Source organism: Microcebus murinus, chromosome 23, assembly GCF_040939455.1.
Source record: "Microcebus murinus isolate Inina chromosome 23, M.murinus_Inina_mat1.0, whole genome shotgun sequence".
In the NCBI taxonomy this organism is placed as follows: Eukaryota; Metazoa; Chordata; class Mammalia; order Primates; family Cheirogaleidae; genus Microcebus; species Microcebus murinus.
The window spans coordinates 13,222,969-13,344,864 of record NC_134126.1 but is presented as its reverse complement, the minus strand read 5'-3'; the positions used below and the strand labels follow the sequence as shown (position 1 = coordinate 13,344,864).

Below are 121,896 nucleotides of genomic sequence, written 5' to 3'. Positions count from 1 at the left end.
CCATCATCACCGAGTCTCAGTCTTGCCTCCTGTTACCATCCCAGCACACACCCAATCCTCCCACTTCTGTGCCCCCGAGTTCCCACCACTCCCCACAGGGCCTTCTGCAGTCCTGCTCGCCCAGGGACTGGAAGCCATTCCCACCCGCTGTGCCCAACCCTCCTCTTTCTTCTGAACTCCCATCCATCCTCCAAAACCCAACCCAAATGTCACCTCTCCAGCAAAGCTACCCCAACAGTCCTTGGCAGAGCCAGCTTCTCGGGGGTCCTACAGCGAGAGCCTTTCTGTGTCTCAGCTTCCTGCTTCCGTTGCTCACTGGACTGTGGACCCCACAGCAGCAGGGACATTCCCTGGTCCCCTGAGCATCTCAGTGCCCAGCACAAGGCCTGAAGCAGGGCAGTGCTCACAGCGTGGTGTTGAGATTTGGGGGAAGCTTGATCTAAAATTCTATGGTCACTGAAGCCAACAAGGACTCTCTTTCTGTTGTTGTTGTTGTTTTCCCCAGGAAAAGGCTCTTTGGCCTTGAACAAGTATTTCAGTATCTTTAGGTGAATGGGTAGACTGACTGATAACACAAAATGCAAGACGGATGTCTCCCCCCACACCCTTCTAGGGGCCCCGTCTGTCCTTCTGTACCCGAGAACCCGTCAGTCTGCACAGGAAGGCGGTGACAAGACGGTGTGTGAGCCCCCCCTTGGGGCTCACATAGCAGCGATGGTCACCTCTGGCTGCCAACCTCCCTCCCTGATCCAGAGCAGCCCCGGGAGTCTTGGTGGTGGCCACTGATCAGTGTTTGAGGAACCAACGAACAATCATAACTTTGAGCTAAATTGTTTGTTTTTTTTTAATTTTTCACCAAGAGCTCCAGAAGGCAAGTAGTTTATCACCTCCCTGCCCTGAAAAAGCACAGCAAGGCAGACGATGTAGGGTGCTGGATGTCAGCTCTTTCTTGCTTTCCGGACCCACAGCGAGGCCCATGCCGCGTAACCCGTAGGTGCTCAGGCCCCGCGCAGCAACTCCACCGGCGCTGCTGGAGTTGGGTTATCTGTCCAGAAGATTCCACCCTGGATCCGCAGAGGAATCCGGGTGCAGTTTACTCTCCAGGGGCAGAGAGCAGGCGGCAGGCCAGGGGCAAGTGGCTCTTACCGAAGGCCTCACATGACACTGTGACGACCAAATGTCTTGGCTTAGGGCTGGGAGGGACACGGGACAGACAATGAGGTCCAGGAACCTCTGGACTGCTAAAAAGACGACTTTTAAAAAGAAATACTAGATCTGTAGCTCCCGGTGTTCACAGGAAAGAACATTGCTTGGGATCCCAGACCTGAGCAGCGAGAAACGAAGGCTGGGCTAACAGAGCCAGGACTTTATTCACAGTAGCACAGTCCTAATCTAAAACTCCAGAATTGAAGTCCAATGTCTCTTAAGAATGAGAATTCTTAAACCTGTCAGACCAGCTGACAGGGGAAAGAGGAAAAAAACAAAACAACACAAAATCAACTCAATCTCCCTTCACCTCCCAACACCCCAGCCACCTCCCACCCCATTAAAAAAAATTCATTGAAGTCACGCACACTTGCACACACTCAAATATGCAAACAAAAGACCAAATACCCAGGGAAATCTTAGGAATCACCTAAGGATTTTTCACCAGCTCTCCAGATGCTCCTTCTGTTTTTCTAGAAAAAAAGGAGGCAAGCTCTGACAGTTATGTCTAAGCAGTAAAAATTTGAGTTGGATGAGACCCCTTTTCTTAGTCTCTGGCTGACCAGTCCATATAGAACACCAGCAATGAGTCAGGAAGGCGGGGGCCGGTGTCCGGCTGCCCTAAGCTGGGGACCGGGTCCCGGGAGCACTAAGCTCGCACACGCAGCACCCCTGCCCACAGTCTGCCGCGAAGGGCCCTCCCCATGCGTTGAATGCGAAGCTCCGGTTGTTGGCTGCCACGGTGCCTGGCTATCGAGGAGGACAGGTGCTTGTGCCCGATGCCTGGGAGGGTGTCTCTGGAAGCCACGTTTTACAGCTTGAGGGGCTGAGAACGCAAACCCGAGGCAAACAAACCAGCAGGAGAGATCCCAGGACGCCAGGCTGCAGAGTGGGAAGAGATCATGTGGTCCAAGTCTGCTTTTTACATAAACCCAATCTATGAAGACAGCAGCGAGGCGCCCCAGGGGACATCTCTTGAGGAAGGGCGTCCTCCCCGGAGGCTGACTCTGCGAGCTGCCCAGGTTGATGGCCTAAGTCAGGTGGCGGCCCACGCCTCCGGAACATGTTTCGCACCTTAGTTGGAGAATCGTTTGTTTCCAGATGGTTCGAATCGCCCATCAGCGGGCCTCCCTGCCAGAGCCAGGCTGGGACACTGAAGAGAATCAGACTGTCTACACTGCCTGCTTCCCAGGGCGTGGTGAAAGCTTACAGCTTCCATTTCGTTGCCTTGTCTTACAATGTTTTCCCAACAATTTGTAAAATAAATAATTCAAAACATAATGAAAACCCCCGGCAAAGATAGTTGCTGGCCTGAAATTGTGCCCTGTGTCTCAACAGTGACTCAGCTCCCAAAACTCACACCTGTGGTCGGTTCCCAGGCTAAGGGGTGGAGCAGAGAGGGTGACACGAACCCCGGGGGCAGGGCAGGAGGTGCACACCAGCCCCCACCCTTTATATATTATGTTTATCTTTATAAATAGAGCATCCTCACGCAAGTGGCCACAATAAAGAAGGCCAAGAGTTCTTTTTTCCTCAATTATCTACACAAACCGTCAGAGATCTGCTAAGTCACATCTGCATGGCAAACTGGCAGCTCTTCACGAGAGCTCCGATCGCCACGGCGGTCACGCCTCAGCCAGACACTGCCTGTCCCTGCTGGGTACTGAGGACTGAGACAAAAAAATCTACTTTGCAGTAAGGCTCATGACAGAATTCCTTTAACTAAAAAGCCCAATTAATAGGATTTTTAAATGATTTGAGTCCCCCGAAAACTTGTCCTATACACAAGTTTTCAAGGTCACACAAAATGAAACCAATTAGACCAATAAAGGTTGTCCAGTTGGCTTGAGTTTCCAAGGCCACGCCTGCCACATACAATGAAACCCAACCAGACCCGTCAGCGTGGTCCAGTTGGCTGGGCTGCCGGGACTGGCTAGTCACGGATGTGACAGCTTGGTGGCCGCCTGCTCTCGGGCAAGACTCTGAGCCACGTGTTCAACCTTCACGTGGGAGGCAGTGGACACAGAGCCACGTGGGCCGTGAGCCGGAAAATTGGGTGTCTGGACTGAAGTTTATCCCGACAGTTTCTACAAAGCCTATCTTTTAGCCACTCTAGGAAATTTGGGCTTAAATTCCCTGTATTCCCCTCCACCCTCAAAAATAATGTTAACTTTGGTTTAACGCATCAGACCACTTGGGTCGGATGAAGGTGACCACTTAAATGAAAAGAAAACCCAGAAACGGAGGCAGACAGATGACCAGCCCTGTAGAGAAACCCAAGGGCGATGGACCGAGGCGGGTCGCGCTCCCGGGACCCTTCAGAGCTCGTCCCGCGACCGCGCGGCGTCCACGGAGGTGGGCGGCGGCAGCGCCTCTGTGTTCTTGGCGTTGCTGTGGATGTGGCCTTGCTTGCGGGACTTCCAGGAATGCGTCCTGTCCCAGTCGGTGGCCACTGTCTCGTTGTCCCAGATGGTGGAGGTCTCCGTGTCGCTCAGGTACCCCGGCTGGCCCGTGTAGTGCGTGGGGTAGATGAGCAGGGGTTCGGCAGAAAAGGCTTTCAAGTCCCTGGATGCGTAGTGCTCCTTGTACTCGGCCCTGGAGACAAGGGGAGCGCGGGGCATGAGCGGCCTGGAGGCCTAAGGAACAGGGACAAGGGGGGGAGAGGCCCTGCTTGCTGCTGTCTCTCGGGTGGTCATGGATTCCTTCCATTATTATTTTAAGTTGTGCTCTTTGGGAAAAACTTCAGTCTACAAACACAGTAAAGGTCTCTTGAAAAGCTTTCAGAAGATCTGCTCAAACAAGCAAGCAAAAAGGTCAGGATAGGTCTGGCCTTTCTGCATAGACAAGTTTAAAGGATGAATTCCAGGTGTTACTGTGAAAGTTAAAAATTAAGCTCTGTTGGATCATGTGATAAATAAATGTGATCACTTTACAAAAATGCCCTGTTCCCGGATTAATAATGAGACACCTGGGATCCGGACAGCGGTGGTGGGGTAAGGGACACAGTGGGGCTTGGAGGGGGCCAGCCTGGCTCTGCTCTCTGCCCCCTGTGCACCATTCGAGATCCAGCAAGGGTAAAGGACAGGGATGACGGCCTCCCTCCCAGGGCTCTGGTATAGATTATATGAGGGGACATCTGGACAGCTCCCAGGTCTGTGAGTGCACTGTAGGTATTAATTTCCCTTCCGTTTAGGGGATAATGGTCTGACCTCCAAGTTTCTACCAGAACACAGAAATAAAGTCAGTCTCTAACATGTTGTGCAAAAGAGCGCAAGGAGTCCATTTTTACTGAGGACAGGAGACCGAATGAACAAGTTGCAGCACAGGGCATCTCCACAGCTGAAAGGAAGGCCATCTAGGGAAGAGCTCACCCAGCAACGGAGAGAAGGAGCCGAGGTTAGAACCGGGGCTCCGGCTCCATGGATGAACTTTGGAGTCATTGATTGAACAGCAGCTACTACGTGAGGCATTTGCACGAAGCTCTAAGGACACAGAAGTGTAACACTACTCCTGCCTCAAAGGGCTCCCAGTCTAGCAGGGAGACTGACGGGTAAACCACCAGTGACCACACCTGTTGGTAAGCGCTAGACCAGAGTCTACGATGCCTGGGCTATGAGCACCCTGAGTTCCACACTCCCTTCCTCCACGATGCCTTGCTTGGGTGTCCCGTCCTCACCCCCTGAACCTCTACACGTCTCTGTGATGGCAGATGGCTGGCATCCCCACGCATCAAGACGATTTGCTCATGAGTCTGGGTTTCTGACCAGACTGTGGGCTCTGCAAGGCACCACCGCCCAGCCTTCAGCACACACGGTGGCCTGAGCCAAGGGAACTGGAGATTTTCAGGAGCTCAGGAAGGCGACCTTCACCTTGAGGTGTATGAGGTGACGGAGGTAAGAAGAGCAAAGACAATGAAGGGACCAACCAGATTCTGCTCGGCTCAACTACCAACTAGATATTGTAAAGAACTCCCGGGCAAGACACTCACCCCCTCTGCCTCATCTTCCCTATCAGTACAAGGGAAACTCACTTGAGTCAGCCTTTCTTGCTCATGATTATGGAAAGATCATTGAGGAAACCTTTAGAAAATACCAAGGACTATCGGAAACTGAGTAGCCTGATTCATGAAGAGGCTGGGCCCAGTGACAGGGGGGCGTATGGGGAGACTCACACAGGATGCTTGTTGTACATGATTGGCAGAAACTCATCCACTGGCAGCATCTTCCCAAAAGGGTCGGCTCCCACCAGCTTCTGTGCTCCTTCCAGAGAGATGACGTAGCCCAGGGTCCAGTAGGAATAGTCAGCCTCCACCAGGTTCACCACGTTGGGCACGGCCTTCTCTGGCTCTTTTACTTGCATCCTCTTCCTACCGATATAACTGTAAGGAAAAAGGCAGCGAAAACTCGAATATCAGGCATTGCTAAGGACGGAAGCCAGCTTCGGTTTGCACAGACACCTTTGAATGCTCCGACCAGTTGTATCTCGTATCTCGCGTTAAATGTGTCCCACCACAAAGCGGATCCGGGCACCAGCCATGACGCCATCTCCCGGCAGGGAGGCCACTTCCCTGGCTCCGTTTGTCAACCCCCCAGCTACTCCTGCCCAGCAGACTGCGTGCAAGCCAGAACGAAAGGGAACAGTGAGACTGAAAGACCTTTCAGACTGTTTCCCCAAGATGACGTGGGCCCGCCGGCTGTGTTTACGAAGGTTGGGAAGGCCCGAAAAAGGCCAGATGTGAGAATCCCAAGTCTATCGTCTTCAAGTCCCCAAAGTTTCAGCCTTGGACGCCTTCTGCACAGCACTCACAAATGAGGGTGGTAGCGACCCAGGACTTGTAGAAAAAATCTCTGTTCAGCCTTTGGTTCTTTTGGGGACATCAAATGTCTACCTACCTAGCCACTGTCTTTTCAGACTACAGAGTCTGAATTTCTCTAGTGTATCACAGAGTGGAAAGGAAACTCCTACTGAGCACTTGAAACATGGTCAGAGTGATGGAAGGACTGAGTTAATACTATTATTAATTTTAACTAATTTGAATTTAAAAGTTAAAGCTGTGTAAAATATTGTTTTCCCATGGAACAAGCTTATTGTTTTGGTAGGAATATAGTTTATTTTAACAGCTGAAAACTTAGCTTCTGGATTGAAGTATGTTCTAAGTATAAAATGCACATAGAATTTTGAAAACTTAGTATATAAAAAAAGAACGTAAATGATCTTAATGATTTTTAAATATTAATTTCATACTAAATTAATAATATTTGGATATGGTGTGTTAAATAAAATGTATTATTAGAACTAATTTAAACTCATTTATACCCTTTTAATGTGATTACTAAAAAATTTAAAATGACGTGTGGCTGTGTTGTATTTCTGTTGATCAGCACTCCCTAGATGTTTCCAATGGCTTGTTCTATTCTTCCCATTTACTTCCCTTATTTTCTTTTTCTGGAAAAATTTATCAATCATGGACAGCTTATTAACTTTCATATTTTGAGTTTAACATTTGTTTCTTCTTCATTTTAGGAAGTGAGAGATAAAATTTGAAACTGCTTTTGTTCTTTAAGACTTTATAATAGATTTTAATAGAATATTTTGACTTGATCAACCTGTGAAATTTAGAAAACCTTTTTTTTCCCATGTCCTTATCAGGACAACTGTTCTTCCTTCTTGGATCTGTTGGTACTTTGTCCTTAGAAATGCACCGGCCAAACTACACGTGGACAGGGACGTAGGCCAATTCCAAGCCCTGGGCACCTTGAGTTGTTGTCTCTGATTATGAGGCTTCAGTGAAAGATGCCTTTGCACAAGTCCTGTTGGCATAAAATAGCTTCCAGGCTTCATGTCTGTGAGGCTTTAACCACAGGCTGCAGAGCCACAGGTTCAGAAAGGCAAAGTGCAGAAACTTCTGGAAGATACGGGAAGAAACTGATCTCAAAGGGGCCGCGCAGAATACAAATCTAATCACGTGACTGGTATCTGATGGGGAGCGGGTCTCTTTTTGCTAGACAGGACCGATTTCTGGGTCTATTTCTAATAAGTTAGTTGAGCCATTGCTAGGTTTCTTTTGAACTCGGAGTGGTCCAATTTCTGAAACAACAAGTGTCCCGCCAGGCCGGAGCAAGGCTGCCCCCCGAGGGTGGGAGGAGCAGGGACATTCTCTGCGGCAGCTGCTCCAGAGGAGCAGGCTCCGGCGTGCTGGACTGCCTTGCACACACGGCTGGGCGTGCACACGCTGCCTGGGAACTTTCTGCTTCACTGACGGGAAACAGAAACTGTCATTTTGGTTTAAAAACAAAATTGGGGGAGGGGGAAGAAAAAGGAAGGAAGCAAGGATGGAAGGAAGGGAGAAAGGAAGGAAGGAGGAAGAAAGGAGAGCAAGGAGGGAAGGAAAGAAAAGTAGGAAGCACTCAGTTCCCAGAGGCAGGAGACAAAGGGCATTAACTACGTGTGGGTGGGAGCCAGCACTCCCCTGGGGAGCCTGGTTTTCCTGTGTCAGCCTCAGACCCTTCCCCAGGCCCAGCTGTCAGTGCTCTCCCTGTCGGTGTGACCTCGTTTCCCAACACAGGAGCCCCTGGCTGCCCCTCCAGCTTCCCACCTGCTCTCCTGGGAGCTGCCCCCTGCCCTCGACGGAATGCCCTCCCAGCCCTTCCATGGGCCACCTTGCACTTCCGCTGTGCTTCTGCGCGGGTGCTCAGAGCCACGCTCTGCTCTGTCTGAAGGCCCCGGATCTGCAGGCAGGCTCCAGCCCTCAGACAGAATTCCCCATAGTTTCTCACCCTGAAGAGTAGACGGCTGTAAAAAACCTCTACCCACTTTTGCTTCTGAGAACGTCTATGGAGAGAAAACCAGGCAAGTGGAAGCTGAAGCTGTATCCCCTGCCGGCTGGGAAGGAAGGTGGGGCTCTCTGCCCTCTGGAAAGGACTCAGTGCTCTCTGCTGAGCTCGTCTTGTCACTCACATCAGTTCCCAGTCCAGATGAGCCTGGTCGATGTCATCCATCAGCTTCATCAGCTTCCTCTTAAACTGATGCTCAAAACGCACGTCATCCTCGATCACAAGAGTCTTCTCCAGCTCTCGGTCAATTACCTACAAACGTCATCAGTGGGAAGACACCCTATGAAAAGTTTGATACCCATTTTTATTAGATAAATAAGTTTTGAAAAGTCACGAGTGTAAGTAGCATAACTTGTAATAGCTCAGAACTGGAATCGAAGTGAATGCCCGTCAACAGGAAAATGGATAAAGAAGCTGTGTATTCGCAGCAATGAGAATGTATGGTCTCCAGGGAATGTCACAGGTGAATCTTCTAAATGTAACATTGGGAGGTTACCCTTCGATACGATTCCATCCATATAAAAGAGATCACAAACGCAGGCAAAGCTATTCTGTGCTGTTAGAGGTCAGGGTGGTGACTGCCCTTGGGGACTGGTGACCAGAAGGAAGTACAGAGGGGACACTCCCGGGTTGCTGGTGTCCTGTGTATCAATATGGGTCCTGAATGACATGGGTGTGCTGTTCAGTTTGTGAAATTTCACGGAGCTCTACCTTATGATCTACTTATTTTTATACATACCTAGTACATTTCATTTAAAGTTTAAAGAAAAAAAAAGATAGGCATAGACTGGATCATTGAAAGAGAACAGGCATTCAAGAGACCCTTCTTTGGGGACTTTCTCTTTTCTTGTGGGAACCGACCTCTACTCAGGAGCCCGGCACTCCAACACCCTCTCGCCTCAGTCTGTAAGACGGTTCAAGTTCTGGCTCTGCTGCTTCTTACCTGGACAAGTGGGTAAAAGGGGCCCATCCCTCCCAACCCGCCTCACATGGCTTCTGTGTGACTTCTTGTAGGAAATCACTTACAAACTGACGACATAATAGACACATACAAGGCACTCCTGCTGCTGCTGCTGATGATGAATTAATGATAATGAATTAATAAGCATGGTGGCTAGGAGGAGGGTCTCCTCCCTGTCATCATCCCAAGTGGCACCAAAGGTCCCCTCCTTGTCCCTTTGTTACTGGCCTTGGGTCAGAGGGAGATACAAGGCAGGAGGACTTCTCAAGGAATCTTCTGGAATGTTATGGGTTCACTTTATAATTGGCTCTAACTCACCTGTAATATCTTTCTCCTTTCTCCTCATCATAAAATTGCACATCTAAAATAAATTATGATTTACCTCTTTCCAGACAGAGTAGTGGCTAAGAAAGCAGCCGATTTCACCCCTGGTTAGAGGCCGGGAGGAGTAGGGGTCGCGATAACCAGGCAGCATTTCGATGTTCAGGGCCTTGAGCTGGCTGGTGTTGAGGGCCCTGCATCACAGAGAACACGTCTGAAATTAACAAGTCCAAGCGTCCTCGCCACAAAGGCCAGAGAGAGAGAGAGAGCCCTGCACACAGAGAGGAAGACCTCAGGTTTCCATCAGTCCTCACAAGTTCCTCGGGGTCAATCACGGCAGCATCGTGAGCGTGTGAAGACAAGAGGGTGTCATATTTCATAGTGCCCGACGTAGTTCTAAGCATCATTAGGTTTTTTGACAACTTCAAAAAATACTCTCCTAACGCAGGAGAGGTAGTTCCCAGGAGCAGTAAATGCTGGAAGGGGGGAGCACAGGCAGGGAGGAGGACAGGGACTGTGTGCGTGTGTGTGTGTGTGTGTGTGTGTGTGTGTGTGTGTGTGTCTTTCCTTTGGACCTAAAATAAAAACAAGGTTAAAAATAAAAATGGCAGAGAAACATTTCCAGAATTGTGGAGTGAGTAAGGGCGTTTCAAAATCGACTCCTTTATAAAAGTAATGAGGACACTGGCAAAAACTGTCGAAATCAACTTTCCAGACTCTGGACATTAACGGAAGGTTTGCAATAATCCAAGAAGTGTTTATTCAAGACGAACTGCTGAATCTCTGTTAACACAGTGAGCTTTGTGGGGTTTACACCTTCCCTAATCTCATCCTCCCTTCTCGGCCCTAGAGAAGCCTTGAAAACCAGTAGCCTTACAACTATGGCAGCTGTGAAAACCAGCAGCCTAGCAGCCATTGGAGGGGATGGAATGAATTAGGACTCCCCAAAGACCTACACCCAGAAGGAAATCCCTGTTCACAACCTACCTGGCAGCTCCCTGGAAAGCTGCCCTGACTCCGAGTTCATTCTGGGCAAACTGTCTTATCTGTAGGGCATTGTCAAAAACCATTAGCAGCAACCGTTTAATGTTACTGCTGTCCGAGCAGCATTATCAGCTCAGGCTAACAATAGGCTAACCAAAAAATTTAAAAGTAAAAACTAAGGAATAAAAGATCCATATGGAGTTTGAAACACTCCAGAATATTCCTGAGACTATAGAAGGCATATTCAGGGCTGTGCACACACTCAGGAAAGACCTGAGAAATCCCTCATCTTTCACCTCTGGCTGACCTTGAAGACCTGGGAGAAAAGGCAGTGAAAGCAAGTGGATTAAACACTGCAATCAGTGGAAGAGCTTGGCATAATGAGTTTTAAAAAATATAATAATACAGCTATGTGATATCTACAAGAGACAGACTTCAGACTCAAAGACACAAATGGGTTAAAAGTAAAAGGACAGAAAATGATGTCCCATGTAAACAGCGACCACAAGAGAGCTGGAGGAGCTATACTAATATCAGACAAAATAAACCTCTAGACAAAATTTATACTAGAGGCAAAGAAAAACATTTTTTAACAACAAAAGGGCCAAACCATTAGGAAGAGACAAAGAAAGACATTTTTTAACAACAAAAGGGCTAATTCATTAGGAAGATATAACAATTATTAATATAATTATAAACCTAACAACAGAACCCCCAAAACATGAAGCAAAAACTGGCAGAATTGAATGGAAAAATACATAATTCAACAGTAATAGTAGGAGACTTCAATGTCTCACTTTCAATAATGGATAGAACAACCAGGCAGGAGGACAGCAAAGAAATAGAAGATTTGAATAACACCACCAACTAGCCCTAACAGACATCTATAGGACACTCCACTCAGCAATAGCAAAATCCATACTTGGGCACATGGAATATACCATATGTTAGACCATAAGGACCATACAGACCATAAATTAAACCTCAGTATATTTAAAAGGATACTCCAACCTCAATAGAATAAAGTTAAAAATAAAAAACAAAAGCAGACAGAGAGAAATAAGTAAAATGAAACAAATAGAATGAAATTAAAAATGAAAAATGGGCCGGGCGTGGTGGCTCACGCCTGTAATCCTAGCACTTTGGGAGGCCGAGGCGGGCGGATTGCTCAAGGTCAGGAGTTCGAAACCAGCCTGAGCAAGACCCCGTCTCTACCAAAAATAGAAATAAATTAATTGACCAACTAAAAATATATATACAAAAAATTAGCCGGGCATGGTGGCGCATGCCTGTAGTCCCAGCTACTTGGGAGGCTGAGGCAGTAGGATCGCTGAGCCCCGGAGTTTGAGGTTGCTGTGAGCCAGGCTGACGCCACGGCACTCATTCTAGCCTGGGCAACAAAGTGAGACTCTGTCTCAAAAAAAAAAAAAAAAAAAATGAAAAATGAAAGCAAATTTGAGAAATTCACAAATATGTAAGATTAAATAACACATTTCTAGTAACCAATGGGTCAAAGAAGAAATTACAAGAAAAATTAGAAAATATTTTGAGATGTATGAAAAGATAGCATACCAAAACTTATGAGATACTCCTAATACAATACTTAGAGGTATAGTTACAGCTGTAACTCTATTAAAAAAGAATATATCAAATAAATAATCTCACCATCATAAGAAACTAGAAAAAAAGAAGAGAAAACTAAACCCAAAGCAAGGAGAAGGAAGAAAATAATAAAGACTATTATGGAAATAAATGAACTAGAGAACAGAAAAACAATAGAGGAAATCAACAAAACTAAAAGTCTATTCTCTGAAAACATCAACGAAATTAATAATTCTTTATCTAAACTGATGAATAAAAAAGAGCAGACTCAAATTATTAAAATTCAAGAGGGGTCATCCCTTCCAAACTTATGGAAATAAAAAAGATTATAAGAGAATATTATGGACAATTAATTATATGGCAAGAAATTACAAAACCTAGATGAAATGGACAAATTGATAGAAAGCACAAACTACCAAAACTGACTCAGGATAAAATAGAAATTATGAATATAATAAGTAAACAGGTTGAATTAGTAATCAAAAAGTTTCCCACAAAGAAAAGCCCAAAACCAGATGGCTTCACAGGAGAATTCTGCCAAATGTTTAAAGAATGATTAACATTAATCCTTCACAACTCTTCCAAAAAACAGAAGAGGAGGGAACACATCCAAACTGATTTTATAAAGCCAGTATTATTCCAATACAAAACCAAAGTCATCACAAGAAAATTGTAGATAAATATCCCTTATTAATACAGACACAAAAATATTTTTAAAAAATTACTGGCAAATGGAGTTATACAGCATGACCAAATGGGATTTATCTCAAGATTAAGAGTTTGGTTTAACATGTGAAAATTAATCAAAGCAATGCACAACATTAACAGATGAAAGCCACATGGTAATCTCCATAGACACAGAAAAAGCATTTGACAAAATCCAACACCCTTTTATGATAAAAATAATCAACAAAATAGGAATAAAAGGGAACTTCCTCAAACCAATAAAGGCCATCTGTGAAAAACCCACAGCTAACGTCACTTAATGGGAAAGACTGAATGCTTTCTCCCTAAAATCGGACAATAAAGTCTGCTCTCACCATTTCTACTCAACATTGTATTTGATGATCGAGAAAAGGTATTTAAGCAAGAAAAAAAAAATGGTATCCAGATTTGAAAGGAACAAGTAATACTATCTGTACTTGCAGATTACATGGTTTTGACATAGAAGATCCTAAGGAATACACAAACACAAAGACAAAAAATTTTTTGAACTGATAAAACAGTTCAGCAAGGTTGCAGGATACATGATCAATACACAAAAATAAATGCTGTTTTTATATAGTTAGCAATGAACAATATGAAAATGAAATTAAGTTAACAATTCCATTTATCATGGCATTAAAAGGGTAAAATACCCTTAGAAGGAATAAATTCAACAAAATAAATATAAGACTTGTACAATGAAAATGACAAATTGTCATCCAAAGAGATAAAGAATATCTAAATAAATGGAAAGATATCCTATGATCATGAATCATAAGAGTTCATATTGTTAAGATAGCAATACTCTCCCAATTGATCTACAGATTCAATGCAATTTGAAACCTCAGCTGCTTTTTTCTTTTTTTGTGGAACTTGTTAAGCTAATTCTAAAATTCATATAGAAAAGCAAGGGATGCAGAATACCTAAAACAATCTTGAAAAAGAATAACCAAGTTCAAGGACTCATACTTCCTTACTTACAAAGCTATAGTCATCAAGACAGTAGTAATAGCATAAAGACAGACATACAGATCAATTGAATAATACTGAGAGTTCAGAAATAAACTCTTACATTTACATCAATTGATTTTTGGCAAAAGTGCCAAGATGATTCAGTGGGAAATAAAAAAACAGTCTTTTAAACAAATGGTGCAGGTACAAATGGATAACTATGTGCAAAAAAATGAATTTGGACCCTATCTCATACCATATGTAAAATTTAGCTCAACATGGAACAAAGACCTAAATGTAAAAGATACAACTGTAGAACTCTTAGAAGAAAATACAGGAGTAAGGCTTCATGGCTTTGGATTTGATAATGGATTCTCATATAGGATACCAAAAGCATGAACAACAAGAACAACAAAAAATGCATTGGATTTTATCAAAATGAAAAACCTTTTTGCTTTAATGGGCACCATAATGAAAGTGTGAGAATCTACAAACTGGGAGAAAATATTTTCAAATTATATATCTGATAAAGGACTTGTATCCAGAATATATAAAGAACTCTCACAACTCAATTAGTTTCCCTGGTCCACGTGGCCTATGCATGGGCTTGAGGCTCTTGAGGGTGTTTGAAGCAGTGGTTCCCAAACTCTACTGCGCCCAAGAATAGTGCTGCCAGATTCAGCAAGTTAAAAACACAAGACACCTAGTCAAATTTAAATTTCAGTGAAACAATGAATAATTTTTTAGTATAACTAAGACCCATGTAATGTTGGAACAAATTCATCTGGGGGTCCTGTATTTTATGTGGTAACCCTACCCAAGAACCACCTTGAGGCTTCTTCAGTGCAGATCCTGGGCTCAGCCCCAGAGATTATGATTCAGCAGGTCTGCGATGGGGCTCAGAAAGCTGCCCTCTTAGCTGTCTGCCCTCTTAGCCGTCTCTGGGGTCTCTGATGGGAGTGTTCAGGCTACGCTTTGAGAAACACTAGTTGGATTCTCTATGGGAGTCATAAGAACTTCTTCAACAGCAGTTAGCCATACTTCTTAGTAGGGAGGATGCAAATATAAAATAAAGCCACTTACACATTCCAATCATGGAAAGGAGCATTTTGTAAAAATCTGTGTCTTGAAATAATTTAAGGTGTCAAATAAAAGGGTAAAGCCAAACAAAACAAAAAATAATAACAACAAAAACAAAAGCACTGAAGAAATCTGTCCAATTGGTTTCTCTCTGTGACTTTTCTGCCACATTCCTGGAAAAAGTGGCCACTATGATCAGCCCAGGCAGATTGTGGCAGGCATGTCATGCAACAGGACCTGCAGCCCTTTCTGCATTTTTTTCTATTTATTTTCTTCAGGTTGCTCAAGTTTTAGCACTTTTCTCTAAATCAGGCTCTGGGCACAATGCTGAAAGCATTACTTCTGTTACACCACAGGAATCTGGAAACCTCAACGATTGCAAGAACCCCTGGAAATGGGAGACAGTCAAGTCCAGTGTGAACCTTCAGTGCAATGATGACCAAAGATCACCGGATGGTGAGTGCATTTCAGGCTTGCTCTTCAGGATAAAACCAGCTTAGACGCTATTATAGGTGGCACGCAGTCATTTAAAAAATGTATCTATCCTTTAATGACCAACGCATCTTAGAATCCGCCCAGGAATAACCCTCTGTCGGAGAAGGCACATTCCCAGTCCATCTGGAAGAAGAGAAAGAAACCCAACTCACTTTCCATCTACAGCCTCGACAATCTTGACCTCAATCTCCTGCTCATACAGCGTGCGCAGCATCCGGTCCCGCCTGTCTTTCCTGCGCTTGAGGTTTATCATGAAAATCTAACACAGGAAGAAAACGGGAAAAGAAACACAGATTACTCAGGTCTGATTTTAGGCTGTTTGAAAAAAGTTTAGTAAATGTAAGGACCAAAGTTTTAGGTAGAATAAGGAATGGGAAGGATAGGGAAAACTGTGGTGAAGATTTGTTTATACCGTGTTTCCCCCAAAATAAGACCTACCCATAAAATAAGCCCTAGCAGGATTTCTAAGCATTTGCGCAATAGAAGCCCTACCCTGAAAAGAAGAAAGAAGACCTAGTGATGGGCGTGGCTACTCAGAGAGTCTGCACAACCCATGCATTTCGTTGCAGAGCGGGGAAAGAAGACCAGCAGCCCTTCTCATCTGCCCCATCCTGACAGCTACTATCCCAGAGGTGACCGGAAAGTTGCGGGCAGCCCCACCAACAAGGTTGGCTCCCCCTGTCAGGCCCCGGCCATCCTGTGCATGCCGCAAGCTGAGGCTTTGAGGAGAAAATAACACATTCCCTGAAAATAAGCCCTAGGCTGTCTTCTTGAGAAAAAATAAATAAAAGACCCTGTCTTATTTTCAGGGAAACATGGTATTTCAGATTAAGTTTATGTAGAGTAAATGATATTAATCTGAACTGAATTGCTTTAAAAACTATATTTAGTGAAGTAACTCTCTTCGTTTCTCTGATATTCATTGACAAATGTGTTTTCCTTGCTCTTAGGATAGGAAAGTTCAAAAGGTTAATCTTTAAGAGGCCAAAGGTAGTCCTTATTTGCAGATAACATAATCCTATATTTAGAAAAACCTAAAGACTCCACCAAAAAACTGTTAGAACTGATAAATGTATTTACTAAAGTTTCAGGATACAAAACCAACATCCAAAAAGCAGTAGCATTTCTGTATGTCAATAGTGAACAATCTGAAAAAGAAATCTAGAAAGCAATCTCATTTATAATAGCTATGAAGAAATTAAATACCTGGGAATAAATTTAACCAAAGAAATGAAAGATCTCTATAATTAAAACTATAAAACACTGTTGAAAGAAATTGAAGAGGACATTAAAAAGTAGAAAGATATCCCATGTTCATGAATTTGAAGAATTAACATTGTTAAAATGTCCATACTACACAAAGTGATAAATAGATTCAATGTAATTCTTATCAAAATACCAATGATATTCTTTACACAAATAGAAAAAACAATGCTAACATTTATATGGAACCACAAAGGTCTCAAATAGCCCAAACAATTCTGAGTAAGAGAACAAAGCTAGAGGCATGATACTACCTGACTTCAAAATAATACAAAACTATAGTACCCAAAACATCATGGCATAGGCATAAAAACAGACATGTGGATCAATGGAACAGAATGGAGAGTTCAGAAATAAATACATGCATTCACAGCTAACTCATTTTCAACAAAGGCACCAAGAACATACTTTGGGGAAAGGACACCCTCTTCAATATTGTGCTGGTAAAACTAGATATCCAAATGCAGAAGAATGAAACCAGACTCCTATCTTTCACCATATATAAAAATCAAATCAAAATGAACTGAAGACTTAAATGTAAGACCTAAAACAATAAAACTACTAGAAGAAAACTTTGAGGGAAATGTTTTAGTACACTTGTCTAAACAAAGATTTTTTTGTGTGTAAGACCACAAAAGCACAGGCAACAAAAGCAAAAATAGACAAATGGGATCAAATCAAGCTAAAAAGCTTCTGCACAGCAAAGAAAATAATCCCAAGTGAAGAGACAACCTACAGAATGGGAGTTTTTTTTGCAAGCTATCCATTTGACAAGTAATTAATAGCCAGAATATATAAGGAACTCAATTCAATAGCAAAAAAATAAATAATTCAATTAAAAATGGGCAAAAGATCTAAATAGACATTTCTTTTTTTTTTTTTTTTTTTTTTTTTGAGACAGAGTCTCACTTTGTTGCCCAGGCTAGAGTGAGTGCCGTGGCGTCAACCTAGCTCACAGCAACCTCAAACTCCTGGGCTCGAGTGATCCTTCTGCCTCAGCCTCCCGGGTAGCTGGGACTACAGGCATGCGCCACCATGCCCGGCTAATTTTTTTTTTTATATATATATATCAATTGGCCAATTAATTTCTTTCAATTTATAGTAGAGACGGGGTCTCGCTCTTGCTCAGGCTGGTTTTGAACTCCTGACCTTGAGCAATCCGCCCGCCTCGGCCTCCCAAGAGCTAGGATTACAGGCGTGAGCCACAGCGCCCGGCCCTAAATAGACATTTCTAAAAAGAAGACATACAAATGGTCAACAGATATATGAAAAAATGCTCAAAATCACTAATCATCGGAGAAATGTAAATCAAAACTGCAATGAGGTATCTCACCCCAGTTTAAATGGATATTATCAAAAAGACAAAAATGGGCCTGGGGCAGTGGCTCATGACTGTAATCCTAGCACTCTGGGAGGCTGAGGTGGGCAGATCGTCTGAGCTCAGGAGTTCAAGACCAGCCTGAGGAAGAGCAAGACCTCATCTCTGCTAAAAAAAAAAATAGAAAGAAATTAGCTGGAAAACTAAAAATATATATAGAAAAAATTAGCCAGGCATGGTGGTGCATGCCTGTAGTCCCAGCTACTCGGAAGGCTGAGGCAGGAGGATTGCTTAAGCCCAGGAGTATGAAGTTGCTGTGAGCTAGGCTGATGCCACAGCACTCTAGCCTGGGCAACAGAGTGATTTAAGGCAAAGAAGTTGAAGTACATAATAATTTTATTACCTCCCTTGTTTGCCTAACAGGATAATTATTTTTTAAAAAAACATAATTTACATGGTGACTCTATTTGCCTCATAACTTGGGACTTTATAACTTAATGGGTTGTGTTTTTCTGCATTTCATTTTCTCCCCTGTTTAGAATCCCACTGCCACGGGCCATGCTCCATCCCTCCGTTTTACAGATTTGGGAGGGAAAGGGCTTTTCCTCCTGTGTAAACACGGAGCCACCTGGGGTGACTTCAGGAGAGCAAAAACACATCACAACCCAAAATAGACAGAGATGCACCCCCCTAAGTCCCCTCAGACCAGAGACGTCCAATCCGGGAAGACTTCAGTAAATAACAATCCAGTCCCAGTCCTGGCCAGGATAAGTGCCATGAAACTGTAGCCACGAAGGACAGCAGACGGCTCACTCACGCTGAGTGAACAGCAAACAGAGACAAGAGCCACACGGCCAAATGCAGTCTGGATGCCCCCAGTGAGGTCGCAGAACACTAGGACGATTGAAAAGGCCCCTGAACGTCCCTTTTTCTGCCCTCCCATCTCTGTTCCAGGAGGATCGACAATTTCCCCGGGCTCAGCCTCCGACCTGTGTCACCTTCCATAGGGTTGGCATTTTCCCGAAGGGCTCTGGGAGTGACCCAGCTCCCACACTGTGTCCCACCGAAAGGCCAGAGCTAGATGATCCTGGGTTTTGTCCCATTTTGTTTGCTTTGGTTTGGTCCTCATAGGTGTGTGTTTGTAGGAGGAAAAATGAATGTCCGTGAAGCCACGTGGGTGCTCTCGCCTGTGAATAGCAAGCTGAAAGCTGGTGAGAGCTGCAGAGAAAGAAAACAGCGGGGCCACGTGGAGGCCGCGCCAGTGTGTGGCGTGGGCCAGCCCTGGCTGGTTTTGAAAACTATTTACAATGGAGTCTCACTCCTCTCTACTACATTTAAGCTCAACTCCTCTCATTCTGCGCTCTGTGGAAATAATGTCATAGCTGTTAACTCTTCCCCATTTAATATTCATGCAATACTCTTTCCTATTCCTGAAGTCTAGCTGCAAATCAGTTTTACAGAAGAAGTCCCAATTCCCAGGTCTAGCAGCTCTTTAAGGCAGCTGGACTTGGGGGACAGGGGTGTACATGCCGCAGTGTAACAAACAAGGCATTTCCTTGCCGTGGCAGTGAGTACAAACAGCACAGGGTGTGGCCTCCAGAAGCCACGGGAAAGTTCCCTCTCGGTTTGTGGATTCCTGGGGCACAGTCCTGGCTTCCAGACCACCAGGCTTCTTCTGGATATGGCTGAGCAGCTACACGAGGGACCTATGACGGAGTCAGTGACTTGCTGTCACCACTCTGGCCCTGCCAAGTGTCTGCTGTACATATTACCAAGAGAGGCACCGCTTTATATTTCTGCTCCATTCTTTATACAACTAAAACTTAATAATAAATATGGCCCTTAGAAAGCTGTTAAGAAATTCTTGACTGCTAAAGGGTAGAATTTGAGAACAAGTTTCTTTTTCTTTCTTTCTTTGTCCTCTCAACCCTGTCCTATGATCTTGTCCCATGGAAGAATAGTAGAAAGAAAATAAAGCATTGAGTATTCCAGAATGGTTTCCACGCAGATGTGGCAGAATAAAGTTAAAATCCTCCAATGCCTAACCCTCTTTACCCTACCTGCCTTTAAACCTTGATGAGACGGTTGATATGACAATACCTGCTCCTGGAAAGTATCACATTCACTTTCATTACTAAATGGAAATCTTTCTGACTCAATGATTAACTCCCTTTTAAGTTAAGAAAACTGGGAGGAACAACAGAAACCAAGTAGTTTTCCCAAGATCTCAGAGCCTTTTCAGCAGCCCAGGCAACCTTGCTGGTTCTCGGACATGTGCTCAGGCTCCTGTTCCAGTGTAAACATGTAAGCATGTGGCACACACGCACACACGTGCACGTGCACATGCACGGACACACCTTTCCTACCTCATCAAATCCCATCTTGTCTGGATATTTCGGGACAGTTGAGACATACTGGGAGGGTTCCATTGGAGGATGGTCAACTGGAAGACACAAGAAACAGGCGGAGTGCTTTGTTAGCGACAGGATTGGAAAACAGAATCCCATCTGTACACCTGAGCCCTAGGGCTGCAGCACAGCCTGGACATACAGGGCAGGGGTACCTGCTCACAGTCCCCCAGGACTCAGTGGCCTCACGGGAACCCCGATGGTCAGGGCACTGGTTTCAACAGCACTTGTTCACACGAAGACTGCAGCATTATTCTAAGAGTATTTGGGAGCCATTTAGGGTAATGGTTAAGAGGGAGGGCTCTGGAGACAGAGGATCTGGGCCCAAATCTTGGCCTGTGGAGGCCCAGGAGACTTAGAGGATCTCTCTAAGGCTCTAATTTCTTTGTGTGTAAAACTGGGATAATAAAAGTGTATCTCTTACTGTGTTATCAAATGTAAATGAGACCTGCTTGCAAAGCACTCACCACATTAACATAGTAAATGTTCAATAACTCGGCTATTACTTACCGTGGCCCATGATGAAAGGGCTCAGAATTTTTCTATGCATTTAAAATTGTCAAGGTTTGGAACTATTTGTATCCCATCCAGGCAGGTTCGGCTACAGGTGTGCAAAAGGTCCTTTGTTTTAACACAATCTTACCTCTGAGGGCTGGCCCACATCCCAGAACTTGGTAGAGAGCTAACGGGAGAATTCCAGCTGGAGGGACATTGCATCTTAAGTGATAAAAGTCTCATTTATTTGATACTCTGAAAAAAACTTTCTTTGCTAACTGCATATTTTAAAGATTGGAAGTAATATTGGTTAAAGAACCTGAGACGGCCTTGAAGGATTTTTAGTATTGTACAAATTCGAAGTACTCATTTGATTTTTCCTAAAAGGAATAATACAAAGAAAACTTAAAATGAGAGCTGGTAACTGGGTTGTTCAAAGAATTATCGGTGATGGCCATTACTACTGCCATCAATAATCTATTCTCCTCTATTCCAGGCACATGCCATGAATACATTTTCTTGCCTTTGAAGTTGCTCATGGCCATGTGACTTTCTTGGTGAGGTTTAAATTGTTGCTGCTCAAGGCTCCAAACCCCGCCCAGTCCCACCACAATGATCACGGCAGCACGTGTTGATGTGCAGAAGCCACAGACTTGCAGCAGCCTGCAAGGCTGCACGACACATGGAGAGCAGCTGCCCAGAGATGCACCAGACTGCAGACTCTGAATAGCAAGAGATGAGCCCTTGTCGTTTGAAACCAGTAAGGTTTTGCTATCTCAGCGTGACTTTGCCTGTCCTGACCGAGCTACTGTCTGGTGGGTCTGATCTGTTTAACTTACCCTTCACTGAGATATTAAAGAGAAACCATGACATCCAGTTTCACTTATGATCAAATGATGGGAAATTCTAGAAGGTAGTGAGACAGGTTTCCTAAGTCAGACACAAGAGCCGGTCTCATTACTTCAAACTTGATACTTACAATCACACTTCTGTGAGTACACAGTGCATGAGGGTTTTTTTCCAGTAGTGGTCCAGACTATTTTGGTCCTTTCTGCTTTACTCCACTCCTTACTATTCATAGTTTCTTTTAAAATCAACAGGGAGGGTCCACCATGTACAGGGGTAGGTTTTAAAGAGAAAGGAACTTAATGTACTGATTCACTGTGTTGTTTGAGGAGGTGTCTGGCTCTCCCTGCCCGGGCCTTAGACTTGGGAGGAGGTTATGTTTTGAGTCACCTTTCCCAGGCTGCTGGTCTGGTTTGGCACTCACAAGGCCTGTGTGGCTTTGACATTTCAGCCAAAGAGACTGCTTTTAGCCACTGTGCTTCCAGCCAACATGGACGGACATTATGTTCACAGGACAAGTGTAGCAAGAAAGCCACACACACAAGTGGCTGGCTCCTGAAAGTCACTATTGAGCAAAAATATCAAAGAAGTGTGCCTGGGTTTTGCCACCTAAGGCAGCACTAAGCCACAGAGGAAAACAGAAGTGATACAATCAGTTCGACCTAAGGAACTTACTATGGGGGAGAGGGGTGTGTCTTTGCTGACATCAAACTGGAGGTTTAGGTTTATGCCAGCTTCTGTTTGTGGTCATTTCTGACTCCATCATTCACATATATATATATATATATATTTTTTTTTTTTTTTGAGATGGGATCTCACTATGTTGTCCAGGCTAGTCTTGAACTCTTGCCTCAAGTGATCCTCCCATCTCTGCCTCCCAAGTAGCTGGGATTACAGGTCATCATTCATAATTTATCCAGTCTATCATTGAATCACTTCCTGTAAATGGTCTGCCCCCACCCCCCACCATACCACCACTTGGGACAATGGGCTTCGTTGGTTCTTGGATAGTTTCAAGACCTAGGAATAATAATTATAGCTATTGTTCTAGAGATCTTATTGCTCATGGAACTATAGGCTGCCCACTTGACATATATAATCACATTTATTTAATCTTATCATATAGCATGGGATAGATATGAGTGTTTCTATTTTTACAGACAAAGAAACAAAGATTTAAATAACTTGCCCAAGGTCATAGAGCTGGTAGAGCTGGTGTTTGAACCTAGGTCTGGCTTTTGTACCTGAGCTCTTAAGCCCCACTCCATGCCCCTGCCAGAGCTAGTCCTTGGTGGCCGCTGGTGTTTGGCATCTGGCCAGCTGGGCTGGGTTCACAGGAGCTCGTTTAGCCCAGACATGTCATTTAGCCCAGACAAAAGCACCTGAGATATTGCAGTTGGATCAAATCCTAACACTTCTCTATTCTGTCGCCTGAAATTCCAGTGCTTCAGCCCTCTCCCTGGCCCAGGCCCTCACCCACCGTGCCTGGGCTGTTCTAATATTTTTCAAACACTGGCATGCTCTCAGTCTTTCCTATTTTAACTCATTATGCCCACTGTTGTCAAAATAATCTCCCTCAAGCACATCTCCGTTCTAGACCCTAACAGTCACACTTGGCAGGATACTTAAGTGGCTTATGTTTGCTAAGGCTTTCATAGTCACCACGTAATTTTATCTTCTTTTTGTTGTCATTTGTTCTTACAAATGAAGAATCTGAGACTGATCCAGATGTAGACTCGCCCGAGGGCAAACAGTGAGAGATTAGCCACTTGGAACTCAGTTTTAGACCTTCTGACTTCAAATCCAAAAATCTTAGTAATCTTTACGTGACGTTCTGGTGCCTCAAAATGTGGACACAGGACTGAGAGCAGACACCTGAGACTTCCTGTCGCCTCATGCTGTGATTTGCAAGATGAATCTCTTCCTGTTTCATGACGCATTTATAGCTACCACCTTTACAAGATCTAGCCTGTCATTCTGTCATTCCTCTCCCCAAAGAAGCACAGCCCCTGTTCTCTGCACAGCTCCTAATGCGCTAAATGAGTTAGCAAGTGCAGAGCGATGGGCACGGTGCTTTTAGTGAGTGTTAGCTGTTGTTATAACCCATCTCCCACCTCACTCAGATGCTTGCACTCTGATCTCTACAACTGCACTCTACAACTCATAAACTCCCGGGCCATTCCTGCATAAAGAATCTCCATTCTTCCACTGATCCGCCCTAATCCTGGATAAACCCCATGGCCCGCTTAGTCAGGACCAAGAAGACAACTGCGGGAGAAGTTCACAATTGTGTTGACCGAGTCACTTCCAAGTGACAGCCACACAGGCCAAACTGTCTCTTGACATTGCCGAGTGCTGCAGGTATATTCCATAGTGGCCTTACTGTCCCGCTTTTGAGAGATCTATTGTATGCCTTCGCTCTCCTAAAATCTCCAGATTCTCTGGAGACTGGACTCCGTACTTCATAGAGAAAAGATTCAGAATCAGATGAGATCTACCTTTTCTTTCCACCTCAAGTCCACAGACCCAGCTGCACGTGTGCCTGCACGTCCTGCCATCTGTGGGCCGCAGTGGCTGGGGCGTCCCTGTTTCTATCCAGGACGACCTCGCCAATCCTGTCTTGGGCGACAAGTCCTCTTGTTTTCCCAAGGATTTCGGTCTTGCAATGACCTATTCTTCTACATCATCATCCAGGTCTCCTTCTAGATTGGAACCTTCTCATTAGCACAAAAACATGCTGTCATTTCCTATTTTTTAAAAACTAACACAGACAAACCAAGCCGAACTGGAAAAACTTCCCCCTCGATTTCTCACCTGCTAACAGGCTGCACCCCACTTCTCCGTCCCCATCCCATCAAGGTGTCGCTTTCTCATCTCCCCATTGTCTTCTCCTCGGCCTGACCCCACAGGCCATGTTCTCATCACTGCACTCGAGTGGCCCTTACCCGGGGCTCGCAGACCACTGACCGCCGCCAGTTCTTCATCCTCATTTTACTTGGCTTCTCAGCAGCATCTGGCTCTTTCTCGAAAGACTTCTCAATCTTCCCCCCCTAGCTCTCTGGCTGTTTGTCTTCCCCGGGGATCTGTCCTTTTCTCTGTCTGTGTTCTTTTAGTACATGAGCTCACACTGTTCCGTGGCCGCAAATATCCCCTTTACGCTCACAATTCTCAAATGTCTGTCTCGAGCTGGACTCTCTTTCTTGAACTCCAGACTCGTACATCCAACTATCTCCTCAGCTCTCTATGCAGATGTCCGATAAATATCATAAGCTTACGTAACCAAAGCTCCCCACCCCAAATCTTTTCTAACGAACCCCTTCCCGTCGCAGTAAACGTTAGATCAGGCCCAAATCCTCAAATCATTCTTGATTTCTTCCTTTCCTTCATGGACTGCGTCCACTTCTCTGTAAGCCCTGTTGGCTCCACCACTGACATACGTCCTCGCTCTGTCTCCTCGTCACCTCCCTGCCACTGCTCCCGCCCCAGCCACCATCATCCTTACCCCGAGAGAGGAACTGGACCCCCACACCCTGGTGTCCACTCCACAGCCCGAGGGATCTCTCCAAATACATAAATCACATCGTGCCACCCCTCCGTGGATTCCCATCACTCTCTGAATTAAATCCTTAATTTTATTTGCAGCCACGGAACAGTGTGAGCTCATGTACTGAAAGAACACAGACAGAGAAAAGGACAGATCCCCGGGGAAGACAAACAGCCAGAGAGCTGTATTCCTTACCATGACCAGAATGTTCTGCACAATCTGGACGCTTCTTGCCCCATGATGCCATCTCCTTCTACCCAACTCCTCATTCTCCGCACCCCAAGCACACCGGCCTTTTGTCCCTGGAACAGCCCAGCTTTCTCCTGTCTCACACCCTTTCCCTGGCTGCTCTCTCTGCTTGAAGAGTGTCCTCCCAAATATTCACTGATACATTGTCTCTCTTGCTCTGTTAGAGTATTGGTGGCAGGGCTTGGTGACACGGTGTCTGCTTGTTTTGCCACTGCTGTATGCCCAGCATTTTGAAAAGTCTATGAAATAGAGAATTTGTTGAATAAACACTTATAGCCCGACTCTCTCTTCTAAAACCTTCATTGACGCCTTAGGAGGGGCGTTCTGCTTCCACTGGACACGCGAGGACCACAGCAATGAGGCCACCCCACGCTCTCAAACTTTATTTCCTTCTTCTGTTTTAAGCCAATTGTCTCCCAGGATGAGAACGTCTTGTCTCTGCTCGGTCTGTTTCCTCCGCCCGTGCTGTCCTCACCGTGACCCTCCTCTTGGTTGAACTCCACACTCTGTCCAAGCTCAGCTGAAGAACCATCCAGACTGGAAGCTTCCTGGATCACACAGGCCACGGTGAGCTCTCTCTAGTCCAGAGATTCCTATTGTCTTTATATCTGCTCCTTTCACAAAACACCATACTGCATTGTTGATGCCTTTCTTATGTCTGTCCTAACTAAACCATAAGGACCTGAAAACAGAGAATTGGTTATAAAACGTTTTGAATCCCCAGCATCTCTGTAGAGTGATTTATGCACAGGTAGGCATTCTATGTTTGGTAGTGAATAAAATGCATGTTCTAATGTTTCAATCTAATAGTCTAATGACACCATTAGTAGCCATTTATTTGCTGCTTATTGAGTTCCAGACACTGTGCAAAGCGTTTTTAACATCTAGTTCATCTTTCCCCAGAGGAGGACACCTGACCAACATGATTTTGTCATTAGCAACTTTTTATTAATCTTACATGGACCTCCGGTCCATATTTCTGTGTTATAGCCCCAAAAGTTTTGTTTCCCAATAGTTTCTTATTTCAATTATATTCTATATTTTAAAATTCAGGAAAGGAAGTACAAGAATTGAATAAAATGCCATATATAAAGTGCTTGGTACTAGAGTTAGCATGTGCTGGGAGATCAATAATGAAAGCTATAATGTACAAGTTCTTCTCAAATGTGCACATTTGTCATTTGTAACCTTTATTGACAACGTGTGCATTTCTCTGCACTGAGAACTTTTTATACTGACCGTCCCCTGGGAAAACACAAGGGAACACAAGGTTCTAGCCAGCCTTTTTCTGAGCTGCCGTCTACTTGGGAGTCAGGACTGATAGCCATGGAATAGGGGTGGTAAGGGGTAGAACTTTACCAAGTGCTAACTGGGGTCATAAGAATGGTAACATTTCAGTATTTTATGGAGCTGACATATATTATTTTATTTGCTCCTCTCAACCTTGCAAAGTCAGTGTTATTATCCTCACTCTACAGATGAAGGAACTATTAATAAAGCCCCGAGAAGCTGATTCTCCCTTCCTAAGTGAGACAGCCTAGGTTAAAGTTCATAATTCTTCAGGTTCAGTGCTCTTGGCAGTATAGTTTGCATTCATTTACTCAGTCATTCATTCACTTATCTGGTCATGCATTTAGCAACTATTTGTTTGGTACCAACTTTGTGCCATGCACTGTGCTAGGTGCTCGGGATAGAAGACAACAAGATACCACCATTGTCCTCTGGGCCTAGAACAGAGAGAAAGAGGCAGAAACAGTATGTATTAAAGAAATTCACAAAAGGGATTCCTAAGGGCTGGTTCAAGAAATGCTGTCACAGTGAACCAAAGCCTTGTTCCATCATTCATTTGTTCAACCATTCGACAGATATTTACTAGGTGTCTACTAGGCGCCAGGCAACATGCTAGGTGCCAAGACTAGCACGATGAAAAAGGAATTACAGTGTGAGGGCAGGGGAGCTGGAAACAGGTGCAGGCAGTTCAGTGGGTCTAACATTAAACTCCTGATCTTTCTTTTCAAAACTGTCCTTGATTCTACATACCATTTACAAGTCCTGAAATCATCCCAGACATGAAGGTGGAACTTAGGAGTGTTTCTCTCTGCTTCTCTTTTGCTCATCCACCTGCAGCCGACTCCTGGCTAAGTCCTCTCATGGTCCATGTCCCAAGCTTCTTAATGGAGAGAACTCCATCCCCACTGCCGTGGCCCTGGCCCAGGTCCTCATCACCTTTTGCCTGGTTTGCCATGCAGTGTCCAGAGTGGTCTTTTCGCCTCTGCCCCACTGCCCACCCATGCTCCACGCATCATTCTCTTACCACCCAGTGACCTTTCTAAATCCAAAGTCAACCTGACATTTTGTGCTAAAATACCTTTGAAAGCTCCCCTCCCTTCAGGCAAAGCTCAAACACCTTCTTATACATCAGAGGTCCTCCTGGCTGGGCTCTTGCCCTCTTTTAACCTCACGTCCCTCTGTTCCTTCCAACCACCTCCACTGCCCACATCCACACACCCTGTGCTCTAACGATGAGTCACAGAAGATACTCCCCCTCTGGGAAGCCACTTCCACTGTCTTTCCCTAGGCTGGGTGGGTCAGTTTCTCCTTTCTACTTTCTCCTTTGCCCACCACTGCACATCACACATAATAATAAGTGCAGCTACTGATGACTGAGCACAGCAATTCATACCTCATGCCAGACCCAGAGGCAACAGTGTGTAGTGCTGAAGGACATGAACTTCAGAGACAGCAAGTTGGTTCAAATCCCAATCTGTCCTTTGTTTAGCAGAATGATCTAGGGCAAGTTACTTAAGGTCTCTACATCTCAATTTCTTCATCTTCAGTATGAGAATAATAAGATCCCCTTCATTCAGTTGTTGTGAGGATTAATGGGACCGTGTATGAAAGGTGCTTAGCATGGTATCTGTTAAATCATAAGCTATTATTAAGTTGAAGTCATAATTATTGTTGTTGCATTAGACTTTTTACGTATAACATGATGAATCTCCTCCCCAAATTCTGGAAGTTTTCATTATCTCCATTTCACAGCTAAGGAGGTTATTTGCTCAAAGTCATATAACCAGAAAGCAGCAAAGTTAGGGTTGAAATTCACACCACCAAACACAATTGCAGCACTTATCACAATTGTGCAAAGTATTTACGTGTGGAGAGTATTTACTTGTGTACCCAGCACTTCTCTGGCGTGGGAAGCTCCCTGAGGACAAGAACCTTGTCATATTCATATTTTACCTAGAAAAAGTTTAAGAAAGAATGAACAAATAGATATATATTCAGCCAAGGCAGACTGATATCCGTGAGATGCCAGTCCCGGAAAAGGAGAGAAGTGGCCGGTCTGGTCACTGTGGCAAAGGAACAAGAGCTGTCACCCCGGCTCCTGTCACTCACTCATTGCTTCTATCTGCACGTGGATGAGGTTCTCAACGTCCTCCTGCAGTGTCTGATGCGGCTTCAGGGGGATGGGCAGGTAGCCGTAGTGCTCTCTGTTGCACAGGTGCATCTGGATGCCTGAGGACCCAACAGAGGGACAAAGTCAACCAATCAGAAAGCACGCTGTTTAGTGACAGCTGCGGAATGGGAGACTGGCCTGTGGCTGCTGCTGAGTTTGACCCAAGTTAAACGAGTGGTTGTTTCAGGTATGTCCATAGACCTCAAAAATGTTCCTTTATTAAAAAAGTCAAACACAGCACTGGGGACTAATGAAAACACTGAGCCATTCTTCAGCCCAGAGGAAATTGATTTTTTTCCCTCTGAAGAAAAAGCAAACTCATGGCCTGGAATGAACACCGAAGGCATGAAGGGATCAAAACGGAGGCAAGGAATTCCCATCCCAGAGAGCAGAATGGAACCCTGTAATCCACCTACAGGAAATCACAAAAAAATGAGGAATGAAATCCACATTTGATATGAAAGCAAACAGGAAAATTCTGGAAGGCTGACAGATTATCAAAGCTAAATCTAGGCATACATAGAACAAAAAAAAAAAAAGAAAGAAATAGAAAAAACAAAGGAAATTTAAAATTTTCCATAATTCTCCTTAGTTTTATGTCTTCCTTTAGCAGGCATGGATATGGAGTCGACAAACAGACAAGAAACTTCCAAAATCAGTTCATACAGGGACAGCAGACAATCTGCATTTCCAGGCCTGTGAAGAACCCACAGGGTCACGATAGCAGCGCCCTCTTGTATCAGCACTGGTCCTCACAGCCCCGGCTGGCGAACGCTGAGGGTGATAAGGCATCTGACTTTGACCAGACTGCTAGAATCGCAGGAAGCAAGGTGGTTGCATATAGATTCAGCAACTGACGGTCCTGACTAATGAAAAGATTGCTTAGTTAAAAGGATGAGTCTGCCAAGCACTGGTCCATGTGTCCAAGTCTCAGATTGGTTAATTGCTACAATCACCAGTGTTTTCCTGACAGAGAATTAGCTGCACACTGACTTCTCTATTTTGTGCAGATGAAATTTCCTCCTGTCAGCTGCATCACCTGCCAAGCCAGGTGAAGCTGTCTCATGGTATTAACAGGGAAGAATGGGTAAAGAAAAGAGCCTTCATCCCCCATTTTTACTGAATCTGGCTTGAATCAAGGCTGGTCCACTAAGCACTGGCTCTCATGCCTTCAGCAACTGAGCTCACTAGCTCTGCTGTCTACCCACACGATGCTTCTGGGAAACTTCAAATAAAAATGCACCTTCTTGCAAAGTCATGATGAATTCAAGAAGTGGAAGGAAAAAGATTTAATATTAAGGTGTATCTCTACCTTAATTAGGCAAAAATATTTTACCATTTAACTTTCCAAAGCTTCCATATAAAGGAGGTATGATACCTAGCCAAGCTATCCATCAAGTGTGAAGGTACAAAGAAGGCATTTCAGACATGCAATAAAATATTTAATTCCCATCACACTTTCTCTGAAAGTTACTGGGTGATGTGGAAGAAGGAGGAGGAGAAAAAGGAGGAGGAGGAGGAAAAGGAGAAAATTACAACCAACGAGAAAGACTTGGGACACAAACAGGAGAGTCAACGCATAAGAGAAGTGAGTCCCAGGTTGAGAGCTGCAATATCACTCAGAATAGAGTATGTCAGAAGGCCCCAAGAGGGACATCTTCACAAATATGGAAAAAAGGACAGTTCAATGAACTGAACATCTTGAGAGGAGCTTGCAAAAATTAGTGATTAGTTTTGGATTGTATTAGTAATAAAAAAAAAGAAGCAAAAAAAGGGCAATTATTAAGTTAGACAAAGGAAAACTAGCCATAGTCTGTATTGGCTGAGTTTGGGATTAGGTTCCCCTGGCCCTGGATCTATCTTAAACTACCCTGAGAGGGTGGGGTGATGAGAAGGATGTTATTGCATGCAGCGGCAGAAGGTGGAGAGAGGGCTAACTCCTTGCCTTCTGGATGGCAGTCATAGATAACTCCTAGAAAGAGAGAAGCCAGAGGATCAAGAAGGAAAATACAGCATGTTAGTTAGAAACAAGGATGTAAATATCATCCGTTAGAAACAGGGATGTAAATATCATCATTTAAAAAGTAAAAGTGGTCATCTTCTGGAAGAGAGAAATGATGCAGGGGAGATGTGCAGGGGCTGCTCAATTTTTAACCTTGGGGAACTATCAGAACATTTCAACTATGTGCATGGACGAGTTGATACAAATAAAACAAAATTAAAAAGGAATGTGTTAATAATTAGATAAAATCTAGGAAGGCATCTGGCACTCTCAGGGAAAGCTGCTACTGGAGAAAACAATTTTCTTTTTGAAAAAGAAAGGTGAATTATACTGTCCTTTGAAGGACTTTGTTTGTCTTATAAAGATTTCAAATATTACCTCACATAGTCCCTTAACAATGCAGATGGTATAACTGTCTGTATCCTTGGTGACGAAAAGTCAGACTTAGAGAGGCTGTGACTGACACAGGAAGGGCGATTTTTTTTTTTTTTTTGAAACAGAGTCTCGCTTTGTTGCCCAGGCTAGAGTGAGTGCCATGGCATCAGCCTAGCTCACAGCAACCTCAAACTCCTGGGCTTAAGCAATCCTCCTGCCTCAGCCTCCCAAGTAGCTGGGACTATAGGCAAGTGCCACCATGCCCGGCTAATTTTTTCTATATATATTATTAGTTGGCCAATTAATTTCTTTTTATTTATAGTAGAGACGGGGTCTTGCTCTTGCTCAGGCTGGTTTCGAACTCCTGACCTCGAGCAATCCGCCCTCCTCGGCCTCCTAGAGTGCTAGGATTACAGGAGTGAGCCACCGCGCCCTGCCAGGAAGAGCGATTTTGATCACTACCAGCAACGTCCAGGAGGCAGGTCGCCTGCCTGTCACCCACAGCACTCACCTCTTCTCACCCCCTTGTCTTTTTGACATCTAGAAGATGACTGGCTGGCGCCAGGGACGGTTCCTGTGGCCGTGACACAGGACCCAAGTCCCTGGCCACAGTGGGAGGTGAACCCCCGGCCTGGCCTCATCATAGCCACAGGGACTCGCCTGGGGCCGTGGCTCTCTCCTCGGGCGGGACAGACAGCCGGGCCCAGCTCACCAGCACACTTGGCTCCTCCTCTCACTCCTCGCCCCCGGGGGCCGCGGCGAGAGTCTGGGGTGCAAGATGCAGGACTGCGGGCTGCGGTCAGACGGCCCTGCCTGGGACATGCACACCCTTTATTTCCTTTTGGACTTTTAAAAAATTATGCTCCAACGGATGACACACAGCTACGGAGCTTCAGAGGAGTGAGAAGAAAAGAACACAGGTCGGCCTTCGTCGGGACCCTCCCAGGGAGCGGGGACCTGCCCCGTTTTGGACGGGACAAAGGGAGGGACTCGGGACACACCACGGGCTGCACACGTGACTCCGGGCTCATCCGTGTTTCTCCCCAAAATACTTACAGATAACTAAAATGCTACTTTAGAACTGCCATTGTTGGGAAATATCTTTCATTCCTCCAAAATGACAGTGATCTTTGTTGCCTCGACTCCCAACCCTGTCCACAGTCTGTGCCCCTGATCCGCCCTCAGCTTTCACGACTATTGGTTATGTTTTCACACGCAAAAGCCTTAACTCCCAACTAACGCAGAGTCTAACACGATTCTAGGCACCAAAGTGAAGCCTTGCGGATTGATCCTCTCTCCTCCTTTTTCTACCTCTCCTCTCCCTCCCCGAGCCACCAAACAGCTGTGGGCGTCCGTGCCTGCTCTCAATGCTCCGAAAAGGCCTCCGGGAAGTCGGAGCGATAATGCACAAAGTCCCGGTGAGCAGGCCACGCACAGGGCAGAGCTGACAAATTCCTGCCCCACCTGGGCCACGCTTCCAGCCCAAACATCCAGGTATTATTGGTTTCAAAAATGTATCATAATAATTTAGTGCATGGGGTCACAATAATACCTTGTGCAATGTCTATACAAAAGGACTCTGTCAGGCAGTGACCATTATTGTAATTGTTAACAGCCCGCTTTCTTGGAATATCCTTACTGCAAGCTCCGAAGCAAAGGCACTGGCACAACTTGAAGGAGTGAGAAGGCCCAGACTCTGCCTCCCATCCTGGAGAAGTCAGAGCAAATCACGGACCACGCTGAGAGCAGCAGTTTCCATTAACATTGACACAAGAACCTTCATGAAAACTTTCAATCCACCCGAGGATTGCTTTTGCCTGACACAAGGCCTAAAAGCTGCCCACATTTGGCCAAAGGATCTAAATTGCTCTAGCAGCCAGGGGGGAAAAACCAACCTTATACATTTCTGTCAAATATTCTCATTCCACCAAATCTACACTGAGGAGTGAGACACCCATGGCTTTAAGGACAGTCTGACGTGTGAGTGGAAGTTGAACTTGTGATAACACTCTCACCCGCCAGCACCTCCCTCAGCTGCCCGGGGTCCCTGCATGGTCTGTTACCTGCCCTAAGGCACGTGGGCACAGAGAGCTTATTCACCGTCTTCCCGACTCATGACCTATCGTTGCTGGTGGTTAAGTTGCACGTTTCTGGCACATTGATAACGGGATCTGATTTCCATCTGGAAGGTCTAAATTATCCTAATAAAACTTTGCTTTAGTAATGCCACGTGTCTTCCTGTTACACTGCTTTTGTGAATTCTGTGCCCCCTGGTAGCAGGGGTGGGGTGAAATGAGACAAACAACTTTCCTTCCTATAGAACTGTCTTTTGCAAAAGGCCTACAGGCCCCACTGGAAATGCTTTCCCCATGGTTCAGTCTGGCTTTCCTCTCCTCCCACACGGACTAAGGACTCCCAATGTCTGTTCTTTCCTTCTAGAGTGAGAAAATTGGGGCCGTGCCCACATAAAGACGACACGCCTCACAGCTGGGTCTTGTTCTGTGACTAAGCTCTGGCTGGCGGGACACGTAGGGAAGTGCTGTGTTCGTCTTCTTGATTGTCCCCTGACAGGAACACAGAGTGTCCCTCTCCCCCCACTGTTTCTGTCTTGGTGGCTGGAGTGCATCCATGGCGGTGAGACTTGCTGGATTCTACAATTAGGAGCAACACCTCCAGGAGGGTGGAGCAGAGATATGGAAGGAGCCTGGGACTCTGACAATTCTGTAGAACATGCCACCGTAGCAGCTCAGAATTTTTTGAAAAGAAATAAGCTTTCACTTTCTAAGCCTGGGGTCTTTGCCCATGTTGTTTTGGGCCTCCGTGACCATTTCCTAATTAATAAAGGGACTCCTGTAATCAACGACAGCAATGTAGTAGCAGCACAGAGAACCAGTCAACTTCCCATGACTCCCGACACCACTACCACTGTCCCCCCAAATAAGTCTGCCCCCCAAAAGAGAGTGGGCTCCTGGGCAGGGGCTAGTCCTGGCTTTTGGTCAGGAACAGCAACATAGACGGTGTTAGTATGATTACTGCAGATAATGAACTGCCTTTAACACTACCTGAAAAGGAAGTGTTTTTTACTGAAATGGGAGGGTTTTTTTAAAAATAAGATGCACAAAACAAAGGAACTAGTCATTCGCCTGTTTCCATGGTAGCAATACAACCGACCCCAAATGGTACCTGCTTGCCTGCTGGAGAAGGCAAAGACGATGATGTCATCAAAGGTCCAGGCGTAGTCCTGGTGCGGAGGGTAGAACGTCAGCTTGTCGGAAGCTTCCTTCCTGAGGTCGATTAGGAAGGTGGAGTGGACCATGGGGACGGGGAAGCAGCCCAGCTTCTTCCATTCTCTAATCTGAGGGTAGTCTGGGGTCCGCTTATAGAAGCCCTGGAAAACAGCAAGCAGGTGGGCTGTGTTCTCTGAGCTGAAGCTTCCGCCTTCCCAGTCCTCTGCCAGGTGGATTCCAAGTTTTCACCAGTTAAATGGAAGCCCCTGGCCGGGCGCAGTGGCTCACACCTGTAATCCTAGCACTCGCACTCTGGGAGGCCAAGGTGGGCGGATTGCTCCAGGTCAGGAGTTCGAAACCAGCCTGAGCAAGAGCAAGACCTCGTCTCTACTAAAAATACAAAGAAATTAATTGGGCAACTAATATATATAGAAAAAATTAGCCGGGCATGGTGGCGCATGCCTGTAGTCCCAGCTACTTGGGAGGCTGAGGGAGTAGGTTTGCTTGAGCCCAGGAGATTGAGGTTGCTGTGAGCTAGGCTGATGCCATGGCACTCACTCTAGCCTGGGCAACAAAGCAAAACTCTGTCTATAAATAAATAAATAAAATAAATGGAAGCCCCCAAACAAACTCACCTTCACTCTTCTTATCTGGCTTAAGAATCTCCAAGGAAGCTCAAGAAATGCTATCTACATATAAAACAATGCTAAAACAGTCATGTTATCGGAAATAAAAAATTTTGATTTCAGCATGTCCTTTAATATAACAATTTCATAAAAGTGTATTCTATGTTGACTTATGATTGAATATGAAGTGTAAGTATGCAGAGATGGCAGAGCAGTTAAGAGTGCAGGTTCTGATGTCAGACTCCCTGAGTTCAGATGCCGCCTCAGCCACTTATGTCTGCAGGGTATTGGTCAGGGGACTCAACCTTGCTGTGCCTATTTCCTCATCTCTAAATCAAGGATGATGGCACTACCTAGTCCATGGAGTTGTCTGTAAACATCAAGTAAAGTAAGACCAGAAAAGTGCTTAGGATAGTGTCTGGGACTAAGAGAGCATTAACAATCGTTGGTTAGTATCAAAATGACATTACGCTATAGCTAATATTTTTAATGAAACATGCATTACTTAGACATACAAGTGAGGGTCTTCTTTCAATGCAGTTACTTATTCAATATTCTGGTGGAGTTGCAGCTGCTCCACACTTTTGGGGAATTCACCTTTTGCAATTTCCTTCTGCACAAACACACAGGACAACCCGTTCCCTTACTTTGTGGTTTTAAACAACTTTGTCATCGCCCAGCTTGTTTTCCCTCCACACTCAACTGTTCATTTGACAAGAACCTGCTGAGTCCCTACTATTATTCGGGTGCTTTGTTAAATGCCGGAGACTTATCAGTAAATAAGACAGCCCGAGTCAGAGTCCTCATGGATTGCAGAGCCCAGCAGAGAACCTTACACTCCAGTGGCATCGCTTATAACTTGAGTATGTCTAAAGCTCGAATCCATTCTAGAAAAGGTGAAGATGTATCACAACAAAACATAACTCGTGGAAGCTTTGAAAGGCATTTTGAAAAATGTCCCAGGGGATGGCAGTCTCTCTGGAATGAGTGTAAAGTTTCTTGAGACCAACACTAGAAAGAGCGCAAGTCCACTGCATGCAGAGGTGCTTAGGTGCTTATCAGTCAGTGGCATTAACTTACGGTCACATTTCCTGTTGTGTGACCCAAACATCAGGCACTGCAGCCTCGTCTCCTACTCTGACATTCCCTTCTGGGTCTGGAAGAGTGTTCTAGCTGAGCTAACCCTAACACTGACCACATGATAAGGTAGAAAAATCACAGATTAAGACTGAGAAGATGTGAATCTTAGAGTCACCTTAACCACCTTCCAGCTGTTTGATCTTAGCCCACACTTAACCTCTTGGAGCCTGAGTTTCTTCTCCCAAAAGATGGAATAAGAGCTGCTACGTCTATCTCACGGGACGACAGAACAAATCACAAGTGATAAGGTCAATGAAGATATTTTGGGAACTGTAATTTATTATATGAAATATTATTATTTTTATTAGCCTTTAACTTAAAGATTGTTTAAGATGCTTTATGGGTTCTCCTAACACTTCAGCTTATGAGCAGTCTTCAAGAGATATAGGGATCACTTTCAAAGGGCTGCCTAAGGACTCATGTCAAATAGAAAGTTCTAGACTACTTAGGAGCAATATGCTCAGAATGAGAAGCTTGGAAAATTCATGATGATGATGAATCACTGAATGTCCTGAGGGGGGAGGTGAGAAGGAAGGAAGCAGAGAAAAAAAGAGAGAGAGAAAGAGAATTAACTCGTCTCCCACAGAGAGGCAGAGGCAATGGGTGCCTCTCTTTTTCCACATAACTGAATTTTGTTGGTAATGATTCCTGTTCGTTGGCCAGACAACACCAAGGTCATTTTGTTTGGATGTGTTTAAAGCTTGCCTTGAGCTTATGAAGTCATCGGCCAGTTCTGTTCCACCCTAGTGGAAGCCTAACTGGGATGGTAGAAAGCCAAAAACAGATGGAGGAAAATTAAAATTGCCCAAGTTGCTCAGAATTTAGTTTTACTGTGCAAAATAAGTGAGCAAATTTCTCCTATTTGCCTTTTTTCTCCCTGAGACAGAGTTTTGCTCATCATAGCTCATTGCAACCTCAAACTTCCAGGCTCAAGTAATCCTCCTGCCTCGGCCTCCCAAGTAGCTGGGACTACAGGCGTGCGCCACCATGCCCGGCTAATTTTTCTAGTTTTTGTAGAGACGGGGTCTCCCTTTTGTTCAGGTTGTTCTCAAACTCTTGACCTCAAGTGATTATCCTGCCTTGGCCTGCCAGAGAGCTAGAATTACAGGTGTGAGCCACTGTGCCTGCCCCATTTGCTTTTTAATAACCAAAGCAAATAAGAAGATAATAGAGACTTGGAGGCTGCAGTGACCAGGATAAGCCTATAATCCTAGCACTCTGGGAGGCCGAGGCGGGAGGATCATTCAAGGTCAGGAGTTCGAAACCAGCCTGAGCAAGAGCGAGACCCTGTCTCTACTAAAAATAGAAAGAAATTAATTGGCCAACTAAAAATATATAGAAACAATTAGCTGGGCATGGTGGCGTGCACCTGTAGTCCCAGCTACTGGGGAGGCTGAGGCAGAAGGATCACTTGAGCCTAGGAGTTTGAGGTTGCTGTGAGCTAGACTGACGCCATGGCACTCTAGCTGGGGCAACAGAGTGAGACTCTGTCTCAAAAAAACCCCAAAACATTTATCAGCACACCACTGGCCTCATTCCTTATCCTAAATCAAATCACATATAAAAGAGAGACTCAAACTTTAGCATTTCATCCATAAGGACACATTGAACATACCTTTTTTAGCTTAGCACATCTTTATCCTACATTGATACATATTCATTGATTGGTTTAATTAATCTCTCTAATTCATTAAGTAAAGAATAAAACATATAACCAGCCATAAGTATTCACTGTAACAAACCTCTAGACTTTGAAAATTTTTACTATGGAAAAGAGAAATGATGGAAATTCAAAATCTGTTTTTAATTTGAATTTTGTAAAAACAAGGTACCATGGCAGTTTTAATTATTAGAACTCTTTGGAAATAAATTTGGCAACATATATCAAAGGTCATCAAAATAGTTATACTCTTTTATTCAGTAATTCCACTTAACCTAAGGAAATAATATTAGATGATACAGAAAAATTTACATTAATCATGATGGTAATTATAATAGTTAAATTTGTAAACAACTTAAAAGTTCAAATGAAGGGAAAGGTTAAGCAAATTGCAGTATAGCCACCTAATGACAATGTAGTTATTAAAAATGTGCAAGATTCTGTCTATGCATGGTGTTACAATGGTGGGGATTAACTATTTTTATTTTTTATTTATTTATTTTTTCATTTTTTCCATTTCTAAATTTTTCTATACTGTTCTCATATTAGTTTTATAATTACAGAAAAAATTAATTTTTATTTTAAAAAAATCCCTGAATCAAGCAGGGGGTGGGGTGGGGAATACAAATTCCAGCATGTTTTATTGGTTAATTTGAGGTTTCTAAGGCTAAGCTCTTGAGAATATTTTCTGCATGGTTAATTAATACAGAAGAGCCCGAACGAGCTGTAGCATTGGACCCGGATTTACTGCCGTTCCGGAAAGTGTCTGCTCTAGTGACACAATGACATGCATCGTGCATGTTTCGGGGGGTGGGGATGAGAAAAAGGTAAACGGGGCGACAGCTGACCCAGGGGCTGCCCTGTTAAAACGTACAGCCTTTATCCATTAACCCAATGACTTGCCTGAGGTGTGATTCCGCACCAGAAATTGGAGTACAGGCCCCGAGACTCCAGCATGGGGGCCACGATGGTTTTGTTCTCTGCAATCATTAGACTGAGGGTCTGTGGATTGGTCAGGAAATTGTCGACATCTATGAACTAGGAAAAGAAAAGGATAATGTCAGCTGAAAAGGCATATTTTGGCAATGGGTTCAGTAATAACTCAGTACTTCTGAAGGATCACAGAAACTTGCTCCTGACATACAGAAAATAGTTATCTGTGTCCTCCTTATTGAAAGCGTTGCAGCTGGTTGGCTTGCATTCAGTCAAAAGACATTAGGCCCAACTCTCTGCATAAAGCACCACATGATACATCCGTGTGGCCAAGCTAGGCACAGACTCAACCAGGACTCAACCTGCACCTTGGTTAGTGGATTAAGCACAGATATTAATAGCTCCAAGTCCTTAAAAATTCATTCAAAAACACTTAGTGTCCACTCCAGGTACAGATGGGCAGACCTATTTAGGTTTTCTATATCAATGCCAGAATGGCCCAAAACAGATCCATTGCTATCCTAATGTTATATGTAGAATTTTTGTTTAAAGTACACTGTATCGTCCCATGCTAACCAGCGAAGCTGCTTTCTGTTCTTAGCGAAAATCCATGTTGACATTGATTCATTGACAAAGACAGTGTAACAACAGATGCTAGCATATAAAAGAAATAATCACACTGAACTGTACGCTTAAAAATGGCTAAATTGATAGATGTTATGTTATGTATGTTTTATCACAGTAAAAAAAATCAGAAGTGTTTATTCTTATAATAGTCAATCTGTTCACCAAAAATTTTGTGGTTCAGCATTTGTACAATTTGATGAAATTTAAACAGCTACGCAATGTTAAATATTGTCACAGTACAATTTGAAAATGTCTATGGAATTATTTGTGTTGCAAGTGTGTGTGATAAATTATTGGGCTGATTGTTGTTGTGGTTGAGGGGCTGGGAATGGACATAGGTCAAAAATATTCTCTTCAGCAATCAGAGTCTAGTGGCAGCAGATGCCCATCAATGTAGTGAAATGATATTGGCTTTGCCTCAGATCGGTGTTATTTACCGTGTCATATTGGAAAATGACTGTCAAAAGAATCAAATGGATTTGGGGGACCAGAGGTGAAAAACTTGATTCCCACAAACTTGTGAAGGAAAATCTTCAAAAGAGAAAGGGGGACACAGCTCCTTGCTGAGGAGAAAGCCGTCCTCCTCTCCAGCTGAGAGACGTTATGGAGGACAAGGAGGGAGAATAACACCGATGCCCAATCATCAAGTCCCGCTGTTTTTCTGGATCACAAAGTTCTAAGGAAAGTGATGGAACCTCTTCATGGAGAAAAGTTCTCCATGAAAGCCCCACACAACCGGAAGCAATCAGGAAGCCAAAAAAGAGACTCCATTCCTCAAAACACTCAGGAGCAAAAGGGGACAGGTTCAGAACTGTTCACCTGAATCTTCTTTTTATATAATTATTTTCTTATATCCCCAAAATTTTTCCAAAAAAGTTATTAGGACAATTTATATTCCTTTACCTACAGAATTTCTCATGAGCTAAAAAGATTCAGTTTCTTACACCTGTTATATACCACAGACCGGATAATTCAGGAGCTTTTTGAGTCACTGAAAATGAATGTTGGAAGTGGGTCTGAGATCAAATCCAGGTATCTCAGTATTAAATTATCAAAATTTCCCCTTGAGCCTTTATAAAAAGTAGGAGAGGCAGTACTTAAGCAAGGGGTTGTTTTGATTACTCCTATGGCCCTGGTTTTCAGACAACTGATTTGGGCACATTCTAGATCACAGTTATTAAGACATCAAACATCTGTTTTTACCAGAATGTAGTCCGACCATTTTTCCCTCGCAGTTCGAAGGGCTGCCTGTCGTAGCTTCATCACATGGGCAAACCGGGAGCTCGGCCAGTGCTTTGGTCCAATTTCATCAGGATAAGATCTAAAAGAATAATAATAAAAACTTATAATTATTGGGTGCCTACACATACCAAGATTTGCCCTAAATATTTATATATATTAATTAGTTTAATCCTCCATCAACCCTAGGAAGTAGATGCTATTAATATTGTTAATAGTATGATCATCCCATCATTATATTACAGATAAGGAAACTGAAGCAATGAGAGAGTATGTAACTTGCTGTTTACTGCACACAAGAATCTTTATATTAAATAATTCAGTGGGTTCTAACAAGAGCCCTATGAGGTAATTTCTACTGTTCGTCCCATTTCACAGATGTGGATATTGATGTAGAGCAGTTAAGTCATTTGCTCAATGTTACACAGTTAATGAAAGGGACAATCAAGATTTAAATCCAGGTAGTCTAGCCTGAAAGCTCATGTTTCCAGACACTTTTTTATATGTCCAGACATTATTTTACATGTAAATATTTAATATTTATATTAAATAAATTTGGGAAGGTTGAGGTGTCAAAGTATGAATTTCCTAGGTAAAACGAAGCTTCAATTTACTTAGTGCCATCTCAGGAAACGACTCCATACCGCCTAACACATGGCTCTATCCCAGGTAAAGCAAGGTCATGGAGCAGGCATATAGGATCATGGGAATCTCTAACAACATTCACAGAACAGCCAGGCCAAGACTCTTACATGGCCACGCAGGCATGTGGGCTGGCATGTTCTCTGAAACCATTCTGAAAACTCCCAGCTGGTGTGGACACTGATGATGTCACGGTAGCCCCAAACTGGCGACCACTTCAAGTTCTTGCAGCTGCACTGGCAGCACGTCCACATCCGTGAATGAAAAATCACAAAAACAATGCTGGCCCTAATATTTTCCACACTGGCCTTGGCATATAATATATGTAGTCAAAACGTGGCTATAGAGAACATTACTAGGTTGCAAAGTAGGCTCACAAGAGTTTTTCTGTGCCATTTAAATTAGGCCAAATTCCATTATAAGGCACTCCAAAGGAGTGTTGGAACCTTTTATAGTGTTCAAACTTCATTGCTAAATTTTGCTTGATATATAGACCATATGTTTGGATTTGAGAAATATATAATATACATTAATTATATATTATATTTATATACTCATTTAAAATATAAATATATTATGTATTATATATACACAAATTATTACATAGAGAGGTACTAGAAAAACAGAAATTTGTTCTATAATGGCATTTGCTATTATTATTATAATACAACTTTGGCTTTCAATACATGACTTAACCTGTGCAGAAATTTAGGCAACTCATTCATTCATTACCTACAATTCCTAAAGGTAGAATTGTAATAGCTGTGGGAACATTTACAATAGCAAGTTTTGAATACATTTATTCTTATTTTTACTCATTTATTCATCTAACAAGTATTAATATAGTGTCTGCCAAGAGTGCAGCACTGGGGGGAAATAAAAATATTTGTATACTCTAACCCCTGCCAGAGAACCTACAATGTGTTTAGAAAAAATACATAAATTGCATAGTTAATTAACAACGTTGGTTAAGTGTACCATTGTGCAAAAAGGATGATGTAGAAAATAAGGAATATAATTGTTGAGAGAAAAATAGATCTTTATAACTGGAATGATTAAAAATAGCTTTCTGTAGTAGGTACAATTTAGGATGAAAGTTATTTACAAAGAAGGAAATGATCTTTCAGGACCTGCACGAGCGACAGCTTGGGGTCTGGAAATAAATGCATAAAGCACATTTTCTTTGGGGAAAAAGCAGGAGATATGAATGCTAAGTTTGTGGAATCTTTTAAATATCAGTCTCAAGTATTTGAACTTTGTTCTATAGGTACTGAAGAGCAACTGGAGTCCTTTTAATAAAGAAATGAAACTACCTCATTTGTATTTTAGGTAGACTGACTTGACAGTATGGTGTGTAGGATGAGTTGGAGATAAAAGCAACTAAGAAACTGCTATGGTTAAGATTGGGAGTAACCTAAATGTCCATTACTAGGGGACAGATTAAATAATTATGGTACATCCATACATTGGATACTATGCAGTTAAAAAGAATGAAGCTCCTTAACTATTGCTATGGAATGATTGCCAAGATATAAGTGAAAAAGAAAGGTATATGTATAAAGTGCACAAACTTTTCACTATGCTCCCTCAAGTATAAAATTTTTATACTTAAAATATGAATAAATAAGATCAATATTTAAAAATACATATTATTGTGGAAATTTATTTATGAACTTAAAACCTGAACTCGGCTGGCAGCTGTAGGAGTAAAGAGAAAGAAGGAACTATGAAGATCTGTTAAAGGAAGAAATAGCAGGTGTCTGGAACTCAGGTACAGAGATAAAAGACAATGAAAAGTCACATGTGTCTCCAAGATTAAAAGCCCACATGGCTGGAGAGCTTGTTAAGGAAGAAATAAATAATAATAATAATGAGTAAATAATGGGTTTACAAAATATATTTTTGCTACTCACTCTGGCTTATCCATGGGCCTCCACTCCACATAGTGATAGAGTTTCTGTACATTTTTCAACCACTCCCTGAGTATTTCTGTTGTATTATCCACATTGTGATCGGTGGCTGCCCTGCATGAGAGCAAGAACAATACACTTTAGTTATGTCACATAAACAGAGAGGGAAATCCAAAAGTCCCAGACTAACTTAAAAGAGAATGGCAAGTTCTGGAAAAAAAAATGTATATATGAAAAGAATTCCCTCATGGTCCAAACTAGACAATGAGTTTCTGAAGTAAGAGATACTGCTTAAAATCATCTTTGTGCCATTAGACCCTTACACAGGGCTCAGTAAATTGTAGAGTCCATAAATGCTTGTATTAATAAATAAATACATGAAAACACTAAAACCATATCAGCATAAAATGAATTAACCAAGAGTCAATTAATCAATCTTCTTGGGAATTTTCTATTTGTTTTAATCTTTAGTTATCCAGGATGTAAATTGACCTTGGCATATAATATATTTGGTCAAAACATAGCTATAGAGAACATTACTAGATTGCAAAGTAGCCTCACAAGAGTTTTTCTGTGCCATTTAAATTAGGCCAAATTCCATTATAAGGCACTCCAAAGGAGTGTTGGAACCTTTTATAGTGTTCAAACTTCATTGCTAAATTTTGCTTGATATATAGATATATAGACCATATGCTTGGATTTGAGAAATGTATAATATACATTAATTATATATTTATATACTCATTTAAAATATAAATATATTATATATTATATATGCACAAGTTATTACATACAGAGGAACTAGAAGAATAGAAATTTGTTCTATAATGGCATTTACTACTATTATTATAATACTGTACCTTTTAACTTCACTAACAATTACCCTCAATTTAAGCAATAATTCATTTTCATTTTCATTTCAAATCAATTTTCAGATCACAATAAAATATCTAGTCAGTGCTGTGCTTTAATCATTGTGAAACCACAATAATAATTCCCAATATAAATCTTGAAATCTAAGGTATCTTCACCTATCTATATTGGATTAACTTTACCATCACTTAAACAAAATTAAGAATATTCAAAAGCCTTCAAATAATGTATAAAAAACTTGTTTCTGTTCTACCTTGAAAGTTTAATAAACAGAGCCACCTAATTCAATTATTAAAACAAAATATTTTCAAACTGTGTCAGAAAGCAAACTCTAACTCTATGCTGTATATTAGATACACATGTAAAACAGTGTTATTTGGAACACCCAAAAATGAAGAGGTGTACCAAATTAAAAAGAAAAAAAGGAAAGGAAGTAGGAGTTGTAATCCTGACACCAAACAAAGTAGAATTCAGGCTAAAAATATTAAGCATGACAAAGAATATGACTTTATATTAAATAATACTAAGGATGCAATTCACATCAAAGATATACTAAATGTGAATATCTGTGCACTTTGATATAGTACAAGGGTTGGCAAACTTTTTCTTTAAGGGACAGATAGTAAATATTTTAGGTTTGCAGGCCATATACTCTTTTGCAACTACTTAACTCTGCCATTGTAGTGATAAAGCAGCTATAAACAATATGTAAACAAATTAACATTGCTGTGTCCCAATAAAACTTTATTTATAAAAACAGGCAGCTGGTCTGCAAGCTGTAGTTTGCTGATCCGTAAGATAGTAGAAAGTACAGGAATTGCAAAGAAAACAACAACAAAATAATAAAATATATTAACATATCACTTTCAGTTGAGGACAGCATAAGTGGAGAGGAAAGTAAACATATGGAAGATCTATACAACACAATAATAGAGACTATACATTCTTTTCAAGCATATATGGAACATTTACTAACATTGACTAACAATTACATTACAGAAAAGCTTCAATAATATTGAGATAATATAAACAACATTCTCTGATCACAATGCAATAAAACTAGAAATTAATAATAAAATAAAACCCAAAAAATTCGATTGCAAATTATCTTATAAAGTTGTTTTATTTAAATACAACTATTGAAAGAAAGAAGAAATATAAACCAATTTCAGGACTTCTAAAAATTAATAATGAAAACACGACATGTCATAATTTTGGAATACAAAGCAATGATCAGAGAAAAATTCAGTTTTATATACTTAGATCAATAAAAGTAAATGAGGTAAATTCCTACTCAGAAAGCTAGAAAAAGTGCAACAAAGCAAACAAATATAAAGAAATAAACAAAATAAATATAAAGGTAGAAAGTCATGAGGCATAAAACAGAAAGATAGTAGAACTCTAAACAAACTAAAATGCTGCTTCTTTGAGGAAAAAACTCAACAAAAGACAAGCACTAGTTCACTTACTCAAGATAACTCAAATATAAAAAATAAGAAATGACAAGGGTAGTCAGTAATATGATTGATCTGAAAGAAAACTTTTAAAAACTCATAAGCATCTACTTTGTACAATTCAATGATAAATTTGAAGACTAGATGTAATGAAAGATTTTCTAGAAAAATGTGTGTTAGCAAAATTGACTCTAGTAGAGATATAAAGCTTAAATGAATAATTTCTATGAAAGAAATAAAGAGAAAAAAAGAAAACGCTAGACCCAGATGGTTTCATAGGGAAATTCTACCAAATATTATACTAGGTATTTCCAGAGCTATATAGTTTGTTCTCTAGAATGTAGACAAAAAGAAAATTCCAAGTTCTCCTAATAATGCAAGTATAATATTGATTCTACATCTGATGAAGATATTGGTGCACACACATACACAAAAAACTACAGACCAATATTTTTTAATGAATATGCTGCAAAACTCCTAAATAAGGTATTAACAAACAAAATCTAACATCCTATTAAGAAAATATAGCATGGCCTAAGGTTGTTCAATATAATTCATTAATATCATTTACAATATTAATAGACCTGAGAAAAATCATGTTGATCTCTGTAAACGTATAAAAGGTCTTTAACAAAATTCAACATCTATTCCTGATTTTATAAAACCACATAGAATAAAATTCAAACAGATAGGTCTTTACAGAAGAATGACAACTAATAAATGTATAATGAATGATAGGATTATAAAAATCACTATTTTATAATCACCAATACAATAATTGATTCAGACAAATTTATCAATGGATGTTAAATTATTGAGAAAAAGGTTCTTGGTAAACAGGATATTCATAGTCTTATGGTATCACCTACAGACTACTTATTAATTGCAAATGAATAAGGACAGCTTGGCATTAGAGAAGTCTGATGGATACCACCTTAACTGAGTGATCAAACTTAATATCTCCAGTCATCAGTTATGAGACGAACTGACATCAAGTATTTTCTGATGTGATACACAGAGAAGACACAATATTAACTATGTAATATTCTTGCCAAAAATGTTTAACTTGAATCAGGAGAAAAGAATCAGATAAATCTAAATTATTGGACAAATCATAAAACAAATCATTTTTGACTATTCAAAAATGTCAATAACATGAAAGACAAAAAATATTGAGGGAACCAACCTAGATTAAATAAGATCAGAGTCATGACGACTAAATATGTGTGATCTTCCATGTGATCCTGGATTAAAGGGGATTATTAAAACTACTGGGGAAATGTGAATCTCATCTCTGTGTAAGAAAATATTGTACAAATGTTAAACTTCTTGAAAGTGATGATATTGTGGTTATACAGGAGAATGTCTTGCTCTTAGGAGACATATGTTGAAATATTTAGGGAGGAGTGAAGTGTCATGATGTTTGCAACTTACTTGCACAAGTTTAGCATTAAATGAAAGAAACTGTGGAAGGAAGGAAGGAAGGAAGGAAGGAAGGAAGGAAGGAAGGAAGGAAGGAAGGAAGGAAGGAAGGAAGGAAGGAAGGGAGGGAGGGAGGGAGGGAGGGAGGGAGGGAGGGAGGGAGGGAGGGAGGGAGGGAAGGGAGGAAGGAAGGGAGGGAGGGAGGGAAGGAAGGAAGGAAGGAAGGAAGGAAGGAAGGAAGGAAGGAAGGAAGGAAGGAAGGAAGGAAGGAAGGAAGGAAGGAAGGAAGGAAGGGAGAGTCATGAGAAGACAGGGGAGTCTGGGACCCTTAAAATGGAGTAGAAATGCTTAGATTCTTATTGGCGATTCAGCTATTCTTTTCGGGAGAGAAAGCTACTGTGATTACCAACAGCAGCCAGCCCCCTGGGAGAATGGCCTTGGTAAGAGCAAGTGAAGAGATGTGAAGAGTGGTTACTTCTTCCATAGGTGGCAATGCCAGCAAATAGGGTTTTGTTAAGCCGAATCCATAATGGCTTTTGTTCTTCTTACTTGAGGTTTTGGAGGTCACTGATGCTCCAAAAGTAAAAATTAAAATCTTTAAGAGAGAGAATGCTCAGGAACATTCAGGAGAAAAAAATAAATTAAGCAAACATAGTGGAACTCCATTTAAGATAGGGATAAAAACGCCAAGTAACTCGAAACTGTGTAACTTAAGTCACACGTATAGAAAAATGAGGGATAGAGGTGTGTGACTAACATTTGAAAATCTTATTTTGTAAAACAGATATTTGAATTCAAGCTAGCTTTATTAAAAACATTATTCGAAGACCAGAGGAGACACCAATGGCCAACTTGGTCTGCTTTCAAGTCTCCTTCTTGAAATCAGATAGGAGCCAGCTCCTCCCTGCACAGCAAGGTCTGGGAGGGAGGGAGACCCACAGGCCCACCTGGACATGCCACGACTGGGGAGCGAGAGAGGTGACGTGTGAAGCTGACAGTGTTGAGGGACACCAGGTGAGCACCTTAAGACAAGGATGGTGTCGTAGAAGCCCTGGGCAGCTCGAGGAGGTGGGAGAGTGATCCAGAAAGCAGCGGGGAAGAGGGCCGCAGGCTCCCTCAAGCTGTGGCTGTACTGAGAAGTGTAGCATGTCAGCGAGTCACATCCACTGTGACCCATGGCCACCAGCTACCGACGTCCAGGGTAGCAGGCAGCCACGAGGAGCACCAGGTGAGTCAAAGCACTGGCCTCGTGACATGAAGCCTGGAGAGAGCAATTCCTGCAACTGGGAATTCGTTCTAAGGCACATTATTCTGCACTCAAAATACTGTAGGAGCAAATTAAAGTAAAACAAAAATCTTGACTACGATGTTAGCCAAAAGTTATAAGAAGTCTATTATTATTCCTAAATTATTTATAAATAGTGTAAGAGAATTACTGGGCGCAGCTACATATACCTATAGCCCCAGCTGCTCAGGAGGCTGAGGCAGAGGGATCACTTGACCCCACCTCTAAAAAAGAAGTGTAGGAGAATTTATAGATCATCTACTTCTTCCCTTGGTTGTTGTTTCTCCATTACACAGGACGTGCATTCTCTTTGCCCTCCCTGCACTGATGCACTCCGACAAAGTTGATCTTATCATATGAACTGTATTTTCCTGGTGTGCAGATTAAGCAACTCCAAACCCTGTGCCAGTATCCACTACTGCCAAACATCCTCAGAAATTAGCTGCTTGGAGAATGCAGAGACACGTGTGTCTAATTAAAAATAGAAGCACAGATTTAAAATACTCGCTTTATCGAGTTAAAAAATTGCCTATACAGTTTCTTCCGTGAATTGTTAAGATTCTCTTTGTTCTCACGCTTGGGAGGAAATGAACCAAGCCTCCAGCTGTGGTTGGAAGGGCTGCACCCACGCTGGCCTTGGCTGTGCAGGGCCAAGCTCTCCTCCGCAGGGCCCCGGAACAGGAAGCCCACTGTGGAAGCCTCGCGTCCCCACCTTAGGACTAAGCCACCCCGCTCCTTCCCTCCCCAGTCAAAAGGCAAGAGCAGAAATCCAGGCGGACACTTCTGACCGCTGCCTTTTAATCCTTCAACAACAATGTTTCCGCTTGGACACATAATAATGAAAGCCTCGCAGGCTCTGGGCTGTTGGGACGGCTGGAGAGAGAGGTAGGGAAGGCCCAGACACAAGGTCCCCGGAGGAAACGCAAGGCTGGTGTTAGTGGCGCTATTTTTAGAGCCTTGTAGGTACAAGAGACAACAGTGCAGTGCTTGTCCTGCCGCAAGACTTCGCAAGCAACTGGACACAAAAACCTCTGCAGCTGAGGTGGATTTTTCCATCGAGCCGGGAAGCTGAGAACCCAGCATGTGCGAACCCCCTCGGGAGAAGCTGGGGCCCCGTCGCTGTGTCAGCCCGAAAGCTCCCCCAGCCCCCGTGGGAACCAGTGCTGCCGCGGGTCGGCCAGCCTCCCCCAGCCGCCCCAGGAAAGGCGCCCGGGAAGGGGACAGACATCCCTAACGGATTCCTTGAAGAAAACAAACGACATGAGCAGACAGCTGGACATCTGGAGAGGAGATTTGCAAGTGATTTACAGTCACTAATCAAACTGGAAAAGCACAGTTTGTAAAAACACGACACCTCCACTCGCTCTCTCCTGTCTGGGTCTCTCTGGCTCAGGATAAGTGAGCAAGGAGAGCCCAGCTCTTGAGCTGGGTTTAATATTCTTTGAAGGTCATGTTGGGACAATGGCCTCCCTTTACCTCCAAGGAGCCCTGGTATCCACCAGCCACCAAGGTCTCTCTCTCACACCTTTAGGGGACCTGTGGCCCCATATGGCCTCAGTGCACATGGTCGGCGCCAGTACCCGCAATGGGGCCGTGGTGGAAACGCGTGCAACGTCCACAGGCCTCGGAGGGAGGGAAGGGCCACGTCTCACCATAATGCCACCCATCTGCTTTCTCCCTGCTTCAGCTTCTAGTTCCTGTTTCCTCTTCTCTTGCTGTGCAATTAGCAGAGGCCCCTGAGTCTCAGATTCACAATGAAGCCGGGACAAAGGTAAACACGCGTTGGGAATGGGATCGCAGCGTGTGTAGGGATCTCCTGGGCTGCGGAAGCTCCCAGGCCAACAGCCTTGTGGCCCCTGCAGGGAAGGGGCGCAGGGACCAGGCCCATAAACAAACAGGCCTGCAGGGTAAGGCAGCTTTACTGCTTGGCTGTGGACAAAAATTTGGAGATTTCTCTGGCAATGTCTAAAAACGCTGACATTTCTTCTTGTTCCAAAAGTTTCGTTTTCATTCCTAAGTCTTGCCTCTTAGACTCATAGCCAACAGGAAATAATTAGCACTGATTCATTTATTTTCACCGCAAGTCCTACTGGGCTTGTTAGGCCAAGCTCACCTTGGTAAGCACGGGGCCACCGAAACCGAGTTAAAGACACAGGCAGGATCTCTCTGCAGGTGGAAATCAGATATTGAGGACATAGTTTTCCTGATCACTTCCATCTGCTCTGAGCCTCAGGGAATGTTCTCAGCTTCCCTGCCACACCTGGAGAGTCTAGACCTCTCTCGCTGCGGAACAGGGCTGTGACTGGCGGGACCAGAGGATGGCAGCCCTGGGCGCCAATGGACCTTCGCTGCCTGAGAACTAGCAAAGTGTGTTTCTCGGAGGCTCAAGGATTTGGCGATGGAAGGAACAACAAAGTTAGTCACCACCGCCTGGCCCATCCGCACCATGACTAGTGAGTTGGCAAGAGTGAATTTTCCAACTCAAGACTTCCAAGCCTGAACCACCTTCTCAAATGCCTCTTGTTTTCATCCAGCAAGGAAGACTCATTGGTGTAGACAACAAAGAGCTCCGCCTAAAAATGAAATCCCACTTATGGAAGCATTTAGTGAAATTCATTTTCAAGATAAGTTGTGCCATCAAGTCCCACAGTCGCTGAGTCTGATCTCGGGGAGACCCTGAGTGGCAGCTGATCTGCTGCTGGGACAGAGACGCTCCGCTACTCTGCAAAAATACTCCAGTTTTGTGGCATATGCCAGAGTATTGCTTCCTGGTTACTGGGCAAAGCTCTACCTAAAGATCTAGAACCCTTCTGCTGGGTGGAAACTAGACAGGGATATGGATTGGGGCGCTGGGGACTTCTCCCAACAAAGCCTTCTCCTGGGTCTTACCAAGTGGGTTAATTGCAGTTCTTCCCAATGAAGGCAAGAAATCAGAAAAACTTACTTCTCATGAAACCCTCCTCACCAAAAAAGGTAAATATTTACACTCCCTCCATATCCCTCCTCCATACGCCCTCCCTCATCCCCAAAGCCATCACAGACGCGGTACACCCAGAGCCTGGGTAAGTGTAAAGTGTGATGTCAAAAGAAATATTCGATTCAGGAGATGCAAGCAACCAGCTAACCAGTTTCATTCCTAAAGGGCAGGAATTTTCCCTAATGGTAAAAATTTGCTGATTGTCCAGTTAATAGAAAATTTAAAAGCCCAATACCACCTTAATAATTCAAGATAAGCTTAATTAAATATATCATAATTGAGCCATTTTTGGATACTTTTGATTCTGAGCTATATTTTTCTTCTAAGAGCCTCTCAATCTCTGTGTCACACACGATCCCATCTTGAGCCCCGTGGTTAACCAAGTCAGGCATTATTTTTATTTCCCCTGTTACAGAAAAGAAGGCTGAGGAGGAGAGGTTACGACTTGCTCAAGCCACGCAAACAGTGGGAGCTGGAGCTTGGACGCTGCCTTCAGGCCTTCTGACCCCCTACCTAGGGCCCCCACCACCCTCGTCCAGCAGAAAATGAATTCCCAGGAAACACCTGTCAGATTGGAAGTTCTCTACCTTGTCTAGGACAGTAATCAACATGACCAATATGATCATTGCAGAATGGAAGGATGGAAAAGTCCCAGAAGGAAACAAAATTTTAAAAATGGGGAGATTCATCCATTTCCTATAAGCTTTGCTGAAGGCTCCTTCAGCAAAATTTTCCTTGGAGTCAAAATACTTAGAAGTCTATGACAATATCAGCAGCAGTGTCTGAGACAAGACAAATACGATTCTTATTTATCTAAGTACCTCTTTTTTCTGTTTTCCTTCTCCTTCGTCCCTTGCTTATTCTTCTTCCCAATCTTTTCCACCCACTCCTCATTTCCCCTTTCCTCATACTTACTGGATCTTTTCTTTTCTTTTTTAGTAAGAGACAGATCTGGTCACCCAGGCTGGAGTGTAGTGGTATGATTATAACTCACCGCAGCCCAGAAATCCTGGCCTCAAGCGATCCTCCTGCCTCAGCCTCCTGAGTAGCTGGGACTACAGATGCACGCCACCATGCCCGGCTACTTTTGAAAAATTTTATTTAGAGATGGGGTCTCACTATGTTGCCCAGGCTGTTCCTGAACTACTGGCCTCAAGCAATCCTCCCGCCTCAGCCTCCTTAGTAGCTGGGATTACAGCACTTATTGAGTTTTTCCAATTCTGTTAAATTCTTGATATTGTGGATGTGCTCCAAAGATATGGTGTTACTCATTAAATGTTCTTCTCTGATCAAGAACTGAAGCACCTGTTCTAAAGGGAAGATATGGAAGGACCCAGAAATACTTTCTCCAGGAGTCCTAAACCTCTTCACCCTCCAAACCCCTCAGGCTAGGTTGGACACCCCACGTCTGCAATGCATCAATACCGGCCGTACTTTCAGCTCTGCACTCGCTCGTGTGTTACAATTAACTGGCTCTATTCCCTTCTCCATTACCAGACTCTCTTCCCTGAGGACAGGGACTGTCCCAATACCTAACAGAGTTTACCATGTAAAATAAGCATTTATCATGGGTGTGACGAATGAATGAATGAACAATTTCAGGGGGGCTTTTCCCCATCCAACCCAAATGCCTGCAGAGGCTGAGCACTGATAACACAGGTGTGACATGGGCCATGCTGAGCTAGCAGTGTGGGAGGAAGACTGTTGAGAACAGGCACACGCGGCCCCACCTGATTGCCGCCATGCTGGAATGCGTGCTCAGGAAGTTGTGTCGAGAGAAGCCAGCTATCCAGGTTTCAGAGATAAAAGTTTATAACCTGCAAGAACTTTTAGGCTGAAATGCCATGAAACGATTCCAGCCTGGCAGGGTCTTTCTGGAAACCATGACCCAACACAAAGACCACATTATTTCAGCTCTTAGTAGCGAAGGCCCATCCGTCTACACATGCTTACGGCACATAGTTCAGTAATTAAATATTTCAAATATGCCTGGGAGGACAGCAGTAATATCACTTCGCTGCTTCCACAAACACAGAAAGCATCTTCCATGCAAAAGGAATGACAAAAAAGCACAGATCGAGCAAGGTCTAAGTAATTCTCTCAACCAGTCTAATATCAATAGAATTGGAAAAAAGAAAAAAATGATGCAGGCCCTATGGAGTGAGTATCAGTGCACACTTCCCACAAGCCTTATATGCCTTCTCTCATCTCATAGCAACTAAGACATCATTATTACTGCACAAATTTTTAAAATAATAGCTTTATTTGAGATATAATTCACATACCTAACATTCACCCTTTTAAAATATAAAATTCAGTGGATTTTTAGTATATTCATAGAGTTGTGCAACATTCACCATTATCTAATTCCAGAACATTTTTATAACCTCAAAATTAAATCCCATCCTCATTAGCAGTCACTTCTCAACTCCCCAGCCCCTGGTCACCACTGTTCTATTTTCCATCCCTATTGATTTGCCTGTTTTGGAACTTTCCTACAAATGGAATTGTGGCCTTTCTGTCTGACTTCCTTCACTGTGCATATTGTTTCCAAGGTACCTCCATGCTGTAGCATGCATCAGCACTTCACTACTTTCTATGGCTAAATAATATTCAATCATATGGACATACCACATTCTGTTTATCTATTCATCAGTTAATAGACATTTGGGTGTTTTCACTTTTTAGTTATTATGAACAGTGCTGCTGTGAACACTCATGTACAAGTTTTGCATGGATGTGTATTTCCTTTTATTTTTTGACAGAGTCTCAGTCTGTTGCCCGGTCTAGAGTGCCGTGGCATCAGTCTAGCTCACAGCAACCTCAAACTCCTGGGTTCAAGCGATCCTGCTGCCTCAGCCTCCCAAGTAGCTGGGACTACAGGCATGCACCACCATGCCCGGCTAATTTTTTCTATATATTTTTAGTTGGCCAATTGATTTCTTTCTATTTTTAGTAGAGACCAAGTCTCACTCTTGCTCAGGCTGGTTTCTAACTCCTGACCTCGAGCAATCCACCCGCCTCGGCCTCCCAGAGTGCTAGGATTATAGGTGAGAGCCACCCCGCCGAGCCTGAACATATATTTTCATTTCCCTTGAGTATGCCTGTCCAAATTTTAAAAATTATGGAAAAAGAAAATATGTTAATTTTATTTTATTCTTTACCATTTATGGAGAACTTACTATGTTCCAGGCACTAGGCTGGGCATTTTTTGTATATAACTTTAATGGTTAAAGGAATTCTCAAGTAGGTGTTATTGTCCTCATTTAGCCGATGAGGAATCTGATGCTTAGAGACTCTTTCCCAAAGCTTGTTTTCTTTTCACTTATGTTTTACCCCTGATATACATTTTTCTTAATTTGTGAAAATTTCAGTTTTCTGTTCCTATGCAGCAGACAAGGATCCTTTGCTCTGCTTCATGACTATCTAGACTGCACCTGAGATCAACAGATGCGAGGGCCCAGGGACGCACGGGGAGTTGCAAGCGAGGGGAAGTGTCAGGTCTCAGAGGAGGAGCTGGGTGGAGAAGCTGGGACAGGAAACAGATGATTAAACCTAATGGTGGTGCTGGGTAAATGCCACCGATATAAACATTCAGTCCTCAGGCCTGGCAGGGAGATGCTATGGCAAAACATGGAACCTCTGAAGCATGAGGTCATGGAGAACTGGAGCCAGTGTGACCGCAGAGAAAGTCGCAGCCCAAGGACTGGGCTTGCTAAATGAAGCAATCATGGACAGGAGGCCCTCTCCACCAGGACCTGCTCTGTGGGAGGAGAAGAATTGGCAGAACTGCGGTGACAATGCAAAGGCAAAGCAGTCCCTTGGATTGAGGATCAGGAGAAAGCTGAAGGAATTATCCATGTTCTGTGCAGAAAGATTTGCTTTGATTCATTCCTTTCTGCAAACTTCTGTAGTTAAAAATGACAGTAAATAGTTTAGTTACCTATTGATCCTGAGTTCCTTGACACTACTATTTAACTAACAACTCCTAAATTAAATAAAAAGTATGAAGTCAGGAGATAATAGCTCTTCTACCTACAAGCTCTATCATCTTAATGCATTTGTTTGCACTCTTTGTGCCTTGTTTTTCCATCTGTGAAATGGGGCAATAACATCTGCTGTATCTACCTAGTTTATCATGTTATTGTGAGAAGCCAGCAATATGTGAAGGAACTTTCAAGAACACTTTCCTTGAAAGTTGGGCTCTCCCTGGTTATTACCAACTCTCTCTCTTTCTCTTTCTCTCTCTCTCAAATAAAAAATGAGACAGCTTGTTAAATCAGCTCTTAAGACACGTGCAACAAAGCTCAGCATACGCATTTAAGACAAACCAGAATTACCAGTTTACCATTTCTTAAGAATAAAAGATATACATGTCCATTTAAGCACAGAGAAAATGAAATAATAGTATGGCAAAGACTGCTAACTATCTCCATATCAGTTTTCCTCCTCTTCTCTAGTAATATTTAATAGAATTTTTAGCTAAGCCTATGAGTGTTCAGCTTAAAGAGCAGACTGTAAGCTCCATGACAGCTGGGATATTTATCTCTTCTGTTCACTACTCCAGAACAGTGTTCTCTTTAAGTGTTCGTAGCACTTCAAAGAGTGCCTAGCACATATTTGTTGAATAGTTCCTTTCTCATCAAACTCCTAATAAGAACTACAAAAAACCCTGCACAGTTCTCTCAGCCCAACAAATAATGGCTGCGCATCTCTTCTGTGCTAAGGATCATGCCACCTGCGGGAAAACAACACCTTGTCACTGATGTTGAGGTGTGGCCAGTTTCTCCGAGTGTAACGGATGTAGAAATGAGCTGTAATTCCACATGATGCTGGCGATGGTGGATCTACAACAAAGTGCTAGACAGGAGGGAGTGGCTGGAAAGGCGTGGGTTTGGGGGAGGCAGGAGAGGCTTCCAAAGGATGACAGGCTTGAACTGGGATTTGAAGAATGACTAGATATTGAGGGAAGGTAGGAAGAAGAATGTTCCCGAAGGAGGAACAACATGTGTGGAGGCAGAGAGATATGAAAGAACCTAATGTGTTTGTGGAACTACACACAAACTTGTTGGGCTGGGACTCGTAGCGAGTGAGGTGGCTGCAGGAGGTCAGGAAGGGCGCAGCTGTCAGGGACGGGACAAGTGCGGGGAGCAGTGAAGAGCTGCACCCCACACTCCTGGGCCCCTGGCATCCTGCCCTGCTTGAAAAAATAAACTGGTGGGTAGCTCTCTAAAATAATCTATTTTTCCAGATTGCGATAGGTATTGCTTTTAGCATGAATTTATTCTTCGAATTCCTGGAAGGAAATGCTCAAAATGCATATGATGTGCTGGCCCATTTTATTCCATGATCCCATCTGCACACACAGGTTCAGCTGCCGCACGGGCTGTGTTTTCTGGGAAAGGTGTGATTTCTATCATCCCAACCCATTTTCCTCATAAAGTCATTTGTACCTCCCAGACTATATACCCAAATTTCTCATTCAAAAACTGTGCTTGGTGCAGAGTAAACACTTAGCATGTGCTTGTCAAATGACTGAGTGAACAAATAAATGCTCGTGTAAATTACTGACACAAATGCAAATATGGTGGCCGTATTTATTAAGGGTCCATCGCTTTTTGTTAAAGGAAACAGCAAATCTGTAACAGAATAATATTAGCCCTATATAAAGCCTTTTGATTTTTTTAAAAAAGCCATCAAACCTTTTCCTGCTATAGTATTTGTGTCCCCATTGAAAAAGCTGGGCTAGAAACATAAACGAAGAGAAAAAAAAGTCCAATTTATAGACTGAATTCAAGGCTGGTTTCCCACAGAGTGACCCAGAATGAGAACTTGGCTCTCACTAACAAAAAAATTCAGTCCACTCCATCACTGTTACCCAATACCTGTTGTCTTGGTTCCAGTAACAACATGCCTCGCCGGCTCAGGAGGGAGAGGAAATGTTTGCCTTGAATGTACCTGTTTTGAAAGGGTTTTAAGTCTGACCTTCCTATATCACTTTGTTTGTGGTTTCTTTGCATTGTGAGGGTAATGGGGGGGGACCACTGGTTGGCAGGTGTTAGATGCATGTTCACAACCTATACTCACACCCGCAGGCAAATTGAAACAGTATTTTTGAGGAGTTTTGATTTATTCTACCTAGTCTTAGTGTCAGTGCAAACAGGAGGCTATTCCGATGGTGTTTTTTGTTTTTTTTTCCCCCCATTTCTATTATGGAAAACTACTGTCAGAGGGAAGGAACACTTTTGCTCATAACATTTCCAGGGTCCACGTGGCTTTGTCACATGCTACTGGGGAGAGGGGCATGCACAAGTACACTAGCGTGTAGACGTGTCGCTACCACCTCTATGTACACAGCCACTACACTTCCACAGCGAGGGCAAAGCTCAGCTAAGCGCTCACCCCTGGCCAGGCACAGGACGGGAGCCCTCGTGACATCTCACTGAATCCTCCCAGCAACCCGACAATGTAGTTCTTATACTCCCTGCCACACAGACAAGCAAAACCGGCTCCAGAGGGGTGACACGCCATGCCCAAGGTCTCAGGGGGAGTGAGAGTCAGGGGCTGGGGGAGTCAGAGAGCTGGACTCATGACTGTCCCGTCAGGCAGGACTCTAAGAGTCTTACGTTGAGACTGCACTTCAGAGTAAGGTCTAAAAAAGAAGCAAATATACGTAACCTTGACATTTGTACCCCCATAACATGCTGAAATAAAAAAGAAAAGAAAACGAATATTATTAGAAAAAAAAAAAAGAAAATAGCAGAACTTGAATTAAATCCCATGCCTGTCCCTTTCCAAAACATGGAGCTCTCCACTTCATGTCATACTGCATACAAGTTTAAATAAATAAATCCATTTTATACTTAAAATAAGAAAAAAGAAGCAAATACTTTTGAAGATGGTAGGGGGATATTGGAATTTTGTCTTCACAGTGCTTTATGTTATCATTTCAGTAAAATTGCTGCAGCTTATGGAGCATTGAAGCTATTTTAGAGCCCTCATGGGTCACAGGCCATTTTCATGCCTCAGGAACAAACACAGTCACCTGAGCATCGGAATTCTGAATAATGTCTTAAAGAGTGAATGGCACTTACAATGACCAATTGCTCTTTTAATGTTTCTCAAAGCTTTCAGTTAACTCACTATCTCCTCTCTAATAGACAGGTTGGAGAACCTTTGTCCTTGTGCAAATGGTGAAATGGGCTTTAGGGAAAGGGTGATGGACACCCTAGCTTTTTAAAAGTCTGCCCCAGATTTCATCTAGTGACTTTGGAAGGTGGGGCAAGGATCCTGGGCTCTAGATTTTCAAGGTACTGAAGCCTTCCCCAACCTCCCCAAATGGATCAAATCCCCTGGTTACATTTTTTTTGGTACCATGTACCTCTTCTTCCTAGTACTTGTCAGAGTTATAATTCTACTTTTATTTCTCTGGTATATTTCTCCCCTTCTGGTCTATAAGCTCCATGAGGATGGCGTCCAGCATCAGCACTGAGTAAAGTGTGGCTTCATGCATAACTAATGCAAAAATGCTGTCCTCACCTATTTTTTAAATCACTACATATTTGAAATGTGTATTCTTCGCCAGCAAAAATGAAACATACAGACAAGGATGGTGAAATATCTTTGGGGGCATTTCCTTTCTGTTTTGTAATACAGATCTGGAAAGTCTGACTTCCGTGCAGGAGCTGGAAACAGGCAGGAGTCAGATGCTGTTTTTGGTCTTGAGCTGGCGAAGGTGCCAGGGGAGTCCCACAGCCTGTTCAGGAGGAAACGGGGACTGCCATCCCTTGCTCTGAAGGCAGCACCTAGGAAACACCTGGCCAGGGCAGAGTGCAAATGCAATTGTGTTCTGTGGTAAGTATGGCAACAGGTGAGTTATTTTTCTTCCTGGCTTTCATTAGGGTGTGTCTTTCAAGCCAAATTAGAAATCCAGCGAGAGGATTTGGCACTCGTCATTGTAAACAGAGTCCAGCTCCAGCCAATGCAGGGAGGAGGCTGCACACTCCGTTTTAGACCCCAAAGAGGGCCCAGTGGCTCCCCCAGGACCGAGCAGGCCAAAGTTAGCTCTCACTGCTCTTCCCTCCCAACCCAGGCCAAGCCACATGCGAGGCTGGCATTAATTAGTCTTTAGTCGCCACCATGTTCTTCTGGTGGCACCGTGAGAAGGAACCGACAAGGTCCAACATTCAAAGTTCACTTCCCCAGAATTTCCCAGCTAATATTTCAGTTGCCCCTGTAAATTATCTCATAACATGTCACTGGTAAAATTCTTATTTTCACTCCCACGCGCTGATGTTTAGAGAGGGAATCTGGCACTAGCAGGGCCAGACTCAAAGTCACTGACTCAAGTCTGTTCTGCAGAGGATCCAAGAGGAACCAAAACTTTCCTCGGGGCTGTTATTAGTATGGAGACACACCAGAAGCCCTTTGGTTTGGTACAATGTAGCACTCAAGGTGAGGATCTGGTAAAATAAATCACATCTGTTTTCTCCTTTAATTCTTACAACATCCCAGGAAGTAGGTATTCTCCCTACTTATGTGTGAGAAAATAGTCACAAAGCGGGTAAGTGCTGGTCCCAGGACTCAAACCTAACTAACCTGCAAATGAAAGGTGAATTTGCAAAACCAATGAATGAAGAGATTTGCTTGCCAAGGTCTCAGGGCAGTAATAACAAAATGCCTGGTATAAAATCAAGGATCTTGTATTTAGTCATATTTTTTAAAACATAGAAAATGAAGTCAAGTGTATGTGACTTTATACTATCTATAGATAGATTCTATTCTGTCCAGAGGCTGTGTAGCCAAGTGACTTCTGGAATCCAGTCATTTAATCCTGACCAAATTACTTAACATCTATCTCTATGCCTCATTTGTACTGTTGTAAAGACTGAGAAATAACCTATGAAAAGAATAGACTTATTAAAAAGAAACAAAATGGAAAAAAATAATAACATGAATACATATCAGTAGTCATTTTTTAAACACATAAAATTTCCAAATTTATGTAGAAAGAAATTTATAAATATAAGTGGCGTATCACTAAAAGAAATAACTCCTATAATTCAATCAAAGGTATTTTGCCCTGATTAAGTGAAACAATTTTCCAAATAACCAATGAATTTTTAAAAATCTAACTTATTGCCAAAAGTGATTTTTGAACCCCAAACCTATACTGAACAGTTGCAAATATGTGCAGTCATGTCTGAACACAGATGAACAAAAATCTTAAACAAAACTTTAGCAAAGTAGAATGCAACAAATGTGTTAAACTCAGTAAAACAAGTATCCAGTTGAGTTAGCTGGGGAAATCTTAGGCATCTTCATGGAGTTTTCTTCAGGCAGAACTTTTCGCTAGGGAAGGCACAGCCCAGAGCCACGTCAGGTGGGCAAGACCTCAAGGGCTTCTTGTATTACTACCTTGCATGTTTGCTTCCAGCCCGTGTATATTTTCCCTTTTTGGTCTATTTGTTTTTCTAAGAAAATCTTCTGGGGTTTTTTTCACAATGTTTTCATTTAATATCCTGATTTACTTAAAATATCCCACTTACCTTAATACATATAAGTTTATTGTCTTCATTTATACTCTCTTTAATGTGCTTTTGGGGGTATTCTAATTTACCATCTTTCTTCTACTCTTTTTTTAAATTTTACATTTTTCTTTAAAAAGTGCAAATAGCCCTTATATTAGGATTATTTTTACTCCTTATTTCTTGCCCTTAATCTTCAATCCCAACTATAATAGGTATATCTTTTTAACTTTTCAAACTTACTGAATGTTGTTCTTTTTAATTCTTTTATGGAGTTATCTCATTAAACACATATCCTATGTTTCTTTTATTTTAAATCTTGTATTATTCTTTTTTATCCCTGTCCTAATTGGTTTGACCTCCAATGCCTCATACACTGCCAGGCCCATGAGAGGCAGGCCATAAATGTTGGGAAATTAACACCTCTGCTCTGGACCTCAGTGGGCCCCCCATGCTGGGAGGAGGGGCACGGGCTCCCCACCTTCCTCCTACCTTTGCTACCTCGGGGAAATCACTGGCTCTTCCTCCTGTGCCTGTGATCCCTTCGGGGCAACAGAATAAAACTCATATGAAGAAGGGCATGCAGAAAGATAAAGTTGGTAGTTTAGCAGCTACTAGAAGCCACGGTGCCCATCTAAAGATAAGGTGATTTAAAAGCTGTAGACAGTGATTGGATTTCAGCGCTCAATAAAGAGATCCAAAAATCAGGACTGATGAGATAAAATGGAGAGAAAATTCTATGAAAATGCAATAAGGAGACCTAGCTCCAAACATTTTCTGGACTCTGGAAAGGGAAGAGTATTTCTTCCAAGTTATCTCTCCTTAGACAAAAGTAAATGTTTGGACATTCCTGCTGGCTCCATGAATTCTCCACCTTGTGAAAAAACACCTGCCTGCCTACGGGTGAGGGTGGGGCTGTCAGCTGACAAGCTGTTTATGTGCCTTAAAACCTAGTGCACTGGCCTTCCCTAAACACAGGGCAAGGGGGTTAATTGGGGAAAGCTGCAGTTCTCTGGCTAGTGAGAAATCCCTGCTGGGAGAAAGTGAAGGCTTGGACATGCAGCAGGTGTCTGAGACACTAAGAAAGCAAACACTACAGGGCTGAAGGCGTGACCTGTTGAACGTGGGGTGACAGGGTGACTATGCACGCAGAGGGCACCACCACTCTGCAATCTAAATATTAACTACTTAGCCTGTTTTACATTCTTGAGCTTTATCCTTGAAAGAATTTCAACAGTACAGTGCCTGAGTCAAGCAGGAGGACAACACATATTAGCTGAAAGAATGAATGGAAGGAATGAATAAAGGAATCCATAGCATGGGACAGGGGAAAGCAGTAGAAATATCTCTATAGAACAAAAGGCTTGAGGTCTGGCCCCAGACCCACCATCAGCCTAGTGTGGAATTTCAAACAAATAAATTACCTCTCAAATTTATTTTCTGTAGAAGGAAATTACACTTTGCTTAATAGAGTTGTTGTGATGATAAACATAAAATGAAAAGATCCATTGGCCAGTATTATATAAAGGTAAGATATATTATATAAAATGTAACAATTATAAATTGTTACATTTCTGCCAGAGAAAAAGGAATAAGGCTTAAACCTTTAGACCTGTGGGGTATTCCTGACTATAACTAAGGATTTGGCATTCTGACATTACCTATAGATTGTAATTTCTTTGAGAGTCAGGGTTAAGAAGCATGGAGCAGGACATTTCATGGGATGTTATAATTGAGACAGAATATTTCTACGTGCTTTCAGGTGACTTTCCTAAAAACCAAGAGACTCATATGCTGAAGCTCAATAATAGTTCAATAAATATGGAAATTAAATTGGTCTGTAAATGAAAGTACTGGAAGGAAATGTGATTGCATATATGAAAATGTGAAGTGGGGATGTATTAGTCATTTCTAGAAATGAAAAAGTATGATGCTGATTCAAGTAAGATGCTTTAACTATAAGAACAAATCAATAAATGTTTGTTTATAAGGTTCTTCCAAGTAGAGGATTTGAATGCAAAGTTTATGCCCTCTAGCTATGCTACCCCATGCTCCTATGTTATCTTGTTCACACTATTTTGAAGACCGAGATTTTCCCATTTCGCTGCTATAGAAAGCAAACATTAGCCTGCTGGGATTTGGGATGGGAGCCAGCCCCGTGCTCCCTGTATGTCCATCCTGGGCTCCTGTCTGGGCCCGGCCCACAGGCTCCTACCAGCAGCAGGGTTGCAGGGCTTGGGTCCATCAGTGGAGCCACTGCCACGTTAGGGATGGCCGCCCCAGGCCATGGGAAGAAACCTGCATTGGACTCCAGGCCTGCAAATAAGCTGGTAGCCATCTGCAGTCCCTGTCATGACTCAGCTGTTCTTTATGAAAGAATGTACTGTGTGAGGAGCAGGAGGCTAGAAGGTCTGAAAGAAGAAACAGCAAAGGAGATTAGTAAGCCATTGCAATCAAGGTGCAAACGCAGCTGTTCCTAGGTTATTGTGGCCTCGTAGTAGCAGGAAGAGAATTTTCCAGTTAAAGAATAATTACCATAGAGAAAGTTAATCTTTGTACATACAATGCAAACACCACAAAAATAAAACTGGACCATATAAATTTATTGGGATCTCAGAATAAAGCCTTAGAAGAGGCTGAGTAAATGCTGACTTTGTCACTTGAAGTCCTATTCCAGTTGGATATAGTGGGAAAAGGACTTAGATCTGAATTCTTATTCCCGACTTTCTATCTTTGGGAATTGGGGCAAGTTCCTTATTATTTCTGAGCTTTAGCTTCCTCATCTGAAAAATGGACATAATAACAACTACCTCTTTGTGAGTGAGAATTAGAGATGAAACATACGAAGGAATGATGCAGAAATTGCTGGTTGCCTACTGTATACATTATCCTCTTCTTCCTTGGTAACAAGAACTATGATTTTATCTGGGCCCATCACCACTTACATAAAAGGATATGTTCTCCCAAATCTACAACTATGTGTTTATAAGTTCGGGAAAATGATATATAACAAGTGTTATGCATGATTTCCAGGAAGTGCTCTTAAAGGAAGGGGAGTGGCTGGCTCTCTTCCTCCTATACTCCATCCTGCTGCCTGCAACTTGAGTGAGATGGGGAGCAGCCGTTCAGGACTAGGAAGACAAAGGACATGCCTAGAGATTCAGAGTGGGGGGCTGGAAGAAGATTGGGCTCCTAATGATATCATGGAATTATCATATTGTCCTGGGCTCCTTACTTCCAAATTCCATCACGGGGAAAAATAATTTCTTATATGTTTAAACCATTGTTATTTTGAGTTTTTGATTACACTCAGCCAAAATAATCTTGATTCAAAGAACCAGGCTTAATATCTACCCAAATTTAAAATTCATATTTTTTTAACCCAGCAATCTCACGTATAGGACTATATCCTATAAATATACTGGTATATGTGCATAAAGAGATACAATAAAAAATATTAAAAGACTGTAATACCAAAAGACCAGAAACAGACTAAATATTCAACAGTAGGTGACCGGTTGAGTAAATGATACGTACATTATTATGCAGTTGTTAGCAGTTTGAGAGATCTATATGGAATCATCTCCAAATGGAGCAAATTCCCATGGGTAGGAAGATTACATATTATATTTTACAAAGATAGCTACACCACAATATCTCCCATCTCAAGATATGACCTTGACACTTTTCCCATCAAGAGATGGGGTGAGGCTGGGCGTGGTGGCTCAAGCCTGTAATCCTAGCACTCTGGGAGGCTGAGGCAGGATTCCTTGAGGTCAGGAGTTTGAGACCAGCCTGAACAAGAGCGAGACCCCATCTCTACTAGAAATAGGGAGGGGAAAATAGAGAGATGGGGAGTAGTCCCCTTCCTCTTAAATCTGAGCAGCAGAAGTGGCATTGCATGACTTTCAAGGTTAAGTCAGAAAAGGCAAGACAGCTTTCTACTTGTTGGCTAAAAGATTCAGGCACGCCTGGAGCACAAAGTCACTGTGTAAGGGGCCGCCATGCCATAAGGAAGCCAAGCCACCTGGAGAGGCCATGTGTAGGTGCTCTGCTCAGCATTCTTCATCTTCAAGTCTATCTAGTCCAGGGACCAGACACCAGAATGATGGGCCTTCACATGGCTCCTGCTTCCCAGCCTTCCAATCTTTTGAGCTGAGGATCCAGATATCATGGAGCAGAAAAAGTCACCCTTTCTGTGCCCTCTATGAATATCTGAATCACAGAACTGATGATCCTAGTAAAACAGTTGTCCTTTGATGACACTAAGTTTGGGTTTGTTACACAGTAGTAGTATGTTTTTAAAGACTTTTCACTGTATGCTTTTTTGTGCCATTCCCATTTTTCCTTGACCATACACATATATTATTACACTTTCTAAGCATATATATAAAATACAGACATTTGTTGGGAAGCTATGCGATGCCAGAGACAAGCAGGTCTGCCAGCACCCACCAGCAACATGACTCCAAAAGCACAAATTCCCCCTGAGCACATGTGCTAAAAAGTCCAAAGAAGATGAAGGTAATATCTCAGGCTTTCTAGTTTCTAAAATCAGGTAACATACTGCCAACTTTCACAATGAGAGTACTTCAACATAACACAAACTTTATTAGTATTTTCTTTCTATAATAAATTATTAATTAAAAAAGAAAAGCTACTGCCAGTTAGCCTAGTATGCATGATCTAAAATGGCGTTATTATAATCATAGATGAAGGTGCAGGTTGAACATAACCTTCACTTCACATCTTCCAAACCACAAGCCAGCCACAGGCTTAAAACCCCTGTCTTGTCTAACTGAGGAAGGCTTTGGGCGGTTAGGTGAGAACCTAAGAATTAAGAATTAAAAGATTGTCCAGCACTCCTCCCTGACCATTACAGGAAAGCAGCACATCTTTGGAATTCACACAAGTGTCCTGAAGTGTGGCAATGACAGATAAAAACCGTAACTACCCATTTTACAGAACTGTAAAGTTAATGGAGAAAATGAAATGTAACTAGTAGCTCTAAAGATTTATTCCAAGTCATATCATAAAATATGAATACAATAACAAAGCAGAGAAATTTACGTCCTTAACTGCGTTCTATGACAACTTTCTTAGGTATTTTAAAGTTTCTCTATTTTGTTTAATTTACAGAATCCTGTTAGGAGTTGTAGCAAGAGGCAAACAGTTCTTTGTAAATATCACTTAGCAATTAAACAGCATACACAATACAGAATTTTCTACTTTCTACAGAATTTCTAAACCAGCATAGGGGATGATTTACCGACATCCTGAAGGATACAGTGGCCTTATGAAGAACACTAGCGTTCTGGGAATTTTGCAGAAGAATTGTTCTGGTCGGCCATGCTACAAAACAGTCTCAGTGCAGAGCGACAGGGAGCCATCACTGAGGGGAAGGGGAGGGGAAGGTGGGAGCCACAGCAGGTCTCCTCCTTCTTTAGAGGGAGCAGGGGTTTGGAGCTGATTCTACATGCCATGACAACCTTCCTCATATCATAAGTTTCGTGAGAACCACTGGGAGTAATTAAAATTTCATACCGAAAGGAAGTTGTTTTTTCTACTCACCAGAAAATGATCTCCACACTGGGGGCAGGGGGCTCCTGAAAACAGAGAGCAGGACAGCAGGACGGATGGAACGCGGGTGCCACCTGAGTCCCAGCAAGGGCCCCAGCCCCAGCATCAGACCACCCGAAACCAGGACAGGGGCCAACAGCACGTGGCACAGTCGGGATTCAACAAGAATTTGTGGAATGAATGAAGAGCAAGGAGGCCCCGAACTTCTGCAGGCTTCCCCAGCCTTTGGACACATCCTTCAACAAGCGTCCCCAAATCGCTGGACTTTCTCCTTCTCCTTCTCTCACATGGGACCTCCAGCCCCCGTGGAGGCTTCCTGGCCCCGTCACCTCACGTGAGCTGGTTGTCTTCATCTCTCCCAGCTGCTTAGTCACCCCCCTGGCCATGGTATGGATACTTCTTTGCTGGTGGCAAGATGACAGGGGTGGCGTGATTCTTGCTTAGTGGGGCTCTGAAGGCCCAGTGTGGCACAGAGGGTGGTCTCTAAGGCCCAGACGACTCTCTGGGCCCTGGGCTGGTTACGGATTTGAACAAGAGTCACCTGTTTCTATACTCAGGATTCCCACCCCATGCCCTTCCTGCCTAGAACTCATTTGGTGGGACGGCTTTTCTCCCGGAAGCTCTTTGAGCGCCCTGCACAGCCCGCCCACCCTCTGCCCCCATCCTGCCCCACGGGTCGCCAGGCGCGCCCGTGCACAGCCGGTCCCCGGGGGCTGATGTAACTTGAGTCATTCTCCCGGAGCCTCTCCTCCACACGGACTGTCCCACAAGTCCACCGGGCGAGGCCAGCCGTCCCGCACCCCCAGCACAAGACAGAAAACCACGGCTCGAGGGCAGCTCCCATTACAATACGTTTGGGGTAGAAATGAAAAGTTATTGGATGGATGAGAAAGTCGGTCCATATAAGAAAGTCCAAAGGACCCAGTGGCACATTTTAATCTGGTGCTGCTATCACAGAAACCTGAGAGGGGTTTTAGACATCAGAAAAGAAAAGAAAAGAAAAAGGTCTTTTCATACTGTTTGAGGAGAGTTATTGGAAAGAAACCATCTTGGTACCAGTTTCTTTCCCCATTCCGTTATATTTCTCTCTCTCTTCGAGTATGTGGATAAACAAAATTGAGATCATACTACTATATATTCAGTTTTGTATGACCTAGGGAGCATTTGTTCATATTATTAAATACTTGAAAACTTTCTTTATTTTTACTCCCATATGTTGAACATTTAACTTGTTTCCAATTTTTCAATTTTATAAATGATAAATATTTGGTTCATAAATATTTAACCACACCTTGGGTTATTTTCTTGGGAATAGAGCTCAAAAATTAGATTATGAGAGAAAAGGATACTAATACAACTAAGGCTATTTATTTGCAGTACCAGGAGTGCCCATGTCTGATTCTACATCCTCACCAACCTTCATAATATCACTGTTTTAATTTTGCAAGTTACTTTCAAACATACCATAGATAGGTTGTATTTCATCAATTCTAAGGAACTTTTTTACCCCCCTGCATTTTAACATCTCTGACTTCACTGGCACTGTACCATAGCTGGCACCTTCCCATCACTTTAGACCAGGGAGCAGTGCCATTTATTAATCCGTGATGAGTGAACTTGGTTATTCTTTCTGGCTTTTCTATTGGACAACTACTGTCCCTCAACGTTTGAGTCAAAAAGCACTCAGGGACCATTTGAGGAAGCAACGTAAGTCACGCCTGTTGACATCTTCTGCTAAGATCAAGACAGAGGTAGCATTAAAATATGCAGTATGGTGTCAGTGGCTTAGAAGAAAATTCTGGAACCAAGAGCAGAGCACACTTTTTAGCGACGCTGAACCCTCCTAGCTCCTAACGACGCTGAACCCTCAAGCTCCTGATGGCAGGGAAAATAATACCCCTTCTAAAGCACAGGCTTTGGTGACTCTGGGGGAAAAGTGATCCTGGGAGAGCTGCACTCTGTCTATTCTTCTTTAATCTTTCCTCTACCAAAGTTATCTCATCTTGCTCAATAAAAATCTCTCAGAACTATTAAAGTAGAATATACTGTGTTTTCCCGAAAATAAGACCTACCCATAAAATAAGCCCTAGCAGGATTTCTAAGCATTTGCACAATAGAAGCCCTACCCCCAAAATAAGACCTAGTGATGGGCGTGGCTATGCAGCGCATCTGCACAACCCACACATTTTGTCGCAGAGCAGTAAAGAAGACGAGCAGCCCTTCTCATCTGCCCCATGAGAGCTCTGTTGCTCGACATGAGAGATTGGGGCCAATGGTTCTAAAGTAAATAGTGTCACAAGAAATTCAGGATGGAATTTGGGGTTTGGAGAGTTATGATGATGTTCCAGAAGAAGATGACAACTATATCTGAATAAATGTAGGCTGTTGTACCGTACTTAAAAAAAATAACACATCCCCTGAAAATAAGCCGTAGGGTGTCTTCTTGAGGAAAAATAAATAGAAGACCCTGTCTTATTTTCGGGGAAACACGGTATATCCAGATCCATTTTATTAAACAAGTATTCATCACCCACTCTTGCCAAGTCCCATGCTTGGCACTGGATATTAGCTGGAACCATAGAATACTTACTGCTAGCTAGGAACTAAAATCTAATGAGACAAATTATTTACTAATTTCCAAAGGAAAATATTACCATACAATGGGGAAATTAAAAACATATTAATATTAACCAAGCCATCAAAATTAACATCAAACATTAATCTCCAGATATGATATTGAAGACATACACATACATGACTTACATTGTATTATAGCCCAAAATGAATTCACAAAAACTAACCCTGAGGAAACATCAGAGAAACCAAGCTGAGGGACATTTTATGAGTGACAAACCTGTGTTTTATTTAAATGTCAATGTTATGAAAGAGAAATAAAGGCTGAAATTAAATATTAATTCAGACTAAAGGAGACTAAAGAGACTCAATGTAATAAGTGATCTTGGACTGGATTGTGTTTTTTTTTAAAAAAAAATTAAAACAATTAATGAAATTGAAATGTACATTGTGGATTAAAGTATTTTATCAGTAATAAATGTCCTGAATATGATAATTGAACTGCAGATATGTAAAAAAAAATTCTTGTACTTAAAAAAAATATACCTAAGTATTTTGAGGTACAGGGGCATGAAGTATGCAAACTATCTCAAAAGTTCAAAAAATAATAATATATAAAAACATGCATACAGAGAAATAGAGAATGATAAAGCAAATATAACAAAATATTGGTATATCGAGAGACTTTTGTACTATTTTTGCAATTTTTCTGTTTGAAATTATTTCAAAATAAAAAGTAAAAAAATATTAATAGATAATTCACAGAAAAGTCTTCTGTATATTCCTGTAAGGTTTTAGTACAATTAAAGACAGCTGCATTCTTAAACCGAAAAATAAAATCTTATAGACAAGTAAATCTGCAAACTTCAGTGCTAGGTGTTCTGACACAATCTCCAGATCTTGAGAAATGAACCTGAATGAAGTCGAGGGCAGGGAGAGAGAGCTGTCAGAATTAAATATGATTTGTTAAATGTGAATTAAAAGCAGCAAAATTTTCCTACTGTTTCAGCATTCCCGAAATTGCATTTTATTAAGAGACTGATGTTTTCATAATCAACATAATTCCCTCAAATCCTTTTTGGAAACAGGTGAGCTATAAGTAAATTAACAGATGTAGGATTCTTATCTCGGTCTCATTCTCAATATGTATTCCATTTGGCCAATTATGCCAGAAAGCTCGTGAGCCTGAATTGTAAATGGCAACTCTTCAGATTATATCTGCTTGTTTCACACTCTGTCCTGCACAGGAATCACCATCACTCCCTCTAAACATCAAAATGGCAGTCTTTGTGACTTTCAGATTTTAAATGGCAAGTTAGGAATAGAACAACTCGGGGATTATGTTCATATTGTCAACAGAAGACAACACCACTTTTTTCAAATCACTGAATGCCCAGAACACTGGTAGCAATAGTCCAAGAAGTCAAGGGAGATGGTTAAAAAAAAAAAAAAAAAAAAAAAAGATTTTGGCTTAATTTTTAAATTTGTGATTATTATGGTATTTTAAAATATGATTTCTCTCCCTGCTTCTTGGATATGGACATAACTTATAGTCATTCTACTCTTGCTCGTGTTTGGTAGTCACCACAGATTATAAGCTAAGACTTTCCCCAGTAGAGACCTAAGTGACACTGAAGCATCGAACACCCCAGAGACGAGTCTAATTTTCATAAACTCATCAGTTACGACGATGTCCATGGTTCAGATTCCTGGAAATACCAATGGAGTTGCCAGTTGCTGTTGCTTCATCCCGGGGAGGGATCCTGCAGAATCTTCCATGGGACATAGAGATTTCTCACGTGGCATGGCTCTGGGGTCTCCTTTTTGTGCCCAAGCATCTGCAGGGACCAGCCAGTTATATAAGCGAATGACACGGGTGAGAGACCACACACCCGACTTGGGGAGCAGCCACTATTCTGCCATTTAGAAATTCAGGCCCAGTAATGCCAAAGCTTCCAATTCTTAAAGAGGAGCCCCAAATGCAGATTTTTATAGGAAATTCTTAAATATTGGCAATTTTAAAAGAGCAGGTAGGGCAAACAAAATACATGCGCAGGCTGAATCTGGCTCACGGACACCTGGTTCAGGATCTCTGCTAAAGATCTTCTCTCCCTGCGTCTCGGCACTACAGAGGCTGACAGCCCCGGGGTGCTTTGCCATGTCACCGCCAAATGACTCCAGACCACCCCAAGACCTTAAAAGGCACAGGCGGGCAAGGAGTTAATTGAACTCCAAGGACATCATGGTAATTCAGGGGCAAAGATCATGTTTTCCAAAAAGGAAGAGATTTTTTTCCTGGCTCCCCCCCTGCAGGTCTCCCCCTCTGTCTTCTCAAAGAGTGCTGCACACAGGCCTGAAGGAAGGAAAAATCTCCCAGAGCCATGGCCACAGAGCAGTGGCTACTGTCAAGGCAGAAAGGAAAAATGACAGAGAAACTAAAAATCTGAGCAAGAGCTGTCAAGTGCCTGCTTCTGACCAACTTCTGGAGGAAAGAACTTCAGGTGCCTTTGGATGTAGTCAACCTTTGCTGCAAAAGCACTGGCTGCTGTTCACAGCAGCACCAGTGCATCTCTGGTCCAGATTTGGGGCAACAAAAGTAAATGCCCATCAGCTCCCGGGAGACGCATGACAGCCACTGGGCAGGAAGCCGACGGTGGACACCAGCCGGGGGACACAGATAGAGCAGGCCAGTGGGGGGAAGGTCTGCTTTAACTCTCAGTGGCAGCAGTGAGGGACTCCGAGCTGGGAGGAGGCATGCCTTGGCATGTAATTCCCAGGGGCAGCAATCTACCAAAGAAGCTAGTGCAGACCCAAGGGCCATCTCGGCTTTTTCAAGAAACAATTCAAAACCTTGTCAAAACAATCAAATCCACATTTCCTCCCTCTCTTTCGTGCATGCCCCCCCACCTAGAGCCAAGCACGCGCGACACTGCTCGCAGTGGTAAGCGAATGCGGGTTTCGCGAGTGCCCACGCCGTGGTTTGCTTTGCAAGCTTATTTAATGAAAGCTGCAATCTGGACCAGTAAAGCTTTCATTTCAGCAGCTATTCTCCAATAATGTTCTCTGACAACTTAACTGGGAAAGAGAAATTACCCAGACAGAGACAGCTACTGCAGAAAAGTCTACTATTCACAATCTCCTGTGTCTTTCCAACTCACTCCAGAGAAATGCCAAGCTCCAGTTACCGTCAAAGCTCTCTGATGCAAAACGTTTCCTTTTTCGCTTCCACCTACCACGCAAGAAACCCAGGCAGCCTCCATCCCTACTACCAACTTTTATTTAAGGTGCCGGTATGTGCAAGACCGACTCCCTCTTTCCAATCAGCTGTAATGCTTTTCTCACCATTTTAGAGTCACAAGGGAGCATTCTCTCAGTCATGCAAGGGGTCACATCTTTAGCTTCCCCTTTGCTCTCAGTGTACCTGTGTATTTCTGATCAGTATGCGGTTCTCTCAGTTGTCTAGTTGTCTATCCTGTCTCACTTTTGAATAGTGTAAATCTCATATGTAAAACCCGTATGTAAGATACAAGCGACTAGCATTCTGTCTGGTCTATCAGGTAACATGCTCTCAGACTGTTATATAAGCCAATAATAAATGTCACCTGACCAGCATGGTTTAGCAGGAAATGCAAGTCTTACAAATGCTCTGCACTCACACTGGCTTTTACTATAGAATACTTTTTTTTTTTTTTTTGAGACAGAGTCTCGCTTTGTTGCCCAGGCTAGAGTGAGTGCCATGGCGTCAGCCTAGCTCACAGCAACCTCAAACTCCTGGGTTCAGGCGATCCTACTGACTCAGCCTCCCGAGTAGCTGGGACTACAGGCATGCGCCACCATGCCCGGCTAGTTTTTCGATATATATATTAGTTGGCCAATTAATTTCTTCCTATTTTTAGTAGAGACGGGGTCTCGCTCTTGCTCAGGCTGGTTTTGAACTCCTGAACTGGAGCAATCTGCCCGCCTCGGCCTCCCAGAGTGCTAGGATTACAGGCGTGAGCCACTGCACCCGGCCTAGAATACTTTTTTTTTTTTTACAATTCATAATTCTGCAATCTGCAGGGAAAACATAAGAAAGGGAAGGAAAAGGGAAGAAAATAAATATTTCTTTGTCCTTTTTCTGCCTGCTGAGGATGCATTTCTCAGATCACTTTTCCCCCAAAAGAAGAAAGAACAGTAGAATAACAAAGAGAGTGGAAGTTTCTCAAGATTTCTTCTGAGTTTTGCCCACCATGTGTCCTGCAGTATTTCTGCTGCCTCCTTCTTTAGGACAGTGAGTACAAATGATTTTTCTAAACCACTAAATTTATAGGCATTTTTGTCTAAATGTCTTTATAAGTATTTTAAAACATTGTCAAATGTTAGTACTGCTAATACAAACACAGGAAAAAAACCCACTTAATCAGAGATTTTGATAGTGACTAAATCTAAATCCAACCACGTGTGTGGTATCCTGCAGGATCTAGAATTATTAGAGGAGTAAAATGTTTTCTTCTAAATCAAATGAAAATATGATGATGGGTCACATTTCCAAATTCTTCTTCTTAAGAGCACACTTGAGAGAAAAAAAGATTGAATTAAATTTTCATAAAAAGTGTGGATGATTCTTTGAAACAACACACCACAGTTTGTTTTTATTGAACTTAATATCATGATAATGAAATCTGTATTTTTTTCAGTGTGGATGTGGTAATTTTAATAAACATGAAATTTGTCTTCACCGTGCACTTAAAAATGCACTCTATTCCCGACATCAAACACACAAAATAAGAAAATGGGTTCCACAGAAGATAATTTCAATTTTTATGGTTCTGGAAAAAAAGCATAAGATCTCAGCTTTAATCTTAACTTTGTAACCAGACTGGCCATTGAGGAACTGGTTGCAAACCATTAATGGTCTTTGGGGACCTCAGTTTTATCATAAAATGCAAATAAATAAAGTGGACCTTGATGTAAGACTCTATTAAAGAACTTATTTGCCCTTTCCCAAATATTTATTGAGCACCTCCCTAGTAGGTGCCTCCATGCCAGAATCTGGGGATACGAAAAAGAGAAGACAGGCCCTCAGACAGCTGAGTCTAAGGGGCAGATAAAAAAAGTGAACATAATTAAACATTGTTCTCAGAACGTTACGAGAGATGCATGGAAGCACACAGAAGAGGTCTCAACCCAGATTTCACCACCTGGAAGAATCTACCCAGAGAAGGCAGAGTCTGTTATAAGCCTTGAAAAGCAGGCAAGTTAATGGGGAATAGGGGCATCTGGATCTAGCAAAGAGCAATGACAAAGGCCCCAAGGCAGAGGGAGTGGTGGCTGGTAGAAGGCAATTCCATGTGACTGCAGCCAGAGGAATGGGGAAGGAGGAGGCAGGAGAAACTATTAAATAGCAGAACTCTTATGTCTTGAAGGGACTTACATGCCATTCCAAGGCATATGATTTAATCCTCAAAAGTCCTTGAGGACTTGGGAGTGGCATGACCGGATTTTATGCAAACAAGGCCACATAGCTTGCAGTGGGGATAATGGAAGGATTGGCGGGGGTTGGGGATGGTAAAAAGGAGGGAAGAGCTATCCATTAGGAGATGGGAGATGATGGTGCCCGGAACTAAGAAAGTGATGGAGAGGAAAGGGACAAGGGAAAAAACTCTAGAAGGCTATGCAGGAAGAAATGACAGAATTTGACTAATAACTTGATGTGGATATGGGGAAGAGAGGTCCATGCTTCTGTTTTGGGCAAATAGTTGCAAGGTGGTGGGAAGATGGGAGGTAGAGCTGGTTGAGAAAAGGGATGTGAAGGTGGTGAGCTCAGTTGGAGAAGACAACTAGAGGAGTCTATGGACCATCCACATGAAGATGCCAGAAGGTCAGTAGGTCTTGAGCTCAAGAGAAACAATCAGGGATAGAATAATGAGTTAGAGATTATCATTACACATTTGGTAACTGAAGCTACAAGAATGGACCAGACTGCTTAAGGTGAGGTTGTCCAATGAAAAGAAGGCCAAATCTAGATCCCTGGGGAATACCACTTTTAAGGACTGTGCAGTGAGAAATAAGTTAACCAAAGAGAAGACAGCAAGGTAAGAAGAAAATTAGGAGGGTGGAATCATGGATCTGAGTGAAGACACCATGGTAAAAAAAGAAAGTGTGGTGCACACGATTGAATGTAGCAGAAAGATCACCAAAGAGAAAGCGATGTAGAAGCACCACTGGATTTAAGGATCTTGGTGATCTTGGCAAGGAAAACTTTCAGTGGAGTGGTGAAACCAGATGATGGAAACCAGATGAATAATGAATGCAAGTGAGAATGCAAAAGTAGCAAACGTAGACCATTCTCTCAAAAGGTTTGACTCTAAGTCCTTCGGGGACTTGTATTGTGTCTCATTGCCTCTTGTATCCCAAGGTCTAACACACAGTGAATGACAAATAAACAACTGTTGAATTAATGCTAAACTGAGGGGAAGAAGATGAGGCAAAGGTTCCTGGGAGGATGAGTCAAGGAATAGGATGGGTTCAGAGTAAAAATTGAGTTCCCTTTAGACAGGATGCAATCTCTCCTCCATCAGGACAAGATTAGAGGAGGCCAGGAAATTGAAATAATTTTCTTGCTGTCTTCCATTGTATTGATGAATTCAGAAGCAAGGTGATCTACTGTAAATGTCCAGGGAAGGGATGAGGTAAGTAAATTTAGAGTAGTAGACAGCAAGAGCTTATTGGGGAAGCAGAGGGATCACTGGGCAGCTGAGGGCCCGCTTGAGGGTGGACAGCATGAATGGCCAAGGTAGCATGAGTGTGGGGTGGGGGAAAAATAGTCCTCAGAAGTAGAGCCTGCAGGAGGATTGATCTGGGATTGGGCCTTTTCTAGGTGGGTAAACAAAAATATGAGGGAGCAAGGGAACTTGAGATATTTGGAATTGGTCCACACTGGAAGGAACTGAAGACCAAAGGGGACTTTGGTAGGAAGCACAAAGACGAAGGAGGTCTTAAGACAAAGATCGGCTTGTAGAAGGCATGGCAGAATGAGAGCTAAAGGTCTGGTACAGAGGCAAATCCTATATAAATGTAAGGTAAGTGCACATCTAATCCTGTTGCTTGAAGGTCTGGCCATTTCTATGATCATGACAGGACACTCTGACCCACTTCACCAACCTCAGCTCAATGGCTCCCAGACTTTCAGAACAGTGCCTTGTTCCTGAACCCACCATGCTTTTTTTTGTGATGCTGGAATTTCCAAAGGGGAGACAGAGGCAGTATTTTACTTGCTTTTTCAGAGTCCAGTTCCTGCCATTAGAAAGATTCTTGATATCTTTAGTGAATGATATTGATTCTTGATATCTTTAGTGAATTCTTTTGTTTAAAAAGAATGCCCGCACGTGTTTCCACATCTAATGTGGCGAAATGCAGACTATTGTGCTCACTCGGTCTGCGGAGGTACCTAGGGAACATTCTTAGTTCTGAGATCCCACCCAGCAGATTTATGGCCTTGCACATGAAGCCATTCCGCCAACAGTTGGGAAAGAAGCCACAGAAGAAACTATGGGGCTGACGTGAAGGAGATGTGATGCTTTGGCGGCATGTGACAAGCCAGAGGGTTCCACAGGACACTCCTGAGCAGTGCAGAGAACCTGGTAAATTAAATAAAAAGGTGTATGTGTCAAACTATGAAGAGATCCTAAGTCCCAGCTATGGGTGAATTGATAGATGTGTATGATATTCAAACATATTAGAAATTCTAACTCAATATAATTTGTTGACAGTCACTATTAACTGTAGCGAATATGCTGAAGAACTTAAAATGTCAAAGATGCAATAAAAATCAATTCTTACTCCAAGCCTCAAACTGTCATGGATGGCATTATTTGTAGGCACACAGTGGTTTCAGAAGTCATCTACAGTTCATAAAACGTGACAAAATAAGTTTTTATGAACTAAATGACCCTTAATTATTAAGTTTGTCTTAGAATTTTCCACTTTGATAATAAACTATCAGTCACTAAAATTTTTGTCAATCACTGAATTATAGCAAAGATTGGGAGGAAATTATTAATCCATAGCAAGTCTGGAGCGGGACTTCTTGTGCTAAGAATTGTCCGAGTCAGCATGGCAAGGGCAGCCACATGGGACGTTTGCAAAGCTTCTATCATGGGAAATGAGCATGGGTGTTAACACACTCTTTATAACTACAAATTTGAGGATGCTGCTTTTCTCAGCAGTGAGATTTCAGTGTTAAATAAAGCTAAACTTCATTAATTCAGAAAGCACTAACATGGAACTTTAACTAAAAGTGCAGCTGGTTTGTGAGGCAACCAAAGTAAAAACAAGGCTTTAAAAGGAATGTTTCTACCACTCAAGGGGCATTTAGTGCAACAGGACAGCTGCTGGGTTTTAAAATCCAAGGACGTGGGCAGGGTTGAGTCTAGCTTTTGTGAGGCTTGAAGCTTACATAACCTGGGAGAACCCATTTTAAGAGAAGGGTTACAAAATTCCAAATGTAAAAGTAAATATGATACGTGAATTTTTAAAATGTTTACATAAAGCATATAAAGTGAATATTTCTTTCAAATGAGAAAATAAATTACATCAAATTTTTAAAAGCCTAACATCCAAACATCAAAACATCCAAAACTCAGGAAAATACTTTATTAATAACTGCCTGAGATACTTCTATAAATTTACTTTCTTATATTTTTGTTCACATACTCTAAACTGCTTTGTATAGCAAATATTTATAATATTTTTTGTATAGAGAGAATAGCAACATAATTTAGTCTTTCCCCAATCAAGTTTCACTGAAATTTGATTTTTATTATTAACACTTTAGAAAACTCTGAAGCCACTTCCCTGTGTCAGTCACCGTGTTATACTCCATTTTAAATGGAACTGCTGGGTTTTTTTCAGGCTAAGATGCTCTGAAATTTCTAGAACATAACTTGAAGTGTGGCAACATGGAAAACAGGTACATATTCAGATATGCTCACTATTCCTAGTGAGACTGGAACAGGTTTGTGCTCCTCAAACATAGCAACTCTGATATCTTTTATTTCATGCGATTTGCACAGAAAAAAAGAAATCTCTCTGGTATGTTTATAATTATATTCAATTTGTATTCACGGCATTATCGAGTATGTTTTCTGATAGAAGTTTTGTTTTCCCTAGACATTAATGAGAACTAAACCATTCACTTAAATGGAATCTATGGAAGCAACTGTAAACCACATTATTCCACAAACCCCAAATTCAGGGCATCCCACGTCAACTTTCTCTCGATTAGATTGCAGATGAGCCCATGCCATTCCAGTGCCGCCCAAAACAGGAAGTGTGATGGAGGGGAAGCTTGCCAAGTGGTCTTAGCCAATTGCTTATAAAGTATTTCTTTCCTTCTGCGGGTTTTCCCAAAACAAATGTGAATCCATGTGCTGAGCCCCGCAGGCAGGGGGACTGAACTCAACCTTCATTAGCTTCATTAGTTAACCCGCCTCTGGGCCTGGGTCAGGTCACTGCTTTGCCCTAGGCATGCAGCTTTTGAAAAATCTTGATTTGTCTGAACTTCAGTTTCTCCTTTGTCACATGAGGCTGCTACTAAGAGTATGTTTTACCGGGTTGTTGTAAGCTCAGAATGAGTTAATTCATAGCGATTTGGTACATAATTAAGTGTTCAATAAATATTAGCCCTCATTATTAAGTAAAAGGTATCAGAAATTACAGGGTACTAAGATAACAAACTCTTTAGAAGAATAATTCATAAACATCTCTAATCATCAGAGAAATGCAAATCAAAACCACAATGAGATACCACCTAACCCCAGTGAGAATGGCCTGTATCAAGAAATCCCAAAACAACAAATGCTGGCGAGGATGCAGAGAGACAGGAACACTCTTACACTGCTGGTGGGACTGCAAATTAGTGCAACCTTTGTGGAAAAGAATTTGGAGACACCTCAAATAGCTAAAAATAGAAATACCATTTGACCCAGCAATAGCATTATTAAGCATCTACCCAAAAGAGCATAAGCCGTTCTATTATAAAGACATCTGCACCCAAATGCTTATGGCAGCACAATTCACTATTGCAAGGACATGAAAACAACCCCAGTGTCCGTCAATTCATGAGTGGATAATCAAAATTTGGTATATGCTCACAATGGAATATTACTCAACTCTAAGAAACGACAGTGAGCTAGCACTGTTTATGCTATCCTGGATTAAGCGTAAGCCCATTATCCAAAGTGAGGCAACACAAGATCAGGAAAATGGGCTCCACGTGTACTCACCATCATATTGGTACTGTCTGATTACAACTATGGTGCTCAAATGGTGGTAGTGCCCACCAGGGATTCGGGGGGCGGGCAGAGACTCATTTCTTGGGGATGTGGCGAGCATTGTGGAGGGGAAGGGCATACCTCTAATCCTTCTTAGGGAGAGGCAAAGATATAAAATGTAACCACAATGTCCAAAAAAACCAAAAAAAAACCAACCCGTTTATCGGGTGTTGGGTAGGTGGGAGGGGGAGGAGGGGATGGGTGTGTACTTACATAATGGGTGCGATGTTTGATGCCACCACCTGGAGGATGGACACTTGAAACTCTGACGGGGGGTGGGGGGGTGGCAAGGGCAATATATGTAACCTTAACAAAAGATGTAACCTTAACAATATTTGTACCCCCAAATTATGAAATAAACAGAAAAAAAACCCAATAAAGACATTAAGCAGATATAATTGTCATATAGTAATTAAAACTGATTTCCTAAGTTTATCATTACATTAAATTACTATATATATTTGAAAACAACAAAACTACTTTTAAAAAGTGTACAGGTGGAACACCCCCTCTTCCCATCTCATTATATTTGAAATTTGGGGCAGTGGGTGATTTGTTCCACTATAGTATTTTAGGAGGAAGAATGTTTCTTCTCTAGTATTCACTATTCTAACTGGTGTGTTATATTTCCTTTCCTAGGAAGCATACAAAGAATTCCATTCCCAGAAATCAAGGTTTCAAAACATCTTCAGAAGCAAAGTAAACAAAATGGAAAACAAATTCTAACAATGATTTCATTCATAGGAAACTTTTTCATTCCTCATAAAACCAAGGAACACTATAAACCTTGTCAGACTATACACATTCTTCACTTTACCTTGAAAATCTAAATATTTAGTAAGATATAAACCGTAATAATACACAAAATAAGTAAGAAGGTATGAAATATATAGAGCCCAATTTGACACAGAGGTCCCTACAGAAATGCGTATGCAATCTCGCTCAAAGTCACAAATTAATATGCTGGAAGATTCTCCAGACAGCAGGATCAGAATAAACTGAGAAGGAAGAAATATTTTCTGCCAGTAGCAGCAGTAAGAATGCCAAATGTAGGGGAAGTGGGGAAGCCTTTTGAAAAACAAATAAGGTTCATTGTGGAACCATTCATCTGTCTAAAGCAAACCAGATTATAATTAGTATTTTATTAGGGATTAGAATTTTGAAACATCTCGAATTTGAACACTTGGATTTGAACAGCTGAGATCCTTTCTCATGGTTCCTATAAATGTGCATCTTCTTTCAAAAATAAATGAATCGTTGCTCTCTCTTCTGATTTTTGGCTTCTCAATACCAACTCACTTCTTGGTCACACTATATGGGAGGCAGGGGAAATGCCATTAACCTACAGAATCTCAGTCTTCTGGAGAGAAAAGCAGTAAATGTGAGGGCTCAGGTAGGAGACAGAAAAAATCCTGGCAGTTATCTTATTTTTCACGAAGAAACCAGAGCTGAGCTTTGCCAAGCAGACAGCTATGAGCTCACTGGCCTGAAATAATTACGCATTGAGACTTTTCCTCAGGACAGAGCTAATGCGTTTACGCAGGAAACATAACTCAAATATTGATTTACAGGGTTTTGCTTTTTGAGTCAGTAATCAGTAAGTACTTTTACCCTGTACTTGAGCATGACAAAGTTCTCTGTTATATTAATACATGAACTAGGAGATTAAATAGAAACCAAATATTTAACCAAAGCAGATCACTCTTAATTCACATTCTTTATGTTTGGCAGTCTTATTTCTGTTTTTAGAGATAAAAAAAATCAAAGCCTCAGACAATTGAAAATGATAGAACAGTTTTCCATGATATAATACTCCATAGTTGAGACTTAGAGCTTAAGCACAAACTGAAGCAAACCCAAGATGAATCGCTCTGTTTGGCCCAGAGCCAATTTGAGAAATGTTCTTTTTAATCAAGACGAAATGTGCTGCGATGTTAGCCAAGGAAACAGGGACATCAAAAGTGGACTGAATTCAAATGATTCCTGTGGGAAGATGCAGAACAGGATCCAAAACACTGATCTATATATTTTTGCATACTTTTGCTCTATGCCTAAAGAAAAAAAAAAATACAAGTATAGGAGAATGGAAAATAATTCACCTAAAACTCAATAATGCATGCTGTCAGTTTAGCAGGTCCTTCTAACACTGCTAACCTGTGCTTTAAGTAAGAGAAGAAGAGACAAATGCAGATCTGGCAGTGTCTAGCCCTCACTTGGTTGTTAGACTCATCCATGTCTGTGTAGAAGGTCTTCACTTATTGTCAAGGTGGTATGTTTTATTTAATCTTTCTGTGGCTTTCAAATAAAGCACTTTAAGTTTTCATGAGTATTGCTCCCTGAATCTTATTAGTAATGGCATTGCTACTGATGACAGTAGAGCCAAAAAAAAAAAGTCATTTGAGAATATTCCACCATAAAATCAGGATGCAGAGGATGTTAAAGTAGGAAATTTGCTAACATAATATGCAAATGTTAACAGCACAAATAACATTTATTTCCACTAACTTGTGGGTGTTAAATTGTATAGTTAAATGGATTGGTAATAATTAAAATAAAAATATTATGCTGTTGCTGATCATATTGAAAATTGACCATATCGCTCCCAGGAAGAAGCTCAAAGAAGAATAGCATGCTATTCTGGAGGCAAATCTGATGTAAGTCCAAAAAAGACTTAGCCATATTGACTTTCTTGGCTTTCTTCCAATAAGCACACCATTTCCCTGACTTTCCCCACACCTCCCCTCCCCACTATCCTGACAAGGTTGCTCCTCATCATTCAGGCTTTGGCTCAGATATCTCCTTCTCCAAAAGTGCTTTTTTGACCACTGCATACATCAAGTACTGTCCTATCAGAGCTCTACCTCATTATCCTGTTTCACTTTCTCCTTAACACTTATGTTTCATCTTGTTTGTTCATTTTCTTGTTTATTGTCTCTCTCCTGCAGTATACCATAAGCTGCATGACAGCAGGGGCCGTATCTGCACCTCGAACTGTGACCTTTGTTCTGTTGTTGGGTTGTGTGGGTCAGGCACTTAGGACATTCTCACTTGAAGTCTCATAGGTTGCACTTGGCTGTGCCATTGGCTGCAGGCCTTAGTTCCTCCACACACGGGCCTCTCCTTGGGACTGCTGGAATGTTCTCAGGCATGGGGGCTGGCATCCCCCAGAGCAAGCAATGCAGGGCAGAGACAGCGATGCCTTTCTGGGGAGTCAAAGCTCTCACTTCCACCTGTTCTATTAAGTCACACAATTCAGCCTGGGTGGGGACTACAGAGGAGTATCAGGAGGATCCTGAAGGTCATTACCACATTGCTGATTACAGTTCAGGATTTTTCAAACAGCAGGCCTTTGAGGTCAGGCAAGAAATATCCATGAAACCTCATATTTTTACATATTACTTCAATATTTACAGGACTTTTAAAGAAATAATCAAAGTTTTCTACTTTTCTAAGGAGCTGGGGGAAAATATGTATTTCTTCTTAGTGACTGTTATGGTTTGAATGTGTCCCCCAAAGTTCATGTGAGGGAAATTGGACCCCCAGTGTAGCAGTGTTGGGAGATAGGGCCTTTAAGAGGTGACTGGGACATGAGGGCTCTGGCCTCTTGAATGGATTAATGGCATTATCGAGGGAGTGGGCTCATTGTCATGGGAGTAGGACCCTTATACTATAACCAGTTTGGCCCCTCTTGCTCTTTGTCGCCCTCTCTTTGCCCTTCCACTACGAGATGACACTTCAAGAAGGCCCTCACCAGAGGCTCCTTGATCCTGGACTTCCAGCCTACAGAACTGTGAGCTGGATACATTTCTGTTCATTGTAAATCATTACGCAGACTGTGTAGTCTGCTATAGCAGCATAAAACAGACTAAGACATTGACAGAATAAATGATATGAATCATAAAATGACTACTGTCATTCCTTTCACTTTGTATTTAGTAATAGGTTACTGTTTTTGTTTTACTATCCATTTAGTTGGGAATGTGCAGCACTCAAACTCTTCGAAATGTCAAAGTGGGATTAATGTCAAGTCCAGACGAAGCTGGGAGGGGTTTGAACAAGTATTTGGAAGCTGGTCCCCAGACAGCATCTGCAGCGGATATCTCTTTCGAGACAATGACATATGCAATTCTCCTACCAAAAATGATCTCACTTGTTAACAGTTGATTGTTCAGGGGTCTGGAAATGATAGTGTATTATTTTACCACCCAGAGTGAAAGTAACTACAGACTGTAGCCATGTGTAACCTTTGTCTTCTCAGTGATCAAAGACCAGGAAGGCAAATATTTTTTTAAGTTGCTGAAAATAAGAATTACCTGTCTGTATTTTTAAAAGTCATGATCATTTTTTACATAGTTGAAGAAAGAACAGCTTCTCCCAATTATTTCAGATAAGTTAGCTGAATTTCTACCACAATCACTAAAACTAATTATATGGATTAATAAATAGATCAATCCATCAATAAATTAACTAAGACCAACCTAGAAAAATGCCTCTTTGTAAACATAAAAAAGGAAAGAATTGGAAAAGAGAAAATGGAGTCAAATGTATGTAGGTAGGGATGAGATTTAAGTAAAATGAGAACTCTAAAAATTCAGTTAGGAGGAATAATTTCAGAAGGTAAAACACAGACTGTGGTTTATTCACCCTCTGTTCCTTTGACATCAGAAAAATAAAGTGTTCCTTTCAGGGAAACTATTTGCTTTCTAGTTCAAAGCTATAAAACACCAAGGCAATTTGTTATCTACAATTTGAAAACTGGTACACAGATTAGGGGAAGTGACACTAAACCTCAGAAACTCTATGACATGGAAGAGAGAGAGAAGCTTCAAAACCCTTTCTACTTCAGGGCAGAAATGATTTCCCTCTCAGTCTATTGAATCACATTTACTATGACAGCAGAGTAAAAACTCACAGGGCATTTTATGCTATGGCGCTGGAGCCCCAGAGTCACCATGGCACCCTAAAAAAGAGTCTTCCTTCAGAAACTCAGAACAGCTGGCAGCAGATTTTAGGGCAATGAAGCAGCTGGCTTACAGCTGGGGAGTATCAGCGGAGTAGCCAAGACTGGAGAGGGCTGAGGGAGGCAGCCAAAGAGCAGTGCTTTCTCAAGATCATTCTGGTCCAACAGGAGGATCTGCTTTTTATTTAGAAGTTATAGCTCAGAAGGGGAAGAGTCTGGTTTTAGAAACTGAACCTCAGCAATGTAAGGTATCAATGGGAAGACTCTTTGAAAAAGGAAATTTGTACATTCTTGATTTTATTCTTCTGTAGTATATAAATGCAAATTCAGCAGACAAGTGATTTTCAGTCTTCCATATCTCCACGTCCGCTGACTTTCCTTCTGCTCCTAAAGTATAGCATCAGCAAGAAAGGAGATGGCCCTAGACTTCGTATTATAAGAACCTTTCATGGTACTCGTGCTTCTGGCCTCTGAAGGCATCACCAATGTTTACTACTTCTACGATATAACGACACCACTATGAAGTAAAACCCTTCCCTGGGAGCAGCTGTGCCTTCTGTGCAATAACCCATTAGCCTGGTGAGACTTGACTTCCAACTGCCAGGTTCTTCTAACCCCCAAAGTGCACATGCAAGCCCATTCCTCATGCAGTAGACCGCCTACAGGCTGGCCAGCAGCTTTTGCAAAGAACAAACACATATATTGTTTCCCATCACAATGGCAAATGTCAAACTTCCATTTTTGCCTTTTCCAAAAAAAGGGGGTTGGGGGAAATTCCAGGGAAGACTTGCACTTACTTATTTTTCATGCATGAGAAAACTTAAATCTAACAAATGCCTTCAGTATGTGCACTCATGCTGCAAATATTCTATCCCTAGTGTCAACAGCAATGGTTTTCCCAGTTTTTAGATCAGGAACTCACTTCTGACATAATTCTCTGGATTCTTTTTCTTCTCATCACAGCCCTTCTTTTTGGCTGCTGTTATTCATGAAAGACATGACATTTTCACTCAGGTGAGAGGGAATTTTTTTTTTTTAATTTTATGAAGATATGAATCAGCAGTCTACTCACCAAGGACTTGAGACATGGATAAGTCAAAGCTATAGAAGAAGTCAAATCTCAGTACAAATAAAGAAAAAAAAAAGCTCAAAATGCTATCTTAAATAATGTGGCCACAGAACGAGTTGTTTCATTTTCCAGTGGTGGAGCTATTACACAAATACATAGCATGCTGTGGTTAGCAACGTCTTTAAAGTTTAGCCTATCCAACACTCATTGTAAAGATGAAGCAACCAAGGCAAGGAAAACAATTAAAGAAAATCTGCAAATATGGTGGTGCCCGGCATAGACAATGCAAAAGAGCAAACAGTTAAGGAATATATGGAATGTTGCTGATATCTTCCTTCCAGTTTTTTTTTCAAGCTGAGATAAAAATTAGGCTCTGTTATCCAAAGACACAACTATTAGGCAGCATAGAGAGAGAGATACAGCTCAGGGGTATATTGGATGATTGGAGCAAACTGACCTGTAATCAAAACTAGCCTCAGTATATTCAAAATACAGACAATCCATGTACGGATAACTGAAAGTTCAACTACTGCCTTTATTTTAATAAGACACATGGGAAAATGAGGTTTTGGCCCTCACAAAGCTAACATCAGTAGCAAAGTCTGGCCAATGGGCCTGGAGGTTCCATGCTTGGCAGAGGGACATTTAATAATCTGCCTCTCACAGGGCAAGGGGAGTTCAGCAAATATTAGAGAGTTATTGTCCTTTCCTCTTTAGACAAACAAAGGCAGTTTCCCTTTACTTTACCAGTATTTGCATAGGCATTATGAATAGTTGTTAAGATTCAGAACCATTGTCAAAGAGGACTTGGCAGAATCTAACTTAATCTTCTTTGACTGCAAGACAGAAAACGGGCCCAGAAGTGGGGCTGTAACCTTCGGTCACCTGCTGGCATTGCTGCAATCTGATGCCTAAGAAAGGAGGATCCAGTAGTCTTTGATGCCCAGTCAAAGCTTTGAAGCTGTGGCAAGACCACAGGACAAAGGCAGCACTGTTTATGCAAATCTAGAAATAAAAGAAGCTAAACTTCAAAGCCATTAAAAGTAACATCAGAAATCCAATACCCAGAGATGATTGGAGGCCCTACATGCATATGAAATGGAAAACCTAAAAGCAAAGCTGGGCAACACACCAAAACACATACTGCAGGAAGGAATCCTAAGCTGGCCAGAGCCTGGCTCACGTGCTCAGAAGCCTTAATACACGCAGCTCCCTTAGCTAAGAGGTGGCCATCTGTGTGCCAAAGGAAGAGCAACTTGCGCTGATGCTGCTCCTTCTCCTGGTACACACAGCTCCTCCATAAGAAGTTCCAGTCTGTGCCCAGGCAAGGCTAGCCCTCATGGTGCCACATTCCTGGTAGCCCAGTCACCATCATGCACATGCTTTCCAAAGGAGACGACACTTTAGCAAACACCATTAGGCACAATATACAACAGGATGAAATGCCATGAGCTTCCTAAAACAATTAGATTTTTTAAGGCCACCCCAAAAAGATATGAAGTCGAGCTGAGAGTCCAGGAAGCATGGACTATGCGGAGTTATGATTCAGATACGGTCACTCCTAGGAAGGCGGTAATGTTAGATCACAAAGGGACCCTAGGGAACATTTCATCCAGAGGTTTTCAAGCCGGACTGCATCGTACCACTCCCTGGGAAGTTTTCAAAATGTGTCGATGGCCCTGGCTCTACCCCACCAATTCTGACTTAATTGGTCTGGGATGTGGCCCAGGCGTTAGTATTTTTTAATACCTCATCAAATGATTCTTTTAATAAGAAGCAGCTGTGTTTGAGAGCCACAGTTCTAGCACATTTCCCTTATATTACAGGAAAGAAAACTGAGGACTGGAGACAGGTGACTTGTTCAAGGTGACCCAGCGTGAGCAATGCCTCCCAGTCCTTTCACAAGATAACACAAATAGCAAAATGATGATATTTGCACACTGAGGAAAAAAATAAAAGAGGCTTCTTTGGGCTCGAGGCAACTCTCCTGGGGACTCCCCAGTACCGGGCTCACTTCATCCTCAAGTGATTATTATCTTTTTGGCTGGAGGATATGCTAAGCTATAAAATGCAGCTCATATTTTTGAGAAGGAAAAAGGATTAAAAAGGAAAATGGATTCATTAACTTCAGAACTCTGTAGAATTTTTGATAGTGCTTCCACTACAAAAACACAAGAAAACAGGGCGTGGAACAGGACAAGATTAAGCAACTGAGTTGTGACCTTCCCCACAGGAGGCTACTATCATATGAGCAGTTGTGATAATGCTACCGTATCAACTTCTTAGGACATGTCTTCGTGCAGCAGCAGCAAAATCAGAACAATCCTTTGTACAGCAGAACAGAACAGTGTGAATTTCTGAAGTTATATTTTGAATTCATAACTAGAGAAGATCCCAGGTTTAGGGACTTCGTGAAATCATGTAATTAAGGCTGAACTGCCAGTACTAAAAAGAGGCTAATTTAATAGAGCGTTTAATTTGTCATCCATGAGGGGAGGAGTTTTTAATAGAATGCAGAAGAGAATTTCAAGCAAGGGTAAGAAAATTAAATACAAGCAACAAAGAAACCAAGATCAGGGAATATGAGGACTGAAGTGACTCAAATGAATACTATTTATTTAAAGGAAATGCACTGCTTTGATTTCCCTACACTCTATTAAAAGGTAATCATCCATAGATAATTTTTCTTCTGTAAAACTAAGTGCTTAATGAACTCATCATGTAAGATACACATCATATAAGAAAAGAGCTTAAGGGAGTCCCGTTTCATGTTGTGCCCCAGTGCAAGGAACTTCATACACTTGACAAACGGTTTGGAATATTACCTTTAAATATATATATATATATATATATATATTTTTTTTTTTTTTGCATAGCCTCTGTTGGATGGAAGGAGAATACATGTGCTTGACTTAATAAAAAACCACAGATGATGCATGCCTGGCTGTGTTTTCTACTATGTAATCCTGTACCTTACTACTGCTCTTAATAAAGAAACCCCTTGGCCTTTTTGATGGCTTAAGCATCTGGAATCTGCAGTTTTGAGGAGTGCTGAGTATGCCAACTTTCCAAACTTTGAAAATCCCATGGGTCTATACTTTGATCATTCTATGAAGATCCCCTAGTCCTCCATGGGCCTTCTGGGAGTTCATTTCCCGCAGTTCCCAAACCCAGAAGTGCATCCAAATCACTCGTGTATCACGCCTGTAACCCTAGCACTCTGGGAGGCCGAGGCGGGTGGATTCCTCAAGGTCAGGAGTTCAAAACCAGCCTGAGCGAGACCCCGCCTCTACTAAAAATAGAAAGAAACTAATTGACCAACTAAAAATATATGTACAAAAAATTAGCCGGGCATGGTGGCACATGCCTGTAGTCCCAGCTGCTCGGGAGGCTGAGGCAACAAAATGAGACTCTGTCTCAAAAAAAAAAACAAAAACAAAAAAATCAACCAAATCACTCATGTATGTGCTTAAGATACAGATTCCTAGGTCCTTCCCATGGACCATCTGATTGCATATGGCTAAAATGGGGCCCAGAAACCTATGTATCTAGCAAATGTCCCAGCTGTTGAGATGCAGCTGGCCCCACAACCAATAATAGGGAAACACTCATCAAGTCCAGCAGCCTTATACCAAAAGGCTGGTAGAACAGCAAACTAGATGAATGGGGGTGAGTCACTTTTAGGCCACCTTAAATACTCGTTTCCACATGATTATCTGCATAGAGTTATCTGCATAGACAATCTGTGATGGCCAAATAAGTGAAAGGATGTACATAACATTTTTTAATTCATTGTTTTAGAAATCCATAGTTTATCTTGCTAGAGAAGATTCTAGAAAGGAAATGATGTGCTCAGTAAATCTTAAAGTCTAACAAGATTGAGGAAAAGCAGAGAGGAGACTTGTAGTTCTCTAACATATTTTAGCACGCTGGCTGTTTCAAGCCTTACGTGCCAACGCTACAAAAGCCGTCTGCAGTACAGGACTCCATCTGACTGGCTGTCTGGGTGCTCTCCCGCCCGACCTGCTTGCAGCCGGGAGAGAGCAGCAGCGTGGGAGCCCCGTACAAGCTCACTGTTCAACGGTGCGGTGATGACATGAAAAATCCTGATTCCGCTTGGCAGCAACTTTCCACTATCTTGGCTGGTCTTAACCGTAATCACTGTGGTGTGTGGAGCTGGGACAGGATTATGGGGCTGGCTGGCAACCAAGAAACCAAAAAGCAGTCTATCAGTCCAGCAAGGGACTCCGGGTTGAGAATGCCACGGCCCCAAATGTCCACAACCACATTTTTCACAACTATCCAAGGAATTTAAGTTCCACTGTGAGTCTCTAGAAAATCCTGCCTTTTTAAAGACCCCGAAGAGCAGCAATTTCTCACTTCACACAGCTTTCATGGAGAGTGCCAATCAACATACACCCATAGACTCCCCTTTCCTAGAGTCACGTCCCTTGTCTGCGAGAATAAGAAGCTTGCCCACTGCCCTCCACATCCCCAAATGTACGCCATCACTCTCAGGAAGAAAAGAGACTGGAAAGAGTTGTAGCTCCCTATTTATTGTCTACAGTGTATGCATTTTGAGCTAGCCTCATGGTTTCCTTGGGCTTGGCAGCCAAAATGGGGAAATCTTCACGTAAAGAACCTCCTTTCTCCAGCCTGATACGTCTCTCTGTAGGCTTTGGCATGATTCGATCTGGAAGGTGCTGTTCTAATACAGACAAGGTGCCAATGAAATCAGGTGCTCATGAAAATGCTTCTGTAGCAGCAGCCTGCTCTCAGACCCAGTCTCCTGTCATACTCTTGGGGGGTACACAGCCCAGAATCATTAGTTATGATTTTATTCATGCTTCTGAAATACACATCTTCTAAAGGGTTTTCAAACATTAATCAGAAAACCTTGGAAGGAGCAGGGTTATTTTGCGTTATATTTGCAAGGAACCAAATGCTCATCAGCTACACGAAGAAGTCAGGGGACCGGCCTCAGCTCACTAAATTTGACAAACAACTAAAATAATAATAACCGCTGCCTCAATGAGGTGAGGCATGTTGCAAAGTCATAAGTTCAGCCCTGGCAGGATGGTATGGAGATATTATTCAAAGTCTAGGTCTGAAAGGATTTCTCTATGGTGCTCCTAGAGAGGAAAAGAAATGCCCTCCAGCCAAATCTAAGGCTTAATTCATGCAAGAGACTTGGCTAAAGTCACCAACCACAAATGCTGCGTTTTCATGGATTTGAATGGCAGAAAGTTCCAGCGAACTAATTACAGCCATTCTATTTATATTTTGCATGGGTTTTTCATTATTGCCTATAACGAGAATCCTTTTTTACTTTTATGAACATTAAAACACAGCTTTCCTACCAGAGGAAAGGAGAGCTGAGAGAAAAGTAATAGAATCCTGATCCTTTTACCTCTAGGTCACTTGCTGGCAGCTTGCCAAGCCTGCTGGTTCCAAAAAGCAGTTACAACGTGGGCCCTAGGGCTCCTTGAGCAGCCGGAGGGGGGAGCAAGAGTCAGGACCCACATGCCAAGGGGGGTAGGCAAGTCAAGTCAAAAACAGACAGCCAGGGGTGAATTGCAAGTGCAAACAGTGTGGGCCTAAGGAGGACATGGCTGCCTGGACAAAGTCCAGGGCACAGCATCTACTCAGCCCAAACAATAGTTGCTGTATACAAATGCAGGCCGGGCAAGGTCAGGTGCTGGTTACATGACATGTTTCGTTTGTGAAAAGTTATCAAGGTATACAATTATGATATATGCACTTTTTGGATATATATTACATTTCGCAAAAAAGGTGGGGTTTTTTGTTTGTCATTGTTGTTTTTTTTTTAATGGGCTTAGGGTTAGATTTTCTAGAGGCCAAGCTGGCTTTCACTGTGCCACCTGGGGCGTAGCTGTAGGTGGGCTGGCAGTGTTCAAAGAACCTGGGATAGAGAGATGGACTTAAAGATAGCACACTTTTGCAGAACAGGATATATAAGACATTCATCTTTGGGTTAAAATGAAAAGGATATATGTACATGCATAGAAAATTTCTAAAGGAATACACGAGAAACTTATTATTGGTCACTCTGGCAGGTGGGATAGAGAGGGGGGATTCACTTTTTATTATATTCCTAACTCATACTGTTTGAATTTTTTATTAAGTGAGTATATTACTTTTACATTAAAAAAAGACCAGCAAATTCTTAAAATAATTCAAAAATATTTTTTAAATCCACAAGCACATAAAAGGATTCAAATGTTTTAAAATCAACACTTTTTGGTATACTAACAACATATCGATTAAATTCAATTAAATGAACAAGTCACTCCTTTGAGAAGAAAAATGTCAAAACATACACAACACACACAGTTTGTAACTCCAGGTGAAGAATAGCTATGATTTAAACACATGTGGCACAATTTCTTCATAATTTGGTAACTGGGGAATAGATCTAGTGATCATACTGTAGGCTAATAATTTTCTCTGACTTTAACTTCACTGTACATTGTTATGTTTTATGAAGAAATGTGCAGGAACAAGCCTTATAATTTTCCTACTACAGTGCCTATATAAGCTGTATAATGGTGCTACTATACTGGGCTGTAGACTTGGAGACCGTGCCACACAGTGATACGACCCAAGTGCACATTTAAGTGTTGGGAAAAGGACCAAGGCACAACCAGCAGCTTTCGTAGTTACAAGGCTTTCATTGTTCACTCCTAGAACCACCAGAGACAGACAAGCGAGAGGACCATAAGAAGCACATGCTCGTATACCTGGAGTCACAAAGAAAGTTAGTGGCAGAATCATCTGGATAAAGGATCTAAACACAAGGTCTGTGAAAACCAAATTCTGCTTAGACTAGCTGACATGCTCCTTTAAACTGTGACGGGATGTTTGTTGTAAAATAATCACCATTAAAACAGCTACACAGGATTTAAAATCTAGAAATCAGTCATCTCACTCCAACACTGATTCACTGTGTAATTTACTAGGGGAAATCCCTGAACTGCCCTGGGCTTTAGACTTCTCATCCATGGAACTCAATAAAATAGAATGAGGACAATTTAGGCATTTTTTTCTAATTCTGCAGGCAGGCAATCTGTCATAACTGGAGTAGGATTGGTGACATTTATTAGTCACTTCGATTTTTACCCAAAGGAAATACATAATTCTGAGGTCCAATTGTGTTTTGAAATTGGAGGTTGGGGGAAGGATTGATAATTTCTCCAGTCATCTAGAATAAAGGTGAATTAAGGAGACAACCAAAGGTAAGACCACTAATTAAAAAGGTTGAAAAACTGACTCTGTTTTACCAGTCTGAACCTGAAATGTAGCCAATATGTATACGATTAGCGCTGTCTTAATCCTTTGGTAATACTTGAGAAATTTCTTTCTGTTCCTATGTGACTGTGATCACAGCAAGTGATCTGAATATTTATATACAATCAACATATTTAATCTCATTCTGTCCCTATGAAATCTACCAAAATAGAGCAGAGTTCAGTAACTAGAGTCAGGTGTCCTCAAACTACGGCCCGCGGGCCACATGCTGCCCCCTGAGGACATTTATCCGGCCCACCGAGTGTTTTTGCCACTGGTGCCTGTCCTGCTTAGCAGCTGACTCCTCTAGGGCCCACAGTGCGCATGTGTGGAATGTGCGCTGGATTCTCCAACAGCCCTCCGACTGTCTGAAGGACAGTGAACCCGCCCCTGTTTAAAAAGTTTGAGGACCCCTGATAGAAAGTGCCTGAGCTAAGTGATGAAATTATCAAGACAGCGGAAGGGAACCACTGAGTCCCTTGCATCACTCAAGCGGAAGCGACAATTCCCATTTGAAAGAAACACTGGAGTTCTAATCTTCTTAAGCTGGGTCAACTGACAGAAGTAAAAACTAGAACTAATGGATCTTTTCATGACCTTAAACAGACCATCCATACTCAGTCTGTGACATTAGCTGCCTAGGTCATATTCTGGCTCCACCATGCACTAGCTCCATGACCTCAGGCAAATTATTTACTTTCTGTGCTCCTCAGTTTCCTCCTGCATAAAGTGAGAGTGGAATTTGATGGCGCCTCCACCTAGGGTTGTTGTCTAGAGTAAATCAGTTATACCAAAGTGTTTAGAAAAGTAAATGTTAGTTTTCATTATGTTGATAATTTTTTGTTGGAAAGAAGAAACTAAATCAAGTTCTTTTTGAGCATTTAAAAAAATATTTTGAAAGAGAAAGGTAAAGGAGATGGGACAGAAAGGAAAAGATTGATAGGATATAGCAACTATCATTTATTTAGTAGCATTTATGTAAAAGACATTGTATATACATTATCTCGCTTACTTGTGACAGTAACTCTTTGAGGTAGGTGTTATTACTAGTCATTTTCAGATGAGGAAGCTATGTCTCAGAGGCTCACTAATGTGCCCACAATCACACAGATTTGTGCCCTAATCTATGTGACTCTAAGCCTGCATACTCTTTCTCTGTACGAAACTACCAGATTGGGAAAAATAAGGAAAAGGAGGAGAAGGGTGAGGAAAACAGACTAATGGAAAAAAGAGGACTAAAGTATTATCTACTTTTTCAGCCACAAGCTGGAACTTCTGTCCATAGGGACGATGTACAGCATTTAATGTCAAGACTGTAATGACGACATATTATGATGACACCATTCTCACCGCTGGTGCTAAAAACTATCATTAGTATCACATTTTAGGAACATCATATAAAAACATGTATTATTAGTGTATCTAGTTAAACATTCACCAGAATGCTACTGGTTGGGCATTAGAATGTGGAGATTAATTCAAAATAATCGCCAAGCAATGCAGAAATGAAGTAGGGTGCAAAAGGTTAGGACCAGTAACCCAGAACCAGTAGAAGCTCATCACTGTTTATGTTTGCATCAACTAAACTCATGTCTTTCTTTAAACATCCATAAAATGGTTCCCAGATTAGCATATTACTTTTTAAAACTCTACCAAATGAAATACTCAAACCATTCTGTAATTACACAGCAGATACTGCCTTGCGCCTGCACAGACTCTGTGAATCCCAACTGTCTGCCCACAAGCGACAGCAGGCTCTCCAAAAGGCAATCTTAATGTCTCATTTGGACCAAATGTTTCCCCCATGCCATGCTCCAGTTTTCACTATCATGGTACTTGGCCCCACTCCCCTTAATCATAGTTTTGGGAAGGGGGATGAGGTCAGCCTTCTCTCTATTGCTAAGGCCACTTGCTCACGGCTCCACTGAATTAAAGAGAACCCACTGCCACATGTCACAACGCTTCTCAGTTCCCTCCATCTCAGTATAAGGCTGATTCTCATAAACTTAGTGCTCGTTTTGATTTATGGCACAAGGAATATCTTCTTTATCACAGAGTTGCAATATTTGAAAGAAATAATCAGTTTGGTGGATTTTGAGATCAGACCAGTAAATGTAAAAAGTTTTCCTTTTTGCTGGTATAAAGTATCTCCAAAATATAAATTTTCCTTTATTCATCCTAATATGAATAAGCTTGAAACTAACTAAGTGCAGACATTCTCTGCTAGCAGAATATTTCAGGTCCGTTTGTTGGTACTCATTTCACTTATATGTGCAGTGCAGAACTGGTCCAGAACTCTAGGTAAGAAAAAATATCATATCCTAGGGAAGTCTGAATGTAATCAGTGAGCCAGGCCCCTCAGTGACCCATCTAGAAGAGAAGCCTTATTGGGCACTCCTCCAGCTCTTCGTAGAGGTAAGTGGACGAATGAGAAGAGGGAGTCTGCACAGAGTGAGTTACTAAGATCAGATTCAAAGGAAGCTGGCACCCCAGGCTCTATATACAACATAGTTCTGTTTGGAAAGTTCTGGTAGCTCACTGTAGTTTTTGACACTGGCATGTGCTGGCTTTGCAGAGTAGATTCTAGTCAGTTTAGCATCTCAGAATGTTAAATAGAGCTTGGGAATGAGAAACTAGAGGTAAACAATTGGCAGAAACCCCTTAAAGCTGTAACACCCTAAACTGAGGTACTGCTCCCTTGGAAGGCTATATCCCATAACTTTCTCAGGCAAATATTCCCCTGGTGCTAGTCTAGAAGCCGGTATTTCTGAAGAGACCCTATGGTATAATACAACTGGAGACTTGCCATCATTAGACCTGTCACTCACTTTAGCTCCCCTGAGAGGAAACTCTGGTAAATGCCCCAGCACTATATTTTGTCTTGCTGTGCCCTATTTCTGGAACCTTCCTTTCCCTAGTTTTAATTGATTTCTATTCATCCTTCAAATCTTGGTTCAAAATAAGTGTCAACTCCTCAAGAAGTCTTCCATGACCACACAAATGATTTAAAATCCTTTGGTTCTCCCCCAAACTCTTTAAATGCCATTCAGATCATCTCACACTACCCAGTAAAAGGAGCCATATTTGTCTGTAAGGAACCATATCTTACTAAACTTTTTTTCACCTCTAACTTGACTGGTTCTTACAAAAAAAGGTTATTAGGAGCATGTGCTTGTACAACCTCTTTGTGCCTCAGCTCTCCCATCTGTAAAAGAGTAAAGTAATACTACATACCTTATAGAATCATTATGGAGATTAAACTAGAAAATGAATGTAAAGTTCTTAGAAGAACCATGAGTTCTTATTATTCGTGCAATTAATAAATAAATGTAATCCTGAGTAAGTCAATTACTTTAGACACAATTTCTTCTTCCGTGAAATAGAGACAATCTTATTTCTTCACAAAATGGCAGTAAGGATCAAATGAGAACACAGTTGATGAAAATACCTTGAGAACTGTAAAGAACTATTTAGAAACTAGCATTTGTATAATAACAATACCTAATGATAACCTAATAAATTATACAGGGTTTCTAAGACATAACCAATAGTTTTCAAAGAAGAATATTCAGTGACTAATTTAAAGGTTGCCAAAGGCCTGTGAGATTCTTCTTTAATTTTCCAACACTGGCCATAAAGGAAAATAGATTCCAAAGATCTATTCTGAATTGGAAACCTACCCATCTAAATATTAATAAATAGAACACCAATGTCCATATAATCTGGAACATCCAGGAAATTTAGGATGTACATTGATGCTAGTTGATCCTAGTCATATTGTAAAATCTATCAAATTCAAGAGACAGAAAGAATGTTTGAAGTAATTTATTCCAATTCCCTCATTTTATTGATGAGGAAACTGATGCCTATCCATCCCAAACAACCAGCCCCAAATCGCCAAGCTAGTGATAAATAACTCAAGACTCCTAATTTGTAGTTTATAGGTTAATATAAGTTTTATTTATGTCACATTCCCATTACCACTACCTTTTTAGGGCAATCTTTAGGGACAAGCTTGGGTTCAAATTCCAGTTTTGCCATTTGTTAATTCTGTGACTTTAAGTGAATTATTGAAATGACCCAAGCCTCAGTTTCTTCGTTCCTAAAGTAAGGATCGTAGCACTCCTCTGAAAAGTTTCCTGTGTGATAAAGGAGGTGATGTCTGTAAATTAGGTAGCAAAGCTTGGTACCTGTTTCACCCCTCGCTAACTTCTTATAGTAAATACTGTAATGTTCTTAAAAACTAAATAGTGCATTAAAGGCCACGACCCTATTGTAAGACATCTCTTTTGAAAAGCAACTAAGATAACTAACATTTGTGAAAAATTTTTTTTGGTACTGAAGTGGTTAAAAAAAAAAAATCCTTCCTTCTGGTTTAAAACCTGGCTGCACCAACGCTCCCACTTTCCACATAATGTGCCCTTCTCCGCGGAGGCAGTAGGGGAAGCGCCTGCTATACACCACATGTTTGCTTTCACACCTCTCCTGCAGGTACCTAAGGCGGCCAGTTCCAGCTGCTGCTTTCGCTCCTCCTCTCCGCCGCTGCTTTAAGGATGTGTCTTGTCTGGGAACAGCTCCCTTTATCGACACAAACAGGAAAGTGCTCCAGAGTGACCGGGGCTCTGTCTCGCTCCGGGGACCTGGCAGCCCACCTCCCCTGGCCAGCGTCCGCCCTATCCTCCGCAGGCCCCTGAACAGCTGGCCCGGCCGCCGACTTCGTCTCCCTCTGGTACTTGCGTTTGTAAAAGGGGCCAGACTGGACCGAGTGCTACAGGTGGGGCGGGCAGCCACTCCCACGGACCCCCTGAGCCTCTCCGCAGGCCCAGAGGTCTTTCTTCTGAGGACAAAACTTGACAGTGTGTCTTTCCCAGGGCGGCTCCGTCGCTCCCCAGGACTCAGCGCCCCAAAGGGGCCCTGCACGCGGTTTGCAAAGGCGGCGGGGGAAGCGCCCCAGGAGGGTGCACGGGCGGGACAGGCTGGAGCGCTCGGAGGAGAGGGGGCCCACCCGCTGGCGCACTGGGGAGACTCCGCGGCCCCGCCCGACCTCCACCCCTGGGGCCAGCCCCCCTGGAGGACCAGGAGCCACATGCCAGCCTGTGTGGTGGCAGCGCAGCAGGGCTGCGGGGAGTCAGGGCAGCGCACTCTACGCCCCCCGCCGCCGCGCACCCCTGCGCCCCCTTGCCGGCGCGGTCACGTTCCACTTGTCGCGTCCGGAGGGAGACGGAGAAAGGCACTCTATCCAGGCCCTGCAGGGCCAGGGGTGCGAGATGGGGAAAGAGCAAACCCTGAGAGTTGAAAGGGAGAGAGTTGAGAGCCCTCCTGAGGGTCGCCCCAGGCCGCCTGGGGCAGGGCAAGGAGGCATAGTGCCACCCCGTCCCCACACCGCCCACGCGAGCTCAGGTGGGCCGGCTATCATGCCCTCGCGCCCCTCGCGCACACGGGGCAGCGCGTCCGCCGGCCCGACCGCCTGCCCCGCCCCGGACTCCCGCAGGCGGCGAGGGAGCGCGCGCCAGGTCTCCCGCGCGCCCGCGGCGGTCCCTCGCCCCCGGCGGCCGCGGTCCCCGCTGGCGGGCCGCCCCTCCCGCGCTCACCAGATGGCCATCCTGCTCTTGGGGTAGTCCAGCCGCTCCAGGCAGCCGAGGAAGTGCGGCAGCGCGTGCGCCGCGTTGCGGGCGAGGACGGCCACCAGCACCGTGGGTCTCTGCAGGGGCGACTCGGGGAAGACCGCTGGCTCCTCTTCGTCGTCCTCCAAGTCCGGCTCGGCGGCGAAGCGCGCCCGGCAGCCGCCGCGGAGCAGGGCCGAGCAGAGCAGCAGCAGCGACCAGGCGAGGGTGGCGGCGGGGCGCGCAGCCATGTTCCGGCCGGCGCGGCGGCGGGGGCTGCCCGAGGGCGCCCAGGCCGGCAGGGAGGGGCGGCGGCTGCCGGGAGCCTGGAGGCTGCGAGGGCGGCCGGGGATGCGGCTCGCCCGGGCGGGTCGGCGCGCGCACACCGCACCGACTTGTGCAGCGCGCGGGACCCTCCGGCCGCACCGCGTACCTGCCGCCGCCGCGCCCGCCTCGGCCCGGGCCGGCACTCCGTCGCGGCCGCGGGGCTGTTTGTCCTCAGGACTGCGGAAAGTTCCTCTAGTCTAGGCTCCGCTTGTACGGCTGAGGTCTGTGGCTTCCCCCAGAGCTGTGAGGTGTGGCCGTGTCTGCCAGTGGGCGTGTGTGTGTGTGTGTGTGTGTGTGTACATAACGGTACAACCCCAAGAAAATTTATTCTGCTTTTGCAAACCGCAGTCTGAAGTCCTTCACAGTGATGCAATGTGTCCACGTTTGCATAATGCACCTATTAACGAACGAGGAGAGCTCTAAACTAGAAAGTCACCTCAACTGCTCACGACTATGACAAACAATTGTTTAGCCACCACAGAGGCAGAATGTTATACACAGTCAACTCCTCCTGAAATTCATTCTTGACTGAATGGACATGCAGTAATACAACGTTTGAAGACTTGGAGAATTTCAGAGCCAGATTGGACCCCTGAAAATAAAATAAACCCCTTGTGGGACATTGTTCTGAAACCCCTTTCTACTGCTAGCCCAGGGACCTAAACATTGCCACTGCTAACACAGTGGTAATGGTAATGCCACAGGATGGCATCCGAAACGGCAGATACACATAGATGGTTTTATTTTTCCTTAATGACGCAAACTAACAAAAAATAACAAAGAGGGAAAATACATTCATGTTGGAGAGCACGAGAGAGGTAAGGAAGAAGAGAAGAGGTGAAGGAAGAACACAACTAGCACATAAAATGAAATGGCGAGGATACACTGCTAAAGGACATAAGCTCTTGACAGATAAGAGGGAAGCGAGCATTGAAATGCGAACTTCCTTCTTTGTGGAACTGTGTACCCTTTGACCTATGAGAGTGTGCAGGGTGAATTGGTGCCACTGCTCATTCGTGACCGCCAGTCCCAACTTGCCTTCAGCTCTGTCCCAAGGCCTTTTTACTAGTTGGATCAATCCTTCTCAGCAACTGTGTGAGTCTTCCCCTGCTCTCCTTTGACCCCCTCACTCCCTCAGAAGTGTGTATCACCTCCTTCATTAAACCTCCTCAACATCCCCGTCTCTAACTATTAATTGCATCCCTACCAAGCCACTCCTCACTTGCAGGTGCCTGTTCATGACAGGGTCTTCCATACCATCTTCTCCCTTTCTAGTCCATGATTATTTTCTCCACTTTCTACTGAATCTTCCCCTGATCCCCCTCTATCAACTCTTTTCTTTCAAGCTAAAAAACTTGGTTAGTCTTCTCTTATCCTTAAAAAATAATTTTTCTAATCCTGTGTCTTCTATGAGCAATCCCCTCTCTTGGCCAAGCTACTTGAAAGAGGGGTCTACACTTGTTTTCTACACTTCTTCATCTTCTATCTTTCCCACCACAGTGCAAAGCGGCTTCGGCCCTTTCCACTGAGACTATTCTAGCAAAACCCACAGTTAACCTCAGTATTGGTGGGTGCAGCAAACTGTCTTCGGTTCTCACTTTCCTGGACCTCTGTTGCATAATCTCCCCTCCCCGATCTCCTCTGATTCTACTTGTCTCCAGGCCAATCCCCTTCACTGGGTGCCTGTCCACTGTGTGCTACTCTTCTCACTCCATGTGGTCTCCTGGGGTGTTATCATCCTGAAATCTATATTTCCTGCCCAAACCTCTTCTCTAATATTCCTACTTTTACATCAAACAGCCTGTGGGCATTTTCTCCCCTCTCTCCTCCTTCAGGAACCATTCCTGCTTTTAAGGGCTCACAGACTTGTAAGGAAGGCTGAGAGCTACACATCTGTTAGAGGAATCATGACAGATGTATGTACCAGCCACAGTGGAGGGACAGGAGGACACGCACACTTCTACAGGGGACTATTAAGTTTCGTCGAGATGTTCTCCATGTTGTTCTGTCTTCCTTCTTTCCCTTTCTTGACCTGTGTCCCTCTCATCTTTTATACTAAAATCCCCACTCCTCAGCAAAACTTGGTTAATATTTATCATTTGTTCACCTTACTATAAGAAAAGGGAGTTAAAAGCTAGGAAGCCATGTTTCTGTCTTATTTTCCTTACCTTAAGTCAATAGTTTATCTAAGTCCATTTTTGCAAAGACTGAAGAAACACCTAAAAGTATACCTATACTGAGTTCCCTATGGTCTCTAATGGCATTATGATAAAATCAGATCCACGGGGTTCTCCTAAAATAATTACAGCCTAGTCTTTAGATGAAATCAAAGGTTTTCCAGCCATATCACTTGCAAAATACCTATTTAAATCTTTTAGTCAATTTAGCGTGCTCATTTAATCATTGAGAATATTATGGTCATGACAGGATGTGTAACAGTAGATCATTTTAAATACGGGGGTGGGGAGTAAGAAGGGAGGAAAAGTTGGGAAAAGTCGAGTCCCTGCCTTACTAACAGATCTGTTCCATAAGTTCTTTAGAAATCAGTGACATGAATCTTGGATGTTTTCTCCTCCTCATAGAATCAATATTATAACACAGTAAATTTGTGAAAACTAGTTTAAAAATAAAAGCCAATTATATTTTACTCTTTCCATGGGAAGTTGGTTGAATGAGAAGCCAGGGTTGTACACATACATCTCTTTGTTGCCACTGCCAATAGACTGGCCTGATAGTTCTGATGTCAAGTTGGAAGTAAGCACTTTCTCGCATGTCCCCTCCCCACACCGTTCTAGCACAGAGGCCTTTCTTCTGGGACTGTCACCCTTAGTGCAGCTGTGCTGGAGGCAGGGCCTCCGAGGTGGTTAGAGGACTTCTTGTAGAAAAGTTTTTCCAGGTGTCTGTGGCTCCAGCAGCCAAGAAGAGGAGGAAATAAATGTCTCTGGGGCATATGTAATGTGCTAGAAAGAGCAACAGATGCTTGGAGTTGGAGCTGAATTTCTGTCTCACTTGTGTCACTTATTCTCTGTGTGGCGTTGAAGACTTGACCTCTTTGAGCATCCGTTTCTTCCTATGTAAAAGAGTTTTAAATGCCTGAATACTTCTCCTCTGGTAAAAGGGGAGTCCCCTTATAGGCGGGACTGTCCCCCTATAGTCCTGGGGACAGTTGGTAAAGGGAGTCTCTTGGCTGTATTATCCAGGCTTGTTTCTTCTGTACCAAAATACCATTCTTTCACTAGCTGGACTGTTATACTAACTTATCCAGCTTAAAATCCTACAGTGTAAAATTCACTTGAGTTGACAAGTATGCCAATTTCATAATACTTCAGAGAGGAAAATCAGGCAATATCTTCTGTCATTTCTATGCTTTGTGAATTATGAAGTCAGATTTCTTAATCTCAGCATCTAAACTGAGATTCCTTACAAGAAGTTTTGATGAAGGGAACTGAATGGGATTCTCATTTGGAGCATTGAACTCTTTGATGACAAAGCAAATTCTTGGATCTCTGATAAGTGGGATGAGGACTCTGGGTTCTAGAAAGGGATAGGATATGGGGCAGGTGGAAGAGCAGTGACTGAGATGGGAAAGGTTGAAGTTCAACTGTCTCAAAGTCAAAGTTTTGTCTATGTTCTTTGTGCATCCAAGAACTATGTACTAGTTACTACAGAAAAATGTTTATCAATTCCAAACAAATTTATACAAATTTAAAATATACCCCTATATCTCATTTAAGAACAGATGTGTCCCTTAAATGATGTTCATTTGTTCCTTCAAAAATTTACTCAGTGCCTGCCCTGTGTCAAGGTACAGGTGCTGAAAATGCATGGATAATTAAGATATATCATATGAATGAATAAATATGATAAATTGTTATATGTGTTATGATGGAAAAAGGAGCACAAGGAAGGAAGTGGAGATGGCTAGAAAACGTATTATTAAAGAGATGTCTTTGAACTGGGTATTGAAAAGTGAGCAGTATGTATTAGGGAAAGGACAATGGGCAGAAGGGGAGATGGGTTGAAATTCCAGGTAGATAGAACTGGAGAAGAAAGAATAAAACAGCATAACACATTTGAGAGCTGCAATGAATAGAGCATGGCTGGAGAGTAGGATGGGAAGTAGTAAGAGGGAAAGCTGAAAAATTATATGATTTTATATTTAATCATTTCTTAAAAATGAGCAAAGGACTTGAATAGACATTTTTCCAAAGAAAATATACAAATGACCATAAGCACATGAAAAGTTGCTCAACATTACTAATCGTTAGGGAAATGCAAATCGTAACTACGAAATACCATCTTATTAGAATGGCTACTATAAAAAATGAGAAAATAGCACATGTGGGTGAGGGTGGAGAGAAATTGGAATACTTGTGCATTGTTAATGGGGATGTAAAATGGTACAGCTGCTGTGGAAAAGAGAATGGCAGTTCGTCAAGAAATTAAAAATAGAATTAACCCTATGATCCAACAATTCCACTTCTGAGACTATACCAAAACAATTGAAAGCAAGGTCTTAAAGAGATATTTGTGTACCCATGCTCATGGCAGCATTATTCACAATAGCTAAAATGTGGAAGCAACCCAAGTGTTCATTGATGTATAAACATGTAAGCAAAATGTGGTGTGTGTATATATATATACATATATATGTGTGTGTACACACACACAATGGAATATTGTTCAGTCTTAAAGAAGAAGGAAATTCTGACATATACTATAACATGTCAACCTTGAGGATAATATGCTAAGTGAAATAAGCCAGTCACAAAAAGACAAATACATGTATGATTCAACATACATGAGGTACTTAGAGTACTCAAGATTGTACAGACAGAAAGTAGAATGTTGGTTGCCAAGGGCTGGGCGTAGGGAAAATGGGGAGTTTTTGTTTAATGGTTATAGAGTTCAGTTTTACAAGGTAAAAGAGTTCTGGAGATGGATAGTGGTGATGGTTGCACAGAATTGTGAATATTTAATACCACTGAACTGTTCACTTAAAAATGGTCAAGATGGTAAATTTTATGTGTTTTACCACAATAAAAAATTGGCAAAAATCAATCAATGCAATTTACCATATTAACAAACTTGAAAAGAAAAACCATGAGATCATCCCAAGAGATGCAGGGAAAGCATTTTACAAATCCAAGTTGCAATCCTCATAAAAATTCTCAGCTATATAGGAGTAGAAGTGAACATCCTTGATAAAGGGCATCTGCAAAAAGCCTACAGCCTGACATCATCTTTAATGGTAAAAAGACTGAAAGATCAAGAAAAAGACAAGAATGTCAGATCTCGTCGCTTCTGTTCAATGTTATACTAGAGGTTTTAGACAGGGAAGGAAGAAAGGAAGGAAGGAAGGAAGGAAGGAAGGAAGGAAGGAAGGAAGGAAGGAAGGAAGGAAGGAAGGAAGGAAGGAAGGAAGGAAGGAAGGAAGGAAGGAAGGAAATATTTTAGCATGAATGTGGAGGGGAGGCTCTAAAATTCAATGATTTATTAACATCTGTTTTACTACAGGATTAAAACAATGTTGAAAATGGAACAACAACAATATAAACACTCATAATCCACTACCCCACCACAACCACTATTAATATTTTAGTGTAATTTTAATATGGCATTTTTAATTTGCATATTTGCAATGTCGGTTTGTACTTAGTTCTTCTTGGTGAAACTCTATGTTCATGTTGATAACAGATGTTGAAAAAATATTGAGATAGAAATGGGATATGTTTTGGACCATGAATTACTTTCAATGCCTACAAAGTCAGGTATTACAAAGTCATGTTTACATGACTTCATGTTTACAAAGTCATGGTATTACCTGACTTCATGTTTACAAAGTCAGGTATTATTTCAGGCTGAGTATATGTATCTATTTACTTCTAGAAACTTCCAACTTATTATCCCTTTATACTCTCAATCTTAGAAAAATTTTAATAAAAATATTTAATAAACATTATATATATTTAATAAACTAATATGTAGAACCCATATACTAATATATTAATTTAAATACTACTAATAAAAATAAATGTCCTTATACTCGGCACCCACTTTGAGACACAGAACATGACCATTGACTTTGAGGTCCTCTGTGGCTACTTCTTATCACAATGCTTTGTCTACTCCCCACAGATAAGCACAAGACTGAATTTTGTAATTATCAGTTACTTAAGTTTGTTTAGAACTTCACCTCCTGATTAATTTTATGTCTCAATTAATTTTATGTGTCAACCAATACATGTTTGCTGGCCATTTATGTATTTTTTTCAATTTATTCCCATTTTTTTTCTCATAGAGGGTGTTTTATTTTGTTACTTAGTTGATCTTTAGGAGTTCTGTGTATATTCTGGGTATCTTTTCTTTTAATTATGTGTTGCAGACCCTTCTCCAAGTCTGTAACTTCCTCCTCCCCACTTTCTTTGTGTCAGAAAATTTGAAATATAGTCAAATTTATCAAACTTTTTTCATATGGATTTTGTGTCTTCTTTAAGAAATCTATCTCTATCTTGGGGTCATAAAATATTCTTTTATACTTTCTCCTAAAGATTTAAAGGTGTTTGCCTCCATACATGTATTGAATCATCCTTTCTTATCTTCCCCTCCTGCATCTGTGATGTCACCTCTGTCCACATCTGTATGGGTTTGTTCCTTGGCTCTCTATTTTGTTCCATTTGTTTATTTAACATATCCCTGAACCAATATCATGTACTTATAATTACAGACCTTTATAAGAAGTTCTGTACTTTTGTTCATCAGAAGGGTCTTGGTTATTTTTTGCTTTTATACCCACATTTCAGAATCAGCTTATCAGATATTAGGAAAATCTCTATTAGGATTTTGATTGGCATTGCCAGAATATATGGATCAATTTGGGGGAAGTTGCCCTTTTTACAATATTGAATCCTAGCAGAAACATAGCATGTTTTAGGTTACCATTTTAGGTTATTTATTTAGGTCTTCTTTAATTATCTTCAGTAACATTCATAATGTTCTCCATAAAGTTCTTGCTCATCTTTATCCTAGGTACCTTATTTTTGTTTTTTTTGTTCCAAATATAAGCAGTCCTTTAAAAAATTAAATGAACTATATATTGATTTTATAAATAAGGAATTTAAATCATACTCTTAAATTTATGAAAAAAGAGGAGAGAACATAATTTGGATTATTCTAAATTCATTTCTATATGTTGGAGACCTCTCGCATATGCATATAAACAGTAAAATATCAGAGCTTTGTAAATATCTTATTAGAATTATTAACATTTCATTTATTCTTGAAACGTACAGAATGGGAAATTGTATGTTTCATGTACAAAAAAGGAACGATATATATATGAACATTCTTAAAACTAATGAATGAAAAGCTGATCCAGAATGCTAGCCTACATTTTTCAGCTTGGGAGAACTGTCTTATACAATACTGTATAAAAGCTTTTTCTTCATCTTCTTGTTCTTTTATTTTTTAAAAAACACACTAAAGATTCACATCACAATTCAGTGTTCATTTGCCTCTTGAGACTCTTACTGAATTAATGTCTCTGCCTAGACGTTACAGATTTTTTCTTTTTTGTAGGAATAAAATAGTCTGGTTAAGGATATCAAATTGGGAAATCAGTTCAGCAAGTGCCAGATTACATTGGATTTGATTAAATCCAGTATACTCAGGGGGGAATTTTTATCTGTTATTTCTTACCTAGCTTTTTTCCCCTAACCACTTTGGTTCTTTAATAGAGTGAACTATTTAAGCATTTACAAAAGGAGAAATCCTCCAGGCTACCAGACGCTGAAACTCTCCCCTGTTCTCTGGTGGATTTCACTCTAGATTGCCGTGATAGCCATTTGGATTCTATACTTTAAATACTAGGCCCTCTAAGTGTTCCCAAATCTTTTGTTTTCATTCTCAGCCATTCCCAATCACCAAGACCTATTTAAAAGTTTTCATTGCTTACATTGAAGTCAAGATACACTTAATTTTTGTCCTTCAACTCTTTTAAGTAGACAATAACATTAACAATCAAAAGGATTTAATATTTTAAATTGATATTCAACATGCATGAATGAATGTATCATGTTTTTTCCTAAGCAATAGTATTTTACCTATTTGCCAAAGGATGGCATTCATCTGTTATTTTTGTGTTTTGCAGTTCCTTCTTTACACTTCTAAGTTTCCCTACTCTATGTTTTTTTCTTATGCTTAAATTGAAGCTCTTCCCTTGAACATATTTGAACTTTGTTCACATAGTGCCTAATCCATTACTGATTTATAAAATTTCCCCTGTACTCAGATTAGCAACAAATGCTCTTCATGTTTCTATAAATGCCATCATAGGAACTGATTTGGATCTTTAGAGTCAGAGAGAAAAATTTATTCACTTCCAATCACTTTAATTAGTGTCAATCAGTGTCCCTAGTTAGTGTCATCCTTCATTAAGGATGGTTATAACAATCATGTTAGAATCCTTACCTGTAGGTTTCAACATCCGATTTGGCTTAGGGTCAGATTTTAAAGAATGTGATACATTTTCTTGATTTTCATATGTGAGATAATTTTGGGTAGTATTCTGGACTTTATTATGAGTGTTAAATTGTGGAGAGTCTGAATTCTACTATTTTTCTCTGATGAGAGTTATTTCCTTTCTATTAATATTAGTAGGTGCTTTTCTTGGTGGGATTTGAACTGCAAACTCTCTTTCTTCGGGGGACCGTCATTGAGGGGCTATGATTCTATTTTAGGTGGTTCAGGATCTGTCAGAGATGTGTATTGACAGAGTTTGGGGATCCACTCTTTGATTCCTTCCTTGGGATTTCCTAATCTCTTCAGCATTCAAAGTTTTCCGGTTTCACTTTTCTAGCTCCTCAGATAAGAAAAATTGATAGGTTTTTTATATTCACCCCTGCTGCTGCAAAGCCTGCTTCTGGGACTGCACTTAGACCCAAGCTAAATACCAAAGGGAGGGGAAATGAATTGTAGAGTTCCTCATCTGCACTTCTCCAAGCAAGCTTGCCCTTCCTACCAGTCTGCTGTTCATATTCCAGTATATTCAGGTAGTTGCTTTTTGTATTACGTCCAAATTTTATAGTTGTTTTCTGCTGGGGTATAGTCCAGTAGGGTCTTAGTCTACCACATTTGGAAGTACGAGTTCTGTCCTGCCTGGTACTTTGAATTTTAAGAGTCATTTCTTGTTCTGGTTAATGCAATAGCCTCTTAACCAGTCCCTACTTGTACCAGTCCCCCCTTTCCATTGTAAGACACTGGGCTATTAGGACAAGGGACACCTTCCAGTTTCTGTTTACTGCTTGCTTGCTAACCACAAGGCATTATGAGTACATTATGGGATGCAGAAGAGAAAGACAAAGAACGTGGAAACTGGAGTCTCTCAGCTAGGACCTGGAACAGGTTGGAGCCTATCAGGGGCAGGATGAAGTAAGAATCACTGTGGGGGCAGATGCATGATCAACATGTATACAGCTTAAGTATGAAAGGCTCACTAGCACACAAGGGGAGGTCCCTGCCCAAAGAAGAGGCCACTGCGCTGGCACTCTGGGGGATCGGATCCTAGCTCAAGCTAAACAATAAAACTCCTTTTGATAATTACAGCCTCCGTGACTCTGTCTCTCTGTCTCGCGGCCCTGCGAATCTAACACCTATATATCTAACACCTAGAACACCATCTATTGTCAACACATTAATCAGAATGATCTTATTAAATAAAACATAACAGTAGCTTCTATGGCTCTCCATTTCACTCATAGTAAATTTTAAAATGTTTAAAATGTCCTGCTCTGCCCTTCTGAAACTCCTCGTCCTTGGCTTCCAGGTCATATGCTTTTCTGGTCTGTTTTCTACCTCTCTGAATCAACTCGTATTTCCTCTAATCTTTAAAGTTGGGTCCACTCTAAAAAATGTGGTTCTACTTTAGACTTCTGTGACAGGGCACTAAATGAGGCTTTTCGTGTGCCAGGCCCCAGTGCTGAAGGCAACGAAGACTTAGGTGTTCCCCACTTTCTCAAATGAGCTACGAGCAGCACTGACTTAAGGAGGGTTAAGAGCTCCCGGGCTGCTCAGGCTACTCTAGAACATTTTTCACGCTAGACTCTGCCCAGATTTGAATAGTGCAGCGCGAAACTAGAGAGCATTTGCGCAGATTCTAGCTACCCTTGTTAGAGGGAAGAGAAGATCCAACTTTCTTCCCAATTCCTGAGCCCCTGCGGGCGGCCAGGAAGCGGAACCCAGCGCGCGCTCCCTAGTTTCTGGCCGGGCGCGAGTCCTGGTGCACCACGGGCGCGCCGCACCGGCCAGCATGGAGGGAGGCAGCGACTCCGAGCCGACCCCTGGCTGCAGCGGCCTGGGCCCGGGTGGCGTTCGCGGTAGCAGCGGCGTTCACACTTGGGCCCCTGAGGACGCCTGGATGGGCTCCCACCCTAAGGTCAGGAGGCGCGAGGGGAGCAGCGCCCGGTCGCGACCCCTACCCGAGGCGGAACTCCGGGGCTGCGCTCCCCGTTTCTGCCTGCGGGACAGCTAAGGACGCGCGCCACCCTCAGCGCGGGGACCTGTGTGCACTTCTGCGGGCCGAAGAAGAAAGTATCATTGTTGCTTGTTTAAACGAGTCGAACTATCGCTCTGACACCTTCCCCAGCTCCCCACCAAAGCCATTCTTAAACTGAGGGCAAGACGTTAAATCCCGCCTCCCTCGAATCGGAGATCCCTAGTAAGCCTTCCACTGATAGTTGAGTTTTGCTCTCTAGATAGAGCTCGTTTCGGGGATGAACTTACTTAATCTTCACGGTTAATGCACGGCAGTTTGTGGGCCATAGACAACATCGAGGCGTCCATAACGATAAAGGTTTAGGCACAGTTAAGGTTTACACATAGCTTTGGACCCAGAGAGTGTGGCTTGATTTTTGTACAGGCACAGATCCTTGATTTTTCAGATTTCTTGGAAAATTTGAATAGGTTCTTGCCCAAAGCAAAGCTTCTCACATTGTGAGGGTATTTTTCTATATTAGCAGCACTAGAGATAAAGATAGTCCCTTAGCCTGTTTCTGCTTGGGAAATCGCTGCTTTGTGCCAGTAATGGCCCAAGCAGTGAATGAAGATGTGGGTTTTTCAGGAATCTCAGGGACTGGTCTATTACTTCACTAGAATTTCGCTCTACTGCTTGAGAGCAATAATTCATAGATAATCATCTAAAAATGGTCAAGAAAAGGAAAATTTTGAAGGTATAAGTCTAAAAAGAGTTAACCCTTTTGGATCTTCTCTTGCTTGATTTTATCCTTCTGCCCTGTCCCCTTTGTCCTTCCCAAAAGGTAAGAAAAAGAAATAATGGCATAAAAATGTTATTTAGTGCCATAAAAAGAAAAACAATAGATGGAGAAGGGACACAGTGGTTAAGAGCATGAACTCAAAGTCAGACTCCCTGAATTTGAATCCTGGTTCTGTCACTCACCCAAATCACTTCATGATTTGGGGCAGGTTGCTTGATCTCATTATGCCTCAGTTTCTCTATCTGAAAAATGGTGATATTAATAGTACATACTTACCTATAAGGTTATTGCAGGATTAAATCAATTAATATTTGTAAGGCATTTGACATGAAACATATATAGAAAGCACTATATAATTATTTAACAAGTAACACATTTTAAAAATCTAATCTAGACTTGGTGTTGCTATTCAGGCAGTTTACATACTTGCAGATTTTATCCTTTCTGAAGCTAATGGCTATATAGAATCTGACCATCAAATGTTCCCTTTTGAGTTTTCTTCTTGAAGGAGTGAACTGATTTAAAAAAAGAAGAAGAAGGAGAAAAGAAATAATAGTGGGTGTTTGTTTTTCCAGTTATCACTTTTTGTGATTCAATTTGAAAATTACTTAGGTTCATTCAGTAAAATGGTATCAGACTATCCATCCTCAAACCGTACTTTTATTATTCTCCTGCTTGGAAATCTTCAGTGTTTCCTTATGGATAAAATTCAAACTTTAAAATTTTTAGCTTGGCCACCAAGACCTTGCAGCCTGGCTTGAAATTACATTTTCATTGTTATTTTCAAACACATTTGAGGTTTGAGGTGAATAGCTATTAATAGTAACACTCCTGTTCTCCTGCACCTGTGCACTTACAGTGAAGCCCACAGGAGAATGTGACTTGAGATCTGCCCCCATGTGGGTCTGCTCATACCTCACCTCTGCATTAGCCCTGCTTATCCACCTAGTTACTGACAGAGTAGGACAGCCTCAGGCTTCCCCTACAGGGGTAGGCCTGAAAAATGTTCCCCTGATGCTGACCAGCACATCTGAAAGAAGCAGGAGCTTGCCTAGTCCTTTCTTTAGTTCCAACAAATAACCCCGTATTCTTGAGTGAGAAAGATTGGGGAAAGAGACTGGGAGTAGTACTGTAGACACTCTCTCCACATGTAAATAAGAGGCCAGGGAAATAGAGGTTCCGCATTAACATGTCCCAGTGAAAATCTTATTAACAAATTTGTCTACTCATGGCAAATAGACTTCTTTATAGGTCTTTGAATATGTGTGTCTTAGTCCCACCTTTATGTGATTACCCATACTATTACTCTACTTCCCTGTTTATTCAAATCCACCTCTGCCATAAAGCATTCACCAACCAGTCTCCCTGAATAGAGCTCCTCTGACCTGCTGTGTCATGTTTTTTTATTCCACTCACATGACTTTTAATCACTTTCATATATTGTTATTTGCCTAACAATTTTAAGTATGCATGTGTTTAACAATTGCAGGTTATTTAGAGACAGAGATTAGATCTTATATTTTCTTTTAACTTTGGCCATACCTAGAAGAGAGTTTCATGTATTTTATATATGTATATTTAATGAATACTTGCTGATCAAAATAAAATATTAAGAGATTCTTCCTTCTCTATTTGACAATTACATTTTGATTTTCAGTATTTAGAAATGATGGAATTAGATATAGGAGATGCCACCCAAGTTTATATAGCATTCTTGGTTTACCTGGACCTCATGGAGAGTAAGTTGTTTGTTTATATTGTTTTGTTACTGGGGCTATGGTTGGGATATGGGGTGCTGGGTTGGGATATAGCATTGCTGACATTGTAATAATCATTTATGCATTTACTATTAATTTTGTCAATTAAATTTTGTAATTTCTTCATTATTTACATTAGGAATGACTGGGTAGCAGAAAATACTAGAAAAATGAAGAGAGTAGATAATGTTATGAGTAATGTTTGCTTAGCTGAGTATTAGGTGGAAGTTTGGGGTTTTTATCTTTTGTTTTCAATAAACGTTGTCGATTCAATGATGTTCTTCCAGGTAAAAGTTGGCATGAAGTGAACTGTGTGGGATTACCAGAACTCCAGCTCATCTGCCTTGTGGGTACTGAGATAGAAGGGGAAGGGTTACAGACTGTGGTGCCTACCCCCATCACTGCTTCCCTCAGCCATAACAGGTGAGCAGGTGATTTTGGTCTTTGTGTAACAGATTAGTTTTTTTCTTGAGTATTGCACAAAGAATCTTTAAATTAAGGATATTAATATAACATTTTTAAAGGCATTTAGGATACAGGGATTATAGCTTTACTTTGATAATTTGAGGAATAATTTAAATATGGGTGTTTGACAAGTATTTATTTAGCACTTACGCTATGGTCAGTACCTTTTCAAAGAAAATATATCTGATAGAAATATTAACCTTAAGGAAATAGGAAATGTTTATATTATTGGTAAGGAAGCAAGACCATTACATTTGAAACAACAGATATTATAAGATGCACCATGTAATGTGAATCATGTTTGTTACAGGAGTTGGTAAAGAGCATGATTAATATACAAGTTGAAATCAAAGAAAGCTTTCTGCAGCTTGTAGGACTTTTTTTTATAAAAAAAAATCTTAGGCGCACAGAATTGGCTTAAATATCTTTGTTTCATGACATACTCTTGTATTAGTTCATGCCTGGCTTTTACTTATGTACTTAATTAGTTATTTTTAATAATGTAATAAGTATCTCCTGACCCAACACCCATACTGAAATAAAACTAGTTTCATAACAATAACTGACATCTAATCCTATGGGTCCCTTCCTTTCTCTGCTCCCACTGACCTGAGATAACAGTCATCCTGAATTCCATATTCATTGGGAACATGTTTTTTAGATGTTTTTAACTTTATAAAAAGTATGTAATCTTTTGAGGCTCATCTTATACACTTAATATTACATTGCTAAAATTCACCCATTATGCATTTTTGACTGCTGTATAATATTCCATTGTGTGATTGTACCATTGTTTTTAGTTCTATTCTCCTGATGGTAGAGTGTTGCTAATGTTCAACTTTAGGAGATAATTTTAAACTATTTCCAACATGGTTACCTTAGTTTACTTTCCATCAGCAATGTAAATATGATCTTTTGGAGCTGTATTATCATTGTATCCAGCATTTAGTATTGTTGGACTTTTTGAATTTTTGCTAATTGAATGGATTAATCTTATTGTGGTCTAAATTAGCATTTCTCTGATCCCTAATAATATTGAACATTTCTTTATATATTTATTAGTTTCTCTCTTAAGAAATGCCTATTCTTATCCTTTGCCTGTTGAATTGTGTGTATTTTTCTCATTGACTCATATGAGTTCTTTATGTATTCTTGACAATAATGCTTTGTTGCTTCCCAGTTTTTAAGTCTGCCTTTCACTATCTTTAAAGTATCTTTTAATGTGTAACATTTCTTAATTTAAATATAATCATATTTATTATTCATCTTTTATAATCAACATCTTTTTGTGTAGCTTAAGAACTATTTCCTATCTAAAGGTCTAAAAAATATTCACCTATATTTTCACAAAGAGTTCTAAAAACGGTTATTTTTTTTGTTTGTTTGCTTTTAATAGTGTGAGCAGAAGTTAGGGAATCCTGTTTTTATATGGATAATCACTTTTTCAATCTCCTTTTACTGAATAGACCCTCCTTTCCTCATTATCTGACATCACTTCTGTCATTTTTCCAAAGTTCTATACATGCAGTGATTTGTGTTTGGATTCTCTATTGTATTCCATTAATTAGTTTATCTATCTTTGTGTCAGTACCACATCTTCTTTATCTCTTGCTTCATAAGAAGTACTGGTATCTGGTTAAGAGTCCTCCCTCCTTGCTTTTGTTCTTTAGAGGCTGTGGCAGGCAGTTCCTTTCTGAGAGAAGCTCCTTACTGTGAATTTATTTCTGTGTTTGAGAATCACAAATAGTTGATAGAGTTGACATCAGATTTGATCACTAGTATTTTCTGGTTTTTACAAGCATGATTGACAAGCCTTCCTACATCTGAAAGACTTAATTTGTTCTTCAAAACTCATTCTTTATGTCTTTAAATTACTATAACAAATATTGTCCTAGCTAATATTATTGTTATATTATTTGTTTGGACAAGGAACTACTATTTGGAATTAACCTGAATTTAATCCTAAAAAATAAAATTAATGAAATGAAACCAAAAGTCTGTGAATGAAACCAAAATGAAACCAAAATCATTTCATAAGTCTAGAAGTACAAATTTGTGCCTATTTTTAATTTCTAATATTTTCCAACTGGTAATTATGCTTTTCTAGCTTTAATAGCTTTAGCTTGTTTTCTTTGGTAAGCCATTTTTATGATCTTGCATATAATGACTCAGAGTACTTAAATCTTTATGTCTTATTTTATATAAATATTCATAATTATATTATGCAGTAGAATAATAATATAGAAAATAGCACAAGTGAGGCCCTTACACTCTAGATTTGTTATGCCTTTTAGGGCATAAAATATTCTCAACTTTATGCAAATAACTTTTTAACAAATGGAGATTGTGTGTCATTTCATTCTTCAGCCTTTCACAGCAGCAATATTTTTAGAGAGTAGGCATACTTTTATCTATTTTTACTTCCAGTATACTTTATAATACAAATGTTATATATCTAACAGTGGTGCTGCAATTTCAGACTTCTGTGGTTAATGTAGGAATTTTCCTACATTAGTAACTCAGAGAAGAAAATTATTGACTTTGAGTCTTTGGTGGCCTTGTATAGAGAAGATATTCATTGAGAAATGTCCTAAAAGTATTTGGTTGGGTAACTCACCATGAAATAAAATACAATTTTTATTTAAGAGGGCAAACAGTTTTTATTTATTCAATAATAAAGCAGCTATACAAGTAAGTCATTGTGTGTTCACTTTTAAATATTATTTCTTAGATAATATTGCCTGGGCTTTTTGGTCTTAACAAGTGTTTTTCGAGTGACTCTTATGTATCAGGCAATAATCTAAGTGCTGAGGATACCAAGTTGAACATGACATACTCATGAAAGTGATATTCTAGCACTGAATGTTCACTTGGAAAATAGTTTTGTTTTTTTTTTGGTAATTATTGGGTGGGATCTAGTAAAAACAAAGTTGTCCTTTGTTCAGATATTTAATTAAATGTGTGATTTGGGACTGCCTTCACTTATTTTATTGCTAAGTAATTGAATAACAGGATAATGGAATACTAACAAGTACTTTAATAGGGACATGTATAAGTTTGTGCCAAGATCCAGAGGGAAGGATAGGAAGAGTCTTCTGAAACTGTAGTTTAGTGGGGCAACGACAAATAGTTAAATTTGGCTGCCTGCCTACCATGGTATCCAGTCTGGGCAGGTGTTTGGTAATATTCCTTAAGGCAGTAAATGAAAAAATAAATGAATAAAACTCAGGAGAAGAGAGGGGAAGGATGGGTAATGATATGGGAAAAGTTATTTAGATTATAAAGGCCATCACTGTTTTTACTTTTTTACCATTACAAATGGGACTCCAATGAACAGCCTTGTAAGTATCTCCTTGTACTTATGTATGAGGGTTTCCCTAAGGAAGGCACCTAGAGGAGGAATGGCTGGGAAATACGGCATTTGCACCTTTATCTTTACTGGTTAAACTAGTATTTGCCTTTACTGGTGAATTTATTGCTTAATTAAAGATAACCAGTAGAGACAAAGGTAAACTTCATGTTTACTTTTAAAGTAAAGCAAAAACTGCTAAATTGTTGCAAAAGGATTATCAGCTTACATTCCCACTGGCAATATATAAGTGTTCACAGACTAGAAGAAATATGCCATGTGTAAAACTGACAAAGATTAATTCAGAATATATAAATAGCTTCTCTGACTCAAGAGAAAAACAACCTGATGGGAAACATGGACAAAGAATATGAATAGGCAGTTCACAGAAGAGGAGCTCATATGCCCAAATCTATTTGTCAGTCAAGGAAATACAGATATAAAATATGTTTGTCTGTGGTTTGTCTTAACTTTGAAGAAGACTTTCAGACAGACAGATTATGTCTTTATTGTTTGTGAAGAAGAAGATACTTAATTCATGGGGAACCTTTGAGACAGGGCTACAGTTAGCACAGAGTGCCTTTGAACAAATTAGGAAAAGGTGCCCCCTCTGGGCATAACAAAGATAAAAGCCTCTTCACTAGGATTCAAGGGTTGGCAAACAGTGGAGGCCAGATTTCAGACCTAGTTGTGCCACACACCCTGTGCACAGCATGATCTGCACAACTGTACACGATTCCCTGTCCCTGAAGCATGTCCACCGCATCCTACGTTTCCACAAAGAACACTTTAAAAATTACTGCCAAGTGGATGATGTCATTGAAGGGCTTTGAGCAGGGAGGTGACACTATCAATGATCTGTGTGGTTATAAGAGTACTTTGCATCTGTAGAGAATGTTAGAGGATTTCAAAGTACTTTCACAAGTATACTTTCATTAGCACTAAAATCCCAAGTGGTACAGGAGGTTTAAGATAAGTTTTTATTTGTATCCCTACTTTTTCTAAAAAATAATAAAGGATTAAGTGAGTTGCACTAAGGTCTCATAGTTAGTCTCATTGCTATTAGAGTTCCTCCTACTTTAGTAGTGTTTTTAAAATCTTTTATTATGAAATGAAACCAGATACAGAAAACAACACAATACAAATGTATAGATTAGTGAGTTATCATAAGCAAACATCTTGAACCCTTGTAACTATAACCAAGCCAAGAAATGGAACTTTTCCAGACATCCCACAACCATTTCCACATGCCCTATCTCAATCGTAGCTCTTTCCTTTCCCACTAAAATAACCACTGTTCTTACCTTTATAATAATATAGGCTTTGGCCTGAATTGTTACTAAGCAAGCAATGGGCTCGGTGCTCAGCATGCATAGGAGACAGTTTTATTGCAAGGAGACAAGAGGCAATACTCAAATTTGTCTCTGTGAGGTGGGGCCTGGGGTAGGTTTTATAGGCAGAGGGTAACGAGGCATGATCTGATTGTAGCATGCCATGAGGTGATGCTGAGGCTTGCTTATTAATTCAGTCCCTGTTCCTCAATCCGAGCACTTTTGTTCCGCCTATGATTGACTTTTTAGTTCCAGCTGGCTCCAGGGAATTGAGCACACTTGATTCATGTGCAGGTTAACCTGGGCATGGGCAGGTTAAGTGACCTGCAACCTGGGGGTTCATGGCAACTGAAAAACAAGTAACCATTTTATTATACAAAGTTAAACCAGGTTGGCCTGGTTCTGCAGTTACAATATATTATTCTCAGGACCTCTTAATACTAGCTTCCCCTTTTGACTCTCACTCAAGAAGGCATGTTGGAATGTGAGTGGATGAGGTTGATAATATACTATCAGGAATGTTAATTTTATATGAAAACCCTGCCAACTTTAGTACTTTATTGTTAGAAATAAATTATTTGTCACACTGCACAACCAACCTGAGCACACCAGCTGTAAATCACCACCCTAGACTATGCTGCTTAGCTACTGCTAAGTATTTTTTAAAAACGCTTTGTATTTCTTCAAAAATTTAAATAACATTTTCGCTAATAGGAAAGCTGGGTAGCACACAAAGCCTGGGAGTCAGAGGAATTGAATTGACAATTTGCTGGAGGTACAATTTCATATCACTTACAAGAGCATGTAGCATATAAGGCCTGATATTGGTCACCTTTATTGAAGTTCCCAAGTTTCAGAATCTGTTGTTTATTTAGTCATTTACATAGTTAACTATAACTTAATTATATAACATTTCCCTAGCGATGACAAACTATCCCACTGTATGAGTTAAAATTAAAAATAGCAGTTTCACTCCTTGACTGTCGAGGGGCAGAGTGACACATATATTATTTTTGTATGGCTTAATCTTTCTATTGTTTATTTTATAGTGTATATGTATTTGCTGACTCCTTAAAAGGTAACAGTTCTAGGCAAAGTTTAATGTTATATCTTTGTGCATTTTAAGAATGCCTGAACAGTTTTCTATCCATTTTCCTCTTATTTTCCCAGGCTTTAGACCTGATAATTTTGTTTATATAGTTTCTGGTAAGAATGCAGACAGATTACATTGTAGGGTGTATATCTGAATGACTGTGAGTAAATGCATTACTTTGAGCAAGTACAGTTTGTTACTAGTGTTTTCTGTAACGCAGTTATACTTAATATATGATCATTGTCATAACACTGTCATATTTTTCAAGTTGCAGAAGGTCTCGTGTATACTAGTCCTTCTGAAAATATTGATTTAATGCTAATTTTTGATCTCCAGTGGGAGAATAAAATTGGTAAAGTGCCCATTTCTGATTATCTGGTAGGAAAATTATGCTCATGGAGTATGCAGTGATTAATTGCTAGTATTAATCTAGGAAAGGACACATCTACTTTTTCTCTCATCTAAAAATACTTTCTAAAGCTAATGTAAAATAATCTTTAGTTTACATTATAAAGTATCACATTAAGTTATATATTTGGATGGTGTCCACGTGGAGAGTACTCCAGACTGTTTCTTTGCTAGCATGAATCTAAGGAATCCACAGAGCAAGTTTGGTAAATGACTGTAGAAGTGTGAGTACAGTTTCCTCAGACACAGCTGTGGTATAAAATCGTATTAGTAGATTCACAGAGATCAAAGAGATCTGATGGATTTAAAGGTGAGACAACAAGAGGAATCCCAACTAAAGCTGGGGACCTATTTTTTTTCAGTGCTAAGATTGCAAATGAAGTCAAATTTATGTTCAGATAGCTTGATTAGCTTCTCTTTGGACCTCCTTGCCATTGGTATATTTCAAGTGCCTTAAATGGGAGAAGTATCTTACACCAAAGTTAGGATAATAGTATTATAAGTTTCTCATACAAGGACCCAACTTATGAGGGAAAAGGTGGTTTTCTATTCTTTACCAGTGGGTGTTTTTTTTTTTCATTGATAGAACCTATGATTTTGTATCTCAACTTCAGTGTCAATTTAGTTTCTTCAGCAAGGTATGAGAGACAGAAAATCATAGTTGGCATATTTTAAGCTTATCTGTGGTATGTAAGTTTTTTTTTTTTAAAACTAGGTGAAGTGTTTTATACAATTATAAAATCCAGAGACAGTTAAGATAGTGTTTTTTAAAATGATCTATTAATCTTATTTGCTACAAAGGATCATAGTTCCTTCCTCAGTAATACCAGCGAATCATTCATCCTTTCAAACTTGACTACATTATAAATGATTCTCTCCTCTCAGTGTCAGAGAAGGACAGAGGATGTGAGGAGGGAGCCTCTCCAGGGATCTTTTTATCCCCTCAGTCCCACAAAGTCGTGGTGTTTCCTTTTTTTTTTTTTTTTTAATGATTGGTAACTTTTCTAAATTTAATATACTCAGCCATTTTATCTGAGAGAAAAGTGTTTCAAATGTTCTCTTTCTTGACATCTTCCAATCTAAATATTACTTTAGAAATTTAGAAAAAGACATAAACTTTCTGTATACCAAATTGCTCCTCTGCTAGTTCGGCTACCATAAAGCTAAAAGTACAAGAACGTTCGTAAGTTGGTTTGATCAAGACTCTTTTGGCAGGATCCTTGTACAATTAAAGGAATTTATGCCTTAAGGAAAGTGAAAACAATTCAGTGCACATAAGAAAAGAGTGTCAGAGCCAAAGGTAGGATTCTTAGCCTGTGATGCTCAGCTTAATGTGATGCTTAGCTTATAAATGCATATCCTATCCTATTTCCCACAGTGTTGTTTTCAAAAGAATACACTTTCCTTTCTTCTTACACTAAATTCAGTGAACTGTAGTTCTTTTTTCTTTGCCAGAATTAATTTCTCCCAATATAGCTTTTAAATACTGTCAATAGTATTTTTTCTTTTTTTAAGGGACATTACTTTAAAAATATTTTATTAGCTATTTGTGTTATCACAGCAGTAACCCAGATAATATAATGGACCAACTATTTATTTCTAAATCCATTGCTTTAGTATTTTTACGAGGAGAAGAAAAACAGCCAATATTTTAAACCACTGAGATGTATAAGGAAAATTAAAAATTTATTTGTTGTTCTTATACTAAAATAATATACCTTTTGCTAAAGATGTTACAAATGTATATAGTTATACCTTTTCTTTAAATATAATGAATATAAATGAATATAAATATAATTATATACTAGAGGCAGTATTTTGGTTTTGGGATAGGATAAAAAGGTAAACTGTAGATTACTCCAGTATTTTCGAAGTTGCTCATTTATTTATTGGCTCCCTGCACTCAACAAGTACAAAACATCACAGACCTTGCCCACAAGATGCTCACAGTCAAGAACTGAGATGGATAGGCATTTACATCCAGTGTGATAAACATAACGACAGATACGTTCTGGCCCTGAGGGAGACCACAGAGGGAGGAGACCTATCCTCAGCTGGTGGCATAAGAGGTGGGAGAGTTTGGTAAAACTTCCCGAAAGACAAGAGTTTTGAAATATGCATAGGCTTTAAATATGGAACAGAGATGGGAACGGATGCCCTGGCAAAAGTAATAACATAAGCAAGGTATTGAGGGCTGAGAGAGGCTGAAGATTGCAGATAGTTCATGATGAGTGGATACGTAGTAATGGCTGAGGGAGTACCTGCCTGCAGCTGGTGAGAATGCCCTGGACTGGGGGGGGGGGGGAGTGTGTGCATGCACAAAGAAGAAAGGGAGAGAGAATATATGTGATGTGAGAGAGATGGGAATGACAGAAGAAGGAGGGAAGGAAATGAGAGGCAGAGAAAAAAATATGAAAAAAGGAATCCTTCTCCTGGGAACCAATTGTTCAGGAGAAGCAACCTATTAAGGATGAAGGAGTTCAAGTAATTAAGGAATTCAAAGGTAAAGAGAAAGCTAGATCAAGATTTTTGCCACTACAGAATCTTTAGGAAACACTGGTATATCCTGAAACAAAAGTGGGAAAATTATTTGAGGAGTCAGAATATTAGGAATTGTAATGCTTGTTTCTATTTTCTGTAATGGATACCAATTCAAATGTACAAATCTGTGAAGATATAGGAGATGATCAGCTATTAGTGCAAGAGCCTACTGTGGTGATTTGAGGTTAAGTAACCCTCCTGTCACTTGCCATTTCTTAGCCTCCTTTGCTGAACCTTTTCATGTTTTTTGGCCTCTAAATGTTAAAATGCTCTTGGGCTTCAGTTCTCTGAGCTTTTCTCTTCATTGTGTTCACTCCCTAGCAGGCTCATCTGGTCCCACAGTTTTAAATACCATCCATGTACTGACGACTCCCAAATTTATATCCCCACCTCAATCTCTACCATGAACTTTAGACTCTTATATTTAATTGTCCACTTGACATCTCCACTAAGGTCTAAAAGGCATGTCAGATTAGCATGTCCCAAAACAACTTTAGATTTACCCTCTATACTTGCTCCTTCTGCAGGTTTCCCCATGTCAGTACACGGCAACTCTGTTCATTCTGAAGCTCAGGCCAAAAACCTTGAAGTATTTTTTAATATATGTAGATTTTATTTTTAGACCATTTTTAAATTTATAGAAAAATCGTGCAGATAGTACAGAGATTTCCCATGTAATCCCCAGTCTAGCACAATGTTTCCCTATTATTAAAATCTTGCATCAGTATGATACTTTTGTTATAATTAATGAGCCAATATTGATATCATCAACTGAAATCCATAGTTTACACTAGTGTTCATTCTTTCTATCATACAGTTCTATGGATTCTGACACATGCATAATGTCATGTATCCAACATCATATACAGAATAGTTTTTAGTGCCTTAAAAGTCCCCTGTGCTTCTTCATCTGTCTGCCCACCCCAAACCCCTGCCCCTGGCAACCACTGAACTTTTTACTTTCTCTATAGTTTTTTTCTTTTCCAGAATTACTTAGTTGGAATCATACAGTATGTAGTCTTCAGATTGGCTTCTTTCTGAATATGCATCCTTGCCAGCATGGTATTGTCAGTTTTGGGGTTTTAGCTAGTCTAATACATATACAGTAGTATCTCATTCTTCTTCTAGTTTTGCAATTTCCTAATGATATATGGTGTTGTGCATCTTTTTGTATGTTTACTTGCCATCTGTGTATCTTCTTTGGTGAGGTGTCCATTCAAACATTTTGTCCATTTTTAAATTGGGGTTTTTTCTTTTTGTTAAGTTTTTAAGAGTTTTTTTTGTATATTTTGGATACAAGTCCTTTAT

At 41.5% G+C, this 121,896-nt stretch overlaps 2 protein-coding genes across 2 annotated transcripts in view; one reads left to right on the top strand and one right to left on the bottom strand.

Annotated features, from left to right (window-relative positions):
• Positions 1-1,351: 1,351 nt before the first annotated feature.
• Positions 1,352-98,675, bottom strand: COLGALT2 (collagen beta(1-O)galactosyltransferase 2). The gene is made up of 12 exons (XM_012736037.3): positions 98,036-98,675; positions 43,106-43,216; positions 40,515-40,632; positions 38,655-38,789; positions 34,282-34,486; positions 28,661-28,780; positions 20,086-20,162; positions 15,291-15,397; positions 9,383-9,515; positions 8,164-8,291; positions 5,378-5,584; positions 1,352-3,801 (listed from the first exon to the last, which is right to left on the bottom strand). Exons 1-12 carry the CDS (start codon positions 98,296-98,298, stop codon positions 3,525-3,527), a joined length of 1,881 nt encoding a protein of 626 aa, XP_012591491.2. The 5' UTR covers positions 98,299-98,675; the 3' UTR covers positions 1,352-3,524.
• A 9,952-nt stretch (positions 98,676-108,627) lies between these two features.
• Positions 108,628-121,896, top strand: part of TSEN15 (tRNA splicing endonuclease subunit 15) — a 25,090-nt gene continuing 11,821 nt past the window's right edge. The window contains exons 1-3 of the mRNA XM_012736102.3: positions 108,628-108,806; positions 111,302-111,383; positions 111,689-111,824. Coding sequence (XP_012591556.1) covers positions 108,681-108,806; positions 111,302-111,383; positions 111,689-111,824 — 344 coding nt within the window. The 5' untranslated portion in view covers positions 108,628-108,680. The remainder of the gene's footprint in view (positions 108,807-111,301; positions 111,384-111,688; positions 111,825-121,896) is intronic.

What these genes read in the sequence shown, in the direction of transcription:
- COLGALT2 (XM_012736037.3), bottom strand. Translation starts at nt 98,298, where the DNA reads ATGGCTGCGCGCCCCGCCGCCACCCTCGCCTGGTCGCTGCTGCTGCTC. An exon ending in AGGCCCATGGATAAGCCAGA is followed by an intron (nt 40,633 to 43,105) that starts GTGAGTAGCAAA and finishes TTATTCTTTTAG; the next exon opens with ATCTTATCCTGATGAAATTG. An exon ending in GGTGCGGAATCACACCTCAG is followed by an intron (nt 34,487 to 38,654) that starts GCAAGTCATTGG and finishes GCTGTTTTCCAG; the next exon opens with GGCTTCTATAAGCGGACCCC.